At 50.4% G+C, this 143,930-nt stretch overlaps 2 protein-coding genes across 3 annotated transcripts; one reads left to right on the top strand and one right to left on the bottom strand.

Moving 5' to 3' along the window:
• Positions 1 to 15,456: 15,456 nt before the first annotated feature.
• nprl2 (NPR2 like, GATOR1 complex subunit) lies at positions 15,457 to 71,141 on the bottom strand. Of its 2 annotated transcripts, XM_038810817.1 has the most exons (11): positions 70,856 to 71,141; positions 63,444 to 63,535; positions 60,991 to 61,159; positions 60,576 to 60,684; positions 53,361 to 53,497; positions 50,618 to 50,715; positions 47,649 to 47,685; positions 23,294 to 23,387; positions 18,582 to 18,699; positions 16,814 to 16,956; positions 15,457 to 16,154 (listed from the first exon to the last, which is right to left on the bottom strand). In XM_038810817.1, exons 1-11 carry the CDS (start codon positions 70,925 to 70,927, stop codon positions 16,087 to 16,089), a joined length of 1,137 nt encoding a protein of 378 aa, XP_038666745.1. In that variant the 5' UTR covers positions 70,928 to 71,141; the 3' UTR covers positions 15,457 to 16,086. The 2 variants fall into 2 exon arrangements, with proteins under 2 accessions (XP_038666745.1, XP_038666746.1); XM_038810818.1 differs by lacking the exon at positions 53,361 to 53,497 and having other exon boundaries at positions 60,568 to 60,684; positions 70,856 to 71,002.
• Positions 71,029 to 81,105, top strand: LOC119973174 (cytochrome b561 domain-containing protein 2). Its single transcript, XM_038810819.1, has 3 exons — positions 71,029 to 71,188; positions 74,559 to 74,596; positions 78,588 to 81,105. The coding sequence occupies exons 1-3, from the start codon at positions 71,065 to 71,067 to the stop codon at positions 79,089 to 79,091; spliced, it is 666 nt and encodes a 221-aa protein (XP_038666747.1). The 5' UTR covers positions 71,029 to 71,064; the 3' UTR covers positions 79,092 to 81,105.
• The last annotated feature ends 62,825 nt before the right edge of the window (positions 81,106 to 143,930 follow it).

Below are 143,930 nucleotides of genomic sequence, written 5' to 3' on the forward strand. Positions count from 1 at the left end.
ATCATGCCCAGGTGAGCCATCGAATCTCTGTACAACTCAAGGAAGCTTCCACCTACGCAGATACCCTCACGATGCTGAAGGGCCTATACATAAGGCCTGTGAATGAGGTGTACGCGCGGCATCTCCTCACTACTCGCTGCCATCTCCCTGGGGAATCGCTGGAGGAATACCTACGCGACCTCAAAGTCATTGTGCGAAGTTGCAATTACCAGGCCGTTACGGCTACTCAACATATGGACCTCGCCATCCGGGACGCCTACATGGCTGGAGTCAGGTCCAACTACGTGAGACAGCGCCTACTCGAGAAGGGTGCCCTGGACCTGGAAGAGACGATAAAGCTAGCCTCCTCCCTAGAAGTAGCGTTCCAAAGCCTCAACGCGTTCCTGTCTGATCACGCGACCCCCCCTCGTGGACCCCCGACCAAAGGGTACCCCAGGCCTGTGCCGCGCAGCTGCCCACCCAACCCGGGTTGCTACCCTGCTATTTCTGCGGCCAGCATCAGCACCTCAGGCAGCGCTGCCCGGCCTGGAACACGAACTGCAGCGACTGCGGGAAAAAAAGGACATTTCGCTAAGGTTTGCCTGGCCAGGTCCAAACACTCAAAATCGCAGGCCCGACCCTCAGACTCACAGGCCTGCATATCCCGCAGTGTAGCACCTTGCCTGTCGGCTCTGCGCCAGGACACGTCATTGGTCTCGTGCTGTCCATTGGGGCAGCCACCTCCAAGCCCGCACACCATGTGTGACTCACGGGGGCCGCCATCTTGGTCATCCTCGCCCACGCGGCCCGCCACGTGCGACTTGTGGGGGCCGCCATCTTGGACGCCATCTGCAATGCCACCTGACACGTGCGACTGATGGGGGCAGCCATCTTGGGACCACCCCAGCACCTCCAACCACGCTGGCTATCCGCAACTCAGCGCGGTCACCCTGAACCAGCCATGACCCAAACACCTCCGGAGCTCCATGATGACCGTCCGGGTAAACAGGCACGAGACGCCTTGCCTGTTCAACTCTGGGGGCATGGACAGCTTTGTTCATCCAGACATGGTAAGACGCTGCTCGCTCCCAATCTTCCTGGCGCACCAAACCATCTCCCTCGCTTCTGGGTCGCACTCGGTGCGGATCCGGGGGTACACTACCGGAACCCTAGCAATACAGGGCGCCGAGTATGCCGATTTTAAGTTATATGTACTCCCCGACCTCTGCGCTCCTCTCCTTTTGGGACTAGATTTCCAATGCAACCTCAGGAGCCTCACCCTGAAGTTCGGGGGGCCCCTACCCCCATTCACCATGGGCAGCCTCGCGACTCTAAACGTTGACCCTCCCCCACTCTTCACAAACCTCACCGCTGACTGCAAACCAGTCGCTACCAGAAGCAGGTGGTATAGCATACAGGACAGGACTTTTATCAGGTCTGAGGTCCAGCGACTCTTGCGGGAGGGGATCATCAAGGCCAGCAATAGCCCCTGGAGAGCTCAGGTGGTGGTCGGCAAGACCGGGGACAAGAACCGGATGGTTATAGACTACAGCCAGACCATAAACCGGTACACGCACCTCGAAGCGCACCCCCTTCCCCGGATCACAGACATGGTAAACCAGATCGCACACTACCGGGTGTTCTCCACGGTGGACCTGAAGTCTGCGTACCACCAGCTCCCAATCCGCCCGGAGGACCGCCACTACGCGGCTTTTGACGCAGACGGCCGCCTTTTCCCCGTCCTCCGGGTCCCTTTTGGTGTCACGAACGGGGTTTCGGTCTTCCAAAGAACAATGGACCGAATGGTGGACAGTACGGGCTGCGGGTCACATTTCCGTACTTGGACAACGTCACCATCTGCGGCCTTGATCAGCAGGACCACGACACCAACCTTCACAGATTTCTCCAAACCGCCCAAACCCTAAACCTCACGTACAACAAGGAGAAATGCATTTTCCGCACAACCAGAGTAGCCATCCTCGGCTACGTCGTGGAAAATGGGGTTCTAGGACCCGACCCTGACCTTATGCGCCCCCTCCTGCAACTTCCCCTCCCTCACTGTCCCAAGGCCCTGAAGTGGTGCCTCGAGTTCTTTTCATATTACGCCCAGTGAGTTCCCAACTATGCGGACAAAGCCCGCCCACTAATCAAGGCCACCATCTTCCCACTGGCGGCTGAGGCCCGCCAGGCCTTCAGCTGCATCAAAGCAGACATCACCAAAGCCGCGATGTGCGCGGCGGCGAGTCCGTCCCCTTCCAGGTGGAGAGTGACGCATCAGAGGTCGCTCTCGCTGCTACCCTCAATCAAGCAGGCAGACCGATAGCGTTTTTTTTACGCACACTCACCACCTCCGAAATCTGACACTCCTCAGTCGAGAAGGAGGCCCAAGCCATCGTGGAAGTCGTGCAGCACTGGAGGCACTACCTCGCTGGTAGGAGGTTTACCCTCGTCACCGACCAACGATCGATAGCCTTCATGTTCGACAATACGCAGCGGGGCAAAATCAAGAACGATAAGATCTTGAGGTGGAGGATCAAACTCTCCACCTATAATTACGATATAGTATATCGTCCTGGGAAGCTCAATGAGCCCCCAGATGCCCTGTCCCGCGGCACATGCGCCAGCGCGCAAGATTACCGACTACGGGCTATCCACGATGACCTTTGCCACCCGGGGGTCACCTGGCTGATCCACTATATCAAGGCCCGCAACCTGCCCTACTCCACCGAGGAGGTCAGTGCCAAGACCAGGGACTGCCAGATCTGTGCGGAGTGTAAACCACACTTCTATCGACCGGATAGGGCCCACCTGGTAAAGACATCCTGGCCCTTTGAACGCCTCAGTACCGATTTCAAAGGGCCCCTCCCCTCCAATAACCGCATTACATATTTCCTCAATATTATTGATGAGTTCTCCCGCTTCCCCTTTGCAATCCCTTGCCCCGACATGACCATGTCCACCGTCATTAAAGCCCTCCATAGTGTCTTCACCCTGTTTGGTTTCCCCAATTATGTCCACAGTGACCGGGGCTCGTCGTTCATGAGCGACGAACTGCGTCAGTACCTGCTCAGTAAGGGCATCGCCTCGAGCAGGACTACCAGTTATAATCCCAGGGGAAACAGGCAGGTGGAGAGGGAGAACGCGACGGTCTGGAAGACCGTCATACTGACCCTGCGGTCCAGGAATCTCCCAGTTTCTCACTGGCAGGAGGTCCTCCCCGATGCGCTCCACTCTATTAGGTCCCTACTTTGCACGGCCACAAACGAGACCCCACATGACCGCCTATTTGTTTTCCCTCAGAGACCCACCTCAGGGGCCTCGCTTCCATCCTGGCTGAAGACACCGGGGCCAGTCGTACTCAGAAAGCACGTCAGGAGCCATCAGTCCGATCCTCTGGTAGAGAGGGTCCAGCTCCTACACTCCAACCCCCAGTACGCTTATATCGAACCCCGATGGCCGACAGGATACGGCCTCCCTCCGGGCCCTGGCGCCCACCGGTTCCACCACCACCACCACCCCTCCACCATATCCCGCCCAACCTGCCATGACCAGCGCCCCCGCCCCTATATGGCTTCCGCGCTCCCTCCTGCCCGCCATCCCCCCTCCACCGATCCACAGGAATGAAGCTCCAGAAGAGACGCTCCCACAGTCAACATCTGTACCCGCACCGGCGCCCTCACTACCGGTGCCAGCACGGACGAGTTCAACACCCGGGCCAGCAACAACGCCAGAGCTTCGGCGATCACAGCGCACAATCCGTGCGCCGGACCGGCTGAACTTATGAACCCGTCACCCCCGCCTGCCTTCATTTTTTTTAACAGGGGGTGAATATGGTGAATGTATTTTACCAATCCACCAATGTATTTGTATCTGTGATGTTGCCCTTGTATTTGTATCTGTGCTATGCCGTTGCCCTTGTGGGCTTCTTCTATGGGCCATTGTATGGCATTATCCACAGGGGAACATGTTGGGTCATGTATGGGCTCCGTCCATGGCACCTCCCCTTGAAGTTCTCAGTAGTTCTCAGTATTGGTTCAGTCGCAGGCAGATCTGTTCTAAGTTGATTAAAGCCACGGTTTAGTTCTACTCATGTCTCGAGTGAATTGATGGTCGCATCAGGTGATTCATTTTGTAAGGAGTAACAGGGAGACAGAGTACTGGGCTAATGGCAAGATTCCTGGTAGTGTGGATGAGCAGAGAGATCTCGGTGTCCATGTACATAGATCCCTGAAAGTTGCCACCCAGGTTGATAAGGTTGTTAAGAAGGCGTACGGTGTGTTAGCTGTTATTGGCTGAGGGATTGAGTTTCGGAGCCATGAGGTCATGCTGCAGCTGTACAAAACTCTGGTGCAGCCACATTTGGAGTATTGCGTGCAGTTCTGGTCGCCTCATTATAGGAAGTATGTGGAAGCATTGGAAAGGGTGCAGAGGAGATTTACCAGGATGTTGCCTGGTATGGAGGGAAGATCTTATGAGGAAAGGCTGAGGGACTTCAGGCTGTTTTCGTTAGAGAGAAGAAGGTTAAGAGGTGACTTAATTGAAGCATACAAGATGATCAGAGGATTAGACAGGGTGGACAGTGAGAGCCTTTTTCCTCGGATGGTGATGGCTAGCACGAGGGGGGCATAGCTTTAAATTGAGGGGAGATAGATAGAGGACAGATGTCAGAGGTAGGTTCTTTACTCAGAGAGTAGTAAGGGCATGGAATAACCTGCCTGGAACAGTAGTGGACTCGCCAACATTAAGGGCATTTAAATGGTCATTGGATAAACATATGGATGATAATGGAATAGTGTAGATGGGCTTTAGAGTGGTTTCACAGGTCGGCGCAACATCGAGGGCCGAACGGCCTGTACTGCGCTGTAATGTTCTATGCTCTATGTTTTGCCCTGTTGCACGCACCTATCCCTCTCCATTACTAAAGTGAAAGTCACAGAATTGTGGTCACTATCTCCAAAATGCTCCCCCACTAACAAATCTATCACTTGCCCTGGTTCATTACCAAGTACCAAATCCAATATGGCCTCCCCTCTGGTTGGACAATCTACATAACTGTGTTAGAAAAGCTTCCTGGACACACTGCACAAACACCACCCCATCCAAACAATTTGATCTAAAGAGTTTCCACTCAATATTTGGGAAGTTGAAGTCACCCATGACTACTACCCTGTGACTTCTGCACCTTTCCAAAATCTGTTTCCCAATCTGTTCCTCCACATCTCTATTGGGGGCCTTTAGAAAACTCCCAACAAGGTGGCTGCTCCTTTCCTATTTCTGACTAAACCCATACTACCTCAGTCGGCAGATCCTCCTAGAACTGCATTTCTGCAGCTGTTATACTATCTCTAATTAATAATGCAACTCCCCCACCTCTTTTACCACCCTCCCGAATCTTATTGAAACATCTATAACCAGGATCCTCCAACAACCATTTCTGCCCCTCTTCTATCCAAGTTTCCGTGATGGCCACCACATCGTAGTCCCAAGTACCGATCCATGTCTTAAGTTCACCCACCTTATTCTTGATGCTTCTTGCGTTGAAGTATACGCACTTCAACCCATCTCCGTGCCTGCAAGTACTCTCCTTTGTCAGTGTTCCCTTCCCCACTGCCTCACTACACGCTTTGACGTCCTGAACATCGGCTACCTCAGTTGCTGGACTACAAATCCGGTTCCCATTCCCCTGCCAATTTAGTTTAAACCCTCCTGAAGACTACTAGAAAACCTCCCTCCCAGGATATTGGTGCCCCTCTGGTTCGGATGCAACCCGTCCTGCGTGTACAGGTCCCACCTTCCCCAGAATGCGCTCCAATTATCCAAATACCTGAAGCCCTCCCTTCTACACCATTCCTACAGCCACATGTTCAACTGCACTCTCTTGCTATTCCTAGCCTCGCTATCACGTGGCACCGGCAACAAACCAGAGATGACAATTCTGTCTGTACTGGCTTTTAACTCCCAGCCTAACTTCCTAAACTCGTTTATTACATCCACACCCCTTTTCTAACCATGTCGTTGGTACCAATGTGCACCACGACTTCTGGCTGCTCACCATCCCCCTTAAGGATCCTGAAGACACGATCTGAAACATCGATTGGGCAGCACGGTAGCATTGTGGATAGCACAATCGCTTCACAGCTCCAGGGTCCCAGGTTCGATTCCGGCTTGGGTAACTGTCTGTGTGGCATCTGCACATCCTCCCTGTGTGTGCGTGGGTTTCCTCCGGGTGCTCCGGTTTCCTCCCACAGTCCAAAGATGTGCAGGTTAGGTGGATTGGCCATGATAAATTGCCCTTAGTGTCCAAAGTTGCCCTTAGTGTTGGTTGGGGTTACTGGGTTATGGGGATAGGGTGGAGGTGTTAACCTTGGGTAGGGTGCTCTTTCCAGGAGCCGGTGCAGATTCAATGGGCCGAATGGCCTCCTTCTGCACTGTAAATTCTATGTAAAATCCCTGGCCTGGCACCCGGGCGGCAACATACCTTCCGGGAGTCTCGCTCGCGACCACAGAATCTCCTATCTAGTCCCCGAACCATTGAGTCTCCTATCATTATTGCTTTTCTATTCTCCCCCCTTCCCTTCTGAGCCCCAGAGCCAGACTCAGTGCGAGAGACCTGGCCGCAAGGGCCTTCCCCCGGTAGGTCACCCCCCCCAACAGCATCCAAAACGGTATACTTGTTTTGAAGGGGAACGGCCACGAGGGATATGATCCACATTCCGTTGGGTCTTTATCCGTTTTGGGTATAATTGAGATTGTGACCTGCGCTCGCGTAGGCAGCAGAGTGTCCCTTGCCAGCGAATCTGCGAACATGGCTCTTAGGTGTGGGGCCAGGGCTGGCGTAAATTTTTTATAGAAGTCCGCGGGAACCTGTCGGGACCCGGTGCCTTCCCTGCCTTCATGGTGATTTCTCCCAGATATATTGGTGCTTCCAGCTCCCCGCCGTCTATCCTCCCCCACGACTGGTAGTTGGATTGGGTTCGATTTTGTTTATTGTCACGTGTACTGAGGTATAGTGAAAAGTATTTTTCTGCGAGCAGCTCAACAGATCATTAAGTACATGGGAAGAACATTTAAAAAAAGAAAATACATAATAGGGCAACACAAGGCACACAATGTAACTACATAGGGGCTGGTTTAGCTCACTCAGCTAAATCGCTGGCTTTTAAAGCAGACCAAGCAGGCCAGCAGCACGGTTCGATTCCCGTACCAGCCTCCCCGGACAGGCGCCGGAATGTGGCGACTAGGGGCTTTTCACAGTAACTTCATTGAAGTCTACTCGTGACAATAAGCGATTTTCATTTTTTTTTCATTTTCATAGACACCGGCATCGGGTGAAGCATACGTGGGTGTAGTGTTAATGAGGTCAGTCTATAAGAGGGTCATTTAGGAGTCTGGTAACAGTGGGAAGAAGCTGTTTTTGAGTCCGTTCGTGCATGTTCTCAGACTTCTGTATCTCCTGCCTGATGGAAGAAGTTGGAAGAGTGAGTAAGCTGGGTGGGAGGAGTCTTGATTATGCTGCCCGCTTTCCCCAGGCAGCAGGAGGTGTAGATGAAATCAATGGATGGGAGGCAGATTTGTGTGATGGACTGGGTGGTGTTTACGACTCTCTGAAGTTTCTTGCGGTCCTGGGCTGAGCAGTTGCCATACCAGGCTGTGTGCAGCCAGATAGAATGCTTTCTATAGTGCGTCTGTAAAAGTTGGAAGAGTTAATGTGGACATACCGAATTTCTGGCGGAGTTCCAGTCCTCCGAGGAACTTTCATCTCCGTGTCCCCGTCGGGGGGCTCGGAGATGTATAGTCCTCGATTAAAGGTCTCAAATGCCTAATTGACCTCTTTTGGTTCTGTTACCAGTCTGCGTCTGCTGTTCTTTACGTGGCCTATTTCCCTCGTGGCTGCCTGCTTTCTCAGCTGGTGAGCCAGTAGGCAGCCAGCCTTGTGCCTGTGTTCGTAGGAGTTGGTACACTGCTTTCCTGGTGGATAGCAGGTTAAAGTCCATTTGTAGCTTTTTCCTCTCTGCCAGCAGCTCTGCGGTCAGAGCCTCGTAGTACTTTCTGTCGACATCCAGAATGGAATCCACGAGCTGCTGCCTGGCCGCCCTCTCTTCCCTATTTCTGCATGCCTTGTCGGCTATGATTTTTCCTCTTATCCCGGCCTTCAGTGCCTCCCAAAATATGGAGGGTGAGACCTCCCCGTTTTGGTAGTTACCAACGTAATTGCCTATGGCCTGTGATGTTTTTTGGCAGGTCAGTGTCCAGCCTCTATGTGGGGTGCTGGGCCCGGCCTGTCTCCAACCTCACACCCATGTAATGTGGAGCGTGGTCGGAGATAATGATTGCGGAGTAGTCCATTCCCGTGATCCCTGGAAGCACCGATTTCCCCACTGCAAAGAAGTCGATACAGATGTATACCTTGTGCACTTGTGAAAAGTTTCCTGATGTTCCCTGTGGCACTGCCAATATCTCTAATGAAGAGGGTCCTTTCGCTCTTAGGATCGAAGGAAGGGGACACTTCCAGTATTTATGAATGGCTTTTGTCAGAAGATTCAGTGTCAGTGTAGGGAGTTAAGGAGTTGGTGCCCATATTGGATGATGAGATGGGCAGTGGGGCCCTGCGAAGGGTGAACTCCACAAACTCCACATCCTTGTGTACAAAGCTTGGTTTGATCCAACTTAAGGTAGATTTTAGGGCACACCTGACCAAGCCCAGAATTAATCTCTTCTTTTTAGAGGTGGAGGATAGGTGCGAGCGTTGTTCTGGAGGTCCGGCTAACCACGCGCACATGTTCTGGTCTTGTCCCAAGCTTATGGGGTTTTGGGTCTCCTTTTTTGGCACTGTGTCAACGATTCTGAAGAATGAGCTGGTGCCCTGTCCGTTGGTGGCCATATTTGGGGTGTCAGACTCACTGGAGCTGCAGACGAGCGAGAGGGCCGATGTCCTTGCCTTCGCCTCACTGATTGACTTGGGGAGGGGGGGGGGGAGAGTAGTGCTGGGGTGGAGGTCGCCATCTCCACCCAGTACCTCAGGGATCTGATGGAGTTCTCATACCTCGAGAAAGTTAAGTACAGACATCCGGTGATGGGGGTGTGCTGAGCAGTCGCACATCAGGTGGTTCACCTCCTAAGAACCAGAAATTAGGGAGTAAGGGAGCGATAAAGACCGACATATAAGCTGCGGTCAAGGTGGTGGCCGCGGAGGCCCTGCCCACCATGTGGCCCTGGACAAGGCAGAGGGAGGCCCAGGGGAGCACCGTTTTTTTTATAAACAGTTTTATTGAGGTGTTTTTGGCATGTAAAACAGCAACATTGTACCGTAGTGTACAAAAAGCAAATAAGACATAATGCAAGCATCGGCTCCCCTCTCGCAAGAACCTGCCTAAGCAACCCCCTACTCTACGGTACCCTACCCCCACTCCCCGCTGACGATTAATTCTCCGCGAAGAAATCAACGAATGGCTGCCACCTCCGGGCGAACCCTGACAGCGATCCTCTCAAGGTGAACTTAATTTTCTCCAGCCCGAGAAAGCTCGCCATGTTCGAAAGCCATACTTCAGACTTCGGGGGCTTTGAGTCCCTCCATGCCAACAGTATTCGTCACCGGGCTACCAGGGAAGCAAAGGCCAAGACGTCGGCCTCTTTCTCCTCCTGGACTCCCAGGTCCTCCGAAACCTCAAAGATTGCCACCTCTGGACTCATTGCTACCCTAATTTTCAATACTCGGGACATGACGTCCGTGAATCCGTGCCAGTACTTCCTTAGTTTAGGATATGCCCAGAACATGTGTACATGATTCGCTGATCCTCCGGCACATCTAGCACATTTGTCCTCCAGCCCAAAGAATTTGCTCATCCGGGCCACCGTCATGTGGGCCCGATGTACGACCTTGAACTGGATCAGACTGAGCCTGGCGCATGTTACGGTCGTGATTACTCTTCTCAAAGCGTCTGCCCATATGCTGTCCTCTATCTCACCCCCCAAGCTCCTCCTCCCACTTAAGCTTCAGTTCTTCGGTCTGTGTCTACTCTGCTCCCATTAAGTTCTTTATAGATGTCGGAGACTCTCCCCTCTCCTCTGGAAACAACGTGTCCTGGATCCCCCTTGGTGGGAGGCGTGGGAAGGATGGTACCAATCTGCGTACGAAATCCCGCACCTGCAAGTACCTGAAATCATTCCCTTTCACCAGCCCGAACTTCTCCTCCAACACCCTCATATGCTCGGGAAGCTCCCTTCCAGGAACAGATCGCCCATCCTCGCAATCCCCGCCCTCCGCCATAATTGGAACCCACCGTCCATATTCCCAGGGGCAAATCGGTGGTTACCGCAGATCGGGGACCAAACCGATGCTCTCACTTCCCCTATATGCCTCCTCCACTGGCCCCAGATCTGTAGAGCCGCCACCATTATAGGGCTGGTGGAGTATCGTGCCAGCGGGAGCGGCAGAGGCACCGTAACCAAGGCTGCCAAACTGGTGCCCCTGCACGAAGCAGCCTCCATCCGCTCCCAAACCGACCCCGTACGCACCATCCATTTCCTTGCCATGGCTATATTAGCTGCCCAGTAGTAGTTGCTACAGTTCAGCAACGCCAGCCCCCCATCCCCTCGGTTCCTCTCGAGCATCGCCTTCCTCACCCATGGGGACTTTCCCGCCCAAATAAATCCCAGGATAATTTTATCTAGCCTATTAAGGAAGGACCGCGGAATGAAAATGGGAGACACTGAAATATGAACAAGAATATCGGGAGAATCGACATCTTTACCATCTGCACTCTCCCCGCCAATGACAGCGGGAGCGCATCCCCTCTCCGGAATTCGTCCCTCACTTGCTCCACCAACTGGGACAAGTTTAGCTTCTGCAACTTACCCCAGTCTCGCGCTACTTGTATCCCTAGATATCTGAAGCTTTCCCCTCCCAGCCTGAAAGGCAGCCCCCTCAGCCCACTCTCCTGACCTCTCGCCTGCACTACCCACATCTCGCTCTTTGCCATGTTCAATTGATATCCTGAGAACCGACCAACTTCCCTCAGGGTTTCCATGATTCCGTCCATTGAGTCTGACACGTATAACACAGGTCATCCGCGTATAATGAGACTTTATGTTCCACTCCCCGCCCCCCCCCCCCCCCCTCTCCAGACCAGCCCTTTCCAGTCCCTTGAAGCTCTCAGAGCAATTGACAGCGGCTCTATGGCCAGCACAAACAGCAGTGGGGAGAGGGGGCATCCCTGTCTAGTCCCGCGGTGCAGTCTGAAGTAGTCAGATATCGTCCTGTTCGTCCTCACACTAGCCTCTGGGGCCTGATATAACAGCCTAACCCAGTCAATGAATCCCACCCTGAATCCAAAACGTCCCAGCACCTCCCATAAATAGTCCCACTAAACCGGTCAAGAGTCTTTTCGGCATCCATTGCTACCACTACCTCTGCCTCCGTGCTCTCCGGGGGCATCATATCACAGTGAGCAGCCTCCTTAGATTGGCCACCTGCTGCCTGCCCTTTATGAACCCGGTTTGGTCCTCCGCAATCACGTCCGGTACACCGTCCTCAATTCTAGACGCCAAGATCTTGGCCAGTAACTGAGCGTCTGCGTTAATCAAAGAGATCGGCCTTTAGGGCCCATACGCCTCCGGGCCATTATCCCGTTTCAGTATAAGCGAGATAGTGGCCTGCGACATCGTCAGGGGTAAGACCCCTCTGTCTCTTGCCTCGTTGAACACCCTGACCAGCACCGGCCCCACTATCTCAGAGAACTTTTTATAAAACTCCACCGGGTACCTGTCTGGCCCCGGGGCTTTACCCGACTGCATGACCTTCAGGCCACCCAGTACTTCTTCGGCCCTGATTGGGGCCCCCAGCCTGTCTACCAACTCTTGGGAAGGTCAGTCCGTCCAAAAGGCCCCTCATCCCCTCCAGTCCCGTGGGGGGGGGGGGGGGGGTTCCGAGATGTACAGCTTGCTATAGAATTCCTAAACACCTTGTTCAGTCCTACCGCGTCCCCCACCAGGCTTCCCTCCACGTCGACTACCCACCCTATTTCTGAGGGACAAGTTGTCTACTCGAGGCGTACAGCCCAATCAAATGAAAATACAGGCAATATTGAATAGAAAACGACCATCAGACGAGAAAGGATGTCTGAGGATATTAGGAATGGTCAACTTTATAGGCAAATTTATTCTGAATTTGTCAGTCAAGACATCTTGTCTGAGAGAAGTTATCAAGAAGATGAATACTTTTGAATAGATGAGCATGAGCAAGAATGGCTTCTCTGAACACAGCTTTGAAAACAGTTCCAGTGCCAGCATTTTTCAACCCGACCAAGAAAATGAAAAAGATTGGAAGCCAGTTGCCTCTGTGTATACGTCCATGACCGAATCAGAGTGTCAATAAGCTCAAACTGAGAAGGAACGTCTTGGACTAGTTAATGGCCTGGGAAAGTTTCATAGTTATGTGTGTGGCCTACCAACTTTTCTGGTAGAAACGGATCGCAGACCGTTGGTAGCCATTGCCAAACAAAATCGAATTGAGATGTCACCACGCATCCAGAGAACGATGATGAAGCTACAGCGATATAATTTTGATGTAGTTTACATTCCAGGGAAGCACATTTTAGTTGCAGATTTGCTATCAGGAGCTACAGCTGTGCTGGAAGACAATCATATTGAAGATGCTGTTCGGGCATCCGGTGGCGGCCATGGAGTGAGCGGGTGCACATTTGGGAGGTATTTGTGGACCTTTTCGGGCTGTGCTGAGCAAAAGAGGTGCAGGAGGGGTGGAAGGAGAAAGTGTCCCACTGGTGGATGCATTGGTGGACCAGAAGTGGTTGAAAAAGAAAGGAGCAGTTGGAGATAGTTGCAGGAGAAGATGGCGGAGGGTCAGGGACCGGACTACACTCAATGGTTGACGGAGCAGCTTGTGGGCTTCCTGAAAGCGAATGATGTGGAGATGCTGGTGTTGGACTGGGGTGAGCACAGTAAGAAGTCTTACAATACCAGGTTAAAGTCCAACAGGTTTGTTTCAAGCTTTCGGAGCACTGCTCCTCCACTGCACATTCACCTAAGGAGCAGTGCTCCGAAAGCTAGTGTTTGAAACAAACCTGTTGGACTTTAACCTGGTGTTGTAAGACTTCTTACTGAAAGCAAATGGACAGCCAGGATGATCCACATCTGGCATTGCTCAGTTATCGAGCATCATCTTTGAGCAATAGTTTGTCTATGTAGTGGGACATGTTCGGATCTGTAATACACTGACTATGCAGTGGGACTGATTAGAATCTGGAATATACTGTCTATGCAGTGAGTGGTTAGGATCTGGAATACACTGTACAGTAGGACTGGTTAGGATCCGGAATACACTGACTATGCAGTGGGACGGATTAGAATCTGGAATACACTGACTGTGCAGTGAGTGGTTAGGATCTGGAATATACTGACTGTGCAGTGAGTGGTTAGGATCTGGAATATACTGACTGTGCAGTGAGTGGTTAGGATCTGGAATATACTGACTGTGCAGTGAGTGGTTAGGATCTGGAATGCACTGACTGTGCAGTGAGTGGTTAGGATCTGGAATGCACTGACTGTGCAGTGAGTGGTTAGGATCTGGAATGCACTGACTGTGCAGTGAGTGGTTAGGATCTGGAATGCACTGACTGTGCAGTGAGTGGTTAGGATCTGGAATGCACTGACTGTGCAGTGAGTGGTTAGGATCTGGAATGCACTGTCTACGCCGTAAGTGGTTAGGATCTGGAATACACTGTCTATGCAGTGTGTTAGGATCCAGAATGCACTGCCCGAGTGTGTGGTGGAGGTAGATGCAATTATGGCTTTCAAAGGGAATTTGGGCAGGTATCTGAAGATAAAAAGTTGACAGTGCTACAGGGAAAGGGCAGTGGAGTGCGACAAGCTAAATTGCTGTTTCAGGAATCCGGCACTGACTCAATGGGCCAAATGGTGTTCTTCTCAGATGTAAACTTCCCGCTGGAACCCAAGGAGTGAGGAACATCCATTCATTTGCTTGAAGGTTAAGTTTCCATTGATCTCAAAAGAGGACTCACGGGACATGCACATAGACCATCTGATTGAGATGCCAAGCGCAAAGAAAAAGCATGGATTCAATCAGAAAGATCACACATAAGGATGGTGGATATGGAGTATTCACAGAAATAAACCAGGAAGTATTGTAGGAAGCAGGATGCTTGATAGGTTAAACATGGAAGTCTGCCCTGGTGATTTCCACCATTTGAAAATTCCTTTTCTGTCAGGCAGAGGATAAAGAGAGAAATAATGGATACCTAAGAGAGATTTACAATCTGCCATCTAATGGGTTATGTAAAGAGTGAAGGATACTGTGGATACAATTCAATTTCAACTGGCTTCCGATCATTTTGAGGCAGATTAATGGATGTCTCGAAGCACAAGTATTACACAGATGAGAACAACAGATACTAGCACTGCCAGTGAGGTGTTTGAGCAACTCAGCGTTTCAAGCTGCAGGAGAGGTTTATTTTCTGATACTAGTTATGGGAAAGGACAGAAAGTGGAGTTGGAAGAAAGATAGCAAATAGAGGAATTGAAAGAAAAGAGGAAGTGATGCCCCTGAAATTTACACAGCATCTTTGACATATTCAGGCATCTCATAGCTCTTTATAAACACTGTTGTGATGTAGTCAAACACAGCAGCCAGTTTAAGCAAAACAGGGTGCCAGGAATAGCAAAAGGATCTTCAGCCTTGTCTTTTCCACTCGCTTGCAATGTTCCATGATCTTTGAGGATAGCAATGTGCATAGAACTTCCTGCATCTCCCATTAATTGTCCACCACCATTTATGGGACTGGATGTGGCAGGACTGCAGCGCTTCAATCTGACTCATTGGGCTGTGGGATTTCTTAGCTTTGCGTATGGCATGTTGTTTCTGCTGTTTTAGCAGGCGTTCAAACCTCAGTTGTAGCTTCTTTGGATTGCCATTTCATTTTTCCAAACTCCTGGTGCTCAGGCACGCTGTCCTATACTTCTCATTGAACCAGGGAAGATGCCCGACTTGACTGTAATGGTTTGGTAAGAGATATGCTGGGCCAGGAGATTACAGTTTGTGGTCGAGTACAATTCTGTTGCTGTTGGTGGCACATAGCACCTCATTAATGCCCTGTTTTGTGCTGTGAGATTTGTTTTGAATCTATCCAATTTAGCACAATGGTAGTGCCACACAATAAGGTGGGACATCTTTGGACACTAAGGGGCAATTTTTTTTTAGTGGCCAATCCACCTAACCTGCACAGCTTTGGACTGTGGGAGGAAACTGGAGCACCCGGAGGAAACCCATGCAGGAACGGGGAGACCTCCACAGACAGTCACCCAAGGCAGGAATTGAACCCAGTGACCCTGGTGCCGTGAGGCAGCAGTGCTAACTTCTGCCTAAAGGATGAGTGTGATACTACTGAGACTAAGCCGACAGCTTAGTCTAAAACCAATTAGTGACACCAATGATCCACAGCCACATGGGTTACTGAAATTTATAAATGCAACTTCATTCACTGTTAAATAATTCTATTTATCCAAAACTAGTCACAACAAACGATCAGTATAGATTTTGTACATTCCCAATCTCATGAAGGCACTGATTTATACAGACTATCGATTCAAACTCCACTGCAGTAACATACCCAAGTGGCTTATTCTTCAATGCTGACAAGAAATTTAACTGCAAAGTTATTGCAGCTGGCTTGATCACTTTAACACACACTTTCCCAGGGAGGGGAGCGGAAGATTTGAATGAATCAGCTGGAGGAAGGATCTTCTCTATCCTTGATACAGTACTCATAAATAAGTTGCATGCATACAGGAGAAAATAGCTGAAGGATTACATCAATACTAAATCTCTCCGTTCTGGATCAGAACCTATTTGAGAAGAAGTACTTTCACGCATTTCTTCACCTATTTTTAAGTTAATGCAGAAGGGTGAGAAGATCTTATCAGTCCTGCAGGCCAGCACAGCTCACACTACCCAGGTCAGCACCATGTTTCTTGCACTCCTTTGCCACCCTGTTCTTCAGTTTGAAAACTTCAGTTCAACATTATGAGATTGCACAGCAGAACACGCAGTGATTGTCCTGACAACATGCTGTCCTGTCACTTCCAGCACACAATGATGTTTGAGTCATTCTCCAGCCTCTCATCCAATTCTTTGTAACTAATTCCTGAGAGAAACAGACAAAAAAAAAGTTACACTTCCCATGAAAAAGTATCAAACCCTCCCAAGCAGTTGGTCTCAGCTACAGCACAAGCCACAGGCAGAGTCAAGGAGATGTCAGAATGAACACTCTTGCTTTGGAGTCAGAAGGTTATCGGGTTCACAAGCTCCACTTTGACACTTGAGCACAAAATCTAGGCCGATACCCCAGTGCTGGAGATGCGACCTTTCAGAGGAGACGTTAATCGCCCATCAGCTCTCTCAGGCCAAGGTGAAAGACCCCATTGCACTGTTTTCAAGAGCAACAGGGGAAAATCTTCTGCTGTGTTACAGTATGGGTTAGATACAAAGTAAAGTTTTGTTTCAATCTGAGATCTGCCCTGACAAAATGCTTCACTTCAATCTCAAAGATCCTGGAATATTGTTCCTTTTCTAGCGCCAGCCCTTCTATTGCCGGATTGAGAATCCCAGTTATGCTGCTTATTGGAAGCTATAAATCCATATCCAACATACTACTCAAACTGAATTCATACAGGTCTCTTACTGCTAATCGTCTGCATTGTGAATACACATCGCAGTCCTGAACTCATCTAATCCTTTGCATCATTCTATTCCCTTGGCTGCCTTTGTTCTAGTAACGGAGTGATTCTTTGTGGGCTGGTGTACCTGTTTTGCAGCAGATTTCATCGTAGCTGTGTGAACCAGTGTAGAGACGTGGCGGCCGGCTCCTCTCGTCACGGTTGATCTTTACCGGATATTTGTGCAGTCGCCGAATTAGATCTTTCATTAGACCAAACTGGATTAACTTCCTGCCATCAGAGGAGAATGAGATAGGTTGGCTATTCTATAGCAAGTCACTTAGCAGACTCCCCGAAGTCTCTCCACTACTTACAGGTGTTACGACAGCCTGGGCTAGGGTGTGGTCAATTCCAGCTCCCCTTGACCCCGAGTCGCTACATGAGCGACTTAACCAACAACTCTTATAAAGGTTTGGGATCTTTGGTCCTACATTGCTCCAATGACCTACAGGCACCAGATTCGTAAGTAAAAACACAATAACTGCTTATTTATAAAAAGAAAATGCAATAATTAAACTAAAATAATGGCCTGCTAATCTATTACTTTCCCCTTTGACCATCCCACCCTCGACCCAAAGTAAGAGAGATGTGTTGATGTTGAAGCCTTTGTAGTCGGCTATCCTCCCAGACGTGCAGTGTTGAAAACCTCCAGTTCGAGAGGATTTTTTGGCATGTTCATTCAGTTAGAACTCACAATTATCACTCACTGAGGTAAGATTAGAGTTCTCCAATTATTAGATTTTAAAAGGAGGTTTTAAATAACCCAGCCTGCCTGGTGCTGGTCTGGATCTTCCTGACCAGCACCAGGCAAGCTGGTTTATTTGAAACTGGCTATGAGAGAGAGAGAGAGAGATAGAGAGAGAGCACGAGAGAGAGTGAGAGAGAGAGAGAGAGAGAGAGAAAAAGAGTGAGGTTCAAAAGTGAACTTCACTCTACAAAATGAAGTCTGTCTGAATTTGGCAGAACATTCCGGAACTCCAGCACCAATCATCATCGAGAGCTGCAAGTCCAGGGAAATCAAAGTAGCCGATTGACTGCAAGCCAAGTCCATCAAAATATGTTATTACTGGGCCTGACCAAATAACTGGGGTCTCCAGAGGCCAAACCAAACAGTACATCTGCCAGGGGGGGTTTCAGTAATTCATCCAGATACAAAAGTTATAACAGCCAAGATAACAAAAAAATAAAGGGAATACACAAGAGTAATCAGGTTTAAATAGGAGGGTCCTTACACAGGGCACAAGTCAGGAGCACGTTAGGATTCCCTCCATTTTGCTGGGTTGCTGCAATGAAACTCAATATCACCTAGGACAAGGCAGTCAGCTTGATTGATACATTACCTACAGACCAAGAATTCACATTCCTCAACCATCCCCGCACTGTTACACTGAAATACCATCTACAAGATGCACTGCAGCCACTTGTCAAGGCTTCTTCGACCAGACCCTCCAAACCTGCGACCTCGACCAATTAGAACGACAAGGGCAGTCGGCACTGAGGAACACCATTACTTGCCAGCTCTTAGTCACTCATTATCATGACTTTGTAGGTGTATCACTGCTCTTTCATTATCACTGAGAGGAAACCCTGGAATATCCTAACTAACAGCACCCTGTGGGAGCACCTACAACCCACAAACTACAGCAGCTTAAGAGTAATTAGAGATGGGCAATGAACGCTACACATCACGAGAATTAAAGAAAAGAAAGCATGAGACAAAATCAGCAGGAGCAGAGCGAGGGTAGGGAGCCCATCATTCTCATTCGTCCGATTTGCTCGTTTAGATAAATCACAAAGAGTATGAAGAAGTTATAATTTGTCCACACTGTGCTACAAGTTCTGGCTCAACATTTTACCTCTCGTCCACGTGTTGAAGTTGTTGTGCGTAGCGGGAGCAGAGATCTCGAGCTGTAGTGCCAGGACTGAGCCCACAGTATAGCTGGAATACATCTCGCAGATTGGCACGCTTGTGTCCTGCAAACAAAGGCTGCAATTAACAGGTCTCCAAAGGCCTCCCACTGCTATAGGATCCACCTCTCCTCCATAAGAGCCCATGGGGAAGTTTGAACTACATTTACATCCAGTGCCATTGAGAATGTAAGAAACTATAGGGTATTCAGTTCAATATATGCATTCTCTGACTGATTTCAATTCTAGGTGTTAACTATTGTTTTACACAGCAACACCATTACATCTTTTGTATTAGTAACCTCACTCTCTCATAATACATTCCAGTAACCTATATTTTGTGTTACCACAAACACTAAATTGGTGGGTTCCACAATAATCCTCTGGGATCTGTACAATGTTTAAGACTATTCCATTTAATGTATTAATCCAGGAATTAGCACTGATGCCAACATAAAACAGTGATTGTCTGCTAATGCAGCATAGGATGAGTTAACACCAGCAGTAAAATAGCCAACTGAGGAATGTCATAATTACACAGCAAGCATTTGTTCCTATTATCAACAGTAGTTTCAATCCTGTAATGCCTTCTCCTGGTTCCTCAATCCCATATCAGTTATTTTTATTGTGACTGGGGGACAGTTGGCTGGACGGCTGGTTTGTGACTCGGAGGAACACCAACAGCATGGGTTCAATTCCTGAACTGGCTGAGGTTATTCTTTAAGGCCCTGCCTTCTCAACCTTGCATCTCGTCTAAGGTGTGATGACCCTCGGGTTAAATCACCACCAGTCAGCTCTCAAAGGGGAGCCTGTGATTCCGGGACTGTGGCAATATTTCTCTTTATTGTGAACGTGCCAACTATTGGGTCCTTCCCAACAGATCCAAATCCTTCCCAATCTATTTGGATCGTTTCTCATCAGTTTTCCTGCCTCTAATTTTACCCTTTTATCTCTTTTAATGTCTTCTCCAAATGATGTCTTTTCAAATTAAAATAAATAGACCCCCCGCCCCACAATTAAAGGACAAGTTACTCACAAACTCCCTTTATCTTGAAAAGTTTCCATTTATTGAAATTCTTCCTTCTCTTTTGGCAAATGAAACCGCTCCATAGCTGCTGGATACCATGTGCCATTCCACAGGTGCCAATTGCTGGACAAACATTACACAGGTCCTGACAGATCTTGGGTACTTGGTCCGAATAGATGTCATCCGTGGAGGGCCCAAATGTGTTCTCATCCAATATTCACACATCTCCAACAAAGGTCATCAGATGCTGACTAAGAAATGGGAACATTGGACAACTTGTTTCTTGCTCCCTAACCCAGGGTTAATTTGTCACCCAGACGAAGATCAGCGCAATGGGTCTGGGATAAGCCTGCAGTGCTCATGCACACACTGTCCGGGGCCTCAGAGGAGCCATTTCCTATTTAAGGCAGTTTTCTATGCAGCGGTCTCCTCCACTTCCTTTGTCATACCATGGATTTACCTGAGCCACTAATCACAGACAAGAATGCTTATTAAATACTTTGTAAACCTAACTGTATGAAACCTGTCCCACCCAATAAACCAACCATATCTTGGAACACTCCATTACCCTGTATTGTTTAAGTAATTTCAAAGATTTTTAAATATTATGTCTGTCACATTTATTAGGCAGTGTATGCTTCAACCATTTTATTTAAAGAGTGGTGTTATAATTGTCACTTTCTAAATCTCAGGGGCATGATCACTTCAGAAAATCTCTAAAAATGAATAACAGTTTCACCTGCATAATGCAGTAAAGTGGCAAAAACAGGGATTTCTCCAACAGGGGCATGGAGTTAGGATGGCTCCGACATGACATTTCTCAGCTCAGTTGGCCGGAAAACATTTATGCTGCTACAGAATCTTTTTCAACCGGCAAAATCAGGAGTTAAGTCCATCAGTGAATTAACGAATATCTTAAGAGGAATATTTCTCTCCCAACCGTTATTGATTGTAGAAAGTCTTTGGTTCCACCGCCGTAGTCAGAAAGAAGTTGATACCATTTTACAGCATCTTCCTGGTTAGCTGGATAACAGATAAGGGCTGGAGTGACGATTCAAAATGGATACCTTAAGGAACAAGGCTGCAAAAGTGCAACCATGTCACCACTGCACATAGGTTGGACACTCAGCGGGGGAATGCTGAAGTAAAACAAATGCATGCAAGAACTGTGGCAAGTTGGGCTCAGAAAACGTCTTCTACACCAAGAAGGTTCAAGAAGAACAGCACAGTCAAACAACCTATTTGTAAAACAAATTAGTGGATAAAGCTCAAGATCATTCAAAAGACAGCAAAACTGAGCGACTGCAGGAGCTGAAGCTAGGTGTTTTGTCAATGCAGAGCAATCAATGACGTTTTTGGGCATATCCAAAACTTGAAGATCATGAAATTAAAATGGAAGTCGGTACTGTTGTGTTACGTTACTTCGTGTAACACAGGCTGCTACTTGATGCAGTCTTAACTAAAGGATGCTCCAGACTTTGAAATGAGTTCAACGTGTTTATCGAATTATTAACACCGTTCTTAAATGAGTTTGACTCTGCTAATCTAGCTGTAGTAACTCAGTCTAACTGTACCAGCTTGCTCTAAGCCACGTGCTGGGGTGTAATGCTGCTGCTGATCAACCCGGTCTTACTCTCTAGGTGTCTGTCTGTGGAAGAGGCAGAGCCTGTGTGCCCTATTCTTTTATATGGATCGTGTAGTGCCCCCTTGTGGCAATGCCACCTCTGGGTGTCCTGATTACCCATTGGTTGTGTCCTGTTCTAATGATCCATTGGTTGTATGTCTGCATGTCATGACATCTCTGGTGTTCCCTCTAGTGGCTACTTAGTTGTAGTGTATTTACATTAACCCCTTGTGTATTTACAGTGATGCATATCACTACATTCCCCTTTTTTTGTGTTACATATTTTCTGCACTTTGTTAAAGAAAATTGTACAAAACAGGTAGATAAATGATGACATGTACAAGTTGTGATGATATTGATGATTATACAATACCAATTAACAGTTATGAGTCCAAACTTTAGGAATTGGTACGGTCGAGTGGCTTGCTTGTTTTGTTGCTGAAGTGGTGATGTTGATGCTGTCATTTTCTTGTGAATGCCATCAGTGTTTCTGTGATCATGAGGTGTTCGAAAGGTCGATTCACTTAGTTGTCTGATTTGGACTCTGGTTTTTTTCTATGCTTGTGGTAGTGATTCTGTATGTCATCTTTCCTGAGAGCTGGTTTGCTGTTTGTAGTGGAGCAAACGTGAATCAGTGAGATTCGGTGTCATGCCATAGTACGTCTGCACTCTTGCCATTGTCTTGAGCTGTGCTGTCACATTGTCCTTCATGTGCAGAGTTGTACCATGTTGTACAAGTCGTTGTTCTATAGTTGTTGTTTTTGTTGTGTTTGTCGTGCTTGTTGTTGCCTTTGTTATGCTTCCTGTCATTGTTTTTGTTGTTCTTGTTTTTGTTGTTGTGCTTTTTGTGCTCAATGACCGTTCCGTGTGGATAATTCGAGTCATTCTTAAAGTTACTTGTGCCAGTATCCTGATGCTTCATTGAGCGTTTCTTCTTGAGGATTGTGAGAATGACCTGATGTGGCATTGATCTTGGTGACATCACTCCTTTATGGTTGATGTGATTCCTCTTTTGGTTCCTTGGTGCTCCTTTTCTGGAGTCATTTCTGGTTCACTTAAATCATCTTTGGTTTCTTGATGCTCCTCGTCTGGAGTCAAAATCTTCAAGATTTCATTTTCTTGTGGATAGGCTCGAGTGGATGAGGTTTTAATTGACGTGGTCTCACTGGACTATTAACACAGTTCTTAAATGAGTTCGACTCTTTGCTAATCTAACTATAGTAACTCAGTTTAACTGTACCAGCTTGCTCTAAGCCACGTGCTAGGTTGTGATGCTGCTGATCAACCCTGTCTTACTCTCTAGGTGTCTGTCTGTGGAAGAGGCAGAGCCTGTGTGCCCTGTCCTTTTATATGGACCGTGTAGTGCCCCCTTGTGGTAATGCCACCTCTGGGTGTCCTGAATACCCATTGGTTATGCCCGGTTCTAATGACCCATTGGTTGTATGTCTGCATGTCATGCCCTCTCTGGTGTTCCCTCTAGTGGTTATTTAGTTGTAGTGTATTTACATTAACCCCTTGTGTATATACAGTGATGCATATCACTACAGGTACGAGCGCAGCAGTATTGCTAATACCCGAGACTATTTATCACCAGAAATTGAAGTATCTGCCTTTAAAATAGTCAAATGGGACCCTAAGGATGTACACTGAAGAGGCCGTACCATTAAAAGGACGCATCATGGTGAAAGTAGAAGCAAATGGACAGACGGCAAAGTTGTCTCTTTACTTTGTCCGTGGAAACTTTCCGACCCTATTTGGCAGAACATGGTTGACTAAGATTAGGCTTAACTGGGAAACAGTTAATCGATTAGTTGCAACAGTAACTTGCAACAACTTCTGAAGAAATACGAGAAAGTGTTTGAAGATTCACTGGGCTGATTAGTTACTTGCTGCACCAAGTGAGTTTGTAGAAACTTCTCAAGAAGTTCTACTCTAATACCCCTATCCATTTGTAAGAAAAACACATTGAATTTCAATGCCTTTTCAAGGTATAAGAACTTGAACCATACCTGGCTTAGTGACATATGCCAGGCACTCTTCCTGCAAGGACTTGTCATCAACCAGATCTTGCACCCGAGGAGTCGGGCAGTACACGTTGGAATACTGCAGAGGGGAAAGGAACGAACGCAGTTAAACATCAACAGAACGATATGATTAGTGCAGATTCAATAAAACACAAGAGTTTTTGTTTTTATTATTCATTCATGGCCATCGCTGGCTAAGCAATTTCTAATTGCCCTTCTGAAGGTGGGTGAGCTGGCTTCTTGAACTGTTGCAGTCCAAGTGGTGTAGGTACACCCACAGTGCTGTTTGGCAGGGAGTTCCAGCATTTTGACCCAGCAACAGTGAAGGAGTGGCTGATATATTTCCAAGTCAGAATGATGCGTGATTGGAGGGGGAAGTTGCAGATGGTGGTGCTCCCCTGCACCTCTTGCCTTTACCTTGCTAGGTGGTTGATTTCCTGGGTTTGGTAGGTGCAGCAGTGCATCTTGCAGATCAGGCCTGTTCAAAGAACAGACCACGGGTCGAATGCACCACGCAAAGCCCCTCAATGCGGCCCGTTGGAGGTGGATTAGAAATGCCGTTCAAGCAGGTAACATGCAATGGAAGACTGTTCATGGGGAAGCTCCTCCAATCACAGTCTGTTCCACCCCCCGTGTTTCATGTTGATAGGCCCACCTTTTGTGGGTAAAGATACTTCCTACGTGGCGTGGGAGTCGGGAGGGCGGCACGGGAGTCGGGAGAGCGCGACGCGGGAGGGAGCGTGAGGGGGTGGGAGCGAGAGGGGGTGGGAGCGAGGGGGGTGGGGGGGTGGGAGCGAGGGGGGGTGGGAGCGAGGGGGGGTGGGAGCGAGGGGGGGTGGGAGCGAGGGGGGGGTGGGAGCGAGAGGGGGTGGGAGCGAGAGGGGGTGGGAGCGAGAGGGGGTGGGAGCGAGAGGGGGTGGGAGCGAGAGGGGGTGGGAGCGAGAGGGGGTGGGAGGGAGAGGGGGTGGGAGTGTGAGATAGTGCATTTGAGTAAGTGAGATGCTGAAAAGGCGTTTGATAGGTTGGAGTGGGAGTATCTGTTCGAGATCCTTGGTAGGCTTGGTTTTGGACCTAGATTTATATCTTGGATCCAGCCCTTGTATAGGACCTCCATCACAAGCGTTCATGTGGATGTCATGAGTGCAAAAATTTCTTTTTAAAAAAAAAAGAGTACCCACTTATTTTTTTTCCAATTAATGGTCAACTTAGCATGGCCTAAACCCGAGGATGCGATGGACTTCGCCAAGAGAGAAGGGCTGGTGCCGAACTGAGGACATTTTGGATTTGTGTTAAAAAGGCACTAAGCGATGTTTACACGTTTTTCTTGTGTTGTGTCTTTTTCCTGTTTTTCTCCCTCCTGTATTCGAGTTTTCGCTGGAAAAAGAGGGTAGTTAATGTATTTGGTGCTGGGGGCTTTTTGTGTTCGGATCGGTGTGGTTGGAAGTGCCTATTGCATATTTTGTTTTATTCAATTTGCACTAGTGTCGGGGTTTTCTTTGTTTCTTTTCCCAGAGCAATTGCTCGAGATGGCTGGTTTGGGGAAGTGGTGTTGATTGGGGGGGGGGGGATGGGTCAGAGGGATCAATAGGTGGGAGACTTGTTGGCGCAGGAGTCAAGAGCCACCAGGCTAGCTGGATGAGCTGTTCTACAGAAGCCAGTTTGTGGGGGGGGGGGGGGGTGTATATAGCTAGTTCATGGGGGAGGAGGAGGGTAGTTGATCTGCTGATGAGGGAGGGACTTGGATTCGGGAACATGGAGGAGGTTGGAGGTGGGGGCTGCCAGGAGGGAGGCCCGGTAAAGCGCGACACGGGCTAGGGACGTCCCCAAGAAAGGAGATGGTTGATCGACTGGAGGGGGTGGGGGGGGGGGGGGGGGGGGGGGGGGGCACCACATTGCCCCTCAACCAGGCTGATCACCTGGAACATTAGAGGGTTAAACAGGCCAGTGACGAGGGCATGTGTGTTTACGCATCTGAGGGTGCTGAAGGTGGCGTAATAATGCTTCAGGAGATCCATCTGAAAGTAGCTGACCAGGTCAGATTGTGGAAGGGCTGGATTAGCCAGGTCTTCCACTCGGGGCTGGACACTAAAACCAGTGTCACGATTTTGGTCAACAAATGGGTGCAATTCGAGGTGGGCTGCACAATCACGGATCAGGGAGGCAGATTTGTCACGGTGAGTGGCAAGCTTGAGGGGATGAGGGTAGTTTTGGTCAATGTATATGTCCAAAACTGGGACAATGTGGTTTTTATTAAGAGACTGCTGGGAAAGATACTGGACCTGGACTCGCACAGGCTGATTATGGGAGGTGATTTTAACACAGTCCTTGACCCCGGCCTAGACTGGTCGTGTTCAAAAACGGGTAAGATGCAGGCAATGACAAAAGAACTGAGGGGGTTAATGGAGCAAATAGGAGGGGCTGATCCATGGAGGGCTAGTTGGCCGATGGAGAGGGAGTTTTCGTTCTATTCACATGATCATAAGGTGTATTCCCGAATTGATTTTTTCATCATGAGCAGGGATTTGCTGGCGGGGGCGACAGACGTAGAATATTCGGTGATCGCTATTTCGGACCATGCCCCACACTGGGTTGATCTACAGGTCTGCAAGGAAAGTTTTCAGCGCTCTCAATGGGGGTTAGAGGTTGGGCTGTTGGCAGACGAGGTGGTGCGTGAGAGGGTGAGGAAATGTATGCAAAACTACCTGCAGGTCAATGATACAGGGCAAGTCTCAGCTGCGGTGCTCTGGGAGGCGCTGAAGGCAGTAGTGAGAGGGGAACTGATCTCGATTAGAGCACATAGGGACAGGACAGAAATGGACCGATTGGTAAAGGAGATCTTATAGATATTCAGGAGATATGCGGAGACCTGTGGGCAGAGCTATTAAGGGAACGACGAAAGCTACAGACTGAGTTTGGGGTGTTGTCCACAGGTAAGGCAGTAGAGCAGCTCAGGAAGGCGAGGGGTGCGATCTATGAGCACGGGGAGAAAGCCAGTAGAATGCTGGCACAGCAACTGAGGAAGAGGGAAGCGGCCAGGCAAATAGGGAAGGTGGTCGACGATGGGGGAAACTTGGCAGGGGATCCGGCAGGGCTGAACAAGATGTTCAGGGACTTCTATAGCAAGCTTCACACCTCGGAACCCCCTGCGGGGCCGGTGGGGATGAGGCACTTTCTGGATGGATTGACCTTCCCAAAAGGTGGCAAGGGATTGGTAGACGGGTTGGGGGCCCCGATCAGGACCGAAGAAATATTGAGGGGTTCGAGGACCATGCAATCGGGTAAAGCCCCGGGGTGGGATGGGTACCCGGTGGAATTTTATAAAAAGTTCTCCGAGATAGTGCTGGTTAGGGTTTTCAATGAGGCAAGAGACAGAGGGGTTTTACCCCCCCCCCCCCCCCCCCCCCGATGATGTCACAGGCCACCACCACCCTGATATTGAAACGGGACAAAGACCCGGAGGCATGTGGGTCCTATAGGCTGATCTCTCTGCTCAACGTAGCTGCTAAAATACTGGCCAAGCTCTTGGTGGCTAGGATTGAGGACTGTGTGCCAGACGTCATTATGGAAGATCAAACCGGGTTCGTCAAGGGCAGGCAGCTGGTGGCCAACCTAAGAAGGTTGCTGAATGTGATCATGATGCCCCCGGAAAGTAGGGACATAGAGGTAGTTGTGGCAATGGATGCAGAGAAGACTTTTGAATGGGTTGAGTGGGACTATTTATGGGAGGTGTTGGGACGATTTGGGTTTGGGGAGGGCTTTATTGACTGGATCAGACTGTTGTACCAGGCTCCGAAGGCGAGTGTAAGGATGAATAGGACGACATCTGACTATTTTAGACTGTACCGAGGGACAAGGCAGGGGTGTCCCCTCTCCCCACTGCTGTTTGCGCTAGCAATAGAGCCGCTGTCTATTGCTCTGAGAGCTTCTAGGGGTTGGAAGGGGCTGGTACCGGGGGGGGGGGGGGGGGGGGGGGGGGTGGCGGCGCAGGACTGGGGCCGGCTGCACAAGTTGAACTTATCTTGGTTGGCGGAGAAAATGAGGGCTGAGTTCCGGAGATGGGATGCGCTCCCACTGACCCGAGCGGGGAGAGTGCAGACAGTTAAAATGACGATCCTCCCGAGATTCCTGTTCATCCTCCAGTGTCTCCCAATTTTCATTCCGCGTTCTTTTTTCAAGAAGGTCAATAAAACGATTATGGAATTTGTGTGGGCGGGAAAGTCCCCGAGGGTGAGGAGATTGATGCTCGAGAGGAATCGAGAAGGTGGGCTGGCGCTACCAAACTTTAGTAACTACTACTGGGCGGCCAACATAGCTATGATATGGAAGTGGATTGTGGATGCGGGGTCGGTTTGGGGGCGAATGGAGGCCGCTTCATGCAGGGTCACCAGCTTGGCTGCCCTGGTTACAGCGCCCCGCCGCTCCTGCCGGTACTCCATCAGCCCTATAGTGGTGGCGACCTTGCGGATGTGGGACCAATGGAGAAGGCATGTGGGGGAAGTGAGAGCATCGGTTTGGTCCCCAATCTGCGACAATCACCGGTTTGCCTCGGGGAATATGGACGGTGGGTTCCGAACATGGTGGAGGGCGGGGATTGAGAGGATGGGGGATCTGTTCTTGGAAGGGAGCTTCTCGAGCATGAGGGCGTTAGAGGAGAAATTTGGGCTGGCGAGAGGGAATGAGTTCAGGTACTTGCAGGTGTGGGACTTTCTACGTAGACAGATTCCATCCTTCCCATGCCTGCTACTTCGGGGGATCCAGGACAGGGTAGTGTCCAGTGGATGGGTGGGGGAGGGGAGGGTCTCGGATATATATAAAGAACTTATGGGAGCAGAGGAGATGCAGATCGAGGAGCTGAAGCTTAAGTGGGAAGAGGAGCTCGGGGGTGAGATGGAAGGGGGCTTATGGGTGGAGGCGTCGAGTAGGGTAAACGCGACCGCAACATGCGCTAGGCTCAGCCTGATTCAATTCAGTCGTCCACCGGGCCCACATGACAGTGGCCTGGATGAGTAAATTTTTTGAATTGGAGGACAGGTGCGCCAGATGTTCGGGAGGACTAACGAACCATGTCCACATGTTCTGGGCATGTCCAAAACTCAGGGGGTACTGGCAGAGATTCGCGTACGTTATGTCCTGGGTACTGAAAACAAGGGAGGTGATGAGTCCAGAGGTGGCTATTTTTGGGGTTTCGGAGGACCCGAGAGTCCAGGAGGAGAGAGAGGCAGACGTTTTGGCCTTTGCTTCCCTGGTAGCCCGGCTATGAATTCTGCTGGAATGGAGGGGCTCAAAACGCCCGAAGTTGGAAGCCTGGCTATCGGAAATGGCGAGCTTTCTCAGTCTGGAGAGAATTACGTTCGCTCTGAGAGGGTCACTGTCAGGGTTCGCCTGGAGGTGGCAACCATTTATCGACTTCTTCGTGGAAAATTAATCGACAGCAGGGGGGGGGGGTTAGGGTAACGTAGATTAGAGGGGTAGTTAGGATGGTCCTTGTTCAGAGCAGCTGATTTTCTTCACTATATTGATTGTTCTTTGCACACTGTTTTATATTGTTGGTGTTTACTATGCCAAAATAACTTGATAAAATTGTTTATCAAAAAATTTTTTTTAGCGTGGCCAATCCATCTAGCCTGCACATCTTTTTAGGTTGTGGGGGTGAAACGCACGCAGACACGGGAGAATGTGCAAACTCCACACGGACAGTGACCCAGGTCCGGGATTCGAACTAGGGTCCTCAGCGCCGTAGCTACAGTGCTAACCACTGCGCCACCATGCTGCCCTGAGCAAAGTATTTCCAGCTGAAGAGAGGCATGAGGAAGAGGTGTCCATTTCCACACTGATGTTTGCCTTGGCAATTGAGCCTTTGGCCACGGCAATGAGGTAATCCATGAATTGGAGGGGGAGGGGGAGGGGGGGGGGGCGGGGCGGTAGGGAACGTAAGCTATTTCTATACGGGGATGATTTGTTGTATGTGGTGGATCCTCATTCCTTTGCAGAGAAGTTGTTCAGGAGTTTTGTTTCCTTCTCAGGGCATAAATTGAACCTAAGCCAAAGCAAATACTTTCAGGCCCATGATTGAGCCTCGTACCATAAGCTAAGTTTTGCGGGTTTGGTAAATGGGGTCAAGGCTGGCTTGAGGAAGTGGGATCACTTACTCTGTCCCTGATGGGCAGGGTTCAGTTGGTAAAGATGAATATCATCTCAAGATTTTTATTTTTGTTTCAATGTCTCCCGGTTTTCCTTCCCAAATATTCTTTGTGAAAGTCAATAAAATGATATCTTCTGTTATTTGGGCAGGCAAGACCGTACGGATTTGCAGGGTGTTCTTGCAGAGGGAAAGGCAATCGGGGGGCCTAGCTTTGCCCAATCTGTTATTTTATTATTGGGCGGCGAATATTGAAAAAAATATGGTGGTTGCTTATGGGTTAAGAGTCCATATGGGAGCAGATTAAGAAGACTGTCGACAGGGGCACCAGTCTGAGGGCCTTGGTTATGGCTCCTCTGCCGTTTTCCCCTGTGAAGTGGACTTCGTGTCCAATGGTTGTGGCCACTCCGAGAACATGGAGACAGTTTAGCCAGCATTTCAAGCTGCGTGCTATGTCGCTGTTAGCCCCATTTTGTGGTAACCATCGTTTTGTTCCGTCAACCTTGGGTTTGTCATTTGGGGCTTGGGGGGGGGGGGGGGGGGGAAGGAAGGATTGGGGTGAATTGTGGAGATGTTTATAAATGGAAATTCATTCGTTTCGAGGAGTGGTTGAAGTTCCAGTTTCCAAGAACAAATCTGTTTAGGTATTACCAGGTGCGTAACTTTTTGCAGAAGGGGATTCCTTGGCGTCCTCCCCCTCTTTGATGGATAGGATTCTTTCGATGGTGGAGCTGGGGGAGAGGTAGATATTGGTCATCTACAGTTGGCTGGCATCGGTGGAACAAACTCCATTGGATGAGCTAAAATGAAAGTGGGAGAGGATTCTGGGTCAGGCTTTTGAAGGGGGGGGGGGGAGCGGTGTAGCGTGAGGTTCTGCACAGAGTCAACTCCACCTCCTCGTGCGCAAGGCTGAGCTTGATTCAGTTCAGGGCGGTGCATAGAGCAGATGTGACCGGCGCATAGATGAGTGTTTTATTTCCCGGAGGTAGAGGATAGGTGCGAGCATTGTTCATGTGCCGTCAAATCACACGCATATGTTCTGGTCTTAATAATAATCACTTATCATCACAAGTAGGCTTCAATGAAGTTCTGTGTAAAGCCCCTAGTTGCCACATTCTAGCGCCTGTTTGGAGAGACCGGAACGGCCTCTGGTCCTAAACCTGTGAGGTTTTGTGCCTCTTCAGCACTATGTCAGGGATTCTTGGGATTGAGTTGGAGCCTTTCCCTTTGGTGGCTATCTTTGGGGTCTCAGGATGCAGCACGTGGCACAGTGGTTAGCACTGCTGCCTACAGCACTGAGGACCCTAGTTCGAATCCCAGCCCTGGGTCACTGTCCTTGTGGAGTTTGCACAATCTGCCCGTGTCACCCCTACAACCCAAAGATGTGCAGGATAGGTGGATTAGCCAGGCTAAATTGCCTCTTAACTGGAACAAAAAAAAATTGGGTACTCTAAATTAAAAAAAAAATCTTTGGGGTCTCTGACTTGCCGGAGCTGCAGACAGGGGTGGTGCTTTGGCCTCCGCCTCACTGATAGCCGGAGAGTTCTGCTTGGGTGGAAGGCTCCAGTTCCGCCAGTGCTTCGACGTGGTTAAGTGACATTTTGGAGTTGTTGAAAAGGTCAAGTCTTTCATAAGGGGTTCAGCAGAAGGGTTCTGCTTGAGGTGGCAGCCTGTTCATTTCCTATTTCAGAGAACTGGTCACTATCAACTGGTGTACCAGCCTCCCCGGACAGGCGCCGGAATGTGGTGACTAGGGGCTTTTCACAGTAACTTTATTGAAGCCTACTCGTGACAATAAGCGATTTTCATTTCATTTTTTTTTCATCAGATGTTCAGGGTTGGGTAGGGGGGCCGTTGGAATTTTTTTGGGGGAGGGGGGAATTTGTCATGTCTGTTTTTCCTTTGTGGGTTGTGGGGGTGAGTTCAGAATTCTAACAGTAATTGTGTAATTTTGTTTTTTTATTATATTGAAAAATTTCTCTTAATAAAAATATTTTTTTCAGAAAAGTATACTTCCGAGTTTGGCTGGGGATTATTGAACTTAATGTGAGTTGTGTGAAACTATGAGCGTGTGAGGAACTGGTGCTTTCTTTCAGGTGTTGCAGTTTAAATAGGGTGTGACTTTGGAAATGGTTCTTTCCATTGCAAAGAATTTCCTGGGTGTGGAAGCGATCACTGGCTGGTTTACAAAGGGTGGTTAAAACTGCTCTTGGATTTAGCGGTCAAGCTGCAGTTGACTTTACCTGAAGCTGTGCGAAGGTGGAGATAATACAAATGATAGCTCAGAATTTAAATTTGCCAGTAACAACCTGAATCATCAGAATTAGCTAGAATTCAATTGCAAATGAAACAATTAGAGATGCAGGGAAAAGATAAACAGAAGAAATTAGAAATGCAAGAAAAGGAGAGAATGGTTATGACCAAGGAAAAAGAAAAAGAGTGCGGCTGTGGCAAAGAAAAAAAAAGAGGGGGGCAGCACGGTGGCTCAGTGGTTAGCATTGCTGCCTACGGCGCTGAGGACCCGGGTTCGAATCCCGGCCCTGGGTCACTCTGTGTGGAGTTTGCACATTCTCCCCGTGTCTGCGTGGGTTTCACCCCCACAACCCAAAGATGTGCAGGATAGGTAGATTGAACACTCTAAATTGCCCCTTAATTGGAAAAAATAATTGGGTACTCTAAATTTATAGAAAAAAAAAAGAAAAAAAAAAAAAAAAAAAGAAAAAAAAAGAGGGCATTTCAAAAGGAAATGAGGAAACTTCACATGGAAATGGAAAGATTAGCAAGGGAAGAAATTATTTTAAAAAAAAGAGGGAATTGAGAGAAACTGGGACTGCAAAGAGAACATCAATGTAAAATGTTAGGCTGAAGCGGAAGAAAATCTAGAGGAAGGATTAACACATACTGGTTAAAAGTCTAATAGGGAAATTGTGTATGCCTTTTTAAAATCTCATTTAAACTAAAGAATTGAATTGGCCAAAGGCCATTTGGGTATTATTGGTTCAAACAAAGTTAGTAGGTAGAGCTAACGAAGTGTTGACATCACTATCAGAGGTGGCATTTAAGGATTATGATGAGGTGAGAAAAGCCACCTTCAGTGGCAGAAGCCGACAGACAGAAATTTAGAAATCTAAGGAAAGAACCAGGTCAGGTATATAATTTGAAAGAATGAAAAAAAATAATTTTGATAGGTGGATAACAGCATCAAAATAGACCAAACACATGATGCTCTTAGGGAAATAATTATTTTGGAAGAATTTAAAGATTCACTTCCCGCATCAGTGAGAACTCACGTGGAAGAGCAAAGGGTTAAAACTGCTAGACAGGCAGCAGAAATGGCAGATGACTGAACTAGTTCATAAATCAAGGTCTGGTTTTCAACATCAATTTCAATCTGTGAAAGTTAGAAACTGGAGAAATTATAAATTCACAGGCAATCAAGGCAAAGGAGATAGAAAGGAGAGTTTGTCTTAGGTTAAAAAATAAACCTATGATAGTGGAAGAGAGATAAGAAAACTTGAATGTTTTTATTTCAATAAAGTTCGATACATGAAGTTGCAGTGTTGGTGGCTTAAGAAAAGTACTAAGGGGACTTCCGGTTGCGGCTATGCGGAGCTAAGCTGCACGTTCGGCAGCTCCCGCCAGGAACGGACTTTTGGGCTCTTTTTAGGGCCCCCAGCGGTGCTTATTCAACGATTCCCGACGTGGGGAGGAGTCAGCAGCAGTTCCCCATCGGTATATAGCCTGGACCAGGAGTGGGGCGAACAAGATAGCGGTGGCAGCGCCAAAGAAAAAGCGAGGGAAGAAGCACAAGATGGCGGCCGGCGGAGACCTCGAGGCATGGAGGCAGTGGGCGCAGGAGCAGCAGGAGACTCTCCAGCGCTGCTTTCGGGAGCTCAAAGCGGAGCTGCTAGAGCCGTTGAAGGCTTCCATCGACAAGCTGCTGGAGACGCTGACAGCCCAGGGGGTGGCAATCCGGGATCTCCGACAACAAGCCTCTGAAAGAGAGGATGATGGCCTCAGCCCTCGCGGTAAAGGTGGAGATGCATGAGGAGCTCCATAAAAAGTGGCAGGAGCGGTTCGAGGAGATGGAGAACCGGTCGAGGCGGAAAAATTTGCGGATCCTGGGCCTCCCGGAGGGGCTGGAGGGGTCAGACCTGGGGGCCTACGTGGTCGTCCTGCTGAACTCGCTGATGGGAGCTGGGTCCTTCCAGGGGCCCCTGGAGCTGGAGGGGCCCACAGAATACTGGCAAGGAGGCCCAAGCCGAATGAGCCGCCACGGGCGGTGCTGGTGCGGTTCCACCGGTTCGTTGACCGGGAGTGTGCGCTCAGGTGGGCCAAGAAGGAGCGGAGTAGCAGGTGGGAGAACGCGGTGGTGCGGATCTACCAGGACTGGAGTGTGGAGGTGGCTAAGCGGAGGGCCGGGCACAACCGGACGAAGGCGGTGCTACACAGAAAAGGAGTGAAGTTTGGCATGTTGCAGCCGGCGCGTTTGTGGGTCACCTACAAGGACTGACACTTTTACTTCGAGTCCCCGGAGGCGGCGTGGGCCTTTGTGCAGGCCGAGAAGTTGGACTCAAACTGTGGGTTGGGTGCGGGGCTCTGTATGTAACTGTGTTATTTTCTGAGGGGGGGCTTTCTGTTTAATGCTGGTTCTGTGTTGTTTTCAGGGCGGGGGGGGGGGCACTGTCTTTTTGCGTGGGTTCGGTGGATGGGCTTGAGGCGGGGGGTAGACTTGCAGTGTGGGGAGCTGATGGTGGGAGGGGGCTGGGGCCCCGCGAGGGGCTTGGGCCGACAATGGGAGCTGCCTTAGAGGAGATGGGGTCGGGCAGGTGGAAAGCGCGGGCTTTTTCCTGCGCTGAGAGTTGATGGGGGCGGGGTTGGAGCTGAGAAGCGCGGGCTTTTTTCCCGCCCGAGAGCAGGAGGAGGAGAGCCTGCTGGTGGGCACTGGGGAGGAGGGGTAGCCCCACGCTGGGAGAAGTCGGAGGAGTGGCGGGAGTTGCCGGGGTCAGCAGGCTTACGGGAGTACTATGGAGGGAGTAACGCGGCTAGGAGGGGTCCTAGCTTTGGGGGGGGGGGTCGAGATGGGGGATTGCCGCCGTGGGGAATGGGCCGAGCGGGAGGCGCTGGCCAGTGGCGGGCAGGGGAAGGGTTATGGCTAGTCGGCGGGGGAGGGGGGCAGGGAGCCCCCTGATCCGGCTGATAACTTGGAATGTGAGGGGACTGAATGGGCCGGTCAAATGGGCCCGCGTGTTTACGCACCTGAAGGCGGACGTGGCCATGCTTCAGGAGACGCACCTGAAGGTGGCGGACCAGGTTAGATTGAGGAAGGGATGGGTAGGCCAAGTGTTTCATTCAGGGCTGGATGCAAAAAATCGGGGGTGGCGATCCTGGTGGGAAAGAGGGTGTCGTTTGAGGCGTCAAAGGTGGTGGCGGACAGCGGCGGGAGGTATGTGATGGTGAGCGGGAAGCTGCAGGGGGAGCGGGTGGTGCTGGTGAACGTATACGCCCCGAACTGGGATGATGCGGGGTTTATGCGGCGCATGTTGGGCCGCATTCCAGATCTGGAGACGGGGTCCTGATAATGGGGGGGAACTTCAATACAGTGTTGGATCTCCCATTGGATCGATCCAGGTCCAGGACGGGTAGGAGGCCAGCCTACCTAAGATGTTGAGGGAGTTTATGGACCAGATGGGAGGGGTGGATCCTTGGAGGTTTGTGAGGCCGAGGGCCAGGGAGTTTTCATTCTTCTCCCATGTGCATAAGGCCTATTCCTGGATTGATTTTTAAAATATGAGCAGGGGGCTGATTTCGAGGGTGGAGGATGCCGAATATTCGACGATAGTCATTTCGGATCATGCCCCGCACTGGGTGGACCTCGAGCTGGGGGAGGAGAGAGACCAGCGCCTGCTCTGGCGCTTGGAGATGGGGCTGCTGGCAGATGAGGAGGTGGGTGGGTGGGTTCGAGGATGTATCAAGAGGTACCTGGAGGCCAATGATAATGGGGAGGTCCGGGTGGGGACGGTCTGGGAGGCATTGAAGGCGGTGATTAGAGGGGAGTTGATCTGCATCCGAGCCCATAGGGAGAGGAGAGAGAGGGAGAGGCTGGTGGGGGAGCTGATGAGGGTGGATAGGAGATACGCGGAGGCTCCGGAGGGGGGATTGCTGGGGGAGCGGCGTAGTCTTCAGGCCAATTTCGACTTACTGACCACCAGAAAGGCGGAAGCTCAGTGGAGGAAGGCACAGGGAGCGGTGTATGAATATGGGGAGAAGGCGAGTAGGATGCTGGCGCATCAGCTCTGTAAGCGGGATGCAGCCAGGGAGATTGGTGGAGTTAAGGATAGGGGAGGGAATGTGGTGCGAAGGGGGGTAGACATCAATGGGATCTTCAGGGACTTTTACGGGGAATTGCATCGGTCTGAACCCCTAGCGGAGGGGGGGGGGGGCGGAAGAGAGAGGAGGAATGGGGCGCTTCTTGGACCGGCTGAGATTCCCGAAGGTGGAGGAGGGGCAGGTGGAGGGACTGGGGGTGCCGATTGAGCTGGTGGAGTTGGTCAAAGGGATAGGGAGCATGCAGTCGGGGAGGGGGCCGGGGCCGGACGGGTTCCCGGTCGAATTCTATAAAATGTATGCAGACCTGCTGGGTCCCCTGTTGGTTAGGACCTTCAACGAGGCATGGGAGGGGGGGGCTTTCCTTGATCCTTAAGCAGGACAAGGACCCCCTGCAGTGTAGACGCCAAGCTGTTGGCGAAGATCTTGGCCACAAGGATAGAGGACTGTGTGCCGTGGGTCAACCAAGAGGATCAGAAGGGGTTCGTGAAGGGAAGGCAGCTGAATACCAACATACGGAGGCTCTTGAATGTTATAACGATGCCAGCGGTAGCGGAGATAGTGGTGGCGCTAGACGCGGAGAAGGCCGTTGATAGGGTTGAGTGGGGGTACATGTGGGAGGTGCTGGAAAGGTTTGGGTTTGGGGAGGGGTTTGTCAGATGGGTGAGGTTGTTATATGAGGCCCCGATGGCGAGCGTGGCCATGAATAGGAGGTGATCGGAGTACTTTCGGGTATACCGAGGCACGAGACAGGGGTGTCCCTGGTCCCCCTTGCTCTTTGGGTTGGCAATCAAACCCCTGGCCATGGCGTTGAGGGAGTCGAGGAACTGGAGGGGACTGGTGCGGGGTGGGGAGGAGCACAGAGTGTCGCTTTATGCAGATGACTTATTACTATATGTGGCGGACCCAGTGGGGGAATGCCGGAGGTGATGAAGATTCTCAGGGAATTTGGGGACCTCTCAGGGTACAAGCTCAACCTGGGTAAGAGCGAGCTGTTCGTCGTGCACCCAGGGGATCAGGAGGGGATTGGTAGGCTCCCACTAAAAAGGGCGGAGAGGAGCTTTAGGTACTTGGGAGTCCAGGTGGCCAGGAGCTGGAGGGCCCTACACAAACTTAACCTTACAAGGCTGGTGGAGCAAATGGAGGAGGAGTTTAAAATATGGGACATGCTGCCACTGTCGCTGGCGGGCAGGGTGCAGTCAGTCAAGATGACGGTGCTCCCGAGGTTTTTGTTCCTGTTCCAGTGCCTCCCCATCCTTATCCCGAAGGCCTTTTTTAGGAACGTCAACAGGAGTATTACGGGATTTGTATGGGCGCACGGGATCCCGAGGGTGAGAAGGGTGTTTTTGGAGCGGGGCAGGGATAAGGGGGGCTGGCGTTGCCCAACCTCTGTGGGTACTATTGGGCTGCCAACGCAGCGATGGTGCGTAAGTGGGTAATGGATGGGGAAGGGGCAGCATGGAAGAGGATGGAGATGGCGTCCTGTGTGGACACGAGCCTGGGGGCGCTGGTAACGGCACCGTTGCCACTCCCTCCAACGAGGTATACCACGTGGTGGCAGCTACCCTCAAAATTTGGGGGCAATGGAGACGACACAGGGGGGAGGTGGGGGTCTCGATGGGGTCCCCGATACGGAGGAACCACCGGTTTGTTCCAGGGAGAATCGATGGCGGGTTCCTGAGTTGGCACAGGGCAGGTGTTAGGAGGTTGAGGGACCTGTTTGTAGACGGGAAGTTTGCGAGCCTGGGTGAGTTAGAGGGGAAGTTTGGGCTCCCCCTGGGGAACATGTTTAGGTACATGCAGGTTAGGGCGTTTGCCAGGCGGCAGGTGGCGGGGTTCCCTCTGTTGCCCTCACGTGGGGTCCAGGACAGGGTGCTCTCGGGGGTGTGGGTTGGAGGGGGGAGGATTTCGGACATGTACCATGTGATGCAGGAGGTAGACGAGGCCTCGGTGGAGGAGCTAAAGGGTAAATGGGAGGAGGAGCTGGGTGAGGAGATTGAGGAGGGAACGTGGGCGGATGCTCTGGAAAGAGTGAACTCCTCCTCTTCTTGTGCGAGGCTTCGCCTCATACAGTTCAAGGTGCTACATAGGGCTCATATGACCGGGACGAGGATGAGTAGGTTCTTTGGGGGCGAAGACAGGTGTACTAGGTGCTCGGGGAGCCCAGCGAACCATGCCCATATGTTCTGGGCATGCCCAGCGCTGGGGGAATTTTGGAAGGGGGTAGCAAGCACGGTGTCGAGGGTGGTAGGATCCAGGGTCAAGCCAGGCTGGGGACTCGCAATTTTTGGGGTTGCAGTGGAGCCGGGAGTGCAGGAGGCGATAGAGTCTGGGGTCCTGGCCTTTGCGTCCCTAGTAGCCCGGCGGAGGATTCTACTTCAGTGGAAGGATGCGAGGCCCCCAAGCGTGGAGGCCTGGGTCAACGATATGGCGGGGTTCATCAAATTGGAGAGGGTGAAATTTGCCCTGAGGGGATCAGTACAGGGGTTTTTCAGGCGGTGGCAACCTTTCCTAGATTTCCTGGCAGAACGGTAGAGAAAAAGGCCAGCAGCAGCCCGGGGGGGTGGGGGATCGTTTCGGTGGGTTGGGGTGAGGGGACGTGTACATGTGTTCTTTGTTTATGACGGGTGTTAATCTATTTCTTCTGTTTTGTATTTACCGGGGGGGGGGGGTTGGCTCTTTCTTGTTTTTCTTAGTTGTTAATATTTTTTGTTAATATTTTCTGTTATTGATATTTTGTGAAAATCTGAATAAAAATTATTTAAAAAAAAAAAGAAAAGTACTAAGGGGCAGCACGGTGGCACAGTGGTTAGCACTGCTGCCTCACAGCGCTGAGGTCCCAGGGTCGATTCCGGCTCTGGGTCATTGTCCATGTCGAGTTTGCATATTCCCCCCGTGTTTGCGTGGGTTTTGCCCCCACAACCCAAAGATGTGCAGGGTAAGTGGCTTGGCCACGCTAAACTGCCCCTTAATTGGAAAAAATGAATTGGGTACTCTAAATTTATTTAAAAAAAGAAAAAGTACTAAGACGACAGACTCTCTAAAATAAGATAAGCCAGTGGGGTTTATTGAAGTGGATAACAAAACATGGTTCCAGTGAAAAGTTTCAAAAGAGTCGACAGCTGGTTCAGAGGTTGGTGGATAAGTAATGCCAGATCATTTTAAAGATTTTATTTGTGAGGAAAGGGCTGTACAATGTGGAGCAGGTAATTAAGATTAAGATCGCATTCTTTTTATTTATTTATTTAATTTTTCCAATTAAGGGGCAATTTCCCACTGGGTCACTGTCTGTGCGGAGTCTGCACGTTCTCCCCGCGTCTGCGTGGGTTTCCTCTGAGTGCTCCAGTTTCCTCCCACAGTCCAAAGACATGCAGGTTTGGTGGATTGGCCATGCTAAATTGCCCTTAGTGTCCAAAAAGGTTTGGAGGGATTATTAGGTTACAAAGATAGGGTGGAAGTGAAGGCTTAAGTGGGTCGGTACAGATTCGATGGGCCGAATGGCCTCCTTCTGCACCATATGTTCTAATTTAGCCTGGCCAATCCACCCACCCTGCACATCTTTGGGTTGCGGGGGTGAGACCTATGCAGATCCGGGAAGAATGTGCAAACTTCACACGGACAGTGACCCGGGATCAAACCCGGGTCCTCAGCGCAGTGAGGCAGCAGTGCTAACCACTGCCACCGTGCCGACCGGAGATGAAGATATTAAGGGATACAGGGGCAAGTCAATCTTTAATGGTGAGAGATAAGGAGATATGCTGTTCAGAAGGAGTATTGCCAGAAGAGGTGGTGATATGTGGAGTTAGTGGTGAAAGGAGCAGTGTACCACTATGTAAGTAAGGTTAGAGAGTCCGGTTAAAAGTGGTGGTCGGAGTCATAGAGAAATTACCTTTTTGAGGGGTACAATTCACCCTGGGCAATGATATAGCTGGATCACGTGGGAGTGATGCCTACTGTGGTTGAAAAGCGGCCATCTGTTACTGGTGGAGGGAGTGAATGCGGTGGATGTTGCTAAGTTTGGAACTTGACAGAGTGAATCTTAAAGTAAGCAGTGGATCTCAGATTATAAATAAAGCCCATTCAAAAGAGAAGTTATATGGTTATTGAAACATGTCTTTCAAGCAGGTTCCTGAGCTTTGAAGTTAATCATTGCTTTACTGAGTACCCCCTCTGTGCAGCTAGTCAAAAGTTATAAATTACAGATGCACCTAATAATGGTTGCTTGGGGATTCAAAATTGTTGCAAGATTGAGGCCAAGGAAAATAATACGAACAGGCTGGAACAGCTCGTCTTTTACACACTGATCCAGAGGATTAAATAGGAACGAATAAGAGCTGCAACCACCAACTTCCTGCCAGAGCAGTGTTGAGTGCCAAATATATATTTATTTACACAATATTTGTATTAAAAAAATAGAAACATGGTGGGTTCAGTTGCAGATATGGGCAAAGCATCTTGCCAAACGCCAAAAGGTTTATATTCTATGTTCTATGTTCTATGTTCTATGTACACATTTATAATATTTTTTTAATGGATAGAGAGAGACTCGTTTCGGTCACCAGGTAGCAGTGGATTTTTACAAACTTAGATATTATCCACGTGAAGAAAAAAAAATGTTTTTAAAAACGAAAATTTTTTTGATTGGGTTTGCAAGCAATGGGCCTTTTAGAATCCCTACACTGCAGAAGGACGCCATTCAGCCCTCAAGTCTGCACCAGCCCTTGGAAAGAGAATCCTACTTGCCTCCGCCCTATCCCTGTAACCCCACCTAACCTTTTGGACACTAAGGGGCAATTTAACATGGTTAATCCACTTAACCTGTACATCTTTGGACTGTGGGTGGAAACCGGATCACCTGGAGGAAACTCACGCAGACAGGCGGAGAAAGTGCTTTTTGCCCCCCCCCCCCCCCCCACCCCCCCCCACACACATCACTTTGACCTTTTTGCTGTGTTATTGTGTGATTTCTGTTGCTGCCAGGTTGGGTCAGGTTGTACTTTGTAAATGTGAATAGGGCCTCGGCTGACTGGGCGGGTGGGATCAGGGAAGTATTGATGTAATTGGGGGTGAAGTTTGACGTCATTGGGGATGGGCTGCTATGTCACCAGAGGACAGGGTGTGATTTGTGGGACCCACAAAGAGAGAGAGCAAAGGGCTCCCAAAGGTCCGCCTGTGGTTGGGGTGCCAATCAAGTGGGCTGTTTTGTCCTGGGTGATGTTGAGCTTCTTCAGTGTTGTTGGAGACAAGTGGAGAGTGTGAAGATAGGTAGACCATCATCTGTATATAATGAGTAGCTCATCATCATCTGTATGTGTATTATAAGTTAGATGTTTTACTGCTGTAGTTCTAGCATCCAACCAGCAGGTGGGGTGAGTATGCAGGCCCGGGACTTCCGGTTGCGGTGATGCAGAGCTAAGCCGCACGTTCGGTAGCTCCCGCTATTTTCGGTCTTTTGGGCTCTTTTAAGGGCCCGCAGCGGTACTGGTTGGACTTTCCCCCGTGTGGGAACACTTCCTCTAAGATTCTGCGCCGGTGGATGGCCTGGACCAGAGCGGAGCGGTCAAAAAATCGGCTTTGGAGCAGAGAAAGGTGCGAGGCAGGAAAGACAAGATGGCGGCGGACGGGGAATCAGCAGCGTGGCAGCAGTGGGCGCGGGAGCAGCAGGAGCTGCTTCAGCGCTCCTTCAGGGAGCTGAAGGCAGAGACCCTGGAACCGCTTAAGGCCTCCCTGGTCAAGCTCATGGCGACCCAGACGGCTCAGGGTGCGGAGATCCGAGAGCTTCGGCAAAAGGCCTCGGAGAGCGAGGACGAACTCCTGGGCCTGGCAGTGAAGGTGGAGTTGCACAAGGCGCTCCACAAGAAGTGGTCAGTGAGGATGGAGGATATGGAGAACTGCACCCGTCGGAAGAACCTGCGGATTCTAGGCCTCCCAGAGGGGCTGGAAGGTTCGGATTTGGGGGCCTATGTGACTATGATGCTGAACTCGCTAATGGGCGCGGTGTCTTTCCAGGGACCCTTGGAGCTGGAGGGTGCCCATCGGGTGTTGCTGAGGAAACCCAAGCCAAACGAGCCGCCTCGGGCGGTGCTGGTCCGTTTTCACCGCTTCGTCGACCGTGAGTGTGTGCTGAGATGGGCGAAGGAGAGTAGTAAGTGGGAGAATGCGGAGGTCAGGATCTACCAGGACTGGAGTGCGGAGGTGGCAAAGAGAAGGGCTGGTTTTAATCGGACGAAGGCAGTGCTCCACATGAAGGGGGTCAAGTTTGGCCTGTTACAGCCGGCACGCCTCTGGGTCACTTATAAAGACCGCCAGTTCTACTATGACTCTCCGGAGGAGGCCTGGGCTTTCGTTTAGGCAGAGAAGCTGGACTTGAACTGAGGACTGGGGAACAGTGTACACAGCCCAGAGGCTTTGTCCTCCTTTCGCTTTTATCGGTTCTATTTGATGATGTCTTTTTGCTGTTCTGCTTTTTCGGGACTGTTATCTGTTTACTTGGGCGTTTTGTCACGTCTGTTTTTTTTTTCGCTGGTTGAGACTTTGCAAGTGGTTCGCGGTCCTGTTGGGTCATGTGCCCGTCTTTACCCGCGTGTTGGGTCGGGGGGGGTGCGTTGGAGGAGCAGTGGGCGGGGCCGGCACTGGGGGGGGTCATTGGGGTGGCGGGAGCAGCTGGGGTCAGCAGGAGTCGGCTGACTTACGGAAGTACAATGGAAGGGGTTACGCAGCTAGGGGGGCCCTAGCTTTGGGGGGGGGGGGGGTTACCGGGTAGCTGCTGGAATGGCCGAGAAGGAGCTGGAGCATGTAGAGGGGGTCGGGATGGGGGTCTGTCGCCGTGGGGAATGGGCTCAGCGGGGGGCGCGGGCGCGGGCACGTGGCGGACTGAGGAAGGGTAATGGCTAGTCGACGGGGGAGGGGGGCAGGTAGCCCCCTGATCCGGCTGATAACCTGGAATGTGAGGGGACTGAATGGGCCGGTCAAACGGGCCCGCGTGTTTGCACACCTGAAGGGGCTGAAGGCGGATGTGGCCATGCTTCAGGAGACGCACCTGAAGGTGGCGGATCAGGTTAGATTGAGGAAGGGATGGGTAGGCCAGGTGTTTCATTCGGGGCTGGATGCAAAAAATCGGGGGGGGGGGGGGGGGGGGGGGGTGATCCTGGTGGAGAAGAGGATGTCTTTTGAGGCGTCGAATGTGGTGGCAGACAGCAGCGGGAGGTATGTGATGGTGAGCGGCAAGCTGCAGGGGGAGCGGATGGTGCTGGTCAATGTATACGCCCCAAATTGGGACGATGCGGGTTTCATACGGCGCATGTTGGGCAGGATTCCAGATTTGGAAGCTGGGGGCCTGATAATGGGGGGGGGGGGGGGGGGGGGAGATTTCAACACGGTGCTGGATCTGCCACTGGATCGATCCAGTTCCAGTACGGGTAGGAGGCCTGCGGCGGCTAAGGTACTGAGGGGGTTTATGGACCAGATGGGAGGGGTGGATCCATGGAGGTTTGAGAGGCCGAGGGCCAGGGAATTTTCATACTTCTCCCATGTGCATAAGGCCTATTCCCGGATTGATTTTTTCATTATGAGTTGGGCGCTGATTGCGAGGGTGGAGAATGCTGAGTATTCGGCGATAGCCATTTCTGACCACGCCCCGCACTGGGTGGACATCGAGCTGGGGGAGGAGAGGGACCAGCGCCCGCTTTGGTGCTTGGAGGTGGGGCTGCTGGCGGACGAGGAGGTGGGCGGGCAGGTTCGAGGATGTATCGAGAGGTACCTGAAGGCCAATGACAATGGGGAGGTCCGAGTGCAGACGGTCTGGGAAGCGCTGAAGGCGGTGGTTAGGGGGAGATGATCTCCATTCGAGCCCACAGGGAGAGGAGAGAGCAGAGGGAGAGGGGGAGACTGGTGGGGGAGATGGTGAGGGTGGACAGGAGATACGCGGAGGCTCCAGAGGAGGGATTGTTGAGGGAGCGGCGTAGTCTCCAGGCTGAGTTCGACTTGCTAACCACCAGAAAGGCGGAAGCTCAGTGGAGGAAGGCACAAGGTGCGGTGTATGAATATGGGGAGAAGGCGAGCAGGATGCTGGTGCACCAGCTCCGTAAGCGGGATGCGGCCAGGGAGATTGGTGGAGTTAAGGATAGGGGAGGAAATGTGGTGCGCAGGGGGGTAGACATTAATGGGGTCTTCAGGGACTTTTATGAGGAACTGTATCGGTCCGAACCCCCAGCGGAGGGGGGGGCTGAGGCGCTTTCTGGATAGGCTGAGATTCCCGAGGGTGGAGGAGGGACAGGTGGAGGGACTGTGGGCGCCGAGGAGCTGGAGGAGCTGGTCAAAGGGATAGGGAGCATGCAGTCGGGGAAGGCGCCGGGGCCGGATGGGTTCCCGGTCGAATTCTATAAGATGTATGCAGACCTGTTGGGCCCCCAGTTGGTTAGGACCTTCAACAAGGCAAGGGAAGGGGGGGCTCTGCCTCCGATGATGTCTCGGGCGCTGATTTCCTTGATCCTTAAGCGGGACAAGGATCCCCTGCAGTGTGGGTCATACAGGCCGATCTCACTCTTAAATGTAGACGCCAAGCTGTTGGCGAATATTTTAGCCACGAGGATAGAGGACTGTGTGCCGCAGGTTATCCACGAGGATCAAACGGGGTTCGTGAAGGGGAGGCAGCTGAACACTAACATACAGAGGCTCTTGAATGTTATAATGATGCCGGTGGTAGAAGGGGAGGCGGAGATAGTGGTGGCGTTGGAGGCGGAGAAGGCCTTTGATAGGGTTGAGTGGGGGTACTTGTGGGAGGTGCTGGTAAGATTCGGGTTTGGGGAGTGGTTTGTCAGTTGGGTGAGGCTGTTATATGAGGCCTCGATGGCGAGCATGGCCACGAATAGGAGGCCGGAGTATTTTCGGTTATACCGAGGGACGAGGTAGGGGTGTCCCTTGTCCCCCCTGCTTTTTGCACTGGCAATTGAACCCCTCGCCATGGCGCTGAGGGAGTCGAAGAACCGAAGGGGGCTGGTGCGGGGTGGGGAGGAGCACCGAGTGTCGCTCTATGCGGATGACCTATTGCTGTATGTGGCAGACCCGGTGGGGGGAATGCCGGAGGTGATGAGGATTCTCCGGGAATTTGGGGATTTCTCGGGGTACAAGCTCAACTTGGGGAAGAGTGAGCTGTTCGTTGTACACCTGGGGGACCAGGAGGGGGGGATTGGTAGGCTTCCACTAAAAAGGGCGAGAGGAGCTTCAGGTACTTGGGGGTCCAGGTGGCCAACCTCACAAGGCTGGTGGAGCAGATGGAGGAGGAGTTCAAGAGATGGGACATGTTGCCGCTGTCTCTGGCGGGTAGGGTGCAATCAGTCAAGATGACGGTGCTCCCGAGAGTTCTGTTCCTATTCCAGTGCCCCCATCCTTATCCCGAAGGCCTTTTTCAGGCGGGTTAACAGGAGCATTACGGGGTTTGTGTGGGCGCACAAGACCCCGAGGGTGAGAAGGGTGTTCTTAGAGCGGGGCAGGGATAGGGGGGGGGTGGCGCTGCCCAACTTCTGTGGGTATTATTGGGCTGCCAACACAGCGATGGTGCGTAAGTGGGTAATGGATGGGGAAGGGGCAGCATGGAAGAGGATGGAGATGGCGTCCTGTGTGGGCACGAGCCTGGAGGCGCTGGTAACGGCGCCGCTACCGCTCCTCCAATGAGGTATACCACGAGCCCGGTGGTGGCGGCTACCCTCAAAATTTGGGGGCAATGGAAACGGCACAGGGGGGAGGTGGGGGCCTCGATGGGGTCCCCGATACGGTTAAACCACTGGTTTGTCCTGGGGAGAATTGATGGCGGGTTCCTGAGTTGGCAGAGGGCAGGTGTTAGGAGGTTGAGAGACCTCCTGTTTGTAGACGGGAAGTTTGCGAGCCTGGGTGAGCTGGAAGGGAAGTTCGGGCTCCCCCCCGGGGAACACCTTTAGGCACATGCAGGTAAGGGCGTTTGTCAGGCGGCAGAGTTCCCTCTGTTGCCGCCGCATGGGGTCCAGGACAGGGTGCTCTCGGGGGTGTGGGTTGGAGAGGGGAGGATCTCGGCAACGTACTAAGTGATGCAGGAGGTAGACGAGGCCTCGGTGGAGGAGCTGAAGGGTAAATGGGAGGAGGAGCTGGGTGAGGAGATTGAGGAGGGGACGTGGGCGGACGCCCTAGGAAGGGTGAACTCCTCCTCTTCTTCTTGTGCGAGGCTTAGCCTCATACAGTTTAAGGTGCTGCATAGGGCTCACATGACCGGGACAAGGATGAGCCGGTTCTTTGGGAGAGAGGACAGGTGTATTCTCAGGGAGCCCAGCAAACCATGTCCATATGTTCTGGGCATGCCCAGCGCTGGGGGAATTTTGGAAGGGCGTAGCAAGGATGATGTCGAGGGTGGTAGGATCCAGGGTCAAACCGGGCTGAGGGCTCGCTGTGATTGTAGGAGGCGAAAGAGGCCGGTGTTCTGGCCTTTGCGTCCCTAGTAGCCCGGCGGAGGATCTTGCTTCAGTGGAAGGATGCGAGAACGCCAAGAGTGGCGGCCTGGATCAATGATATGGCAGGGTTTATTAAATTGGAGGGGGTGAAATTTGCCCTAAGGGGATCAGTGCAGGGGTTCTTCAGGAGGGGGCAACCATTCCTGGCAGAACGGTGGAAATAAGGCCGGCAGCAGCAGCAACCCGGTGGGGGAGGGCCGTCCCTTTGTTTTGGGCTGAAGGGACATGTATATTTGTTTTTTTGCTAATGCCGGGCGTTAATTTATTTCTTATTTTTTGTATACGGGGGGGGGGGGGGGGGGGGGGTTTGTTCTTTCTGTTCTTAGTATTTTCTGTTATTGATATTTTGTGAAAATTTGAATTAAAAAAAAGAGTATTCAGGCCCGTAACTGGATGCACCTGTGTTCCATCAGAATGTGTTTGTAATGAGTTGATAGTAGTCGCAAATTAGAGTAGCCCTGTAGTATCTTAGTGTAAGTTAGTGTTAGACATTTATTTCCAACTGTATTCATCTTAGACATTTTAGTTATTCGCTAGTGTTAGTAATAAATAACTTTGCTTATAAAACGAAGTCTAATGTTCTTTGTTCACACTACAATATTGAAATTCCACATCAGCCCAATCAAAGAACATTACAGAGACTATTATCACACTCCTGATTGGGCCTTGTAGACAGTGAATAGGCTTTGGTGAGTCAGGTGGTGAGTTACTTGCCGCAGGATTCCTAGCCTCTGACCCACTCTTGTAGCCACATTATTAATGTGGCTAGTCCAGTGCAGTTTCTATCAATGGTAGCCCCTTGATGTTGATTGTGGGGGATTCAGCGATGGTAATTCCATTGAATGTCAAGAGGAGATGGTAAGATTCTCTCTTGTTTGAGATGGTCATTGCCTGGTACTTGTGTGGTGCAAATGTTACTTGCCACTTGTCAGCCCAAGCCTGCATATGGACAGGGACTGCTTCGGTATCAGGGGAGTTGTGAATAATGCTGAACATCGGTGATCATCCCCATTTCTTTCTTTCTAAAAAAAATAAATTTAGAGTGCCCAACTAATCTTTTCCAATTAAGGGCCAATCCACCTACCCTGCACATCTTTGGGTTATGGGGGCGAAACCCACGCAAACATGGAGAGTATGTGCAAACTCCACATAGACAGTGATCCGGAGCGGGGAACAAATCTGGGACTTCGGCGCCGTGAAGCAGCAGTGCTAACCACTGTGCCACTGTGCTGCCCTTGAACATTTCTAACCTTATAGTGTAAGGAAGGACATAGATGAAACAGCTGAGGACAGTTGGGCCTATTGTTTGACATTAGGGACAGAGGGGGACTAACACAGAAGCAATAGCTAATTCCAGTTTACAAATAAACATACCAACCACCCGTAGTACACTCACCTGGAATATAGGGACTAAAGTCACAACTCCATAGTACCTGCAAGACAACAGCACACATTATGTTCAGAGTGCAACTCGCGCTGAATGAATATTAGTCCCAATCCTGGGTTGTGTGCAATGGAATACATAGCTTTGTTAAGATATATTCTCATACTGAACATGGCTGAACGGACCTATTTTAAAACGGGGACCAATTTGGGAATCATGAAGAATGGAATGAAATAAGTCCCCCGACTTATTAAAATATCTTCACCCCAAATTACCATAAATGTTCTGCACTGCTGTATACTCTGCTTCAACCCATTGAATCTCCTGATTAACAACTACAATATCCTGGAACTCCTAGGATAAATATTACTCCTAGTGCAGGGCAGCATGGTAGCACAGTGGTTAGCACTGTTGCTTCACAGCGCCGGGATCCCAGGTTCGATTCCCAGCTTGGGTCACTGTCTGTGTGGAGTCTGCACGTTTTCCTTGTGTCTGTGTGGGATGCTCCGGTTTCCTCCCACAAGTCCTGAAAGATGTGCTGTTAGGTAATTTAGACATTCTGAATTCTCCCTCTGTTACTGAGCAGGCGGCAGAATGTGGCGACTAAGGGCTTTTCACGGTGACTTCATTGCAGTGTTAATGTAAGCCTACTCGTGACAATAAAGATTATTACATGCAAATTACTTCATCCCAAATTCTGATCGCCAGCCACTTTCTGAATCTCCTGAAAAAACATTGCAACCTCAAATGAGCAAAAGATTTAAGACAAAAATGAATGGGAGATTTTTGTCAAGAGAGACAGAATGGGAAAGACAGGGAAGGAACAATGCAAACTTAAGGCCAACGGAGGAAGGAGTTTCATCACCACGAGGCGGAAGAGGAAGAGAAAGAAAGTCACTGCACTCTCAAACTGGCAGAGAAATCCAGAATCTGGTTGGTAATGTTATGGAACAAAAGCACCAACAACTTATATTTATATAGCATAACACTGTGAAATCAGAATTTACAGTGCAGGAAGCCACTCGGCCCATCTCGTCTGCACTGACCCCTGGAAAGAGCACCCTACCCAAGCCAACACCGCCACCCTATCCCCATAACTCAGCAACCCCATCCAACCCTTTTGGACACTCAGGGCAATTTAGCACAGCCAATCCACCTAACCTGCACATCTTTGGACGGTGCTTCACAGGAACATTATAGAAGTATGATACCGAGACCATTCAAAATATTAAGATCAAATGACCAAAAGCCGGGTGGTCAAAGAGGTAAGTGCCTTAAAAGAGGAATGAGGGAATTCCAGAGCTTAGGGTCCATGCAACTGGAGGCATGGCCGCCAGTCGTGGAGCGGCTGCAATTAGGAATGCACTAAAAGTCAGAATTAGAGGACCAGATATGTCGGAGTTCATTGGGCTAGAGGAGATCACAGACATAGGGCGAGGCCATGAAGGGATTTGAAAACAATGAGAATTTTAAAATAAAATCAGGAGTCAATGAACGCAGGGGTGATGGGGGAAAAGGAACTTGCTGTGTGTTAAGACACTGCAGCTGGGTTTTGGATGACCTGAAGTTTACAGCAAGTAGAATGTTGGAGACCAGGCAGGATTGCTTTGGAACAGTTGAGTCTAGAGGCAACGAGTGCCTTCAGCTGTTTCTTGATATCATGCGGAATTAATCAAATTGGCTTTTGTGATGTGGAGGACAGGAGGAGACGACTGTGATGGATCATTCACTCACCTCTTGGGGCAAAATTAAATACCGCAGAGGGGGTCATATATCATAGCAGGGCATTCACACGGGTTCGGAGGATGAGCCTGAGCCAATGCAACAGAGAACTGTGCCTCCTGGGGTGGAACTGCACTATCGGATTTAGGGCAGGTCCACTGTGATGGAGGTGGAGCCACGAACAGAAACCACCCGATCCCTCAAAGACCCCCCCAACCCTCCCACCCCGCCAGCCGTTTCAGGCGATGCAGAGAGTTGGAGCAGTTCCTGATCAAGATGCAGAGCTGCGAGCTGTACTCCACGGACGAGCCCGCTCCAACTCGCTGTTGGTCCAATCCCAGCTTCTGCAGGACAGACTGCCTGACCTCCTTATGGGCGGGGCCCATGGGTTTCCCAGGCAGGGGCTTGCCCAGGAAGCTTGGGAAAAGGGGCGGGCAGAGCCCTGGGTTTGGCGAAAGATCCAGAGTGGAGCGGCTCGTCGTGGCCATTGAAAACGAGCTATCGCTCAGTCACTTAAGACAGGGCCGTTTGTGGGTTCAAGGATGGGTTGTCCTTGTCCATGTCAGAATCCAGCACCTGTCAGGTGACACAGTAGTTTTTCTGTTTCTTGTCTTCAAGAAGTACTGTTCCACGTTCCTGACAACAGTCGGCCAGCATGCTGTATCCTTTCAGCAGGTAATCCCCCATCAGTTTGGTAATTTTGTCCTGGTGTTCATGGCGATCACTTAATCTCTGCCTCAGACAGGGGGGTCCATGTATCCCCACAATTCAGAGCCATGATGCTGCTGCTGCTGGAAGTCGTGGCTGGCAATCTGAAAAGCCAGTCGCTGTGTGCTTCTCCCACAGTCAGGAACACCGTGACCGATTGCTCTGTGACCCTACCTGTCTGCAACCTACCCTGATGTAGAGGGAGATCTACTCTGTATCTAACCCTGTTCTGAAACTGGCCAGAGAATGTCTAGTTAATTAGAGGACAAAATTTTCTTCCGGATCAAAGATTCTAGGCAATGCTTGAACTGACACTGCCAAAAATAGAAAAGTAGTCTATTTCCGACCACTACTAAATCTTACCTTGATTAACACACATCAAACAACCAGTTGGAAAAGCAAGAGGAGAGTGACCAGGTACTGAACAGGAAGAATCTATTACTAAAGGTGGTGACTTTCTCTTTAAAAGATATCTTTCTTAACAAGCCAACCAAAAGGCCAAGTGGGGATGAAATAGTTTGCAAGACACTGACCCTCTCTGTGCTACTCACAGTAAATTTTGCACTGCAATCCGCACCAAGTTCAGCTCCACGTCTGCTTCAGCAGAGATCTTCTGGATATGACGGAATCCATCAATGTACGGCAGAATCTGATGGAGACAACATCAACCAAAACTTAGCACATAGTCCCACCAACACAACGGTTCAATGATAATCTTCATTGGACATTCACTGAGCCAGGCAGGCTCCTACAGTGCTTTTTGTTTAAGGTGGCTCCTCTATAGGATGCATCCTCACATTTTTGTACACAGAGAAAATGTGGAACTTACTGCCACATAAAATGGCTGAAGCAGACAGCACTGACCTATTTAAGGGGAGGCTTGATGTATGTATGATGCATACGGCACAGGCTATGTGTGGTCTGTAGATTCCAGTGGTAGAACAGAAGCCACATGAAGTCAGTCAGACACATTGGAATTCAGTGATTCCACCAGGCCAGCTCGGGGTTTGATTCACTCAACAATAGGGTAACTTAATTGTGTAACACTGCGGAAAGTGGTGTGGTGTCTTCAAATCACATGGTAATTACTGGGGTGGAAAGCCATGTGGCCCACCTTAGCTCACCTGCCCAGAAAAATCCGTCACCTCCCTCACATTGCAGCATCCATTATTTCAAAATTTACATTATCTTGTGAGTCCTTCCATGTGATGATATGTGTGAAGACAAATTTACTGATCAGAGTTGCAGACATTTAACTATTCTGATCCCTTTTCTAGTTACTAACATATGTTTATATCATGCCTTTAACACAATGAAAGCTCCAAAGTGCTTCACAGCAGCATTATAAAACAAAGAACGATGCCGTGCCACAATGGGAGAAACCTTTGTTCATGTCTTCGTATACAGGTCGTGTCTCAAATCTGGCGACCTGAAAACCGGCAATGTCCAAATTCTGGACATTTCTTTAAACTGCCATGCATGAATCTTCATTATTATTAGATGAGCAAAATAACGTACCGGCTTGTTTAGCTACCTGCTGCATTGGCGTGGTGGCACCCGGTATAGTTATCAACTTCATCCACCTATCTTTTCTCGCGCTCTGAATAGTTCAACCTTGACCCAACCTGAACCACCTAACCTGAAAGCTGGGAAGATTCATATCTGGACGGACTCGGTCCTGACGTTGCCAGTTTTGAGACACTGTACCGGTGTTAAGTTTAATGACCAAAAAAAGGAGAGTCTTAAAGGAGGAAAGTGAGGTAGAGAGACAGAGAGCAGCAGCGAGGAGAATTTCAAAGCTTGGAGCAACTGAAGGTTCAGCTACCATTGATAAATCAATTATAATTGGGAATGCACAAGAGGACAGAATTAGAGAAGCACAGATAACTTGTGGAGGAGATTACAGAGATTGGGAAAGACAAGGCCTTTAAGGGAATGATAAAAATGAGGATGGGAATCTTAAAGTTAAGACTTTGCTGGACTGGGAGGTAGCGTAAGTTAGCAAGCACAGGGGTGATAGAGGAACAAAACTTGCTGGGAGCTAAGGCATGGACAGCAAAGTTTTGGATGATCTCAAATTTATGTAAGGTAGAATGTGGGAGACCAGCCAGGACTGCGTTGGAAATAATCGAGTTTAGAGATAACAAAGACGTGAACCAAGGTTTCAATAGCAGAAGAGCTGAGATGCGGCGAAGTTGGGTGATGTTATAGAGGTGGAAACAGGCAGTTTTAGCGTCAGTATGAATACAAGATCGGCAGATCACCTTGGGATCAAATGTGACACCAAGGTTACAAACAGACTGGCTTAATCCCAAAATTGTTGCCAGGAAGAGAGATGGAGTCAGTTGGCTTCTGTCTTCCCAATACGGAACTGGAGGAAATTTCTGCTCTTCTTGGAGAAGCAGTCTGATCATTTATCAACAGTATAGCGGTCGAGAGATTGCAGTGAGGTAGAGCTAGCTGATGTCAGCATACATGTGAAAAATAACGCTGTGTTTTCAGATGATGCTCTTAGGGGCAGCATGTAGATACGAAATAGGAGGGAGTCAAGGATAGATTCTTGGGGGAATACCGTGGGTAACAGCGCAGAGACAGGAAGGTAAGCGATTCCCTGGCTACAATTTGATAGCTAAGAATGGACCCACTAAGTGCAGTCCCGCCCAGCTGGATGACAGTGGAGAGGCACCGGAGAAGGATGTTGTGGTCACTCATGTCAAAGGCTGTAGACAGGATGAGAAGGGAAAGTTTACTGTTGTCACTGTCATATAGGATGTCATTTGTGACTTTGGTAAGAGCTGTTTCAGTATGTGGCAGTGGTGGAAACCTGATTCATGGAAATAAAATTTCATGACTTGCCCATGTGTCAACTATATACAGTATCATTTTAGATGTTGTTTCCTCCACCAGGTGCTTGTTCTGCTCTGCTTCACCTTCTTTATCATGCTCTGGCTATGGAGAAAGCACCTGCCGAGACCTCTGCTTTTGACATCAAAAATCTGCAACTGACACCAACAAACAGACTTTTCCTCAAATGAGGAAGGACTGAGGAATCTAGTGTGTATTACTCAGTCAATGACTGCTGTTGTTTTGGCAGTGTCCAAAGCAGCCAGTCTCATGTGTAGACCATTCACAATTGACAGGCTACTAGGCCAATGACTGCTGTTGTTTTGGCAGTCTCTAAAGCAGCATAGAATGGCTAAAGTTTCTTATGGAAGGCATAGACTTCTGGCCGACTCAGACTTTCATACACTTCAGGCACCCAATTCTCTATTCCTCTTGTGCCTTTCCTCTCACCTGCTGCGTTGTGAGATCCCAGTGGATTTTAATAAAATCCTCTTTACACTCGGTGAATACTGGAACATCATATTCCTGTACCACAGGCTGGTCTCTCCGCTGGGCGATCACCTTCAGGTGAATGGTATTGGATTCATCTACAAGAGCGACAAACCATTACTTACTTAGAACGCAGCAATGTACACCTCGCATCTTCAACAGAACTGAGAACCATCCGCAAACTGGGATTGCTTCTTTCAAACATTCAGTTTTACCATCACAGCCCCATGGTTGCCTCCCTATTAAATCAGCTTTCAACTGGAAAGGGTCACTGGTATGAAGTTACACTTTGCAATATGACTGACTTTCAACTACCCCCTGAAGTGGCAAATCGTTCAGTTGGATCAAACAGCAACAAAGAATAATGAGAGCTGCAGTGACTCAAGGTGAACAACCACTACCGTTTCAATGAAAACAGATAATAAATGCAGGCTTTGCTAGTGATGTCCACATCCTTGGATGAATAAAAAACAACTCGCTCGAGAGTTAATGGTCACAATGTGCCTTTAGGATGGACATTTTCTAATCATACAAACTAGGATCAGGTTGGCCTCTCGGCCCTTTGAGCCTGGTCCGCCATTCAGTAGGTTTTATTGCTTCGTCTGTTGGGCCTGGAAGAAGCATACTTGCTCATTTTGCCCAACAAGTATAAAATTTTCTGGGTGGGAAAACTAAGAAAGGCGAGATGGGGTCTGCCTTATAGGCTGTGCAGTAAAGGCATTTACCTTGTGCATTCAGTCTTTTCGCCTGCTGCATATTCCAAAGCCAGGAAAAGCTGGCTAACGGAAGACAAGTTCACAGTGACTGGCAGCCTCACTATAATATTTAAACGACCAGTACATATCCTACAAGCAGACTGGTTGCCTGCTCCTCATCCCACCTTCATTAGAAGTAGGAATTGGGCAATTCTGGCTCCCATTTCAGAATTTTGGCACCTTAACTCCCCTTCTCCCGTTTTTGGGGGTGAAGATTCAGCATTAGTCTTTCTTAGTTTGTCCCATCTATTACAGCACAGCCAAGCAGAAAGGAATCATAGCAAAACTGACAATTAAAATAGATCATACATAGTGACTGTGTGGAGTTTGCACTTTCTCCCAGTGTTGGCATGGGCTTCCTCCAAGTGCGCTAGTTTCCCCCCCTGCAGTCCAAAGATGTGCAGCTGGCTTGGCCATGCTAAATTGCCCCTTAAAGTGTCCAGGAATGTGCAGGTTTGGTGACGGGGAAAGGGTGGGGTGGGGCAGTGTATCTGGGTACAGTGCTCTTTCTGCACTGTAGGGATTCTATACGGCACAGGTCTGGAACCTTGAGAAGGTCGCACATGGTAGACTTACAACGAAGGCAAATGCACATGGGATACAGGATAACTTGATAAGGTGGATTCAAAATTGGCTTAGCTGTAGGAGGCGGAGGGTGATGATAGATGGCTGCTTTAGTGACTGGAAGCCAGTGTCCAGTGGTATACCACAGGGATCTGTGCTGGCCCCCTATTTTTTGTCAGTTACATAAATGACATAGATGACTACGTGGGGGGTAGGATCCGTAAGTTTGTGGATGATGCAAAGATTGGCCGGGTGGTTAAGTGAGGTTGAGTGTGTTGGGCTACAGGAAGATATAGACGGGATGGTCAAAAGGGCAGAAAGGTGGCATTGGCATTTAACCCGGAAAGGTGTGAGGTGAAAGAGTAATTTAAAAAAAAAATTTAGAGTACCCAATTCATTTTTTCCAATTAAGGGGCAATTTAGTGTGGCCAATCCACCTAGCCTGCACACCTTTTTTGGGTTGTGGGGGCGAGACCCACGCAAACACGGGGAGAATGTGCAAACTCCACACGGACAGTGACCCAGAGCCGGGATCGAACCTGGAACCTCGGCGCCGTGAGGCTGCAGGGCTAACCCACTGCGCCACCGTGCTGCCCGTGAAAGAGTAATCTGACAAGAAAGTATTCAATGAATGGCCTGACACTGGGACGTTCCGAGGAACAAAGGGACCTGGGCCATAGATCTCTGAAGGTAGAATGGCAGGTTAATAGGGTGGTGAAAAAGGCATGTGGGATACTTGTGGTGCAGACTCGATGGGCTGAACAGCCTCTTCTGCACTGCATTATTCTGTGACTCATACAGGTCAGTACCAGAAAAGCAACATGCTCCCAGAACAACATCTAATTACGTTAGATGTCAAGATACTACAGACAACTTGCCTAAGGGTAAAACAAGTTCGCAGACAAGGAAGGTGATGAGAAATCTAAGCAAATAACCAACTGCTTTGTAACTAGCTGCTCAAAAAATACTCAAATAAAACTAAGATGCAAGTCAATTTGTAACAGTGCAATCACAAAGTCCCCACTAGTCACAAGGAAAATACAGGCACGGCATACAATAAACAGCAATAGCAAACATGCCTCACTGCCACACCATTTATAAATGAATACCGTGGGCTGGATTCTCCGTCCCGCCACATTTCTGTTTCACCCCGCCAGCGGGATGCTCCGTTACACCGTTTAGTCAATTAGGTTTCCCATAGGTTTCCCAGGGCAGCCCCACACCGTTGGGAAACCCTGGGCTGCCGGGAAAATGGAGCATCCCGCCGGCAGAGAATCCAGCCTCGTGTGTGTGACGACCAATCAGCAGTGCAGGCCAGCAAAACTGAACCATTAAAGCAAGAACGAGGTATCTTCAAAATGTCCCGAGATTCTGAAATGATTCCAGCGGATTGGAAAACTGCAGATATAACACTTCTACTAAGAAATGAGGGAGTCAGAAAGCAGGAAACTATAAGCCAGTTACCCAAACATCTGTCATTGGGAAATGTAGTGGCAGGACATTCAGAAAATCATTATTCAATCAGGCAGAGTCAAGGTGGTTTTGTGAAAGGAAAATCAGGTTTGACAAATTTATCGGGAGTTCTTTGGGGATGTAACAAGCAGGGTGGATAAAGGAGGAGCAATTGATTTGTGTTCCTACGGAAGAGCTCATGGTTTTAGAACATGATACATTAGCATCGTTAGAAGATTGGCTAATTAACTGAAACAGAGAATTGGGATGGAGGGTTGTTTTCAAATTGGCCAACTATAACTAGTGGAGTGCCACAGGGATCATTGCCTCAATTATTTACGGTCTAGAGGGATGACCTGGGTAAAAGGACCGAGTGTATTGTAGCTAAATGGACAGGCCAGGAGACTGGGCAAAAAAGTGGCACATGAAATTTAATATAGAAACATGTGAGGTGTGCACTTTTGCAGGAAGAATAGAGGAATAGACTATTTTCTATATGGCAAAAGGCTTTGGAAATCAGAAGCACAAAAGGATTTGGGGGTCCTGGTTCAGGATTCTCTTAAGGTTAACATGAAGGTTCAGTCGGCAGTTAGGAAGGCAAATGTCGAGAGGGCTTGAATAAAAAGCAGGGATGTACTGTTGAGGCTGTACAAGTCTGTGGAAAGACCCCATTTGGAATATTGTGAGCAGTTTTCGACACCATATCTAAGGAAGATGTGCTGGTCTTGGAGAGGGTCCAAAGGAGGTTCATAACCACGGTAGCATAGTGGTTAGCACAATTGCTTCACCGCTCCAGGGTCCTAGGTTCGATTCCCAGCTTGGGTCACTGTCTGTGGAGTTTGCACATTGTCCCAGAGTGTGTGTGGGTTTCCTCCGGGTGCTTCGGTTTCCTCCCACAGTCCAAAGATGTGCAGGCTAGGTGGATTGGCCATGCTAAATTGCCCTCAGTGTCAAAAATTGCCCTTAGTGTTGGGTGGGGTTGCTAGGTTGCCGGGGTGGGGTGGAGGTGTTGGCTTGAGTGGGGTGCTCTTTCCAAGAGCCAAAGGCTGTGGAGGCCAAGTCATTGAGCGTCTTTAAGACAGTGATAGATAGGTTCTTGTTAATAAGGGGATCAAGGGTTATGGGGAGAAGGCAGGAGAATGAAGATGAGAAACATATCTGCCATAATTGAATGATGGAGCAGACTCGATGAGCCGAATGGTCTAATTTATCTCGAAGTCTTATGGTCTTATGGTAGAAAAATAGAGAAAGCTTGTATAGGCATATGGATAGATTAAGTAAGAACACTCAAACATTTGGCAGATGGGAGTATAATGTGGAAAAATGTGAGGTTGTCCACCTTGGCGGAAGAATAGAAAAGCAAAAATTATTTAAATCATAGAATTTACAGCGCAGGAGGCCATTCGACCCATCAAGTCTGCACTGGCCCCTGGAAAGAGCACCCCACTTAAGCCCTCAACTCCACCGATCCCCGTATCCCAGAACCCCACCTAAACGTTTTTGGACACTGAGGGCAATTTAGCATGGCCAACGTGCAGACTCCGCACGTTCAGTGACAGTGACCCAAGCCGAAAATCAAACCTGGGACCCTGGAGCTGTGAAGCAACAGTGCTAACCACTGTGCTACTGCGCTGCCCTTGTAGTACAGAGGTATCTGGGTGTCCTTGCACACGAATCACAAACAGTTACCATGCAGGTAGAGCAAATAATTGAGAAGACAAATGAAAGGTTGGTCTGTAATTCAAGGGGTTGGAGTATAAAAGTAGGGAAGTCTTGCAACAACAGTACAAGACACTGCTGAGACCGTATCTAGAATACTGAACACAGTTTCTATCTCCTTATTTAAGAAAATATATACTTCCTTTGGAAGTTGTTTAGAAAAGCTTCAGTGGGCCAATTCCTGGGATAAAAGGGATGTCTTATGAGGATAGGTTGAGCAGATCAGGTCTAAACTCTTTGGAGTTTAGAAGAATGGTCTTGATGAAACATATATGATTTTGACGGTGCTTCACATGGTAGATGCTGAGAGGATGCTTCCCCTCAATGGAAAATCTAATAGAGCGGCGCAGTGGTTAACTCTGCTGTCTCACAGCACCAGGGACCCAGGTCAATTTTGACCGTGGGTGACTGTGAGCAGTGGAGGCTGGGTCAGGGAATATATCCAAATTTGAGATAGACAGATTTTTGATCTACAAGGGAGTAGAGGGCTATAGGGAACAAGCAGAAAAGTGGTGATTGGAGCCACAACCAGAGCAACAATGAAAACTGAATGGCAGAGCTGACTTGATGGGCCAAATGGCCTACTCTTGCTTCTTAAGATGTGATGGTACTTTAAAGTATGTGGTAGAGCGGGCAGCACGGTGGCACAGTGGTTAGCATTGCTGCCTACGGCGCTGAGGACCCGGGTTCGAATCCCGGCCCTGGGTCACTGTCCGTGTGGAGTTTGCACATTCTCCCCGTGTCTGCGTGGGCTTTGCCCCCACAACCTAAAAGATGTGCAGGTTAGGTGAATTGGCCACGTTAAATTGCCCCTTAATTGGAAAAAAATAATTGGGTACTCTAAATTTATAAAAAAAAAAAAAAAAAGTATGTGGTAGAGCAAGAGTTGAAGTAGCATTTTGGATCACTGTCACCCATTTAAACTACTGGCACGGAGGCTTGTTATAGTAATTTCCAAAAACTGAGATTGCTTCTCTCAAATATACTGCTGCGCCCCACATGCATATGGTAATCTTGTGGTCGTGGCACTGAACTAGGATAACAATTAACATAGTGCTTTCGACAAAGTAAAACGTCCAAAGACTCTTCCCATGAGTATTATCAAATAACATTTACTGCTCATCCCTAATTGCTCTCCGAGTGGCTTGCTGACCATTTCAGAGAGTGGGTAAGGGTCAACCACATTGCTGTGGGTCAGGAGTCACAGGTAGGCCAGACCAGGTAAGGATAGCAGATTTCCTTCCCTCAAGGGCATTAGCGGAATAGATGGGATTTTATAACAATTGATGAACATTAGAATTAGGAGCAGGAGTAGGCCGCTCTGCCCTTGAACCTGCCCCAACATTCAATAAGATCATGGCTGTTCTGATTGTAACCCCCTTGTTTATCAAGAATCTATCTAGCTTTAGCTTGAAAACATTCAATGACTGCTTCCACTAACCTTTGAGGAAGGGGGTTCCAAAGGCTCACTACCCTCCGATAGAAATATAAATTCTTCTCACCTCTAGTCTTAAATGAGCAACCTCTTATTTTTAAACAGCGATGATAGCTTCATGGTCACCGTTATGGAGACTAGATTTGAAATTCAGATTTATTTTTAATCAATTGAATTTAATCTCCACCAGCTGCCGTGATAGGATTTGAAACCGTGTCCTCAAAGCACCTGCCTGAGTCGTCTTGGGATGACTAATCCAGTGACATTACCACTATGCCACCATCTCTTCTGAGAGGCAGTCTCAGTGATGGTGTGGATATGTTGAAGCTCATCTCAGGGTCAAGTCAACACCAAGGTTGTAAACTGTGTGATTCAGCAGCAGACAGTTGCCAGGGAGATTGATGGGAGTCAGTGGTGAGGAAACCAAGTTTGTGGCAGGGAGGGGAGACGATGTCTTCAGTCTTCCCAATATTGAGTTGGAGGAAATATCTGCCCATCCCCATTGTCAGATGTCTGACAAGCTGTCTGACAAATTTACAGAGGTAGGAGGGGAGGTAAAATCTGAGAGTTGTGGGACCTAATGTATGTTTGCATGATCGAGCCAAGGGGCAACACACAGATGAGAAACAGGAGGAGGCCAAGGATTAATCCTCGAGGGACACCAGAGGTAACAGTATAAAAAAGGGAATAGAAGTCATTACAGATGATTCTCTAGATATGACTGGTTGCATAACATTGGAAGCAGGAGAGCACAAATTTACCCAGCTGGACAACTTTGGAGGGGGGTTGGGGGCATGGCATGGCCAACCGTGTCAAAGGCTACAGACAGGTTGAGAAGGATGAGGAGAGAAACAGTTACCTCACATAGGATGTAATTTGTGATTTTGATAAGAGCTGTTTTGGTACTATGGCAGGGGCAGAAACCTGATTGGAGGGATTCCAACATGGAGTTTCGGGAAAGATGGGCATGGATTCGGGAGGTGACAGCAGGTTCAAGGATACTGGAGAGGAAAGGGAATTTGGAAGTGGGACAGGAGTGAGCAAGGACAGAGAGGTGAGGGGCTCTATTTTTTGAGAAAGGGTGACAATGGCAGATTCGAAGGGTAGGGGACATTATCTGAGCAGGCGGAATCATGAACAATGTCAGCTAATTTGGGGCCAGGAAGGGAAGTTGGCTGGTCAGCAGTTTCATGACAATAGGATCAATGCAGCAGGAAGTCATTCAAAGAATTTAAGTACTCACGAATGTACCTATTGGTAGTGAACACTCTCCATGGGCATTCAGCTCCTCCAGAATAATGGTCATCAGTGGGACTAGTTTCTGCTTGCTGTCTTCATTAGAGATGAAACCGCTCTCCAGCTAGAAATAAAAAGCTATTTTTATAGATCAGACTATGTATTGTCAGATTAAACTGTTTCATCGAATCCAAAACACTTCACAAAATTCATTCCCCTGTTCCAATTGCCTCAGCAGAGATTTTTTCATAAAATCCTTCCGGACTGAAAGCTCAGGACTCTAACCCATTGTCAATTCCAATTGAAGGGGCTGTAAACATTGAAATTTTCCGAAGGCATCCAGGACTGCTTCCTAGATCACTAAGTTACAAGAAAAGTGAATACAAAGACAGTTCCAGAAGGGTGAATGGCCTTTTTTCCGTGTTCTTACCTCCAGTGTAGTGAGGTAGCCTGCCAGCTTTTTTACAATTGGCTCCAAGGAGCAGGTTTTGGCTTTTGCATCACAGACAAAGCCCAGATTGAAGAGCAATGCGTTTCGAACATATTTCTTGTGCTCAATGCACACAGGGCAGCCAATTAGCTTCTTATCCATAGCAGTGCTTCACAAAATAGAAAGAAAAAGTGATAATCAAAAATACAGAACAACAGCAAACCGTATTTACAATGATTATTCTTTATCTGTAACAATCATATACAGGTAACATACATTCCACCTTCACTGTGGGATCTAACAAAATATACCAATTGCCTAGGTGACCTCTATACCAGGGCTGCCCAAACCGTGGGTCATGACCCTCAGTGAGATGAGATTTGGGGGTTCAAAGCTCGGAGACAGCAGTGGCTGCAGTGGAGCTCAGGAGTGCTTCCTGATGGCAGATGTTGTAGCCTTTGCCTCGTTGATCGCCCAAAGGCGTATCCTGTTGGGATGGAGAGCAGCCTCTCTACCCGGTGCCCTGGCATGGCGGGAGGACCTGTTGGAATTCTTGACTCTTGAGAAGATTAAGTTTGAACTGAGGGGAAGGTGGAGGGGTTCTAAAATTCAGGGTGGTATTCATTATGCACTTTCAAGAATTGGATAACGTCGAACATTAGTTGGGGGGGGGGGGGGGGGGGAAACGGGACGACTGTATGTGTTAATGGTGACTATGGGTGATTCCCAATTCCTTTTTGTTATTTGTTTATGTTTACATGCAGGAAGTTGTTTGGGGGTTGGTGGGAGGATGGGATTGTTGTTGTTGATATGGGGATTGACATTATATTTGTTACTGCTTATTGTTGGTGGGTGCAAATTTGGGAGAAAATGTGAAAAAGGAGAATAAAAATATGTTTTTTAAAAAAGAGTGCTTTCTGATGGCTGCAAAGTCCCTTTAAACCTTCACATTTTTGTATTGGTGGGTGTGGCCTAGCAAACAGATCTTTGAGGCCTGGTTTGTTTTAAAAAACCCTGCAGATTAAACAACTCCTACCACTCTGAACTTCTCCCCTCTCCCCAACACACACAGAAGCTAAAACGCCCCCCTCTCAGCAGCTGAGCCCCCCCACCACTCCCCTTTGCTCAAGAGTTAAGCCCATCCTTTCCTCCTGGTCAGCAGCTGAAGCTACCGCTCAATTCACCACCAGCTCCCCCCACCCCAGTCACATGAAGTCTGAAGCATTAAAATAGGATCACATCAGGAAAAGGTTTGGGAATCACTGCACTATACATTGCATTACTGATTTCACTGCTCTCCTTGGTCGACGCAAAAGATCTTGCAGCACTATTCGACCTGCAGAGTTGTCCCAGGAGTCTTGGCCAATTTTACCCCCCAACCAACATCACTGAAAAAGAGATTATTCCGCCATTCACATCACTGTTTGTGGGGCCCTTGTTGTGGACAAATTGGCCACAATTCCTACAACAGGCACTATGCTTCAAAATAATTTGTTGGCTCTGATGTATTTGGGAGAACCCGTAGCCATGAAAGGCACTCCATAAAGGCAAGGCTTTTAAAAAATTGTAGCAGCAACTCCTTAGTTCACTGGAAGAGCTGTGGATTCAATGGGCTGCTACTAAATGCCAAGAAGCACCAAAGTGATGAATTCCACCCCGCCCCACCCATCGTCTCTGGGATCAGAAGCGCCAGTGATGGCCACAATACCAAGGTAAATTTTCCACCTCTGTGCTCTGGTTGGCACTGAACACAGTGCTCAGCCTGTTCATACAGGCTAGCAAAGAGATCCTCAACCACTGGCCTGGTAAGACCTTTTCCAGCTATCAGGGGAAACTGGCGGCCAGAAATAAAATCAACATCTGTAATTCAAAAATAACATCTGTTCAGAGTAAAGTAAGTCACCAGATTCAGAGTGGAGAAATGTGACAGTGCACAACAAATTACAATCTGGAAAGCACCATCTGAAAAGGTGGTGGAGGCAGATTCACTAGTGGAATCAGATATTTAAATGGAAAGGAAATATTTACAGTCCTATCAGGAAAGGACAGGTGAGTGGGAACAACTGGATAGCTCTTCCAAGGAGCCAGGATAAGCACAATGGTCTGAATGGCCTTCTGTTGCGCTATTTGATTCAATATGTCCCTGCTGTTTATTTGTGGTCGCAGGTCCGGCAAATCCTTGCATAACACCAGGTTATTGGGGCTGGTTTAGCTCACTGGGCTAAATCGCTGGCCTTTAAAGCAGACCAAGCAGGCCAGCAGCACGGTTCAATTCCCGTACCAGCCTCCCCGGACAGGCGGCAGAATATGGCGACTAGGGGCTTTTCACAGTAACTTCATTGAAGCCGACTTGTGACAATAAGCGATTTTCATTTTTCAACTTGTGTGTGGATTCCCTAATGTGAAAAGAGAGCGTACGAGCGTGCAGGAGGTTTGCGATTTGTGGAACTTACACGGTAATGAGTTTATTCTGCAACTCTGGCTTTGTTATGATGTACACCTGGACTGTATCAAACAGCTCCCTTGAAATGTACTCCTCAGGCACCTGTAAGAGATCCAGACAACTGAGTGAAAGGACTGACCGCAAGTGACATCCATCTTCGCTGAGTACTTACACTCACCAAATAGTAGGTTACCTAATAAACCAGTGACAGTAAGTGAGCTGCCATCCTTTATTCTGAAAGTAAGGGCATCAGTACAGCAGCTCTGTGCTCACAGTATAAATCCATTGCCATCACTGTTCTTACTGAGATGCTGGCACTGACACACTTAATTCATCACCTTAGCTTCCTCCCACTACCACTGCTAAACTTGTAACTTCATTTCACCCAAGAGTGGAATTGTTTTATTGGGTTGAGTGCTGTTGGCAGGCCCTGATACCCAGGTCTCACATATCCGAAGACAAAGCGGGACTTCCGGTGGTGGCTATGGAGTGAGTGGTTGCACATTTGGCAGCTTCCCCTTGAGGTGTTTTTTTCGGTCCTTTTTCCTGGTTACTGGCCGGATGTTTTGGAGGAATAGAGGTGGTGGAGGAAAGTCATACTCCACTGGTGAGGTTGGTGGATGGATTTTTGGACCAGAAGTGGGTCTAGAAGAAAGGAGCTGCAAGAGCAAGAAACTCTTCATGCGACACAGGGAAAGATGACGGAGAGTAAGTGGTCGGCCCGACCAGCCCAATGGTCAACGGAGCAGTTGGTTGACTTTCTAAATGAAAAGCTCAGACAGCAGAGGAGGGATGCTGAGGAGGACCTGGCGAAGGTGGTAGACCCGCTGAAAGCAGGGATCGACCAGGTAGAGCTGAGGCTGGAGACCCTGAATCAGGCGATCCAGAAGGCAGAGGAGGAGGTGGGGGAGATGAGGAAATGAAATGAAAAAAATGAAAATCGCTTATTGTCACAAGTAGGCTTCAATGAAGTTACTGTGAAAAGCCCCTAGTCGCCACATTCCGGCGCCTGTTCGGGGAGGCTGGTACGGGAATTAAACTGTGCTACTGGCCTGCCTTGGTCTGCTTTAAAAGCCAGCGATTTAGCCAAGTGTACTAAACCAGCAGTTTAGCTGGAGAAGCTTATCTTGTTGGCAGACAAAATTGGGATGTTGAGGCAGACCCAGAAGCGGCTCAAGGAGAAAGCGGAGGATCAGGACAACCGTTCCCAGAGACAAAATTTGAGAATTGTGAGGATGCCAGAGGGCATCGAGGGAATGGATACTGGCTCTTATGTAGCCAAAATGCTGAAGCAGCTGATGGAGGAGGTGGCCGTCGGCCGACCTCTGGAGATCGATCAGGCGCATAAGGTATTGATGAGGAGGCCGCAGGTGAACGAGCCGCTGAGGGCGGTGGTGGTGAGGCTACACAGGTTTTGGATAAAGAGATCTTGCGGTGGGCCAGGCAGACGAGGACATGTACCTAGGAGGGTAACGAGCTCCGGGTATATCAGGACCTGGGCGCGGAACTGGCCAAGAGGAGTGCTGGATTCAACTGAGTCAAGGTTGCCCTCTTTAAGAAGGGGGTGAAGTTCGGGATGCTGTACCCGACCCGCCTCTGGGTGACTCACAACAGCCATGAGTATTATTTTGGAAGACCGGAGGAGGCGATGGGAGTTCTTGAGTGACATTGGACTGGCAGGAGTGAAAGGACATTGAACTTTGGAGGACTTGTGAGATGATGTTGGTTCTCTCTGACTTTTAGTTTTGTTGCTTTGTTACTATTTGTGTGATGGTTAGGGGAGAACCTCTTTTCTCTCAGGGATCATTTTTCTTTCTTGTGGAGTTCTTTGGTGGGATGCTAGAGGACCGTAGGTGATTGCCTCTTTTTTCTTACTGTTTGCACCATGGAAGTGTGCAAGTGGGGACGGAGGGGAATCAATACGGGAGGCTGAGGCTTGGCGCCATGGGCGAGGGCTGCCAGGCTAGCTGGGCGAGCTAGTTCATGGGAGCGCATTGGGGGATGAGCAGGTGGTCGAAGTGCCATAAGGAGGGAATTAGTGATGGTGAAGGGTGGCATGGGGCACAGTGGTTAGCACTGGGACTGTGGCGCTGAGGACCTGGGTTCGAATCCCGGCTCTGGGTCACTGTCCGTGTGGAGTTTGCACATTCTCCCCATGTCTACGTGGGTTTCACCCCCACAACTCAAAGATGTGTAGGTTAGGTGGATTGGCCACGTTAAATTGCCCCTTAATTGGAAAAAAAACTAATTTGGTACTCTAAATTTATTTTAAGAAAAGGAAGTGGTGATGGTGGACATCCAAAGTCATGTCTGGAGAGTCGCGTAATGGGGGCTGTGGTCGTTCGGCAGGGGAGGGGGGCAGGTGCCCCCCGGACCAGGCTGGTCACATGGAATGTGAGAGGGCTGAATGGGCCGGTCAAACGGTCGCACGTGTTCGCGCATTTGAGGTGCTTCAAGGCGAATGTGGCATTTTTACAGAGAACACATTTGAAGGCCGGGGACCATACTAGGCTAGGGAAAGGGTGAATGGGGCAAATCTTTCACTCAGGATTGGATATGAAGACGCAGAGGGTGGCGGTGCTGATAAATAAGCGGGTAGCGTTTCAGGTGGGGAATATAGTAGCAGATTCGTGATAGTGAGTGGGAAATTGGAGGGGATGCCTGTAGTCGTTGTGAACGTATATGCCCCAAACTGGGACGATGTCGAATTCATGAGGCAGGGTGGATTCGTGAAGGTTTGGGAGACCGAGGGCAAAGGAATTTTCATACTTCTCCCACGTGCACAGGGTGTACTCATGGATCGATTACTTAGTGGTGGACGAGACTCTGCTGATGGTGGTGGTTGACTCAGGTATTCGGCGATTGCGGTCTCTGATCATGCGCTACATTGGGTGGTGGGGGGGGGGGGGGGGGGGGGCAGCGCCCACAGTGGAGATTAGACATGGGGTTGCTAGTGGATGAGATGTGTGAGTGGGCGAGGGCAGCTATTCGGGGGTATGTGGAGCTGAATGACATGGGTTAGGTTTCGGGCACACGTCATGGGACTCGCTTAAGGCAGTGGTCAGAGGGGAGTTTATATTGATCCGGGCATAGGGATAGGACGGAGTGGGCTGAGATGGCTGGTGGACGAGATTCGGCAGGTGGATAGCAGATACTCTGAGGCCCCGGAGACTGGGTTGTTGAGGAAGAGGCAGAAACTCCAGATGGTGTTCGGGTTGGTGTCTGTGGGGAAGGCAGGGGGGCTGTTGCGGATGGCAAGGGGGGCAGTTTATGAGTACGGGGAGAAGGCTAGTAGGATACTGGCTCACCAACAAGGAAGCAGGGGGCGGCGAGGGTGATTGGAAAGGTGAAGAATAGGAGGGGAAGGGTGGTCTTGGAACCCGGTTGGGTGTGAATGCGGCGTTTGAAGAATTCTGCAAGAGGCCAAATGAATTGGAGCTCCTGGCAAGGGGAGAGGGGATGCAGCAATTTCTGGATGGGTTAGAGTTCCCCAATGTGGAGGAGGGCCTGATAGAGAGCTGGGGGCACTCATTGGACTGGTGGAGGTGATGGAAGGTATGGAGGTGATGCAGACAGGCCCTGCATCTCGGTAGAATTTTCTAAAATGTTTTCGGGGGATCTGGGCCCCCTGCTTGAAGGACACACAATGAGGCGAGGGAGAAGGGGGACCCCATTGTCGCTGGCGGGGCAGGGGCAGACCATGAAAATGACAGTACTACCGAGGTTCTTATTTGTTTTCCAGAACCTTACGGTCTTTATTCCAAAGACCTTCTTCAGGAAAATTAATGTTTTGATTTTGGGGTTTGTGTGGGTGTCAATCCCCACGGGTAAAGAAGGTGCTGTTGGAACAGGGGCGTTGGAGGTGGGCTGCCCTTGCCATATATTTATTTGAAAAAAAAATAAATATAGAATACCCAATTCATTTTTTCCAATTAAGGGACAATTTAGCGTGGCCAATCCACCTACCCTGCACATCTTTGGGGTGAAACCCATGCAAACACGGGGAGAGTGTGGAAACTCCACACAGGCAGTGACCCAGGGTCGGGATCAAACCAGGGACCTTGGTGCCGTGAGGCAGCAGTGCTAACCACTTTGCCACCGTTAGCCATGGTTAAGAACACATAGCCATGGTTAGGAAGTGGGGGAGGGGTCGGTGTTCTCGCTGGCCAGCTGCTCCATGAGCCCGGTGGTGGTGGCAGCGGCCGAAAGTGTGGGGACAGAGGCAGCAGCATCTGAGGTTGGAGAGTGCTTCAGTGTGGGCACCGATCTGTGGGAATCTTAGATTTGCACCGGTGGGAGGTTGGATGCGGTGTTTCGGGGGTGGCGGTGGGCAGGTATCAAATGGTTTGGGGTCCTATTTGTGGAGGGCAGTTTTCCGAAGCTAAAGGAATCGGAAGGAGTATGATCTACTCAGCAGGAACGGGTTCCGCTACTTACAGGTACAGGATTACGTTAGGAGGCAGGTGCCATCCTTTCCCGGCCTACCATGATGGAGATTAACTTCCAATTCCAGATTTTTGAAATTAATTGAATTTAAATTCCACTGGCTGGTGCGATTTGAACACATTTCTCCAGAGCATTAAGCTGGGCCTCTGAATTACTATCCCAGTGACAATGACACCACCCCCCACCATAGTAAAAGATCCCATGCCACTATTTCCAAGAGCAGGGGGAGTTCTGGCTAATATTATTGAAAACAGAATATCTGGTCTTTTCCCATGTTGATCTTTGTGAGATTTGCTGTGTGCATAATGACTGCCACATTTCCTCCAACAGCACCTACAGTTCAATTGGCTGTACAATGCTTTGGGAAGCTCTGGGCCTGTGAAAGGCGCTACCTAAATGGGTGGCTTTCCTCTTCTAGACAACTTAAGCCAAATGCTCCAGCCACACCTTCACAGGCAGACAGAAGCTGGGAACAAAGTTTAATGTTTTGATTTGGCTCAATATTCTGCTATAAGCATAGAAATATTAAAGGTGGTAACTACAAAATAAATTTACACATGGAGGCAGGGGCCATGGCTAAAGTATTAGATGTATATTTTGAATCTGTCTTTACCAAGGAAGATGAAGCTACCCAGGTTATGAGCAAAGAGGAGGTATTTCAAGCTCTTGAAGGGTTTAAAATTGATAGGGAGGAGGCTGTCCGTACTTTTATGTTGATAAGGAGCCAGGACTAGATGAGATGCATCCAAGGATACTGAAGGAATTGAGACTGAAACTGTGGAAGCATTTCCTTATATAGGGATGGCACCAGAGGTCAGGAAAATTGCAAATGGTACATCCATGATCTAAAAAGGGTGGTGTAAAGATCAAGTCCAGCAACTCCAGGCCTGTCAGTTTAATCTTTAGAAATGATGACAAAATGAAAAGTCACTTGATCAAATCCAGGTTAATAAAAGAGAGTCAACAAGGATTTATGACAGCCAAATCATATTTACCTTGTTTGAGTTTTTGCTGACAGGAGTTGTGAGGTATTACATAGACTTCCAAAAGTAATTTGATAAAAGTGCCACACAAGAGGCTTGAGCACACAGTTACAACTCATGGAATAAAATAGACAGGAGCAACATGGATATGAATGGGCTGAGTGATAGGAGAGTGTGTAGTGGGGAAAGGTTGCTTTATTGCACGGAGGAAAATTTATAGTGGAGTTTCCAAGTGGGCGGCTTTAGGACCCCTGATCATCCTGATATATATTAATGATGTAAACCTGGGTGAACACTACACAATATCAAAATTTATTTTTGACACAAAACTACTCAGGAGTATTGTGAACTGTGACTATCATAGTTTAGAACTTCAAAAGGACATAGGTCCGTGGAATGGGCAGACAAGTGGCAGATGAATTTAATGTGCTTAAGCGTGAAGTGATTAATTTTGGTAAAAAGAATGTGGAGAGGCAATATAAACTAAAAACTAAAAGGCACAATTCTAAAGGGTGTACAGGAGGAGAGAGACCAGGATGTAAATGTGCACAAATCATTAAGGTGAGCAGAGAGACCAGGATGTAAATGTGCACAAATCATTAAGGTGGCAGGAGAGGTTGAAAGCATATGACATCCTGAACTTTATCAGTAGGGGCAATGAGTGCAAAAGCATGGAAGTTATGTTGAAACTGCAAAAAAAACATTGGTTCAGCCGCAGCTGGAATATTGCACCCAGTTCTAGGCATCACACTTTCCAAAGAATTTGAAGGCATTTGAGAGGGTGCAGAACGGATTCATGGGAATGGTTCACGGATTAGGGACTTCAGTTATGGAGACCGATTGGAGAAACCGGGACTGTTCTCCTTGGAGACTGTTGCGAGCAGTTTTTATAGAGATCTTCAAAATCACAAGGGGTCTGGGACAGAGCTCAGAGGGAGAAACCATTTCCTTTAGTGGAAGGATCAAGAATGAGAGGACATGCATTTATAGTATTTATCGAAAGAAGCAATGGTGACATGAGGAAAATCGCCGTTACACTGTAAGTGGCTAAGATCTGGAATTCACTGTCTGAGAACGTGGTGGAGGCAAGTTCAATCGAGGTATTCAAAAGGGCACGTGATCATTATTCGAAACTGAAAAATGTGCAGGGTTCCAGGGCAAAAGCAAGGGATGGGGCGGGGCACGAGTGGCACAGGTGAATTGTTCCTGTAGAGAACTGGCACAGACACACGAGTTGAATTGCATCCTTCCATGCTATGACTATTCTATAGTTCAAATCCCAATTCCTAATCTTTCTTTTTAAATAAATTTAGAGTACCCAATTCATTATATCCAATTATGGGGGAATTTAGCGTGGGCAATTTAGCATGGCCAATCCACCTAACCTGCACATCTTTGGACTGTGGGGATGAAACCCACACAAACACAGGGAGAATGTGCAAACTCCACATGGACAGTGACCCAGAGCCGGGATAAAACCTGGGACCACGTAGCCATGAGGCAGCAGCGCTAACCACTGCGCTACTATGTTCCCTCCCCCACCCCATTCCTAACCTGAAAGAAATGCTGGGACCAAACAGCTAATTCGAACCATCTCAGCACAGCTCTAAAAGCCGATTCCTCAAAGCAGAAAACAAGTGTTTCAGACTCACTCAGGCCAATGCAGTAAGCCACAGAGCAATACAGCAGCTGCTGGAAGACAGCCCAGGTCACCACGCCCCTGTAACACCTTCTTTGCAGCAGCATGCATCAATACCAGTGGTTGAGGGTTCACTGACACCAACAAATGTGGGCAGCCAGTGTGGCTGCCACTTGGCTGCAGTTTGGGAATAGAAAGGGTGCGCTACAAGTCAGGTAAATGGTCTGGATGCCCGCAAGTGCTTGGCCTGGAGCTGCAGTGCCAGTGATCCAGGTGGCACTGGTACCCACTCTACCAGGAGGCCCCCGGTGGGGTGGGGGGGGGGGGTCGCGCCTTCGTGTCAGCCCCAGGTACCTGGAAGGTGATTTTCGGCCCAAGGGTTGGGTGAAACTCGCTGAAAAACACACACTCGATCCGGCTACCCATAGCTGGCTGGTTGGGTGGAGAAATGCAGGAAGGGTCTTCCCAGCAACTGTGACCCCGAGCTGACCCCAGCTTCCCGGTCACCTGACCACGCAGCGCCGTGACCTCACCGCGCAGTCATCACGGAGCCGCTCGCGGCCATGGCAGAACCCAGCGACGACTACTGGCTTTACGGAGCCCTGCGGAAAGCGGCCGGGGCCGCAGCCCATCTCCTCAGCCTGGGATTTCCAATCGGCGTGGCAGTGGTCTCAAGGCCCGGGAGCAGTGAGTATCCGACAGCTGGAGAAGTGGACCAGCGGAACGGTTCGTGATGGGGTGGAATGGGGGAGGGGCTCCAGGTGATGGAGGAGGGGCTCCAGGTGAGAGGGGTGATGGGGAGGGGCTCCAGGTGAGGGGGGTGATGGGGGAGGGGCTTCAGGTGAGGGGGGTGATGGGGGAGGGGCTCCAGGTGAGGGGGGTTATGGGGGAGGGGCTCCAGGTGAGGGGGGTGATGGGGGAGGGGCTCCAGGTGAGGGGGGTGATGGGGGAGGGGCTCCAGGTGAGGGGGGTGATGGGGGAGGGGCTCCAGGTGATGGGGGAGGGGCTCCAGGTGAGGGGGTGATGGGGGAGGGGCTCCAGGTGGGGGTGTGCTCCAGGGCAGGGGGGTGATGGGGGAGGGGCTCCAGATCAGGGGGTGATTATGGGGGGGGAATGGTGATATGGGGGGGGGATGGTGATATGGGGGGGGAGATGGTGATTGTGGGGGGGGAGATGGTGATTGTGGGGGGGAGATGGTGATTGTGGGGGGGAGATGGTGATTGTGGGGGGGAGATGGTGATTGTAGGGGGGGGGAGATGGTGATTGTAGGGGGGGGGAGATGGTGATTGTGGGGGGGGGGAGATGGTGATTGTGGGGGGGGGGAGATGGTGATTGTGGGGGGGGGAGATGGTGATTGTGGGGGGGGGGAGATGGTGATTGTGGGGGGGAGATGGTGATTGTGGGGGGGAGATGGTGATTGTGGGGGGGAGATGGTGATTGTGGGGGGGAGATGGTGATTGTGGGGGGGGGGGATGGTGATTGTGGGGGGGGGGAGATGGTGATTGTGTGGGGGGAGATGGTGATTGTGGGGGGGGGAGATGGTGATTGTGGGGGGGGAGATGGTGATTGTGGGGGGGGGGAGATGGTGATTGTGGGGGGGGAGATGGTGATTGTGGGGGGGGAGATGGTGGTTGGGGGGAGAAGATGGTGGTTGGGGGGGAGATGGTGGTTGGGGGGGAGATGGTGGTTGGGGGGGAGATGGTGGTTGGGGGGGGGGGTGATGATTGGGGGGGAGGATGGTGATTGGGGGAGATGGATTCGGGGGGATGGTGATTGGGGGGGGGTGATGAGGGAGGGGCTCCAGGTGGGGGGGGGTGATGGGGGAGGGGCTCCAGGTGAGGGAGGTGATGGGGCAGGGGCTCCAGGTTGGGGGGGGGGGGTGTGATGGGGCAGAGGCTCCAGGTTGGGGGGGGGGGTGATGGGGCAGGGGCTCCAGGTGGGTGGGGGGGGTGATGGGATGGGGGGGGGGTGATGGGGCAGGGGCTCCAGGTGAGGGGAGTGATGGGGCAGGGGCTCCAGGTGAGGGGGGTGATGGGGCAGGGGCTCCAGGTGGGGTGTGGGGTGATGGGGCAGGGGCTCCAGGTTGGGGGGGGGGTGATGGGGCAGGGGCTCCAGGTTGGGGGGGGTGATGGGGCAGGGGCTCCAGGTTGGGGGGGTGATGGGGCAGGGGCTCCAGGTTGGGGGGGGTGATGGGGCAGGGGCTCCAGATTGGGGGGGGGGTGATGGGGCAGGGGCTCCAGGTTGGGGGGGGGGGGGGTGATGGGGCAGGGGCTCCAGTTTGGGGGGGGGGTGATGGGGCAGGGGCTCCAGTTTGGGGGGAGGGGTGATGGGGTAGGGGCTCCAGTTTGGGGGGGGTTGGGTGATGGGGCAGGGGCTCCAGGTTGGGGGGGGGGGGTGATGGGGCAGGGGCCCCAGGTTGGGGGGGGGGGGGTGGTGATGGGGCAGGGGCTCCTGGTGGGGGGGGGGATGGGGCAGGGGCTCCAGGTGATGGGGGGGGGGGGGGGGTGATGGGGCAGGGGCTCCAGGTGGGGGGGTGCTGGGGGAGGGGCTCAGATGGGGGAGGTGATGGGGCAGGGGCTCCAGGTGGGGGAGAGGCTCCAGTGGGGGGGGGTGATGGGGGAGGGGCTCCAGGTGGGGCAGGGGTGATGGGGAGGGGCTCCAGGTGGGGCGGGGGTGATGGGGAGGGACTCCAGGTTGGGGGGGGGGGTGATGGGGAGGGGCTCCTGGTGGGGGGGGGGGGGTGATGGGGTGGGGCTCCAGGTGGGGGGGTGCTGGGGGAGGGGCTCAGATGGGGGACGTGATGGGGCAGGGGCTCCAGGTGGGGGGGTGCTGGGGAGGGGCTCAGATGGGGGAGGTGATGGGGCAGGGCTCCAGGTGGGGGAGGGGCTCCAGTGGGGGGGGGGTGATGGGGAGGGGCTCCAGGTGGGGTAGGGGTGATGGGGAGGGCTCCAGGTGGGGCGGGGGTGATGGGGAGGGACTCCAGGTTGGGGGGGTGATGGGGAGGGGCTCCTGGGGGGGGGGGTGGTGATGGGGCAGGGGCTCCTGGTGGGGGGGGGATGGGGCAGGGGCTCCAGGTGATGGGGGGGGGGAGGTGATGGGGCAGGGGCTCCAGGTGGGGGGGTGCTGGGGGAGGGGCTCAGATGGGGGAGGTGATGGGGCAGGGGCTCCAGGTGGGGGAGAGGCTCCAGTGGGGGGGGGGGTGATGGGGGAGGGGCTCCAGGTGGGGCAGGGGTGATGGGGAGGGGCTCCAGGTGGGGCGGGGGTGATGGGGAGGGACTCCAGGTTTGGGGGGGGGGGTGATGGAGAGGGGCTCCTGGTGGGGGGGGGGTGATGGAGTGGGGCTCCAGGTGGGGGGGGGCTGGGGGAGGGGCTCAGATGGGGGACGTGATGGGGCAGGGGCTCCAGGTGGGGGGGTGCTGGGGAGGGGCTCAGATGGGGGAGGTGATGGGGCAGGGCTCCAGGTGGGGGAGGGGCTCCAGTGGGGGGGGGGTGATGGGGAGGGGCTCCAGGTGGGGTAGGGGTGATGGGGAGGGGCTCCAGGTGGGGCGGGGGTGATGGGGAGGGACTCCAGGTTGGGGGGGTGATGGGGAGGGGCTCCTGGGGGGGGGGGTGATGGGGAGGGGCTCCTGGTGGGGGGGGTGATGGGGGAGGGGCTCCTGGTGATGGGGGGGGGGGAGGTGATGGGGCAGGGGCTCCAGGTGGGGGGGGGTGCTGGGGGAGGGGCTCAGATGGGGGAGGTGATGGGGCAGGGGCTCCAGGTGGGGGAGAGGCTCCAGTGGGGGGGTGATGGGGGAGGGGCTCCAGGTGGGGGGGGGGGTGGGGTGATGGGGGAGGGGCTCCAGGTGGGGGGGTGGGGTGATGGGGGAGGGGCTCCTGGGGGGGGGGGGGGCGAGGGATGGGGTTATCTTTCGATTAGTCCTGCACTAGCAAAATGGGCCACGTTACCATGTTTTGTGCTGTAAATTTCTATGATTCTGTGAAAGTGTTGTGATGAATGTTTTAATGGAATGTACCTTAAACAATAGCTGATGATTTCATTTTATCCTTTTTGTTCTAGGTTTATTTTCTTGGCATCCATTCCTAATGTCTGTTGCTGTAAGTAATCTACACTTGTGTACCATGCACTGAGATATTCACCAGATGCTGCCTTTTAGGCCAAGCTTTTTTTGTTTGGAGGATCTGCTTCCCTCCAAAGTGAGCACAATCTCCCCATTTCTCTTGCACAATCTTTCTCCGTTTCCCACTTCTCTTAACACACACCTGCTCTCTTCATCACTTCTCCTCGCTGACGCACAAACTCAGCAGAAAGGAAAATGTGTCCTGTCTCTGTGGGCTAGCTCCCTCTACATCAGTAACCTTTTCAATACTAAATGTATAATGTCCACCATGCTGCACTCGCCACTCTCCGTGTCTCATAGGTTGTTGGGATCCTGGTTTTAATTTTATTGTCAAAGAAAGTTGCTCCTTGAGAACCTGCCTGTCTCTGTCACACAGATCCAGATTTTAACCAAAAACATTTCCTGCTTTGGACACAAGTCAGTTGACACATTCTCCCAAAGCTGTGTTGTGCTGTGGTTCCTGACTTGTCTTTCACACACAGGGTGGTGGATGGATCTCAGAACTACCTGCCACAGAGACTGTCATCGGCTTGCAGGCCCATTGGCAGGGATTAGCACTGCTGCCTAAAAGCGCCAGGGACCCGGATTCGATTCCGGCCTTGGGTGACTGCCTGTGTGGAATTTGCACGCACTCCTCATGTCTACATGGGTGAAAGTTATATGCAGTGTTTCCTACATTACAACAAGGACTATATATCAAAGGTGCTTTAAAACTAAAATGCTTTGCGCAATCTCCACAATATCTCACACACAAAATTAATAACATTCAGAGTAAATGCTGTCAATAACCCCTTCTCATTTTATTTTTTACTTTTGTAAGATGAAAAAAACTCTGGAGGTACTAACACAAATACAAACATACAAAGTAGGAGCAGGAGGAGGCCACTCGGTCCCTCAAGCCTACTCCGCCATTCAATAAGATCATGGCTGGTCCAATTTAAAGCTGAACTTCACATTCTAGATAGCCTTTCACCCCTTGCTTATCAAGAATCTATCAATCCTGCCTTAAAGATATTCAAAGAGTCTCGAGGAAGAGAATTCCTAAGTGTCACAACTCTCAGAGAGAAAACAGGACATTGAATGAGTGAAGTTATTAATGAATGACAGCTCCTGGAACCTAGCTCTGCATCTCTTGGGGAGCCTGGGACAATGTTGAATACAAGAGTAAGGAGGTTATTCTTCAGTTATACATAACATTGGTGGGCAGCAAGGTGGCCTAGTGGTTAGCACAGCTACCTCACGGCGCTGAGGTCCCAGGTTTGATCCTGGCTCTGGGTCACTGTATGTGTGGAGTTTGCACATTCTCCCCGTGTTGCGTGGGTTTCGCCCCCACAACCCAAAAATGTGCAGAGTAGGTGGATTGGCCACGCTAAATTGCCCCTTAATTGGACAAAATAATTGGGTAATCTAAATTTATTTTTAAAAATACATAACATTGGTGAGACCACATCTGGAGTACCGTTTACAGTACTGTTCGCCTTATTTAAGGAAAGATGTAAATGTATTGGAAGCAGTTTAGAGAAGGTTTACGAGATTAATACCTGGAATGAACTGGTTGTCTCATGAGGAAAGGCTGGCAAACTAAAGGTGGCCCCCGATCGGGGGCTTGGCCACCGCTGTGGCCCCGCCCGGAGTCAGATACCCCCCGCCCCCCACCAGGACTGCGACTGCGGGTCCCAGCTCTCACCGGGTTGTACCACATGTAAACCACGCCTGCGGGAGTTCGGCCGGTTGTGCGCGGAGAATCACCGTGGGGGCATGTCCAAGCCCCCCCGACCGGCAACGCGTTGACTGCGCGCACGGGACTGGCGGGTTCGCGAGAATCGCAGAAGCACTGTCGCGCTGGATTTCAGGCGTGAACGGCTATTCTCCGCCCCTGTGCCGCGTACCATTCTGGTGCGGAGGGTCAGAGATTCCCACCCCAGATGCACCACCACAACTAGCTAAGGCTCCTTCAACAGTACCTTCCAAGCCTATGACCTCTACCGCCTAGGAGAACGAAGATAGCAATATCCCTCCAAGTCACACACCGTCCTGATTTGGACGCAGCGCCAAGGACCCAGGTTCAATTCCCAGCACTGTCTGTGCGGAGTCTGCACGTGCTCCCTGTGTCTGTGTGGGTTTCCTCCCACAGTTCCGTGGTGAATTGGACATTCTGGATTCTCCCTCAGTGTACCCGAACAGGCGCCTAGGAGTTTTTCCACAGTAACTTAATTGCAGTGTTAATGTAAGCCTACTTGTGACAATAATAAAGATTATTAATTATTATTAATAAATTGGAAATGTTGATGGGAAGAGAAGGAGGATTTTTCAGCATTTTCCCATATTCTTTCCACAAATTCACGAGAGCTGCTTCAGGTTGGGGCAGTTTTTAAATCATGGATGAAGCCATGAGCTGCAGAGAAGGAAAGAAGTGTTTGGCACTAAAGAGAGCAAGCTTCTCTAATAAGTAAATTGGCTTTAGAAATAAAGGGAAATATAGAAGATCCAGAATGGATCAGAAGACACGCAGTGACAAACAATACCAGTGGATGAAGTCATCAATGGTATGAAGTGACCGCTGATGGTTGGCGTTGTGGAGAAACTTGAAAGAAAGAAATTATTTTTACTGTCCCATGTCAGTAGCATGGAATAGATTGAGCTTTGGTGCTTCAAAAATACTACTGTGTGAACAGCAGAAGCTGTTTACACCAGTGTTCTTCAAACTTTTTTTCCGGGGTCCCATTTTTACCAACTGGCCAAGCTTCAGGACCCAATCCAGCCGACCTTTGCGACCCACGCCGGCCGAACTGCGCGACCCACCATTTTCTCTTACCTTGTTTGCTGCTGTCAAAAATGGAGGAAATGGTTTTGGGTCCCTTTGGCCCTCGTACACGCTCCTCCAATGGAACCTGTTGGATGAAGGTGAAGCCTTCTGGTGTCGGAAAGTATGGAGTCTCCATCTGTTCAAAGTGCTACATTTTTTGCCTGTAAAGTTTTATCAAATAAACCCCCGCCCCGAACTTGTAAAACAAAAAAATAAAATGAGTAAAATAAATGAAGAAAACGAATAAACCCCCCCCCCCGAACTTGTAAAAAAAAATGAATAAAATAAATGAAAGAAAATGAATGAAGCCCCCCCGAACTTGTAAAACAAATAAATAAATGAAAAAAAAAATCAAATGAATAAAATAAATGAATAAAAACCACTACAGAACTTCTGAAACAAAAAGCTGCAACCGTTAAAAAAAAAAATAGCGGCCGCACTGTGCATCCGATGCGCAATGCGGCCAAATTTTTTTACATGTTCACGGAATGCGCATGCGTGCTGATCATCATACGATGCGGCCGAAAATTTTTTTTTAACATGGTCGTGGCGCTTGCAGCCACCGTTATGAAAAGCCGGCTGCTGCGTGGGGATTTGCGCGATCGGGAGCGCCGCGGACAACAGCTCCACGCCCCTCCCGACACCTGCCCGCGAACCACCCACTGGTCGCGCCCTGACTTTGAAGAACACTGGTTTACACTGACTGATGTTTTGGGAGAATGGCGTGAATTCATGAACAAAAGAGTGTCGAACTGGAGGATGTTGGAAGAGATCATTATGTGGGAGAAGAAATAGATTGGGAGGAAGATCCTGAGGTGATGGAGAAAAGAATTAGAAAATAAATCATACAAACATAAAGAAGGAGAGGGAATATGGACAGGTTCAGAGGCAAATGTCTTGAAGACAGTAGGATGGACAGCAGCAAGAGTCAATACCTAATATATTCCTGAGTGAAGGATCTGACAGACCTAGTGGGGATAAATCCTGACGTGGCTCTGGTGATAGAACAGAGTAGAACAAAATGAGAGGGAAAAGTATATGAAAATGTTCAGTTTTCTGTTTCGGAGAGCTGGCTGAATTACCAGGACAGAAGAGACAGGAAAGGAGGATTCACAGAAGTTTTGATGTGCAAAATATTAACCGTGCTTCTGTTTTCTCCTAGTTTTCCTTCGTTATGACTCAAGCCATTCTGCTGTTCTCTCCAGAGACGTCCCTTATTCTGTCGTATTCGAGGAAAATCAAAGTCCGAGTCCACTGGTTGTTGCAGGGGCTGACCACAATGTGTGCTATCCTAGGTCTGACCATTATTAGCTATAACAAATACCTGAATGACAAACCGCATTTTACCAGCTGGCATGGTCTGGTTGGCCTGGTGACCGTCCTTTACGTTTGCATGCAGTCCATCGGTGGGGTGTCACTGCTGTACCCCAAACTAATGGGAAACTGGTCCCTATCCAAACTGAAACTCTACCATGCCACCTCTGGATTGGTTGGCTACCTGCTGGGCTGCACCAGTCTCCTGCTGGGCATGTGTTCATCATGGTTCACTGAAACAGTGAATGGTATTAGCTGGTACATTGCAGTTTGCTGCCCAGCCTTGTTGGCATTGATCCTGATGAATCAAATATCCAGTGCCTACCTGAAGAGAAAGAGGATGCAACCTTGAATCAACTTTTCGGTCCCACCTGCAAACGATCAGCAATGGCCTGGACTTGTACTAATCTGCGGTAGAACTGTCAAAACCAACTTGAGCTATTACTCAAAGACCCATTCATCAGTACAGGTGACTGCGACGCTAAAATGAGAACAGTTCCATGGACTTTGCGATCCTACTCTATGCTAACTGGCATTGGGAGATTTTAAAGCAAATTTGATCATTGAGCAGATTGTTTCGCAGTTTGCTGAATTAACATTCTCTGCTGCTTTGTGACACAGTGTCAAGATGTCTTTATGTATGCTTCATCCATAATGAAATGTCTGTGTTTCTCCTTTGGTAATCAGCACAGCAGTGAGCAGTGCTGCACCTTGGTTGTAGTGATGTTCTCTGAATGTTCCTTCTTTTTCTCTTACTGATTGAAGTTCAAGGAAATATTCAACAAAATGGAAACAAATGTACTCCTGAACCATGAAATTAGAAACAGGTTGTGTTCGAACCAAAATGTTGCCTCTTGCAATAACCTGGAATTCTGAAAGATCTGTCATTTTTAACCCCTACGTTTTCGTTTTTTGAGTCCTTCATTTAATGTAAGATAATATTCCTTAACCCAAATCCTCCTTAATTCCTGCATGTAGAATTTGCAATGAAGGGGGTGGACAACCTCATTCTTGTTTAGAATAGGTTGTTAATTGTGTTTTTTCTGCTCAACTTACACATTCCAAACCTTTGTACGTGTTTAATCCTATTGCTTTCTGTGTATGTATGTGTGTGTCTGTGTTGCTAAGTGTTGCTCTTACAGTATTATGTGAATGCTTTACCCCGCTTGTCATATATTAAAAGTTTTTTTTATATTACTGATTGGACATCATGTGAGTTGAGAGGATTGGCTTGTGCAGCATTAGTATCATCTCTGGCCCTTGGTGCTATTACCACCTATGGCCGTTCCAATACTCAACGGGGTGAACTTGGATATGCAGGGAGACTCAGAACAGGCAGAATCACCATTGCATTTGATATTTAGTTTTATCTAAGTCAGTGACTGGAATATGTGGTGGTGTGTATAAACAGGCAATTATTGCGAAGTGGTATGTTTGGTGTTCTGGCCCTTGACAAATATCACTCCCGATATACTGTTCTAAGGTGCAAGTAAGATCTTCAGCTCCAATAAATTATTTTGATCTTCAAAGAATTAAAACTTACTTTATCATGTGATCATCCCTGACAGAGTAACTGTACTCGTGTCCTGTGTGTGTACAAGTGTCTTTGTGACTCTGCTTTGACAGAATCACACCAACCTAGCAGACATTAGATTCTTCATGTGAGGGATTTGCCTGTGTGTGCAGTAAGCTCTCTCACACAATATCATCACTTGTCCCCTCTCAGTTGCTTTTGTTTGAACTACAGCAGCTAGAGGCTGGGCTATGCTCAGAGTAAGAGACCAAAGAGATTGATAGACATAGATTGTTACTCTGAACAAGGGATGATCTGACAGTGAACTGTAGATCAAAGGGAAACCTGCATTAACTACAGACTTCCTTTTTAACTCTTAAGAATATCTACAGAGACTGAGAGAATTTCTCTGTGCAGACTGATGATGAAAAATGTTCAAATTCTCAGACTTCATGTACTGGCTTGACTTGCTATACTTGAGTCCTCAATCCTCTGGAGGCAGAGGAATGTCCTACAATAGAATGGAAACAGTAAATTAAGCAAATTCCAACTGTATCCAAGCACCCACGTGCCTCTTTCTTTGCTAACCTGAATCGGCACAAAATGGCTTCTTGTTTGGGATACCAATTCCCAGTAAGGCTAACAACTGATACATCCTGCCATTGCATAGATGTATCCTGTTTATTGGTGGTGCTAATGGTACTAAAAGCCTGTCAGATTCAGATATGTCTACTTAATTGTTGGATTTTGTTGCTGATTAACTTGTGGCTGAATTCTATTGGTTTACTGAAGCTGCAATGAGCCAGGCAGTCGGTGCCTTCCAGCTCTGAATAAACAAAAATATATCATCATCTTTCATGTGTTGCATTCTGTCTTGCTTGAGTGCCTTTTGACTTCTGTTCAGTTAGGCTCTGCATTCCTTTGTAAGAAATACGACGTTAATGTTAAACGTTAAAACTCTAAAGACCATATAGTCAGATGCAGTTTAAGAATGAAACCTGCATCCCAGCTGAATTCAAAACACATGTTGCAAGCACTGTTTGGACATGTTTCCATACTTTCAGTGGTGGGGTGAGCATGGGGGCAGGTTTGAGCTACTTTTGGAAAAACGCTGGTTGTAATTTGTTCAGTTAAATGTATGGCAAGTAATTATTTTTGAGTCTGAGTGTCTCATATGAATATCAAAGCAAGCCATGACAACTGGAATTAAATAAACAGGAGTTAGCAGAAGATGGTTGAATTGATTGACATCTTCACAATGAGATACATGGCAGATAAGTTAGCTCCTGTAGTCAGAATAGAAGATAAGAAAAAGTCTACATATGAAAGTTATCTATAAAATAGTCTACTAAAAATATATAGTTGAATTATTTATTAATCCAATTGATTATTCATCTAATTTGCTCAATATCTTAAACTTAAATTATGTGTTATGTGACTTACGACTGTGTTCAAAGTCTGGAGGCATAGAATAAATTCCAGTTGTTTAAAGGTAATTATCAGACAGTGTAATTATCTGGGAATGTCTGGGATTTGTTAATTTGGGAGTGTCATTGAAAACCTACCCTGGTCTTAATTAGAGTAGATTTGCTTGAATACATGGTATGTTGCTGACTTGCTGATGTGATGTAAGATCTGACAGTCAAACTAGTCTAAAGTAAAAATGTTGGAAAAGGTTCTGAAATAGTGATGGCAGTAGAGCTCAGACCAAACTTAAAACCAGCAGAATATTTTGTTGTAACATAGTTTCAATAAAATCTCCAACTAGAGTTGCTGAGATACAAAGGAAAAGAAAAGTTCATACAGACATAAAGGGATCAATTGTGATTGGATGACAAACTTGTTGCAAGCGTTTTGATTGATTGCCAATTCTCCTGTTGAGACGACCAGGATTCTGAGGTACTAGCCAGGTAACCTCACGCTGCCAAGCTGCAGGGCACGATATGGGCAGCCTGATACAGCTCACTGGATTGAGGATTCCTGATATCAGTTCCCGTGCCCCAGCTGCCAGCAAGTTAAGTACAAGGATAGGTTGGGGAGCAGCAGCAATCTAGATTCTCATGGTGTTCCGGAATAATTCGACAGTCACCTTGGCTGAGGCTCTTTAAAACTAATTCCACAGAAAATTGACCCAGTGTACACGGCACACCTTCAACCAATTCAGATTCAACATGGCAATTGAGGGCTTCAGACCCTGATTTGCAAATTAAAAGGAGTGTTCAATGTTTGGGCCTTTCACTACTTCTGCTGCTTCATATGTGAAGATGAACCAGCAACAAATGCATATCTGAGATGCTGAAGGATTTAGGTGAAAGAGCAGACTTTAATGGGTGGCACGGTAGCACAATGGCTAGCACTGTTGCTTCACACTACCAGGGATCTGGGTTCGACTCCCAGCTTAGCCATAAGACATAGCAGCAGAATTAGGCCACTCGATCCATTGAGTCTGCTCCGCCATTCATTCGTGACTGATATTTTCTCATCCCCATTCTCCTGCCTTCTCCTCATAACCCCTGATCCCCTTATTAATCAAGAACCTATCTATCTCTGTCTTAAAGACACTCAGTGATTTGGCCTCCACAGCCGTCTGCGGTAAAGGGTTCCACAGATTCACCACCCTCTGGATGAAGAAATTCCTCCTCATCTCCGTTTTAAAGTATCGCCCCTTTAGTCTGAGATGGTGTCCTCTGGTTCTAGTTTTTCCTACAAGTGGAAACATCCTCTCCATGTCTACTCTATCCAGGCCTCGCAATATCCTGTAAGTTTCAATAAGATCCCCCCCTCATCCTTCTAAACTCCAACGAGTACAGACCCAGAGTCCTCAACCGTTCCTCATACGACAAGTTCTTAATTCCAGGGATCATTCTTGTGACCCTCCTCTGGACCCTTTCCAAGGCCAGCACATCCTTCCTTAGATACGGGGCACAAAACTGCTCACAATACTCCAAATGGAGTCTGACCAGAGCCTTATACAGCCTCAGAAGTACATCCCTGGTCTTGTATTCTAGCTCTCTTGACATGAATGTTAACATTGCATTTGCCTTCTTAACTGCCGACTGAAGCTGCACAGTAACCTTAAAGTTAAGCTTGGGTCACTTGTCTGTGTAGAGTCTGCATGTTCTCCCTGTGTCTGCGTGGGTTTCCTCTGCGTGCTCCGGTTTCCTCCCGCAAGTCCCGAAAGACATGCTTGTTTGGTGAATTGGATATTCTGAATTCTCCCTCAGTGTACCAGAAGAGGTGCCGTAGTGTGGCGACTTTCACAGTAACTTCAAAGCAATGTTAATGTAAGCCTACTTGTGACACTAATAAAGGTTATTGTTAATGCCATGCTCACAAGTATTGGGTTGTGGTCAATATTTTGATTCTCTCTGCCAGTCAGCTGGTTGGGGATATACCATGTGATGTGCTCTTGGAGCTAAGAAGTGTGGCACAGAGTCAAAACTCATTGAGGTGTCCCAGAGGTAACTGGTGCCCCAATTATAACTGTTATGATGCCCACTAAGACCGCGGGGGATTGTTGATTGATCTCCCCGTGGGGTTTGAGGACCATGAGTTCCTGAATCGAGTGGCTGGAGGCTCGTCCAATAGGGACTCACTGGTGGGACTTTAAAATGTGTGACCAAAACCCGGACCAGTGTTCCCAGTGGTCCTGGTCTGGGGCATTAGCTTTGTACACTGTGGCTGCAATATCTTTTTGTTTAAGAAATAAACCCCAGTTTTGTGTTAGCCTGGCCTCAACTAGAGTCATTACATTGATGATGAAGATAGGATTCCAAGCAGCCTTCAAAGTAAAGAAAACAGCTTGCCGGTAAGCAGAAAGAAAACTAGGAATGCCCTTTTTTGGTAAACCTGAGCTGTATGATGTTTTTAAAAATTTTTTTTGAGAATATCCAATTCATTTTTTCCAATTAAGGGGCAATTTAACGTGGCCAATCCACCTAACCTGCACATCTTTGGGTTGTGGGGGTGAAACCCACGCAGACATGGGGAGAATGTGCAAACTCCTCACAGACAGTGACCCAGGGCCGGGATTCGAACCTGGGTCCTCAGCGCCGTAGGCAGCAATGCTAACCACTGTGCCACCGTGCCGCGCCCAGCTGTATGATGTTAACGTAGAAGACTGGGCCTCACATGCAGAGCCGATTACTATTTTTTTTAGGGCCAACAGCATTGAAGGAGATGAAAAGCAAAAGGTAACCCTCCTGACAGTTTTAGGGCCCTGATGTTTAGCATCATAAAAAGCCTCACCTTCCCAGCGGCCCCTGGAAAATAATCCATGGGAAATTAGCAGAATACTGCTATTTGGCGTATGCAACAGTCCTTCCTGTGTATTCCCTGTTTATTCCCTTATTTTCCCTTTTATCTTTCCGTTACATTTTTGATCCATGGCTAATTAATGGATATCTCACTTTAAAGCAAGCAGCCTGTATCTTTATTTCAAGCAGGAAGTCCGGAAGGCTTTGCTGGTTTTAACAGATGCTGCAGACTGGCAGGCATCAGTGACAGAGAGATGGATTGGGACTTGGTTTGATTGATTGGCTGGTGGCCAATAGATTGACCCAAAAGGCTGTGCTCTGCCAGGTAGCAAGTACTGATTGGATTTGATCCCACTGGAATGATTTTTGTTCAGAGTTTAAGCTTTGAGTTTGGTTTCAGTTTGATTCTGACAGCCTGTTGAAGAGATTTCACTAACTATCTCCAGAAAGATCCAGCTAACTCCAGAAGGCCACTGTGAAGGTTGACTCACTCTCCAGAAACCTCTGGGTGCTCTCTCCTGGAACAGATCATGAAGACAAACAACAAACTGAAAGCAAAGTTTGATGTGAAATAAGGTGCCTTTCCAGGAAATGTTGTGAGCAATATAACACTCTAGAAAGCTGCTGTAAGCAATATAACTCTACCGAAAGCTGCTAAAAGTTGTGAATACTGCATACTTGAAACCACAGCTACTTGAATGAATCCACAGTAAAAGCCTTGTACTGAAGGTTAGGATTGAAGCAAAGCTGCAAACAAATTACCATTTTAGGCAAAGGCTCTTTGACTTTCATCCTTATTATTTTTCACCCCTTCCAGCCCCCTCAGTGTTTACTGTCTTGTGTGTGTGGCTAGAGGGTGGGGGACAGTTAAAGTAGGAGTCAGAAGTTAAATAATTGTTAATCAGTTGTAGTTACTGTATATTTCATGATAGTTCTTGTCATAAATAAACAGAAATCGTGTTTACATTTACACACCTGGTGACTGTAACTATTGGGCAGCCAAGGGCCAAAGATTTTAAGTATTATAAGAAATATTGATTAATTCACTTGTGTTGTGGCTCCGGGGCATGTGGGGCTGGAATTGACCACACACTAGCCCAGGATGTCAGAACACCCATCCTTGCCAGAGATGCTCTGCGATAGATTGGTGTCAATTCTAATTAACAATGTCACGACTCAGAAGAAATTACTGGAAGAGCCCAATCTTGACCGGAAATAGACAGTTGATATTGCCACGTCCCTGGGGAACGCTGAGAAAGGGGCTCAGGAACTACAACTGGACAGTTGCGACCTCTGTTTGGGGGATGGGGAGGCCTCACATAGGAAAGCCCACACCACAGACACAGGCACCCACGTGCACCGCCCATTACTGACCCTAAACTACATAGGTCCTCCCTGATAGTCAAGGAAACCATGTTACAACCCCAGGGATACCAGAGAAACCACTCCAGAGGAATGCAAGTGCCAGCAAATGGACTATTGTAAGTGCCGTGGAAGGTTGCAACCTAGACAAAGCTGTTGTAATTGGCTATACTCATACTTCCCAGTCATGAAGTCAAGGCCAGCACGGGCTCATACCATGCAGGTATACCAGCCTCCAGATGCAGAAACGATGCAGCCGAACTGCATCATCATAACCAAAGTCACCCCAATAATTATAACTCTACACGTGAATGGTCACCTGTAAGAGATGCAGGTGGACACGGGGGCTGCCGGCTCCATCATCAGAGAACAGACATTTAATCGCCTCCAGACAGGCATTGACCTTTAAGTCAAAAGGGTACCTGAACCAGCAACCTACACAGGGAACCTTTGTGAATTATGGGAACTACAACAGCCCCGGTAACCAATGGGCAACAGCCGGCCTGATCTCTGTTTATAATCGTGCGGGGACGAGGACCAAGACCCATGAGCAGAGATTGGCTCCAGAAGATCAGACTGAACTGGCTGGAAATGTTTTAATTGCTCGTTGGAGGACTAATAGGAGTTATCACTAAAACACTCAGGTTTTCCAAGAGGGCCTTGGGTAAATAAAAAGAGCTAGAGCCAGAATCTATGTCGACCCAGATGCCATGCCAAAGTACTTCAGAGTATGACTGGTCCCGTACTCATTGCTTGAGAAAGTGGAGACCTAGCTAGGACATCTGGAAAACCTTGGGCTAATAAGACCCGTGCAATTCACAAAGTGGGCCGCACCTGTTGTTCCTGTCCTCAAACCCGACAAATCAGTCTGCCTTTGACAATACAAGGTCCTTTTGTGTCCAAGCCTTGATCTGTTCCCGAAACCGGTAAGGTCTTTAAGATATTTACGGTCATGGTGACCTCTTCTAACACCAGCAAGGGAGCTAGGCTTGTGGGCAGCTGTAGATGACTTAGGGCATCAGCTTTGGCTGTTCGCGCTCCATGACGATGCTCTAGGGAATATCTATAGGCTACCAGACCAAGGCTTTTTGATTTTTCTAAAATTATTTTTTAAACTTAAAGTACCAAATTAATTTTTTCCAATTAAGGGGCAATTTAACATGGCCAATCCACCCTCCCTGTACATCTTTCTGAGACCCAGACAGGGGGAGAATGTGCAAACTCCCCATAGACAGTGACCCAGGGCCGGGATTGAACTCGGGTCCTCGGCTCTGTGAGACAGCAGTGCTAACTACTGCACCACCGTGCCATCTCTTTGCAGGAATTATAAACTCACAGTCAACAAGTTTTCAAATCTGGACCGGTAGCCCATGCCACACATTGAGGACGTATATTCTAAACAAGCAGGCGGCCAGACCTTCACAAAACTAGACACGAGCCACTCCTACCTCTAGCTCCAACTGGATGAACCATCTCATAAGTATGTCATGGTTAACACACACAAGGGCCTGTATGACTATACACACTGGCCCTTTGGACTCTCATCAGCAGGTGTCATTTTTCAGCGCATAATGGAGCATATACTCCTAGAATTGCCGACGGTGGCGGTGTACCTTGATGACGTACTGATTACAGGGACTACAGAGCAGGAGCATCTAGCAAACCTGGAAGAAGTTTTATGGTGGTTTTCAAACACAGGGATGCACCTCAAAAGTGAAAAATGCGTATTCCAAGCAGGCGTGGCTACCTTTTTTAGGATCCAGACCAAGAAAGGCCTACATCCAATGGAGGACAAGGTCAAAGCCATTAAAGAAGTACCTGTCCAGCGAAATACCACGGAACTGAAATCCTTCCTGGGACTGCTCAATTACTATGAGAAATCATCCCAAACTTTGTCTCTCTGCTGTTGCTCCTTTGGTGCTGAAGAAACACCAGAAATGGTTGTGGCAGGTGTCACAAGATGCCTTTGAGAAAGTTAAATGGCAGCTATTGTCATCTAACATACTAGCCTATCATGATTCCAAGAAGGAGCTCATACCAACATGTGATGCCTCTCCCTATGGATTTGGGACAGTAACCTCACATTCTTGGGAAGATGGCACAGAAAGACTCAATTTCTAAGAGTCCAGGACCCTTGTGGATACAGAATGGTGTTATTCATAAATTGAGAAGGAGGGTTTGGAGGTTACCTTTGGTTCTCTGGCCACCACCATGATAGTGACAGAACGCAAGCCTTTATTGGGCCTCTTTAAAGAAGATGGGGCAATCCCTCGTATCAACCCCGGCCCAGTTACAGTGTACGCCCTTGGTTCTGGTAGCCTACCAGATACTCCGTAGAGCATCACCCTGGAGCGTGCATAGTCAACGCTGACGTACTGAGTCATCTCCTGCTGCCCACATGCCTAGCTCCCTTGCTGGTGTTAGAAGAGGTCACCATGGCCTTAAATTTCTTAGAGACCTTACCGGTATCGGCAAACAGATCAAGGCTTGACACAAAAGGACCCTATATTGTCTAAACTGAGACAAATGGCGGGATAAAAGGACAACCCTCTGACTACATGAAGCCGTACCTATCCAAAGGGAGAAGAACTGCGCGGCGCCCAATCTTAATTTAATTTTATTCAATATAAATTTTGAGTACCCAATTCATTATTTTTTCCAATTAAGGGACAATTTAGTGTGTCCAATCCACCTAGCCTGCACATCTTTGGGTTGTGGGGGAGAAACCCACGCAAACACGGGGAGAATGTGCAAACTCCGCACGGACAGTGACCTGCAGCCGGGATCGAACCTGGGACCTGGTTATTGTGGACTTGTAAAACAATGAACCTTATGCCAAGTGTTATAGGCCAGGGTTTAGAGAACTCCAAAGTGTATCATGGAGTTCACCTGACCCACAACTTATAATAGATTGTGGTATGGGGAGCACACGGCCCACTCTACAGGTGTGGTACATCAGAAATGGAAAAGTAATTTTTAAAGCAAAACAATGTTTATTCTATGAACTCGTTAACTTTTTTAAAACATACAGTGAACATCTTAGCAACCATTAAATAAACTACAATCCCCAAAGAATACAACACTAAGTAATCCTTAAGCAGTCCTTTTAACATCCATAAGACTTAAAGCACATCAGGTTAAAGTCACCACTGAGAGCAGTTATTAGTTTTAAATCACCAAAGGATCGATATACAGTCTTTAGATTACAGAAAGAGAGACTAATACACCTTCTGGCTGTGACTGCAGCTATCCAGCTCTGAAAACGAAACTAAAACACACCCTGCAGCAAACAACCTAAAACAAAAGTAAAAAGCTGACAGACAGCCCAGCTCCACCCACACTCTGACATCACTGACAAACACCCATTTCTTAAAGGTACTCTCACATGATACCAGCGAACCATAAGCTCCACCCTTCGGCCTCCCTACACCCATGGGAGTGGACAGGCAGACAATGGTGTGTTTACATGTAGGCTTCACTGGTCTGTTTCTACATTCTATGTTCCTAATCTTAGTGGATGTCTGTTCCAAATGGATGGAAGTACACCGCATGGCCTCTATAACTTCCCACGCCATGGTTGAGAAACTCTGTCAGAGCATTCATGGCCTTCACCAGTGGGGTGTTGTATGCTTCAAATTCCATCAAACGCATTAGGACAGCGCCATATCACCCATTGTCCAATGGTCTGGCAGAGCAAGCAGTACAGACCTTCAAAAGTGGAATGAGGAAGCAGCCAGCTGGATCCATGGAGACCAGTGGCTGGATTCTCCAAAAATGGGGTTATGTCCCTGGCGTTTCACTCTTGACTTTCCTCAGAAATATCTACAGCTATTCTCCTACCTTGCAGGGGCTGGCAGGGCCCTGGAGTGCTTCTCACAGCTTCAACTGCAGATATGAGCCCCTGCACGTCCGGTCTCGAGTTTGCGCATGCGCATGGCGACAGCCTCCAGTGGCTGCGCAGTGCATGTTAGCTGACTCGGACCGCGGACCGACAATGATAATGTAGCCCCCCCCCCCCCCCCCCCCCCCCCCCCCCCCGCCCCCCCCCCCGGAGGTTGCACGCGCCCCCGATTCCGAGCCTCCCGATCGCTGCACTGACCGTCCATGAGGTATGGCCTGCCCCTCCCCCCCCCCGTGCTCAATTCCTTCGCCCCCTAAACAGGGCGGCCGCGTACTGAGTCCGCAGCTGCCACCTGAGGTTTCAGATGGCCAATATGTGGTTAGAACCACGCCGTCGGGAACTTGGCCAGTTTTGCCGTAGAATTGCGGGGGCGGGGACCGGAGAATCGCGGGGGCCGTGCCGCCTACGACTTCTGCGTAAACGGGGATTCTCCGAGAATTCAGCCCCTGGTTGGCACAATTTCTGTTCGATTACAGGACCACACCCCATACCACAAAAGAAGTTGCCCTGGCAGAACTATTGATTTGATGCCGTCTTCATACCAGGTTGATCTTGCTGTTTCTGAATTTAATCATAGTCTTTGTGGTATCTGATATTAATCATAGAATTTACAGTGCAGAAGGAGGCCATTCGGCCCATCGAGTCTGCACCGGCTCCTGGAAAGAACACCCTACCCAAGGTTAACACCTCCACCCTATCCCCATAACCCAGAAACCCCACCCAACACTCAGGGCAATTTTGGACACTAAGGGCAATTTATCATGTCCAATTTGGCAGGGAAGATGGAATCCAAACAGGAGAATCAAAAAATCAATCATGATGCCATGCGACCCGAGAGAGTCTCGTGGGGATGCTGTCTATGTGCAAAATCTCGGAGCTAGCTCCTATTGGGTCCCAGGAGTCAAACTAGAAAAGACGGGCCCATCTCCTGCAAGTTGAAGATCCTAGTGAAAGTCCTGAGGAAACACCTGGATTACCGTAGAAATTTGGAGCCCACTCCAGCTGAAACCGCATCTCCAACTCCCGTTGCAGTCGCCTCCAGCACAAGGCTAAAGCCCACAGGGGACTGTCTCTCCGGTAGTGAAGACTCAGATTCTGACATGGAGGCCAAGGATCAGGTTTCCCCCCCGTAGCCGGAACTGATGAAGACCCAGTGTCGGTGCACTCAGGTGTTCTCTGAAGAAGCGAAGGTCACCTATCTGTTGGATTGGATTTGTTTATTGTCACATGTACCGGGGAACAGTGAAAAGTATTGTTCTGCGTGCAGCTCAGACAAATCATTCCGTACATGAAAAGAAAATACACAAAAGGGCAAACAGAAAATACACAATGTAAATATATAGACACAGGCATCGGGTGAAGCATACAGGAGTGTAGTACTACTCGGTAGACAAGATGTGTGAAGAGATCAGATCAGTCCATTAGAGGGTCATTTAGGAGTCTGGTAACAGCGGGGAAGAAGCTGTTTTTGAATCTGTTAGTGTGTGTTCTCAGACTTTTGTATCTCCTGCCCGTGAAAGAAGTTGGAAGAGTGAGTAAGCCAGGGGAGGGTCTTTGATTATGCTGTCCATTTTCCCAAGACAGCGGGAGGTGTCAATGGATGGGAGGCGAGTTTGTGTAATGGACTGGGCCGTGTTCACAACTCTCTGTGGTTTCAAACGGTCTTGGGCTGAGCAGTTGCCAAACCAGGCTGTGATGCAGCCAGATAGGATACTTTTTCTATCGTGCACCTGTTAAAGTTGGGAAGAGTCAATGTAGACATGCCAAATTTCCTTAGTTACATAGAACATAGAGGCTTTCTTGGTTGTGGTGTCGACGTGAGTGGACAAGGACAGATTTTTGGTGATGTGCACACCTAGGAATTTGAAGCTGTCAACCATTTCCACATCGGCCCCGTTGATGCAGACAGGGGTGTGTACAATACTTTGCTTCCTGAAGTCAATGACCAGCCCTTTAGTTTTGCTGACATTGAGGGAGAGATTGTTGTTGTTACACTACTCCAATAGTTTCTCTATCTCCCTCCTGTATTCTGATTCATCGTTATTCATGGTCTGACTCGCTACGGTTGTGTCATCAGCAAACGTGTAGATGGAGTTGGAGCCAAATTTTACACCCACTTAATCCGGCTCCACCTGCCACTGATTCGAGGCCAAGTGCAAAGAGACAGAGGAGGCCTCATCACTGTGGAAGCACCGGGGATGAAATGGACTTGAGGGTGGAGGGATGTTATGACCCCGACGAAGACCACGGGGGATCATCAATTGATCTCCCCACAGGGTTTGTGGAATATGTGTTCCTGTATTCAGTGGGTGAAGGCTCACCCAATAGGGACTCATCGACAGGACGTTAAAATGTGTGAGCCAGACCCAGACCAGCATTCCCGATGGTCTCGGGCTGGGACTCTAGCTTTGTATGCCGCAGCTTCTTTTTGTTTAAGAAATAAACCCCAAGGAGTTTTAGGCTGGCCTCGGCCAGAGTTATTACAGTAACAAAACGGATGATGGTGCAACGCGAACCAAAGTGGTAATGGGATAAGTGAAAAGGCCAACAGCAGAACCATGATCAGCACTTCTTGTCATGATCTGAAATAGCTGGATTGAGTATTGAGTACAGAAGGTTGTAAAGTAACAAATTTATAGATGAAGTGCACTGATGTAGTAGCTAAATTCTGAGGTGAGGATAATCATAGAGTCCATATCGTGATGCCAAAGCATGTAAAAAGCCGAGGTTTCAACGTCCTGCATCATACGATCAACCTGTGGAACAGGGAAGTTTGGAAAGAATGAAGATTTATTTATAAAGCACCAAAAATGTATTTAGAAAGCACTTATTGGATTCCTAAGATGTCACCAGGTGCTTTACAGACATTGATAATGACCAGCTAATCTGATTTATATATTGGTTGAGGGATAAATATTGCCCGGGATATTGAGAAGAACTCTGCTGTTTTTCTTTAACGTGATGCCACAGGATTTTTTACGTCCATTTGAGAGGGCGATGGACATCAATTTAATGCCACATCTGAAAGACATCACTTCTGATAGTGTACCAACCACTTCCTTAGCACTATATTATGTGCTCAAGTCTCTGTTGCGGGACTTGTACCCACAATCTTCTGACTCAGAATGGAGAATGCTGAAACATGGCTGAAAATGCACGGAATTAGCAAAAAGCACAGCAGCTTGACCCTGCCATTTCGGACATGTGGACTCAAGCCACCTGGGGCAGCATGAGATGGTATAGTTACAAGAAGGGTCTGTTGGTTACAAATTCAATGCAGCAAGGGACAGGAACTGGAAGAGGAACACGGTAGCACAGTGGTTCGCACAGTTGCTTTACAGCTCCAGGGTGCCAGGTTCGATTCCCAGCTTGGGTCACTGTCTCTGTGGAGTCTGCACGGTCTCCCTGTGTCTGCGTGGGTTTCTTCCGGGTGCTCCAGTTTCCTCCCACAAGTCCCGAAAGGCGAGTCATTAGGTAATTTGAACATTCTGAATTCTCAGGATAGAGCATAGCGATTTGGATTGTGTCCAAACCCCATGTTTTCCATCAAATCTTTTGGTTTCTGGAATACTGGCTGGTGTGAGAGTCCAGGGCGCAACCCTTATAAAGCAGACCAGACTGTATTGTCTCTGCTTGAGTGCTTGGAAATTATCAACAACAGCAAGGAATCTCAGATCGTTCTCTACAGAGAACTGGTCGCAGACATAGTGAGGCAAAGCTGAAATTGTGGCTGACTGAATGGCAGAGGGCATTCAGCTGACTGCCAATTTCCTGCCAGCCTATGCTATCTCAAAACATGTACCAAACTTCCATGCCACCAAAAAACTGCAAAAATCAAACAGGTATCCCTCTGTCTCTTGCTGTCATCAGGCTGGCATCACGTTGGGCAGCTTAGACGGTGCACTGGCCTGCAAGAGGTCCTGGGGCAGGAGGCCAGGCCTGCAGTATATTTAAGAAGTTGGGAGCATGACCAGGAGGAAGGAATTGGTAGGCTCCCGCTTAGGTGGGCAGGGAAGAGCTTTAGGTACATGGGGGTGCAGGTGGCCAGGGACTGGGGGACTCTTCACAAACATAATTTCACCAGACTTGTAGATCAGATGGAGGAGGAGTTCAAGAGGTGGGACATGCTGCCATTGTCGTTGGCGGGGAGGGTACAGTCCGTCAAAATGATGGTGCTTCCGAGGTTCTTGTTCCTCTTTCAGTGCCTGCCCATCTTTATCCTCAGGTCCTTCTTTAGGAGAGTGACTAGCAGTATTTTGAGCTTTGTGTGGGCACATGGGACTCCGAGAGTGAAGAGGGTGTTCCTGGAGCAAGGGAGGGATAGAGGCGGGCTGGCACTGCCCAACCTTCTGGGGTACTATTGGGTGGCCAATGTGTCAATGGTGCGTAAATGGGTGATGGAGGGGGGAGGGGCGGCGTGGAAAAGAATGGAGATGGCGTCATGTAGAGGTACGAGCCTGGGTGCCATGGTAACGGCGCCGTTGCCGCTCTCCCCTAAGAGGTTTACCACGAGCCCGGTGGTGGCGGCGACCCTAAGAATCTGGGGACAGTGGAGACGGCATCGGGGGGGAAACAGGGGGCTCGATGGAGGCTCCACTGGGTGGCAATCATCGGTTCATCCCGGGGAACAAGGATGGGGGATTTAGGGGGTGACAAAGGGCAGGCATCAGTAAATTGAGGGACCTGTTTATTGGCGGGAGGTTTGTGGGCCTGGGGAAACTGGAAGATAAATTTGGGCTTCCCCAAGGGAACATGTTCAGATACTTGCAGGTAAAGGCGTTTGCTAGGCGACAGGTAGAGGGATTCCCTTTGCTGCCCTCGCGGGGGACGATGGACAGAGTGCTTTCGCGGGTGTGGGTCGGAGAGGGGAAGGTGTCTGACATCTATAAGGTAATGCAGGAGGTGGAGGAGTCGTCAGTGGAGGAGCTGAAGGCTAAATGGGAGGAGGAACACGGGGAGCAGATAGAGGACGGGACTTGGGCGGATGCCTTGGAGAGAGTCAACTCTTCCTCCTCATGTGCGAGGCTTAGTCTCATCCAATTTAAGGTGCTACACCGGGCCCACATGTCCGGGACTAGGATGAGTAGGTTCTTTAGGGGTGAGGACAGGTGCACTAGATGTTCGGGGAGTCCAGCGAACCATGCCCATATGTTCTGGGCATGCCTAGCACTGGAAGAATTCTGGAAGGGGTGGCGGGGACGGTGTCGAGGGTGGTTGGATCCAGGGTCAAACCAGGGTGGGGACTCGCGATTTTTGGAGTTGCGGTAGAGCCGGGAGTGCAGGAGGCGAAAGAGGCCGGTGTCCTGGCCTTTGCGTCCCTAGTAGCCCGACGAAGGATCCTGCTACAGTGGAAGGATGCGAGGCCCCCAAGTGTGGAGACCTGGATCAGTGACATGGCGGGATTTATAAAATTGGAAAGGGTCAAATTAGCCCTGAGAGGATCAATACAAGGGTTCTATAAACGATGGCAGCCTTTTCTGGACTTCCTGGCTCAAAGATAGGTACCTTGGTCAATAGCAGCAGCAACCCGGGGGGGGGGGAGGGGGGGTGTTCCTTATTGTAGTTACTATTCTGTAACTTTATATTGTGTTAATTTGCGTTGTTGTTAAAATGCTGTGTTGTTCATGGAGGTGGGGCGAATGTTTATGATTGCTAATATTATTGTTATTTTTGGTATTTTACTATGGTGCGTTATTGTTGTATAAATTCAAAAATTTTCAATAAAAATTATTTTTAAAAAAAAAGAAGTTGGGAGCATTTCTACTCCTAACTCCACAAAATTATAACTCAGAAAAACATCTTGAGGCCATTCGGAGTGGCTAACAGTAATTTCTTTAGTTAGGTTTAGTTGGTTAGGTTGCTCAGCACCTGGACACATGGCCCCACATTTCCCTTAAAATTTCAGTCAGAGGGCAGCATGGTGGCGCAGTGGGTTAACCCTGCTGCCTCACGGCACCGAGGTCCCAGGTTCGATCCCAGCTCTGGGACACTGACGGTTTGGAGTTTGCACATTCTCCCCATGTTTGTGTGGGTTTCACCCCCACAACCCAAAGATGTGCAGGGTTGGTGGGTTGGCCACGCTAAATTACCCCTTAATTGGAAACAATGATTTGGGTACTTTAAATTTATATTAAAAAAATTTCAATTGGGTCAAATCAGCATCAGGAGACTCCGATTTGAATCGCAACTAGGCTCACTGCCAGCAGATGGTGCTGTGACTGCTCAGGGGAAAGCTCGTTAAAAATGGTGGCCTTTGGAGCATCATCGTTAACAGGACAGTCAATCCACCTGTCCCATTTTAAGGCTGTCACTGCCACACTGATGCCAATTTTGCATTGATAAAAAGAATGACACTATTACACTTTTCAGTAGGCTGATTCAAAGCGATCCCAGCTCAACAGTGGGAAGATCTTGTCATATGAGGAGCAGTTGAGGACTCTGGGTCTGTACTCGATGATGTTAGAAGAATGAGGGGAGATCTCATTGAAACTTACAGAATACTGAGAGGCCTAGACAGAGTGAACGTGGAGAGAATGTTTCCATTATTAGGAGCGACTAGAACCCGAGGGCACGCCTCAGACTGAAGGGACGATCCTTTAAAACAGAGATGAGGAGGAATTTCATCAGCCAGAGGGTGGTGAATCTGTGGGGATGAGAAGCATATCAACCATGATTGAATGGTGGAACAAACTCGATGCGCTGAATGATCTAATTCTGCTCCGATGTTTGATGGTTTTATGGTACTGAGATTGGGACTGACCCTCTGTGTATAAGTGCTAAGATCGGTGACATCTGCTGCCAATAATGTGGCAGACCCATTCTTTGTGTTTCACACAGTTAACCCATCAATATTCTTGCCACTTCCTGAGTAATTACCATAGCCTCCTACTGGAAACTTGGGCTAATGGCAATGCTGACAGGACTAGTACCTCCAAGTAATCACTGACATTCCCGCATCTCCAAACCAACTGAAGCTTAGGCCCAATCCCTGCAGTTGCATGTGGAGGCGTGAGGCACACACAATATTGGGCCTTGGAGCATATTGCAGGATTGCAGATCGGGTAATGGATTAAGGGAGGTGCATATGAATTGGGTAAGGGGCGACCAGGTGGGGAACAAATAGGAAAAAGTCAGTTCGGTAGGGGCTGATTGAATAAAGAGGCAGTTATGAAGGGGACACTGAAGAAGGGGTGACCAGGAACGATGGGGATCAGGCTGTGAAAAAATTATAGAAAAAAATTATACTTATACAGCACCTTTCACAACCACCAGACACCCCGCAAGTGCAGTACAACCAATGAAGCAAGCTCCCACAGAACAGCAATGTGATGATGGCCAGGCGATCTGTTTTTGTGATGTTGAATTGAGGGATAAATATTAGCTAGAACACTAGAGGATAATTCCCTCCTCTTCTTTGAAATAGTGCCATATGCACCTGACAGGACCTCGGTTTAACTTCTCAACCAAAGGCAACACATCCTCAGTGTTGCACTGGAGTGTCAGCCTGGATTGTCGTGCTCACATTCTGGAGTGGAACCCTGAAACTTCTGTCTCAGACAGAGAGAGCTATCAACAAAGCCACAGCTGCCACACAAGGTGAGCAGAATGTGGATAGTAGTTTGGAGGTATTGGTGACTTGTATTCTTTGAACAGCACTCCTCCCAGCCCCACATTCAGTTAAATATATTTTGTAATCTCACTTTATTAGTTAGTTTGCCGTGGTTCCATTAAGGATCTCCTGTTAAGCTGCACCTGGTTTCCCTGAGTGCAGCCCCCCAGGTCAAACCAGTGTGGCCTGAAGCAGCAAATAAGCCCCTTATTTGCATATGAAACGCTAAATACTGGGTGAGGGCAGCACTGCACACTAAATGTTTGGCTTTTACTTGTGTTGGCAGTTGGCACATTTCTGGTTCATAATAAGAGCTGCTTCCTGTTGCCAAATTGGAAGCTAAGGACACCACAGAGCACAAAAATAATGTGCTGTTCATTCATGCATGAGCCTTTGTATCCAAATAACTTGCAATGACTGACAAAGAGAAGAATGTCAATTGTCAATGAAGCAGAACATGGAGGTTAGGGGGCAGAGCAGGGCAGCCACCTTTTTATTTTTGGAAAGCAATTCCAGCCCAGAATCTGAGGATAATCATAGAGTCCCTACAGTGCAGAAGGAGGCCATTCAGCCCACCTAATCTGCACCGGTCCTCTGAAAGAGCACCTACCTGTCCCCATACCCTCTACCCATAACCCCACCTAACCTTTGGACATTAAGGGGCAATTTAGCATTGCCAATCCACCTGATCTAACCTGCACATTTATGGACTTTGGGAGGAAACCTGAGAACCTGGAGGAAACCCACGCAGACACGGGGAGAACGTGCAAACTACACACTGACAGTCACCCAAGGTCAGAATCAAACCTGGGTCTCTGATGCTGTGAGGCAGCAGTGCTAGCCATTGTGCCACCGTGCTGCCCTATCTGTCTATCCTTTGTACTTCTGTGTGGGGAGAGGCCATCCGCTGCTTGAGCTTTGTTATCCACTTGCCATTGTGCTGCCCTGGGAGGGGGGTAATACCACTTAATGGCAAACATGATTAGTTATCCCATTGAATAATATTTTGGGGGTATTAACAAGGTAGTGCTTACAATGTAAATAGTTTGTGTGGCCATTATCTGAATGCATTGGTTCTTTCTCGAAAGAGAAAAGCACAACAGATTCAGCTAATGTAATTTGATCCTAGTTTAATCCAGTTCCTCTTTGTAGTTGTTTTCTAGGAGAGATGAAACAGCATGCCCTTTTTGGTCATGTGGTGAACTTATTGCATTAACCATTCACCATTATGGAACTGTACCACCCTGTTGCCCATGAGGGCTCCACCTATGGACCATTGTAAGGTATTACCTGGAATGTATCATGTTGGTGCCTTTGAGGGCTCTGCCCCTGGCTCCACTCCTTGAGGGGAGGTAGAAAGAGCAGCTCTCAGTAGCAGAACAGTCACAGGCAGGCACTGTTCTAGTCGATTAAAGCCACAGTTTACTTCTACTCCTTGTTTCGCGTGAATTGATGGTCGCATCAATTTAACCGACTACAACACCACAATGGAATCGGCCCTCAAACCTGACCGACTGGAACTCGACCCACAAGCCGCGAATGTGAAAGGGATTTTTTTGCACTGGCTCCGCTGTTTCGAGGCCTACCTCGCCGCCTCCTCCTCTCTTCCATCTCCGACGATCAGAAGCTGAGCCTCCTCCACGCCTGGGTGAGCCATCGAATCTCTGTACAACTCGAGGAAGCTTCCACCTACGCAGACGCACTCGCGATGCTGAAGTCTATACGTAAGGCCAGTGAACGAGATGTACGCGCGGCATCTCCTCACTACTCGCCGCCAAAGCCCTGGGGAATCGCTGGAGGAATACCTAGGCGACCTCAAAGTCCTTGCGCGAAGTTGCAACTGCCAGGCCGTTACGGCCACTCAACATATGGACCTCGCCGACCGGAACGCCTACGCGGCTGGAGTCAGGTCCAACTACGTGAGATAGCGCCTACTCGAGAAAGGTGCCCTAGACCTGGAAGAGACGATAAAGCTAGCCTCCTCCCTAGAAGTAGGGTTCCAAAGCCTCAACGCGTTCCTGTCTGATCACGCGACCCCCTTGTGGACCCCTGACCAAAGAGTACCCCAGGCCTGTGCCACGCGGCTGCCCACCCAACACGGGGGGCTACCCTGCTATTTCTGTGGCCAGCATCAGCACCCCAGGCAGCGCTGCCCGGCCTGGAACATGAACTGCAGCGACTGCGGGAAAAAAAGGACATTTCGCTAAGGTTTGCCTGGCCAGGTCCAAACCCTCAAAATCGCAGGCCCGACCCTCAGACTCACAGGCCTGCATATCCCGCAGTGTAGCAGCTTGCCTGCCGGCTCCACGCCCCCCCCTCCCCCCACCCCCGGACGCCGTCATCGCCCCGACACGTGCAACCGACTGGGGCAGCCATCTTGGGACCACCCCAGCACCTCCGACCACGCCGGCTACCCGCAACTCAGCGCGGTCACCCTTGACCAGTCGCGACCCAAACACCTCTGGAGCTCCGTGATGACCGTCCGGGTAAATGGACATGAAACACCTTGCCTGTTCGACTCCGGGAGCACGGAGAGCTTCATTCATTCAGACATGGTAAGATGCTGCTTGCTCCCAATCTTCCCGGCACATCAAACTATCTCCCTCGCTTCTGGGTCGCACTCGGTGCTCATCCGGGGTGCACTACCGCAACCCTAGCAATACAGAGCGCCGAGTACACCGATTTTAAGTTATATGTACTCCCCGACCTCTGCGCCCCTCTCCTGTTGGGACTGGACTTCCAGTGTAACCTCAGGAGCCTAACACTGAAATTCAGCGGGCCCTTATCCACACTCACCGTATGTAGCCTCGCGACTCTGAAGGTCGACCCTCCCCCGCTCTTCGCAAACCTCACCGCCGACTGTAAGCCAGTCGCCACCAGAAGCAGGCGGTACAGCATCCAGGACAGGACTTTTATCAGGTCCGACGTCCAGCGACTCTTGCGGGAGGGGATCATCGAGGCCAGCAATAGCCCCTGGAGAGCTCAGGTGGTGGTCGTCAGGACCGGGGAAAAGAACCGGATGGTTGGAGATTACAGCCAAACCATAAACCGATACACACACCTCGATGCGTCCCCCCTTCCCCGGATCGCAGACATTGTTAACCAGATCGCACACTACCGGGTGTTCTCCACGTTGGATCTGAAGTCTGCATACCACCAGCTCCCAATCCGCCCGGGGAACTGCCACCACACGCCCTTTGAGGCCGATGGCCGCCTTTTCCACTTCCTCCGGGTCCGCTTCGGCGTCACAAACGGGGTTTCGGTGTTCCAAAGAACAATGGACCGAATGGTGGACCAGTACGGGCTGCGGGCCACATTTCCGTACTTGGACAACGTCACCATCTGTGGCCATGATCAGCAGGACCACGATGCCAACCTCCAGAGATTTCTCCAAACCGCCCAAACCCTTAACCTCACTTACATCAAGAAGAAATGTGTTTTCCGCACAACCAGACTAGCCATCCTCGGCTAAGTCGTGGAAAACGGAGTTCTGGGACCCGACCCCGACTGTATGCGCCCCTACTGCAACTCCCCCTTCCCCATTACCCCTAGGCCCTGAAAAGGTACCTCGGGTTCTTTTCCTATTACGCCCATGGGTCCACAACTATGCGGACAAAGCCCGCCCACTAATCAATGCCACCATCTTCCTACTGGCGGCTGAGGCCCGCCAGGCCTTCAGCTGCATCAAAGCAGACATCACCAAAGCCGCAATGTGTGCGGTGGACGAGTCCGTCCCCTTTCAGGTGGAGAGCGCGCGTCAGAGGTCGCCCTCGCCGCTACCCTCAATCAGGCAGGCAGGCCTGTAGCATTTTTTTCACGTACCCTCACTGCCTTCGAAATCCAACACTCCTCGGTTGAAAAAGAAGCCCAAGCCATCATGGAAGCTGTGCGGCACTGGAGGCACTACCTCGCTGGTAGGAGGTTTACCCTCGTCACCGACCAACGATCGATAGCCTTCATGTTCGATAATACGCAGCGGGGCAAGATCAAGAATGATACGATCTTGAGGTGGAGGATTGAACTCTCCACCTATAATTACGATATATAGTATATCGTCCTGGGAAGCTCACCGAGCCCCCAGATGCCCTGTCCCGCAGCACATGCGCCAGCGCACAAGGTGACCGACTCCGGGCTATCCACGATGATCTCTGCCACCCGGGGGTCACCCGGCTTCTCCACTACATCAAGGCCCACAACCTGCCCTACTCCACTGAGGAGGTCAGAGCCGTGATCATGGACTGCCCGATCTGCGCGGAGTGTCAGCCGGACTTCTATCGACCGGATAAGGCCCACCTGGTAAAGGCATCACGACCCTTTGAGCACCTCAGTATCGATTTCAAAGGGCCCCTCACCTCCACCAACCGCAACACATATTTCCTCAACGTCATTGACGAGTTCTCCCACTTCTCCTGTGCAATTCCATGCCCCGTCATTTTTTTTTTTTATAAATTTAGATTAGCCAATTATTTTTTCCAATTAAGGGGCAATTTAGCGTGGCCAATCCACCTACTCTGCACAGTTTTGGGTTGTGGGGGCAAAACCCACGCAGACACGGGGAGAATGTGCAAACTCCACACGGACAGTGACCCAGAGCCGGGATCGAACCTGGGACCTCAGCGCCGTGAGGCGGTTGTGCTAACCACTAGGCCACCGTGCTGCCCTTTCCATGCCCCGTCATGACCACCGCCACCATAATTAAAGCCCCACAAAGTGTCTTCACCCTGTTTGGTTTCCCTGCGTATGTTCACAATGACAGGGGCTCGTCGTTCATGAGCGACGAACTGCGTCAGTACCTGCTCAGCAAAGTTATAACACCCGGGGAAACGGGCAGGTGGAGAGGGAGAACGTGGCGGTCTGGAAGGCCGTCCTCCTGGCCCTACGGTCTAGGAATCTCCCAGTTTCCCACTGGCAGGAGGTCCTCCCCGACGCACTCCACTCTATCAGGTCCCTCTTTTGCACGGCCACAAACGAGACCCCAAACGAGACCGCCTGTTTGTTTCCCCCAGGAAACCCACCTCCGGGGCCTCTCTTCCGTCCCGGCTGAAGACACCGGGGCCCGTCCTACTCCGCAAACACGTCAGCATAAGTCCGATCCCTTGGTTGAGAGGGTCCAGCTCCTACACACCAACCCCCTGTACGCATACATAGAACACCCGACGGCCGACAGGATATGGTTTCCCTCCGGGACCTGGCACCAGCAGGTTCCACTACCACCGCCACCCCAACTTACCCTGCCCAACCTACGCTGACCAGCGCCCCCGCCCCTACATGGCACCCGCACCCCCTCCCGCCCTCCATTCCCCCTTCACCGACCACAGGAACGAAGCTCCAGAAGGCACGCTCCCAGAGTCCGTGTCTGTGCCCGCACCAGCGACTTCACTACCCATGCCCGCATGGATGAATTCGACACCCGGGCCAGCTGAGATACCAGAGCTTCGGTGATCACAGCGCACGATCTGGGCGCAGGGCAGGCTGAACTTGTGAACCCTTCACCCCCGCCGGACTTCATTTTCTTAACAAGGGGTGAATGTGGTGAACGTATTGCATTGACCATTCACCATGTGTGTAACTGTGTCACGCTGTTGCCCATGAGGGCTCCATCTATGGACCATTGTAAGGTATTACCTGGAATGTATCATGTTGGTGCCTTTGTGGGCTCTGCCCCTGGCTCCACTCCTTGAGGGGAGGTATAAACAGCAGTAGCCCAGTAGGCGGCTCTCAGTAGCAGAGCATTCGCAGGCAGGCACTGTTCTAGTCGATTAAAGCCACAGTTTACTGCTACTCCTTATTTCGCGTGAATTGATGGTCACATCAGGTCAATTTATTTTAACATTTTGAAGGATCATGTTTGCCATTAAGTGGAATTGCCCCCCCCCCCCCCCCCCAGGGCAGCACGGTGGCAAGTGGTTAGCACTGCTACTTCACGGCACCGAGGATCAGGGTTCGATCCCAGCCCTGGGTCACTGTCCGTTGAATTTGCCCATTCTCCCCGTGTCTGCATGGGTCTCACCCCCACAAAGTTGTGCAGGGTAGGTGGACTGGCAATGCTAACTTGCCCCTTAATTGAAAAAAAAAATTGGGTACTCTAGACTTATATAAAAAAAAGTGGCATTAGCCCATTCAATATGTAATATGGAACACCAACACGGGCAAGTTAACCCTCCAAGTCATGCACCATCCTGACTTGGAACTATATTCCCGTTCCTTCACTGTTGCTGGGTCAAAATCCTGGAACTCCCTCCCTACAGCACTGTGGGTGTACCCCTCAGGGACTCCAGCAGTTCAAGAAAGCGCCTCAGCATCACCTCCTTAAGGGCAATTAGAGATGGGCAATAAAAATGCTGGCCTTGCCAACAATGCACATCCCATGAAAGAAAAAAAGTTCTCAAATTAAAGTTTTTAAAATAATGGCACAAATTCAAGAACCTAGGCTGTAGTAGGTGTAAGTCTAAATATCTGGTCCCCTACTAGGTCATACATTACTGCTGAGCCATTCACATCATCTTGTGCTGAATTAGCTAAGCTCAGCTCCCACAATGATAACTGCTACGTTGGCTCCAGTTTTGATGTAGGAGGACATGTTAACCATGGTACTGCTCTTCATTGCTATCTGATGTTTGGTGCTGGAATTGTAGCTATCTGGATAACTACCATAACCCTCCATCCACCTGCCCAGTGGGCAAACAGCCTTCTAACACTCAGTATGTAGGCTCACAGACATTGGTTGGGGGTTGGTTAGCTCAGTTGGCTGGATGGCTGGTTCATGATGTGTAGTGACACCAAGAGCGTGGGTTCAATTTTCGTACTGGCTGAGGTTATCGTGAAGGCCCTGCTTTCTCAACCTTGCCCCTTGCCTGAGATGTGGTGACCCTCAGGTTACATTTCAAAGGGGGTAGATGTCCATGGTCCTCTAGGACTATGTTGGCATTACCTTTTACTTTTTAGGTTCATAGAATAGAATTTACAGTGCAGAAGGAGGCCATTCAGCCCATCGAGTCTGCATCGGCTCTTGGAAAGAGCACCCTACCCAAGGTCAACAACTCCACCCTATCCCCATAACCCAGTAACCCCACCCAACACTAAGGGCAATTTTGGACTCTAAGAGCAATTTATCATGGCCAATCCACCTAACCTGCACATCTTTGGACTGTGGGAGGAAACCGGAGCACCCGGAGGAAACCCACGCACACACGGGGAGGATGTGCAGACTCCGCACAGACAGTGACCCAAGCCGGAATCGAACCTGGGACCCTGGAGCTGTGAAGCGATTATGCTATCACTTGGTTGAAACACCAAAGGACAATCTGTGCCAGTGAGATTGTATCCCAACGTGAATTAATAGCCCAGAGTTTGCTGAAAAAATAGTGGCATGTTCATAATGTGTGCAGATATGAATATGCAAATTATCCAACAAACTGTAGTCAGGAATAGAAAGTCCCTGAAATGTGAATCACTTAAGTCGTTAGCCAATTTTGTAGTTCCGCCATTAGCTTTGCAAAGGTGGCATCTCCCCCTTAACCACCCATGATTTTCATGAAGCTTCTGCATTTGCCCATTAATTGCACATTAAACATGCCACATAATATTATGTGCAGTAATTAACAGCATAAGTACCCCGTTAGCAATGTGACTGATTGTTAATGATCGCCTTTCTTGCACAGAAAGTAAACAATTGTAAGTGTGGGTTCTCATCCCTCAGGTAATGAATTTTATCAGGAGAATTTTAAACTGTCAAATTTATTGCACATTCTCCCCATGTCTGTGTGGGTCTCAACCCCCACAAACCCCAAAGTTGTGCAGGGTAGGTAGATTGACCATGATAAATTGTCCCTTAATTGGAAAAAATGAATTGGGCACACTAAATAAAAAAAAATCAAATTTAAAACTATTGTTTCTCTTCCCCTATTATTTCTCTCAGTCCATTTTTTCCATCTCTATTTTTCTTCCTTTACCTGATTTGACATTGAATTCATTTCCTCTATTCATTCCCGTCTCAATCTTTCGTTTATTTCTCATTGGTAAAGAGATACACTGGGGTGAATTCTGTGCAGGCAGATTCTCCGTTCCGCCAGCAGTGCACCCCTGCTTGCGGGTTTCCTGGTGGCATGGGGTGACGAGAATGGGAAATCCCATTGGCCAGCAGCAGGAACGGAGAATCCCGCTGCTGGCTATGGCAAACACATGGCTGGGAAGGTGGAGAATTCACCCCACTGTTTTTAATGTGATTCATAGGGGGCTGGATTCTCCGTAGGCCTTCGTAACGCGGGTTGCCTGCGAAAAAAATCGGTGCGCATGACTCCGGCGTCCGGGCCTTCTTTTAAGCTGGCAATCTCCGGTCCCGGAAGGGCCAGCAGCTGACTGACGCGATACGCGTCAGTTTCACCAGCTGCGGAAGTGGTGAGACCCGGCGTTTTTTGGAGGAGGAGGAGGAGAGAGACAGACCCGGCATTTTTGGGGGGGGTGTGTGTGAGACCCGGCATTTTGGGGGGGGGTGTGTGTGAGACCCGGCATTTTTGGGGGGGGGTGTGAGACCCGGCATTTTTGGGGGGGGGGGGGTGTGAGACCCGGCATTTTTGGGGGGGGTGTGAGACCCGGCATTTTTGGGGGGGGGTGTGAGACCCGGCATTTTGGGGGGGGGGGGGGGGGGGGGTGTGAGACCCGGCATTTTTGGGGGGGGGGTGTGAGACCCGGCATTTTTGGGGGGGGGGGTGTGAGACCCGGCATTTTGGGGGGGGGGTGTGAGACCCGGCATTTTGGGGGGGGGGTGTGTGAGACCCGGCATTTTGGGGGGGGGGGGGGGGGTTGTGAGACCCGGCATTTTTGGGGGGGGGGGGGTTGTGAGACCCGGCATTTGGGGGGGGGGTGTGAGACCCGGCATTTGGGGGGGGGTTTGGGGCAGCGGCGTGCAGAGAGGGGGGCGACTGATGCCCGGGGCCAACGCACCATCGCCCCCCCTCTGCACGCAGCTGCCCCTACCCCAACCCCCTCCCCTCACCACCCCTACCCCCTTCACCACCCCTACCCCACTCCAACGCCGCACCCCCCCCACCCCCCACTAACGCCGCACCCCCCCCCCACTAACGGAGGAAGGATGGGGGGAGGAGGAAGGAGGGGGGACGGAGGAAGGAGGGGGGGTGGAGGAAGGAGGGGGGGAGGAGGAGGGAGGAGGAAGGGGGGGGAGGAGGAAGAGGAAGGGGGGGAGGAGGAAGGAGGGGGGGGAGGAGGAAGGGGGGGAGGAGGAAGAGGGGGGACGGAGGAAGGGAGGGGGGGACGGAGGAAGGAAGGGGGTGGAGGAAGGAGGGGGGAGGAGGAAGGAGGGGGGGGGTGTGGGTACCGGACTTCAGAGGGAGGGGGACGGGGTGTGGTTTGCGGCGTTGAGGGTGGGGGGTTGCGGCGTTGAGGGGGGGGGACCCGGCGTTGAGGGGGGGGACCCGGCGTTGAGGGGGGGGAGGGGACCCGGCGTTGAGGGGGGGGGACCCGGCGTTGAGGGGGGGGAGACCCGGCGTTGAGGGGGGGGGGGGTTGCGGCGTTGCGAGAGATGGGGGGCGGCGTTGGAGGGGGGTAGGGGTGGTGGGAGGGGGTAGGGGCGTTGGAGGGAGGTAGGGGTGGTGAGGGGGGGTGGTTAGGGTAGGGGGCAGCGGCGTACAGAGAGGGGGGGCGACGGTGCGTTGGCCCCCGGGCATCCGTCGCCCCCCCTCTCTGCCCGCCGCTGCCCCCAAACCCCCCCGATGCCGCAACCCACTCCCCCGATGCCCCCCCGATGGCCGCAACCCACCCCCCCCCGATGCCCCCCCATGCCGCAACCCACCCCCCCGATGGCCGCAACCCACCCCCCCGATGCCGCAACCCACCCCCCCGATGGCCGCAACCCCCGATGGCCGCAACCCACCCCCCGATGGCCGCAACCCCCCGATGGCCGCAACCCACCCCCCCGATGCCGCAAACCCACCTCCCCGATTGCCGCAACCCACCCCCCCGATGGCCGCAACCCACCCCCCCGATGGCCGCAACCCACCCCCCCGATGGCCGCAACCCACCCCCCCGACTGCCGCAACCCACCCCCCCCGATGGCCGCAACCCCCCGATGGCCGCAACCCACCCCCCGATAGCCGCCAACCCCCCGATGGCCGCAACCCACCCCCCCGATGCCGCAACCCACCTCCCCGATGCCGCAAACCCACCCCCCCGATGGCCGCAACCCACCCCCCCGATGGCCGCAAACCCACCCCCCGATTGCACGCAACCACCCCCCCCCGATGCCGCAACCCACCCCCCCGATGCCGCAATCCCCACCCCCCACGCATCGGCCGCAAACCCACCCCCACCGATGGCCGCAACCCACCCCCCCGATGCCGCAACCCACTCCCCCGATGGCCGCAACCCACCCACCCCCCCGATGCCGCAATCCCACCACCCCCCTGACTAGCCGCAACCCACCCCCCCATTGCCCGCAACCCACCCCCCCCAATGCCGCAACCCACCCCCCCATGCCGCAACCCCCCCCATGTGCCCGCAACACCCCCCCCAGCCGCAACACCCCCCCCATGCCGCAACACCACCCCCTCAGCCCGCAACACCCCCCCTCATGCCGCAACACCCCCCCATGTCCCTAGCAGCACCCGCCCCCATGCCGCACCCCCCCCCATGCCGCAACCCCCCCCCCATGCCGCACCCCCCCCCATGCCGCAACCCCCCCCCCATGCCGCAACCCCCCCCACATGCCGCAACCCCCCCCCATGCCGCAACCCCCCCATGCCGCAACCCCCCCCATGCCGCAACCCCCTCCATGCCGCACCCCCCCCCATGCCGCAACCCCCCCATGCCGCAACCCCCCCCCACATGCCACAACCCCCCCCCCACATGCCGCAACCCCCCCCCCACATGCCGCAACCCCCCCCCCCCACATGCCGCAACCCCCCCCGACACTGAACGGCGTCAACCATCATCAATGGTTGACGCCGTTTTAAATCAACTGTGATTTTCGCCGACGTGACCCGTGGCCACGTCGGCGGGACTTCGGCCCATTCGGGCCGGAGATTTAAGGTCAGTGCAAAAAAAATGAAATCCCGCCGGTGCCAGCTGTTTTCACAGGCTGCCGGCGGGATTTGCACAACGCCGGTTTTTTACCGGCGGGAGAATTCGAAAGCCTGCGGGAGCGGAAATAACGCCGCTTCCCGCCAATTCTCCGACCCTGCGTGGGGTCGGAGAATTTCGCCCAGGATGTCCTGTTGCCCTCACCGCGACGTTAGTCGTGCACATTTTCATCAACTTTGTAAGAAAAAAACTTTGGGTTGTGCAATGTAGGTGAAGCACGCACACGAGTATCTCCCCCTGACATTTTCACTTTTTCTCCCTTTCTAGGTGCCGGGAATCATATGTTGAGACTGCGAAAACTGTTGTAAAGGAGTTAGCAACAAAGTTCTGCTTAGAATGTCAAAAAAAGTAAAGTATTTTAGCCAAAAAACTTCAACTGAAATAGATACCTCTGCTGATCCGGATGTAACCAAGATGGCAGCCACCTCTTCCATGCTTTTAACATCTGACACTCTTCACAAAATCCTGATCGCCGAGCTGGACAAGCCTGGACAGAGTTTGTCTGTGAGCTGAAAGAATCACTGGAGGAGGTGCTGGCCCCCATCTGATCCACTCTCGACACCACTCGTCTAACCGTTGATTCCCATGCCAGCACCATCACCAATATGGAGAGGGTGTTAGGATCAGATCCGCAGTGCAGACTGAGCTGGCTGTGGTGAGTAAAGATAATGTAGCACTGCAAAACAGAGTCGATGACCTGGAGAATTGGTCTAGATGACAGAACCTATGAATTGTAGGGTTACCAGAGGAGTCTGAAGGCTGCACATCTACTCAGTTTATAGCTGAACTTTATAAATATTTTATGGACAAAGTCATGTACCCCGAGTCCCCAGACCAGGCCCACCACACCCTTCGGCCGAAACCTTACCTCAGTGACTCCCCATGAACCATCACAGCCCGTGTAGTGATCTCTATATGTGCATGTACACAAGGGGTTAATGTGTAATCAGTAGCATCACATGATCACTAGAGGGCCGGACCAACAGGGGTATAATAGGCAGCCACATTGGGTCTCTGGCTCTTTCGGGGGTGCACTGTGACCAGGGCAATAGCAGAGTAGTTCAGATGGCTAGTAGAGTTACGTATAGTTACTGTAGTTAGATCTTGTTAACCTTATCACTAGTATCAAAGTAGAAGTAAAGAACTCATGCAATTATTGTTATAGTTACTCAATAAACTTTTGTTACTACTGGATGAGTTTGATTCTTCTTCATCGAGATTCAGAAGACCTCTTCATTAGCCAAGGATTGATTAGCACATGTTACCTACCACACAGGTAACAAAACATGGTACCAGGCATGTTGGCTTCAACAGAACTAGTTAGAGATGGACCGGCAGCGACCACGTGGTGAGCGGCGAGACAAAGAGGAACCCCAGGGTAAGGAACAACAGCGGGGAAAGAGGCAGACAGATGGCTGGAGGAAAGAAAAACACTAAGGTGAAGGGACAGCGAGATGCAAGCAGCAGCAGCAGCGAGGGTAAGGCGCATGAGCGGCGGACGCGCAGGCAGGCGGCCCCACAAGACGCGGTGGAGGTACAGGCGAGCCTGAAAGGGAAAACGATGGTGGACCAAGCAGCGGAGTGTGAGTAGGACGCAGCGACCAGCATAAAGGAGGCGCTCTGGTCGGAGATCCAAGCAATGATGAAGGAGACGACGCACAAAATGCAGCAGACCATCGAAGGCCTGGAAAGGGAAGTGAAGGCGCAGAAGAAAACGATTCTGGAGTTGGAGAGGGCCGCCTCGGACCAGAGCGACAAGGTGATAACCCTAGAAGCCGAGGTGAAGAGGTTAGTAATGGCCCAGGGGAGCCTAAGAGGGAAAGTGGAGGACCAGGAAAATAGGTCCAGACGGCAGAACAATAAAATAGTGGGTCTGCCAGAGGGGATAGAGGGCAGAGACCCAATAGGCTACATCACCCAGATGATGGGCAAGCTAGTGGGAAAGGAGGTATTCCCAAACCTACCGGAAATAAACAGGGCGCACAGGTCGCTTCAACCCAAGCCCAAAGCCGGGGACCAGCCCAGAGCAATTATTCCGAAGCTGCACCAGTTCCAAGACTGGGAGAGAATCCTAAAGTGGACTCGGCAAATGAACCAGAGCATGTGGGAATGGAAGACCATTGTGGTAGTATGACTAGGGGTATTACGGTACCTGGGAGTGTGAGCTGCCATTGGTGCAGAGGGCTCGCTGCCCATTGGCCCAGGTATCGTGTTCTCTGTATTCCTATTGGCCAAGAGGAAGGTAGCTCCGCCTACGAGGCGGGGTATAAGAACCCGTGTGCCCCAGCAGCCAGGCCATTTCTGTATGTCTGCTGCCGGGCTCACTTCCTGCTGATCAAAGCCTTTCGTTTCGGATTTCACCTACGTTTCATGTCCATTGATTGTGCATCAACCAGAAGGGTGTATCATGACATTGGGGCGGACTTGGCCAAAAAAAGGGCTGAATTCAACAAGGCGAAATCAACACTGCACAAAAGCAAGGTTAAATTTAGGATGTTATACCCGGCCAAACTCTGGGTAACATTTGAGGGGAAAGAGCTGTATTGTAACACCCCAGCGGTGGCTGATGGGTTCGTTAGAGTGAACAAGCTGGGGGAGGAGCTCACGCAACCGCAATGAAAGACATGGGGACGGAAAAGGAAGGGAAAACCAGAACAAAGAGCGGAGGACAGTCCGCAAACAAGGACAATGGACTCATGAACTGTGCACATGTGTGTTATGCCTTGCGCGGGACTGTGCCGTCTTGCCTCAGAGCTTGTCTCCTCCCTCAATGCAAAGGGGGGAGTGGAGCGAGGGAAATGAGGGTGAGGAAAGCAAACAGGAGGGCGAGATAAGGGCCAGTAGGAGAAAGGTTAAACAGGGCTAGAACTGGGCAAACACTGGGAGGAAGGCCACAGTACTAGCGAGGCGAGCCAGCACGGGAGGGCAGTAAGGAGGATGGCCGCGACGCCCCTCTCAGGGGAGGGGGAGCATCTGGCACAAGGAGGGGGGGGGGGAACAGAAGAGGGGGGGAGAACGCAGGGAGGACACAAAGGGACAGGGGCTGGGTGGGGGGAGAGGAGCCTGGGGGAGAACGCAGAACAAAAGAGAAGGGTGAGACAGTGAAGCAGTACAGACATAGGCTTTGGCGGGCAGGGAGCAGGGCGAGGAATCAAGAGGGTGCCGCAAACAGCCACTCGAGAGGGCATCAGGGCGGAGGGAGGCCCCAGAGTGCAGGGGTGCACCCGTGTGGTGTACACACAGCTGGTGGCCACGTTAGGGTTTGCCCAGGCGGCACCCAGAGAGCTGGGGCCCGACCCATGGTGAGAGCAGCGACCCTGGCCATTTCGGACGGCCCCCTAGCAAAGGGAAACCCCGGGGTGCAGGGGCGTGTCCACCAGGTATGTATGGGTGATCCCACAGGACTGGGGGGGTCAGAAACCCCCACCAGGACTGTTACTTGGAATGTAAGGGGACTCAACGACCCAGTGAAAAGATCCAGAGTGTTCGCCCACCTAAGAAGCCTAAAAGCAGACATAATCTACCTACAAGAGACGCACCTGAGGGAGAAGGACCGACTGCTGGAAGGAAGGGCTGGGTGGAACAGACGTACCATTCATGCTGCGGGACGACGGCTCGGGGGGTAGCAATATTAATTAGCAAAAGGACGAGGTTTACGGGAACCAAGACAGTTATGGACTCGGGGGAAGGTATGTCATGGTCAGCGGTGTCCTGGTAGGGGCACCTGTCGTACTAGTAAATGTTTACGCTCCCAATTGGGATGACTCAGAATTCATAAAGAAGACCACGGCACAAATCCCCGACCTTGACACACACTGACTGATTATGGGGGGCGACTTTAACTGCGTGCTGGACCCACTGAGCGACCGATCAAACTCCAGAACGGGGAAAATGTCTGGCATGGCTAGGGAGCTAGAGGCCTTCATGGAACAGATGGGGGCGATGGCCCCATGGAAATTTCTGCACCCGGGAGCAAAGGAGTTCTCGTTCTTTTCGCAGGTGCACAAGGTGTAAACCCGTATCAACTTCTTTGCAGTGGGGAAATCGGTGCTTCCAGGGATCACGGGAACGGACTACTCCGCAATCGTTATCTCCGACCACGCTCCACATTATATGGATGTGAGGTTGGAGACAGGCCGGGCCCAGCGCCCCATATGGAGCTGGACACGGACCTCCTGGCCGACAAGGCTTTCTGCCAAAAAATATCGCAGACCATAGGCGATTACGTTAGTAACAACCAAAACGTGGAGGTCTCACCCTCCAGGTTCTGGGAGGCACTGAAGGCCGTGATCAGAGGAGAGATCATAGCCTACAAGGCAAGTAGAGATACGGAAGAGAGGGTGGCCAGGCAACAGCTAGTGGATTTCATTCTGGAAGTCAATAGAAAGTACTCAGAGGCCCCGACCATGGAGCTGCTGGCTGAGAGGAAAAAGCTGCAAATGGACTTTAACCTGCTATCCACCAGGAAAGCAGTGTACCAACTCCGCCAGACACGGGGGATCTTCTATGAACACAGAGACAAGGCTGGCCTCCTATTGGCTCACCAGCTGAGAAAACAGGCAGCCACGAGGAAAATAGCGCAGGTTAAGGATAGCAAAGGCAGACTGGTAACAGACCCAAAGGAGGTCAATCGGGCATTCAAGACCTTTTCCCGGAGACTGTACTCCTCCGAGCCTCCCGGCGGGGATGCGGAATGAAACAGTTCCTAGACAGACTGGAACTGCCAGTGGTGGGGGAAGACAGACAGGGGGAGCTGGAAGCACCAATAGACCTGGGAGAAATCATGGAGAGCGTCAGCTCCATGCAGTCGGGGAAGGCACTGGGACCCGATGGGTTCCCGGCGGACTTCTACAAAAAATTCGCACCAGTCCTGGCCCCACATCTAAGGGGCATGTTCGCGGACTCACTGGCAGAGGGCACCCTGCTCCCAACGCTAGCGCAGGCCACAATCTCACCAATACCCAAAAAAGATAAAGACCTGACGGAATGTGGATCATACAGACCCATTTTACTGCTGAACGTGGATGCGAAAATACCCGCAAAGGTCCTGGCCAAAAGGCTGGAGGACTGTGTACCAGAGGTGGTCGCAGAGGACCAAACTTGGCTTTGTCAAGGGTAGGCAACTCACAGCGAACATCAAGCGGCTGCTGAATGTGATAATGACCCCCTGGGAGAGAACACCAGAGGTGATCGTCTTCCTGGACGCAGAAAAGGCTTTGACAGAGTCGAATGGAGCTACCACCTCGAGGTACTGGAACGGTTTGGGCTAGGAGCGGGGTTCACCGCTTGGGTGAGGCTCCTGTACAACGTTCCCAAAGCGAGTGTCCGAATGAACACCACCAGTTCTGAATACTTCCAGCTACAGAGAGGAACAAGACAAGGCTGCCCCTGTCCCCACTCTTGTTCGTGCTAGCGATCGAACCCCTGGCGATAGCCCTGCGGGACGCAAAAAGCTGGAAGGGAATCCAGCGAGGAGACAGAGAGTAGAGTCTCACTCTATGCAGATGACCTGCTCCTCCAGCCACAGGAGGGACTGAAGGCAATACTGCAAATACTGAAAGAGTTTGGAACCTTCTCGGGCTACAAACTTAACCTAGGCAAAAGCGAGACATTCCCAGTGAACCCAAAAGGGGGAGGGACAGAGCTGAAGGGGCTCCCGTTCAAAACGGCCCAGATTCCATTACCTGGGGATCCAAATAGCCAGAGACTGGACACAGATCCACAAGTGAAACCTGACCAGCCTGGTGGAGGAAGTAAGAAAAGACCTTCAACAGTGGGGCTCACTCTCACTCTCCCTGGCGGGAAGAGTGCAGACAATCAAGATGAACATACTGCCACAGTTCCTCTTCCTGTTTAGATCCACCCAGACCCTCATCCACAAGGAGTTTTTTCCAAAACATAGACAGGCTAATCATGGCGTTTGGGGGGGGGGGGGGGGGGGGGGGGGGGGAAGAACCTGAGAATTCCCAAACCAACACTGCAAAAAGGGAAAGTCAGAGGGGGCCTGGCTCTGCCGAACCTACAATACTACCACTGGGCAGTAACGGCGGAAAAAGTGAGGGGATGGGTACAAGAACCCGACACGGATTGGGTACAAATGGAGGAGGCATCCTGTAAAGGAACAACCCTCTGGGCCCTGACCACAGCAGCACTCCCATCCCCCTCAACAAGGTATCCAACGACAAAGGCCCGCCAGGCCTTCAGCTGCATCAAGCTAGATATTGCCAAAGCCGCGATGCACGTAGTGGACGAGTTCGTCCCCTTCCATGTGGAGAGCGACGCATCAGAGGTCGCCCTCGCCGCTCCCCTCAATCAGGCAGACGGGCCTGTAGCGTTTTTTTCACAAACCCACACCACCTCCGAAATTCGACAATCCTCAGTCAAAAAGGAGGCCCAAGCCATCGTAGAGGCAGGTGGAGAGGGAGAACACCACAGTCTGGAAGACCTTCCTCCTGGCCCTACGGTCTAGGGATCTCCCGGTCTCCCACTGGCAGGAGGTCCTCCCCGACGCATTCCACTCTATTAGGTCCCTACTTTGCATGGCCACAAACGAGACCCCTCATGACCGCTATTTGTTTTCCCCAGGAAATCCACCTCAGGGGCCTTGCTTCCACCCTGACTGAAGACACCGGGGCCCGTCAAGTCAAGAGCCATAAGTCCGACCCCCTGGTCGAGAAGGTCCAGCTCCTACACTCCAACCCCCAGTACGCATACATCGAACACCCCGACGGCCGACATGATACAGTCTCCCTCCGGGACCTGGCACCCGCAGGTTCCACTACCACCGCCACCCCATCTTACCCTGCCCAACCTACGCTGACCAGCGCCCCCACCCCTATGTGGCACCCGCACCCCCTCCCGCCCGCTATTCCCCCTTCACCGACCCACAGGAACGAAGCTCCAGTAGACACGCTCTCGGAGTCCACGTCTGTACCTGCGCTGGCGACTTCACTACCGATGCCAGCACAGATGAGTTCGACGCCCAGGCCAGCGGCGATACCAGAGCTTCGGCGTTCACAGCGCACAATCCGTGCGCCGGACAGGCTGAACTTATGAATCCGTCACTTCCGCCGGACTTCATTTTTTTAACAGGGGGTGAATGTGGTGAATGTATTGCTGTAACAATTCACCATGTGCTTATCTATATTACGCTGTTGCCCATGTGGGCTCCACCTATGGACCATTGTATGGTATTATCTATAATGTGGCATGCTGGGGCCTGTGTGGGCTCCATCCCTGACTCCACCCCTTGAGGGGTGGTATAAAGAGCAGTCGCCCTGTAGACGGCTCCCACTAACAGACCAGTCGCAGGCAGGCACTGTTCTAGTTGATTAAAGCCACAGTTTACTTCTACTCCTGGTTTCGTGTGAATTGCTGGTCGCATCAACGGGTTGGGAATGATTATCTTTCTCGTGCTTCTCGCAGATACGAGCTTCCCCGCTGAGGGGCAGGGTACTCCATTTAGCATTATATATAAGGTCGGCCTGTAAGGCACCGACCAGAAAGAGACCTGGTAGGGATCTACCAAGAAATGTATATCCTCTAATTGTAAATAAATCAACGTTTTTTATTTTACTCGGTGTGGACTCCCCGTGTCTTTATTATACTTACCATGCCATAGACCCTCATGGCTTTGATTCTTTACCATATGCACTGTTGATTCTCTTGTAAAATTGTTATGACTCGTGTACATAGGCCAGTATGGGACCCCCGATTAAAATAGTTACCGTACATGGAACATTGGGGGTCAAATGGTCCAGTAAAACGCTCGAGGGTATTTGCACATCTTTTTTTTCTAAATATTTTTATTCTCCTTTTTCACATTTTCTCCCAAATTTGCACCCACCAACAATAAACAATAAGCAGTAACACATATAATGTCAATCCCCATATCAACAACAATCCCACCATCCCACCAACCCCCAAACAACTGCCCGCATGTAAGAGCCTCAGCATGGAAGTGTCATTGCTCAAGAAACGTATCTTTTAATTCTAGATCACACCAGATTACATAAGGCGTGGGTTGGCCTGGTTTTTCACTCTAGCTTTAACAGCAAGGCCATTGGATAAGCAATTCTGATAAACAAGAGGGTCCAGTTTTCCCCCTCGAATGTAAAATGATGGACAGGACATAATAGTTAGTAGCACACTTCTTCAAACCCCTATAGTCTTGGTAAATGTCTATCCCTTCAAATTGGGCAACAAAAGATTTATCATTCGATCCTTTTCTACCCCCTAACTTGGACACCCATCATTTTATTTTTGGAGGGGACCTGAACTGTGCTTTGGACCCAAAATTAGATTGCTCAGATCCTAAGACCCTTGCCCTTTCTGGCGTATCCAAAGTTCTTCATGACACAAGTGGGGTACATGGATCCTTGGCATTTCCTACATTCAGGTACAATAGACTACTGCTATTCTCACGTTTACCACGCATATTCACATATTGACTATTTTTTCTTAGATAAATCTATTCTTCCCACGGTAAAAGACGCTGAGTATTCGACCATAGTCATATGGGGGCAGCACGGTAGCATTGTGGATAGCACAATCGCTTTACAGCTCCAGGGTCCCAGGTTCGATTCCGGCTTGGGTTACTGTCTGCGCGGAGTCTGCACATCCTCCCCGTGTGTGCGTGGGTTTCCTCCGGGTCCTCCGGTTTCCTCCCACAGTCCAAAGATGTGCAGGTTAGGTGGATTGGCCATGCTAAATTGCCTTAGTGTCCAAAGTTGCCCTTAGTGTTGGGTGGGGTTACTGGGTTATGGGGATGGGGTGGAGGTGTTGACCTTGGGTAGGATGCTCTTTCCAAGAGCCGGTGCAGATTCGATGGGCCGAATGGCCTCCTTCTGCACTGTAAATTCTATGTAAAATATCAGACCACGCGCCCCATTCCTTAGACTTGGTTCTTACACCCAAGGCTAATGGTGGACCGCCATGGAGGATCGATACAGCCCTATTATCTGACAGGAAATTTTGCAAGTCTATATCCATCAGCATAGATGACTTCATTAATACAAATGCTTCTGATTCCACCACCCCTTAAGGGGCTGGTTTAGCACACAGGGCTAATCGCTGGCTTTTAAAGCAGACCAAGGCAAGCCAGCAGCACGGTTCGATTCCCGTAACAGCCTCCCCGAACAGGCGCCGGAATGTGGCGACTAGGGGCTTTTCACAGTAACTTCATTTGAAGCCTACTCGTGACAATAAGCAATTTTCATTTCATTTCATTTTCATATTGTGGAAGATCCTTAAGGCAGACCTTTGAGGAAATATAATCTCCCTTGTGGAGTTTGCACGTTCACCCCATGTCTGCGTGGGTTTCCTCCAGCTGTTCCGGTTTCCGGAGTGTGGCGACCAAGGGATTTTCACAATAACTTCATTACAGTGTTAATGTAAGCCTGCTTGTGAAAATAATAAAGATTATTATTATTCATTTTTTAATAAATGTTTTTTATCGGGTTTTTGAACATAGTCGGCGCAATTCTCCCCTCCCCATGCCAGGTGGGAGAATCGCGGGGGCGCCGGGCGAGTCCCGCCACGCCGCCCTGGCACCTGCACGTGATTCTCCCACCCCCCCCAAACCGGCTCGCCGAGATTTACGGCTGGCTGCTCGGAGAATCGCCGCTCGCAGTTTGTAACAGGCAAGTGGCGATTCTCCGGCCCGGATGGGCCGAGCGGCCTGCCCAATACGACGCGTTCCCGCTGGCGCCGACCACACCTGGTCACTGCCGGCGTGCACAGCGCGGGAACACTGTGGGGGCGGCCAGTGGGGGGGGGGGGGGGGGGGATCGAGCACCGGGGGGGCCGCTCAAAAGGGGTCTGGCCCGCGATCGGTGCCCACCGATCGGCGGGCCGGCCTCTCTGAAGGAAGCACTCCTTTCCTCCGCCGCCCCACAAGATCACTCCGATATTTCTTGCGGGGCGCCCACGGGGAGGACGGCAACCGGGCATGCGCGGGTGACGTAATTTACGCGGCGCCGGCCGCATAATTTACGCACCGCCGCTTTTACGCAACGCCAAGGCCCGGCGCGCATAAATGACGCGGCGCCATTCCTAGCCCACTGGGGGTGGGAGAATAGGGGGCGAGGACCGGCCTCCAACGCTGGAGTGAAACACTCCGGTTTTCACTCGGGCATCGGCACTTAGGGCGGAATTCTCCACTCTTGAGATAAATCGGGAAAGCCGTCGTGAACTCGGCCGAGTTTCACGACGGCCTGGGAGGCCGCTCCTCCCACCTTATTTACCCCCACCCGGGGGGCTAGGAATGGTGCTCTGTAACTCTCGGCCGCCGGGCCTTGACGTTTGCGTCAAGGTGGCGCGCCGAGAATGACGCGACGGCGGCGCCTAAGTGACGTCAGCCGCGCATGCGCAGGTTGGCTGGCTCCAACCCGCGCATGCGCGGCTGACGGCTCCAACCTGCGCATGCGCGGTTATCGTCTTCCCCTCCGCTGCCCCGCAAGACGTGGCGGCTAGATCTTGCGGGGCGGCGGAGGGGAAAGAGTCCGTCGCTTTGAGACGCCGGCCCGACGATCGGTGGGCACCGATCGCGGGCCAGTCCCCTCCCGAGCACGGCCGTGGTACTCAGTCCCCTCTCCGCCCCCCACAAGCTTCAAACGAGCATTTGGCGCCCATGTTCACGACGGCAGCGGCCAGGTGTGGTTGCCGCCGTTGTGAACGGGTCGGGAACGGCAGGCTTGGCCGGTCGCCGTGAAAAGCGGCGATTCATCCGAGCGGGGGGTGGAAGAATCGCGCGGGGGGAGGGGGGGGGTGGGGCAGGGGGGCATGTCGTGAATTGCCTGGCCCTCCCGCGATTCTCCCACCCTCGCGGGGAGCGGAGAATCGCGCCCTTAGTCTCCCGTTGGGAAATCCCGCCCAGTATATTTACAGTTAAGAACACAGATTAATATATATATAGAAGAGAAAAAAACTGGTAGGATATTGTGCACTAACTCAAAAACAGCAACTCTGTACTGTTAGCAATATTATGTTTAACAAATAAGGAGGTACCTGTTTGTGGGGAGGGGGGGGGGGGGGGGGAAACTGGGGAGGTACATATACATCTGGGTGCCAGAAAAACAATTACAGTAGTTATGTTCAATACAGAAAGGGCAATACGAGAATGGATCTGGTGTTGGTGTTGTTACTTGCTTCTCCCGGACGGTTTTCGCTGCCGTTGTCATAGCGCGTTCACCTCCAGATTGTTATTTATTATAATGCACACGCTATCAAAGAAAGAAAATTGAAACAACAAGAGTTGGTAGATTCAATTTTATAAATAGATCGGCAGTATTCCATTGCACCCACCCACGATGTGTATGCAGACAGGCAAAAGCCTAGACGCAATTTGATTTACTCTCCACCAATTAAGTGTTGCGCATGTTACAACGGTCAAAAGGGGCTTTTTGTGAATACTGGGACAAAGCTGGACGCCTACTTGGCACAACAGCTCAAGCGCTCGCTTGCTTCCCGATTCATTTCCCAGATATATGATTCCTCCAATAACCTCACTACCGACCCCTCTGATATTAATCTGACCGTCACTTCTTCGATAATTTGATTCTTCTTCAGATGGCTCGATGTTGGCTAACTTTCTAAATAATTTAAGACCATAAGACATAGGAAGGAGCAGAATTAGGAAATTTGGCCCATCAGGTCTGCTCCACCATTCAATCATGGCTGATATGTTTCTCATCCCCATTCCCCTGCCTTCTCCCCATAATCCTGATCCCCCGTATCAATCAAGAAGCTATTTATCTCTGTCTTTTTAAAAAATAATTTTTATTCAAATTTTCACATTTTCACAAAAAAGAAAACAATAACAGAAAATTCTAAGAACAAAAAAAAACCAGAAGCCCCCCCCCCCCCGCCCCGCCGTAAATACAAAAGAGAAACAATAAATTAACGCCCGTCGTTGGCAAAAAACAGATATTCAACCCAAAACAAAGAGACAATCCCCCCCCCCCCCCAACACCCCCGGGTTGCTGCTGCTGCTGACCTTTTGTTTTTACCGTTCTGCCAGGAGATCTAGGAATGGTTGCCATCTCCTGAAAAACCCCTGCACTGACCCCCTTAGGGCAAATTTCACCCTCTCCAATTTAATAAACCCTGCTATATCGTTGACCCAGGCCTCCACGCTTGGGGGCCTCACATCCTTCCACTGAAGAAGAATCCTCCGCCGGGCTACTAGGGATGCAAAGGCCAGAACACCGGCCTCTTTCGCTTCCTGCACTCCCGGCTCCACTGCAACCCCAAATATTGCGAGTCCCCAGCCTGGATTGACCCTGGATCCTACCACCCTTGATACCGTCCTTGCTACACCCTTCCAAAATTCCCCTAGCGTTGGGCATGCCCAGAACATGTGGACATGGTTTGCTGGGCTCCCTGAGCACCTAATACACCTGACCTCGGTCCCAAAAAACCGGTTCATCCTTGTCCCGGTCATATGAGCCCTATGCAGTACCTTAAACTGTATGAGGCTAAGCCTCGCACACGAAGAGGAGGAGTTCACCCTTTCTAGGGCATCCGCCCACGTCCCCTCCTCAATCTCCTCACGCAGCTCCTCCTCCCATTTATCTTTCAGCTCCTCCACCGAGGCCTCGTCTACCTCCTGCGTCACCTGGTACACTTCCGAGATTTTTAAAACATACAGTGAACATCTTAGCAACCATCAATTCAAATACAACCCCCAAAGAATACAACACTAAGCAATCCTTAGTAACTTCCCAGACAACATCCAGAAGACCGAAGAAACACCTTTTAACAGAAGCACATTAGGTTTACATTCACTACTGAGAACATTTATAATTCTGAATTCACCAAATGATCAAGAGATAGTCTTTTCATGGCAGAGAGATCAACAGTACACCTGCTCTGTCTGGCTTCAGCTCCAACACTGAAAACAAAACTAAAACATACCCTGCAGCAAACAGCCTAAAACAAAAGTAAAAAGCTGACAGACAACCCAGCTCCACCCACACTCTGACATCACTGCAGTAATAAACACCCATTTCTTAAAGGTACATTTCTTAAACACCCATTTCTTAAAGTACTCTCACTACAGATATTTATATACACACCCATTTATAAACACCCATTTCTTAAAGGTACTCTCACATGCCACACCTCACCCCCAATAAAAAAAATAAACCATCAACTTCAAGATGGTTTCATTTTTCACCTTTTCACTATCCTTTAAGAATTGCACACAGTAAATATACATTCTTGTTTAAAAAAAACAACACACGCAAACAGATATAATAATATAGTCCATTTTTGTTCTTCTTCCTCCAACTAAAATCCTTCTCGATTGACAGTCTCTTTGAACAAGAAGGTCTCTGCTCGATCCATCCATTTCTCTTTAAAGTCAGATACTTTAGTTCAATCTGATCACAGAGTCCCTTGTAATTCTCCAACACAACTTGGGGAGATGACGTCATTGCTGGGTGAACCCCACCTAATTTGCACATCCCTGGACACTTTAGGGGCAATTTCATTATGGCCAATCCACCTGCGCTGCACATCTTTTAGACTGTGGGAGTAAACCCACAAAGACACTGGGAGAATGTGCAAACTCCACACGGACAGTGACCTGGAGCTGGGATCGTACCCAGGTCCTCCGTGCTGTGAGGCAGCAGTGCTAACCACTGCGCCACCGTGCTGCCCTGAAGAAAACTAAAATGGAATTGGTTTTAAGCAAGCGGAGGGGGGTGGGATGTGGTGTGAGATGAATAAAAAGGGAAAGTCTGTGATAGGGCAGGAAACAATAAATGACAAAAGGTTTCACATTACAAAAAACAAAGGGAGTGGTGATTGGCACAGCCAAGAAACAAAAGCTGTGTCCAGATGAGGTGTGACTGGCAGCATCGCAGCTGTCTGAATGCAAAGCAAAGGAAGCAATGAGAAAATACCAAACCAGCAAAATAATCAAACAAACTGGAGGCAGAGGTTATGATCTAAAATTGTTGAACTTTGAGTCCAGGAGGCTGTAGAGTTGGAAGATGAGGTGCTGTTTTTTGAGCTTCATTGGTACAGTGTGGCAGGCCCAGGACAGAAAGGTCAGAGTGGGAGCAAGGTGGAGAATCAAAATGACAAGTGCTGGAAGCTCAGGGAATGCTTGTGGACTGCACGGAGATGTTCCGCCAAGTGGTCCCACGGTCTGTGCTTGGTCCCCCCTCCCCCAATGTAGAGGAGATCTCGAGTCTCCATACTCGAAATGTTAGTTCCATCCTCTCTCCACAGATGCTGTCAGGCCTGCTAGGATGGTCCAGCATTTTCTGTTTTTGTTTCAGATTCCAGCATCCGCAGTAATTTGCTTTTATTTTAATACAGAGGAAATCTCACGCCGACGAAGCAACAAGCTGATATCCTCTGCCTAAGAAGGTATGATCTATGATTTGAGTACTGTCGAGCTTCATAAGTAACATTCTGCTGTCTAGTCAATGGGAAAGTTAGATGACTTTACTGTTGATTTAGGAAGTTTGCGGTTGCAATGAATTCCTGAAGCGTGAACACCCGATGCTAGGTTGAAAGTAAAGCACAGGAACCGTTTTACAATGCCACAGCTGTGAATGGAATGTGTAAGATGATAAACAAGCAATACTCCTTCCATTTGGGTAGAGGATCTTTGTTTGCTCATTAGCTTCACCCTTTTGGGTTGTTTACTCTGTAGCTTTCCTTCAGCGTAATGATTGAACTGACAGATGGCACCAGAGTGACGTTGGCTGTAATTTACAGACTTTAAATAGTGGAAAGGTTTGCAGCTTAGTTAAGAGTCTGAACCCCAGGATCAGGATAGCTGACAGCTAGAGTCAAGGTGGAACATCTGATGGCTTCCAGATTCAGTAACTACTAGTCGGTTTAGTTTGCGGACACAGCTTGTTAGGTGAAAGACATTACAGTTATAGCATTGCGTGAATAGTATACTGAGTATTACTGCGTAGACTCCCTCACATAATAAACATACTGCACTTGTTAGTATATGACCGTGACTACAGTGGAATGGTTTAGTATATGACCATGACTAAACCCCGACAGTGAATATTTCTGTAAAAAGGGATATGCGATCAAAGCTTTTTGTCTTGCACTCATCAGGACACAATGACAAGAATACCAAATCTCAAGGGCAACAACAATTTATATTGCAGGAGAAATGGGGTGCCGCTTTGTTGGCTGGTTAGCTCTGATTGGTTGTTACGTTGCCATGGTGAATGCACATGGACCTATTGTTGTCCCCCATCCCTCCATGCCTTTGGTTTTCAAAAAGGAACAATGTCTGGACATATTTCTTTTCCTGCAGAGGACTGGTCCCTGTATATATGAATGTATGTGTTACTTCTAGCAAGCATAAATGAGCGGTGTTGCACGCCCAAAGCACGTGCTATTTTTACATGATCTGGCAGTCATTGGGATGTTTACCCTACATAATAATAATAATCTCTATTATTGTCACAAGTAGTCTTACATTAACACTGCAATGAAGTCACTGTGAAAATCCCCCCAGTCGCCTCACTCTGGAATCTGTTCGTGTACGCCGAGGGAGAATTCAGAATGTCTTTCGGGACTTATGGGAGGAAACCAGAGGAGTGAATATTTCTGTAAAAAGGGATATGCGATCAAAGCTTTTTGTCTTGCACTCATCAGGACACAATGACAAGAATACCAAATCTCAAGGGCAACAACAATTTATATTGCAGGAGAAATGGGGTGCCGCTTTGTTGGCTGGTTAGCCGGAGGAAATCCACACACACATGGGGAGAACCTGCAGACTCCGCACAGACAGTGATCCAAGCCAGGAATCGAACCTGGCACCCTGGATATAACCACAGTACTCATTTGTGTGGTGGGCAGAACGTCTTTTTGGCTTAATGGCAGCATCCTGTTAGTGGAAATCACCACTCATCTTATCACTGTGTAGTAGCCATTTCACCAGTTTCTCAAGGGTCTGAGATGCATTATGCACCCAGGGTAATTTAAGGAAGACTGGGCAATTTTCCAGTCAACAAGTAGCAGCCTCAGGCCCGTTCATGAGCATGCATGATACACAGCAAGCAATAATCTAACCAGGGCAGCCGTTATTCCACCGGAGAGCTTTGTGCATCCTATTTCGTCATCAGGTTTGTTCCGTTGATTTCAAAATCCTCCTCATCTTCAAATCCCTCCATGTTCTTGCTCCATCCTACCTCTAAAACCTTCTTCTGCCCGACATCCCCAGCACACCAGCTCTGACTTTCTTTGTATGTCTCCCACCCTCCACTGTCCAACTGGTGGGCAGTGCTTTCAGCCACCATTCTGCACTGTGAAATTCTCTCTCTAACCCATTGGAACATGAGAATTTCTGGATAAAAATGAAAATGAAATGAAAATTGCTTATTGTCACGAGTAGGCTTCAAATGAAGTTACTGTGAAAAGCCCCTAGTCGCCACATTCCGGCGCCTGTTCGGGGAGGCTGTTACGGAAAATGGACCAAGGTCCATCCAGTTTATCTTCTAACACCCTGGCAGGTGAATTCAGTTGTTAGCTAATAATGGCAATCAATCAACTATCTAGCATTTTGTCATGTAAGGTAGCTCGTGAGGCTGTGTTTAAGGTAGCTCGTGTGGCTGTGTTTCAACTGCTCTAAGATCACAAGGTCTAGTTACTGTAAATAAAATACATCCTGAGGCTGATTCTTTAGATTGGCAGCTGCTCCAGAATCTCAAAGAGATCTTTGTTATTGAAGTGAGAGAAAAACAACAGGAAGTGACTGGCCTTTTTTTTAAACGTTGAAACTAGGCAATGTGTACATGAACTGAAAATAGGTGAAGGAGCAATCTGACAGCAGTAGCATTTCCTTGCCCGTGACTTGTGTGCCATTCACAGGTGAGACCGGATGAATGAAGCTGCTTTCCTACCATGTGTTTCATTTTACTGAAACCATTTTACCAGAAGTGAGAGAAATCTCTTTCAACCGTTTGATTTAAATGCAACCAGTTTTTCTTCCTAAGATTTACAAGGTTGGAATTTTCTGAAACAATACATCTGCTGTGCTTTTTCAGCTTTGATTTTATTTCAAGATGCTTTAGAACTCCTGCTCGAAGGAGCCACTGGTGTGCAGTTTGTTTCACAGTCAATACTGATCGAGGGGTTAAGATGTTGACGGCGATGTTGATGACCGTCAACACTTGCATTGCATCACAGCACCGAGAGTGGCGCCAATTCGTGTCACTATCCAGGTGAATCGTTTCCCAATTCTGATGGAACAAGATACTGGAGCCGTCGTTTCCATGTTGAGTCGGCGCACGTTCAACCACATCTGGTCCTGAGTCCAGCGGTTGGAACTACGTGGCAAGGTTGAACTTTGCGGGTACCTCCCATGGTCCCCGCGCAGTCCGTGAATTTACCACTGGTTATAGTCCAAGTGACTGGGCCTAGTCACTGGCCCTGCTGGGGGGTGATTGGTTAAGTCTGTTTGGATTGGCAGCATGTGTGCCCTGAGAGGCCTGGGGCCTATCCGGGGAACCACCGCCAAGATTTTCATAGACCCATTGGCACAGCTGCGGTATTCCACGCTTGCCCTGTTCCCTACGCCCTGAAACCTAAAGTGGATGTGGAACTGGACCGACTGGAGAGTTGGGCATCATCCGCCCGGTACAGTTTGTGGAGTGGGCGGCACCAATAGTGCCATTCTTGAAAGCTGATGGCACCATTAGGTTATGCGGGGATTACAAGATTACGATAAATTGCTCCTTTCATTTAGACCGTAACCTGGACCCCGGATAGAAGACCTCTACGCGCGGCTCAGCAGTGGACGCACTTTCACAAAGCTCGACATGAGCCATGCATGTTTACAGTTGGTTTTGGACCCGGATTCGCTGAAGTTCTTGACGGTGAATATGCACCGTGGTTTATGAGTACACCAGGTTGCCGTTTGGAGTGCCGTTTGCCTGTGCCACTTTTCAATGGGTCATGGGGAACATACTTATGGGGTATCCACGAGTCGCATTCTACCTGGAAGAGGTTTTGATCACCTGGTCGTTGGACCAAGAGCACATGAAGAACCTCATAGATGTGCTCCGCCATTTTGAGGCGGCAGGGGTCCAGTTACAGAACGAGAAATGCACATTTCATATAAATGGTCTATCTCGGATATTGTGTATAACGGATATACGGGGTCAAAGACAAGGGTATGGATTCTTCGTAGCCCCGCGCCAAAATCGCATTCGACGCGGGGGCGGAGAATCCAATTTCACGCCAAAATCGGGCCTGCCGCTGGCCCAGCAATTCTCTGGGACCGCGTGGCTGGGGGACCATTGACAAGAGGCCGGCCCAGCTTTCCTCCGCTCCCAACCGGCCGAGTTCCCGACAGCGTGGAACTAATCACTTATTGCCGGTCAGGATGCTGGAGTGGCGGCTGCGGACTCAGTCCATGGCCACCCTGGTGGGAGGCAGGGGGAGCGGACACTGGGGAGGGCCTTATAGGCGGCCGGGGTTGAGACCCACGCAGTCAAATCCTCGGGCGAGTGGCTGATTTTGGGGGGGGGGATCTTTGAGCCAGGAAGTCCAGAAACGGCTGCCATCGTTTATAGAACCCTTGTATTGATCCTCTCAGGGCAAATTTGACCCTCTCCAATTTTATAAACCCCGCCATGTCACTGATCCAGGTCTCCACACTTGGGGGCCTCACATCTTTCCACTGCATCAAGATCCTCCGCCAGGCTACTAGGGACGCAAAGGCCAGGACACCGGTCTCTTTCGCCTCCTGCACTCCCGGCTCCACCGCAACTCCAAAGATTGCGAGTCCCCACCCTGGTTTGACCCTGGATCCAACCACCCTCGACACCGTCCCCGCCACCCCCTTCAAGAATTCTTCCAGTGCCGGGCATGCCCAGAACATATGGGCATGATTCGCTGGATTCCCCGAACACCTGGTGCACCTGTCCTCACCCCCAAAGAACGTACTTATCCTAGTCCCAGACATGCGGGCCCGGTGCAGCACCTTAAATTGGATGAGACTAAGCCTTGCACATGAAGAGGAAGAGTTGACTCTCTCCAAGGCATCCGCCCAAGTCCCGTCCTCTAGCTGCTCCCCAAGTTCCCCCTCCCATTTAGCCTTCAGCTCCTCCACTGACGACTCCTCCACCTCCTGCGTTACCTTATAAATGTCAGACACCTTCCCCTCTCCGACCCACACCCCCGAAAGCACTCTGTCCATCGCCCCCCGCGAGGGAAGCAAAGGGAATCCCTCTACCTGTCGCCTAGCAAACGCCTTTACCTGCAAGTATCTGAACATGTTCCCTTGGGGGAGCCCAAATTTATCTTCCAGTTCCCCCAGGCCCGCAAACCTCCCGCCAATAAACAGGACCTTCAATTTACTGATGCCCACCCTTTGCCACCCCCTAAATCCCCCATCAGTGTTCCCCGGGATGAACCGATGATTTCCACCTAATGGAGCCTCCATCGAGCCCCCTGTTTCCCCCCTATGCCGTCTCCACTGTCCCCAGATTCTTAGGATCACCGCCACCACCGGGCTCGTGGTATACCTCTTAGGAGAGAGCGGCAACGGCGCCGTTGCCAAGGGACCCAGGCTCGTACCTCTACATGACGACATCGCCATTCTTTTCCATGCCGCCCCCCCCCCCCCATCACCCATTTTCGCACCATTGACAAATTGGCCGCCCAATAGTACGCCAAAAGGTTGGCAGCGCCAGCCCGCCTCTATCCCTCCCTCGCTCCAGGAAAACCCTCTTCACTCTCGGAGTCAAAATTAATTCTGAACTTGACGGCATTGTTGGCTATTGAAGAAAGGCCAGAGATTGTTTTACTGTCCTTATGGATCACAAATACTTATTGAGATAATTCAGGGACACTCTGCATATTACGGTGGTCAAATTCAAGGCTAGGACTCAGACAGACCCAGTATTAGCCTGAGTGCATTATATTGTATTGTATGGGTTTCAGCATCGCATGCTGCCGGATGACCTGAGGGAGTTCTCGATGAAAGCAGCAGAACTCGACTGGATCCTACTGTGTGGGGTTTACATGTGGTAGTGCTGGTGAAAGGCCGCAGGCCCGTTCTAAAGGATATTCGCAATGGTCACCCGGAGGTCTTAAAGATGAAAATGCTGGTTCATAGCTACGTATGGTGGTCTGGCATCGAAGCAGACATCAAGACACTGACAAAATAGTGCGTGCAGTACCAGGGACACCAAAAGCTGCCGCCGGTGGCATCCCTCCATTCCTGGGAGTGGCTGGACAGGCTGTTGCGCTAACAATTGCACACAGAAACATGAAACAGTACAAAAGAGGCTTTATTACCGTGAGATGTTATTACCTCAAGTGGAGCTGTAAAATGGCAGCTCAGGAGACCTCATGGATATTTATACTGCTCCTGTGGGCGGAGCTAGCCGGCAGGGGCTTACCGACAAACCTGTAATAGCCGGTACTATTGTACATCCCCTAATAGAGGCACACACATATATATACAGTGGTATTACCACACAGGCCATGGTCAGGGCTACATGTTGATTTTGCAGGGCCCCCTCAGGGCTCTTATGTTCTTATGACATACCTCTTTGACAAAGCCTTTGATCGCCTGTCCTAATGGCTCTTTATATTAATATATATACGTATAATATACACAGAGAATATTAGAACTGTTCAAACTCACAATAGATCTGGATAAGGGTAGACAGAAAAGAAATGTTTCCAGTGTTGGAAGGGCATCAATTTAAAGTGATTGGCAAAATAAGTAATGCCAACGTGAGGACAATCGTTTTCACTCGGTGGGTAATCAGGATCTGGAATTTACTGGTTATATAGAATTTACAGTGCAGAAGGAGGCCATTCGGCCCATCGAGTCTGCACCGGCTCTTGGAAAGAGCACCCTACCCAAGATCAACACCTCCACCCTATCCCCATAACCCAGTAACCCCACCCAACACTAAGGGCAATTTTGGACACTAAGGGCAATTTATCATGGCCAATCCACCAAGGGCGGCTTGGTGGCACAGTGGTTAGCACTACTGCATCACGGCGCTGATCCAGGCCCCGGGTCACTGTCCGTGTGGAGTTTGCACACTCCCCATGTCTGCGTGGGGCTCACCTGCACAACACAAAAAGATGTGCAGGGTAGGTGAATTGCCCCTTAATTAGAAAAAAAGAATTGCACTGACTGACAGTGCAGCCGAGGCAAATTCAATCATGGTTTTCAAACGGGAATTGGATATTGATCTGAAGAGGATGATTTGCAGGGCCATGAGGGAAAAGGCAGGGGTGGCGGCCTAGCTGAGTCTACCTTACAGAGAAGCCAGTATGGACCAGACAGGCCAAATGGCCACCTTGTGCACTGTAACCATTCAATGGTTTGATTTTATGATTCTGTATGGCGTGGGTTGAGCTTTGACTGATAACACTCCAATGAGCACCTTGGATCATCTCACTGCGCAAAGTTAAGTTCTGGGATACTTGGGCGTTTGTCGGTGACCAGACCTGCATGGAATACCGTGATAAATTATGGATGATTATTGCTGCCACATCAGTGATCTGAGGCAGGGTCAGTGAAAATGAGACCATGAAGACTGAGAACACAATGTGCTGAGCGTTGTGGAATCACGATGGATTGATTTTCATTTGATGGATTTAATATTGCATACAAGCCCTGTGATTGTATCAAGTTACTGAAGGATGAGTAGCACACAGGCTGATTTGTATTACAAGCAACTGGCACAGTCCAGGGTTCCAATCCCAGAGACTGAGTGCATCTCAGTCAGGTATAAAGTGAAATCTGGCAAGATCAGTGGAGTGAAGAGGGTGAGGGCTTGGGGTGGGGGCTGCTACTGTACAGTGAAGAAAAGACTGAATGAATGGAGTTATAGGTTGGGGAAGTCTTCATTTCCGTTCCATACACTGTGAATTCCTGACCTCTGTTTTGATGTAGTGTTCGGACGTGGGGGTCAGACATCTCCTCAAAAGCTGTAGAAAAATCAGCGTGAGGCAAAATTAAAGGGGCATGAACTGTTGCCATACACCTCCTTGTAAGTAGACCTGAATCATTTTTTAAAAATTTACAGTACCCAATTCTTTTTTTCTAATTAAGGGGCAATTTAGCGTGGCCAATTCACCTACCCTGAACATCTTTTTTGGGTTGTGGGAGTGAGACCCACGCAAATACTGGGAGAATGTGCAAACTACTGCACATGGACAGTGACCCGGGGCTGGGATCGAACCCAGGTCCTTGGCTTAAGAGGGTTGGGTGGGCTCCCGATGCTCAATCAGATGTCAGGCTGGCAACCCCACCATGAGAGGTGGGTGGGTGCTGTTATGGCAAGCAAGAAAACACCAGCTCACAAGACGGCAACATTCTTGGCTGCCTGTATAGAAATGGTTAAAAGAGGTCTGAAGCCAGTAAGGCCATCGTGCTTGAGGGAAAACCCCGACAGAGTATTTATGAAAGGAACTGCGACATTTTATCCCTTGCGCATGGGGAACTGCTCCAAGTCAGTAAAGTCACCCTGGGACAAAATGGCTCCTCAGTATAGTTGGACTAATTGACTTCCCACCTCCATAGAGCAGGGCATTCACCCAGTTATCAGTCCATGCTTGGGAAAGTCCCTCGGAGGTGGGAATGTCAAAGAGCTGCCCTGATACGTCTCCCTCCTATTTTCTGGCACCCCCTCCCGACTGCTTCCAAACACCATCTCTGCAGAGCTAGCCCCTGTGTGTCTGCGTGCATCATTCCCTGTGTGCCTGTATCTGTGTTTGTTCATGTGTATCTGTGTGTGTCCATGTGCTCCATGCTCTGACTGTTTACCTAATATTTTTTGATTTGAGATCGAGGTGATGCTACATTTCCATAAGGGGGCAGCACACACCCACTGAAAAATGTCTCAATGATGCCGATATTTACATCATGGCAGAATTCTCTGTCGGTTGACATCACAATCGGGAAATGCAATTGGGCAGAGAATCAGTTTTTTGAATCTGAAATTGTGGCGGGTGCGGGTTTCAGGTCAAATTACAATACTCCGTTGCCTCAACAGCAGTGTCAATGCGTTCCAGATTGCACATACACTAAACACAGTTGGCATATCATTAGTTGGCCAGACCTGGTATTCTCTGGGGCCTCCGCGATTCTCCGCTGACAGCCCACTGTGAACTTAGGGCCGTGGGCCGTATGGGTGCCCCCCAGGCCACCCCTCCTCCCCCCTCCCCCAAACCAGGTGCCCTATGGCCCCAACTGACCCATCAGCAGGATAGGTGCGCACCAGCACAACCAGTGCCATCTTGTTGGCTGGGACGGTGTGTGTGGGGAGCGTAATGTCTATGTGCGGCTGCAGCTTGTCAGCTTCCTGAGTGTCAATCATGGACCCGGCAAATCCCGCACCATTTCTCATTGCAACCGATTGTTTTCCACATGGCACCGGTGCTATCCCCTTAACAATAGCTGAACTTGTCCAGGTGCGGTGCCAGTTTTGCTGTTGTGGAACTCCATGAATCCTGCCCCTGCATATACACACTTCACACCCCACACACAGCACCCCAGCCAATAAGATGGAAGCAAGACGCGTGGCACTGAAATTTACCGCCGAGGAACTGAAGACCTTGCTGAACGTCGTGGCGGAGAGGTGGGTCACCCTGTACCCTGGGGTGGAAGGAGACTGCCAGCTGCTGCCTTTCGCTGAGCCTGGGTGCAGGTGGCAGAGATGGTCAGCGCCGTGGGCAACATCATCCACATTGGTCAACAGTACCGAACGAAATTGGATGACCTTCTCAGGGCGGCTAGGACTAGTAGGTAGCACTGTACTGCTGGCACCAACTCCATCCTGCACACCCGTAACCCCCCCCCCCCCCCCCCCCCCCCCCCCCCACCCAGAGGGTTGGCTGAACCTCCATCGTGCACCACATGCCGGAACCTATACCAGCTGCCATGGCCGGCTACCCACCGCCAAGGCTGCATGCGTCGGGCTATCTAAGACTGCATTTTCTGTTTCTGTACCCCCCCCAACTCTGGCCCAGGGGAGGGGCGTGAGCGAGAGAAGACTGGAGGGGGACCGCTGTACCTGCGGCCCCTCACCCATGCAGAAGTGGGCATCGACGTGGATGGAGGGTCTGAGGAAAGAGCAATCGCCGGGGCGGAGGTCGGCATCGGGTGAGGAAGTGAGACCCCGCTGAGTTGCGGGTTCCCCATGGCATGTGTGTCACCCCCGCACCACCACTGCCCCTCCACCCACCCTCAACCCCACCACCACCCTCACACACACACAACTCTGCATCCCCTCTCCACCAGCGCTCTTCCCGCCGCCCCCCGACCCGCGATGCAATCATCTGCCTTGTCTTGTGTCTTGCAGGAGATGCTGGTGATGGACATCTTCTGATGTCTCCTGCTCCCAACCACAGTCAGAACTCCCATGTGTCGACCTGCGATGAGTACGAGACCAATACGGACGGGAGCCTTCGACTCGCATCCCGAGACACGCGGGAACTCGAGTGTCGGGATGACACGGACTTCCCATTCCAGCTGCATCCCACACCCTCCATCATCTCAGAGACCCTCAGTCCGGTGTGCAATTCAGTGAAGAGGCTCTGACAGCGCAATCTGGTACGCGCCACACATATCGTCCATTACTGCAGGTGGAGGTAGGAACTCCCAAGGGTTGGTGGGCAGGCTGACCCCAGGGACTAGCTGCCGTCCAGACGGGTTCTGGAATGGACGGTCCGATCGATTGAGGAGATGTAATCGCAGAGCCAGGGACTGCATGAACCACGGACTGCACGAGTGTTTTGGTCCATGCCCCGGCCAGTTGTCCGCACCCTTTCCCCCAGAGACGTTTGGAGATTCCCCTGTACGTTGGCCCAGGTGCACACGTTATGCGGCCTCCCATGCCTGCCCAGGCACCTTGTCGTGTCCATCCCCCCCCCCCCCCCCCCCCTGAACAATGTGGAGGACGCAGCAGACTGCCACGATGTGGGAGATCCACCCAGCGCTATACTGGAGGGCTCCTCCAGAGCGGTCCAGGCACGTGAACCGCATTTTCAGGATGCTGAAGCTCTGCTCAATCACACCCCTGGTCACGGCCTTTGTGTTGTTGTAGTGGGCCTCCGGAGAGGCGTCATCAGCCACAACCGCAGCGGATAACCGTGTCGCCCCGGAGCCAGTTCCCAGCCAGGGGGACTCCTCAAAGAGGCCAGGAACCATCGAGTGTGTCAGGATGAAGGCGTCGTGCACACTGCCCAGGTATCGGGCGCAAACATGTACGATATGCACCTGATGGGCACACAGCAGCTGCACATCAAGTGGAACCCCTTTCGGTTTGTGTACTGCGGCCTGTCATGGATTGATGCTCATAGGGGGACATGCCTCTCGTCGATCACCCTATGGACCGAGGGCACCTCAGTGATGGCGGTGAGCCATGCTGCCCAGGCATCCTGGTGAGCTTGGTCCACATTGAAATGGATGTATTTGCCAACCAGTATATAGGGCCTCCACTTCGGCGCGGATGCACCTGTGCACCAAGATCTGTGAGATCTTGAACAGGTCCCCTCTAGGCGCCAGGAAGGACCCCGTGGCATAGAAGTTCAGAGCAACCAGCACCTTGATGGCCATCGGGAGCGGGTGTCCTTCCCCCATTCCGCCGCGGTGCCAGGTGCGCCATGATCTGGCGGACATGTCGCACTGTCCCCCTGCTCAGTCGCTGTCTTCGACGGCATGCCTGGTCCGGCAGATGCTTGAATGACAGGCGCCGTCGGTACTCACGAGGCCTCATTCGGCGCCTCCTTGCACCTCCTCCTCCTCTTTGCACCTCCTCCTCCTACTCCTCCTCCTCCTCCTCCTCCTCCTCCTCCTCCTGCTGTTGTTGTTGTTGCGGCGCAGGCGGCTCTCCAACCTCAGTGGATGCCTCCTGTTCCTCTGCTGCACTCTCCGCTGCTGCCAGCTCCCCTGCTGCGCACACCCCTGCTGCGCACACCCCTGCTGCAGCTCCTCGAGCAGCTCCAGCTCGTACAGCCGCAGTGCATCCCCCAGAGCTGCACCGAAGTAGGAGGAAGGCCACCATTGCTGGTTGAATTCCAATATCCATTGTCTGCAGAGGGTGAAGAGCAGAGACCGTGGTGTGTACCCCTTTGCCCAACCAGGTCCAATGGGCTACATAGTGGCCCCGGTTGGAACTGCAGACCCTGCGGCTACATGTCCCCCCACCATCCCCACATCCCTGGCCCTGTCAGTAACCAGCACCATGGGAGCTTCTGGCCCTGCTGCCCGTCCCTGCTGCCAGGGGTTTTGTACACATGTGTACAGACTTGTTGGGCTAATTGTGCCAGATGCCATGTTGGTTTAGATTATAGCATGAACAAAGTGGACTTCCATCGGGAACAGGCAGGTCATGGCAGAAATTTGCATTTTGGTGCCATTTTTCAATTCGACAAAGGTGATGGCGTTCCCAGGCCATGACTGTCCATGCCCTTTTCCAAGGAGGAGGCCAAAGGGTTTGGAATTGTTGCTTATGTTAGCTTGATAAGTTAATGCAGTGAATCCTGTAGGTAGTACATGTAGCCAAAGTGAGTTTTTTTTAAATCATAGAATTTACAGTGCAGAAGGAGGCCATTCGGCCCATCGAGTCTGCACCGGCTCTTGGAAAGAGCACCCTACCCAAGTTTAATACCTCCACCCTATCCCCATAACCCAGTACCCCCACCCAACACCAAGGGCAATTTTGGACACTAAGGGCAATTTATCATAGCCAATCCACCTAACCTGCACATCTTTGGACTGTGGGACTCCACACAGACAGTGACCCAAGCTGGGAATCGAACCTGGGACTCTGGAGCTGTGAAGCAATTGCGCTATCCACAATGCTACCGTGCTGCCGAGTTGGTGATGGATGGGTTGGTTATTAAATCCAATTGAATAAACGGCTCTGCCCTGGATGGTGCTGAACTCCAACCGCACCGAGCCCATAGAGACAGTGGAAGAAAAAAATCAATGACCTTATTAGGCCAGCCAAGGTATAAGTAAATATGTTTGGCACTTATAATTACCTCCCCTTCAAAGTGTTTAAAAAACATCTTACCATAAATTTCCATGAGGCATCAGAGTGATTTTTACATTGCCAGTCTGCAGGTTACATTATTCTTCCACTCAAATTCTTTCATCCATTCACCTCAAAGGATTTTTCTCTCCCAAGGTAAGCTGACTGTTAGAAGTATGTGTGTGTCTCAACAAACTGGAGGACATGTTCTGATTCTCGAGTGTAACTAGTGTCATCTTAACAATCACAACTTTTTGAAGAAGGTGACAACTCGTAACAATTGGGAGAGATCTATGAAAGGTGATGGGCCTCACAAATTCTAGACTTACCCCACATGAAAATTAATCTCTCAAAATACTTGGAAGGGGGGCTGTAAATTGGACAGTCAGAGCCATGGTTTAGCTCAGTGGGCTAGACAGCTGGTTTGTGATGCCGAACAAGACCAGAGCACGTGTTCAATTCCCGTACCAGCTGAGAATTCTGAATTCTCCCTCTGTATGTGGCGACTAGGGGCTTTTCACAGTAACTTTATTGCAATGTTAATGTAAGCCTACTTGTGACAATAAAAAGATTATTATTTTATTATTATTATAGTCTAATACAGGGGTGGGCAAACTTTTCCGTGCAAGGGCCACATTCAGAAATTCACAATTTTAAAGGGCCGCATAGTATATTAAGTAAAATAATTACTTCACCCGGTTATGATTCTGGGAGGAAACCGGAGCACCGAGAAAAAACCCACGGGGAGAACATGCAAACTCCAGACAGTCACCCAAGGCCGGAATTGAGCCCGGGTCCCTGGTGCCATGAGGCAGCAGTGCTAACCACCGTGCCGCCCACATATCATTGATGGCCGGAGACACCAACATGAACATTTGATATATATATATTTATAAATCTTGTATTTATAGAATGCCAAAGTGCTTTGCAGTTAATTAAGTTCTTTTGAAATGAAATGAAAATGAAAATCGCTTATTGTCACGAGTAGGCTTCAAATGAAGTTACTGTGAAAAGCCCCTAGTCGCCTGTTCGGGGAGGCTGGTATGGGAATGTAGTCGCTTGTAACATGGAAACTGTGGCAGCCAATTTGTGCACAGCAAGATCCCACAGATAACATGACAAAGATCAAATTAACTGTTTTAGTGATGATGGTTGAAGGATAAATACTGACCAAGACCCTGCTCTCCTTTCAAACAGTGCCATGGGATCTTTTATGTGCACTCGGAAGAATAGACAGGGCCTTGATTTAATTTCTCATATGGCTCTGTTAACAGTACAGCACACCCTCAGTATCGCACTGGACTGTCAGCCTAGATTTTACTCTTAAAGTCTCTGGTGTAGGTGTTTCAAGAGACATTAATATTTTAAAATTTGGCGCGGATGTCAAGGGAAGTTCTTCCATGCCAAGAATGCGAAAGAAGTTTGCAGAGCTGTCGAGGCAGGCTCAGAGCATACCCAACCCACGGCCAGATCATAGTAGGTGCCATTGACACCTAGGGCGCGATTCTCCCAGACAGGGAGAAATCGTAAGGCTGGCGTCAAAACCGGGCGGGTTTGACGCCAGCCTCCCCCTCCCCGACCAGGAACCGATTCTGGTCCCCGGTCGGGGCTAGTATGCCGCAGCCGTGAACTCCGGCATCGCTTGCCAGAGTTTGCGCCGGCTGACGCGTCACATGACGTCAGCCGAGCATGCGCGGATTGGAAGACTCCAACCCGCGCATGCGCGGATGACGTCATCGCGCATTTGCGCGAAACCCGCGCATGCGCGGGCCAGGATGCCCCTCAGCCGCCCCGCGAGGTGATACAGCGGGGCGGCGGAAGGACAAAGAGTGCGCGGGAATCGGACCCGCTGCCCGCGATCGGTGCCCACCGATCGCGGGCCCATGGCACCCTTGGCACGGCCGTGGTACTGCCGTGCCAATCGATGCCATGGTTGCCAAGATCGGGACTTTACGGCCGTTTTTACGAACGGCCAGACCAGGTGTGTTTGCCGTTCGTAAAAACGGCCGTAAAGGGCTTGGAATTCGGCCCATCGGCCAGCTGAGAATCGCTGCTGGCGTAAAAAAACGGCGGCAGCGATTCGTGTCGGGAGTTGGGCGGGGGGAGAATAGCGGGAGGCCGTCGGACTAGCGTGGCCGTAAAAATTTACGACCCCCGCTATTCTCCGCACCGTCATGAGTGCGGAGAATTGCGCCCCTAGACTGCCAGAAGAAGCATAACTTTACGTCACAAATGTAATTATTTCTTCTATAGGCCCTGGGACCAGCCTAGTTCTCTCCCCTGAGCCGCATAAGTGTCAACCAATGAGTTGGAGGTGGGTTGGGGACTTGATTGTCTCTGAATTCACAATAAAAACTACAGCAGAATGTTGTGCATACAGAAGGATTATTTCTCCAACCAAACAAAGTGAGTAGAGGACAGTTACATAACACAAACTCTGGGGATAAAATAAATCCCAGTCACTTTACAGCAGTGATTTAGGCATGGCCGAGGAAGGAATTGCCTGATCATCGCCATTTTGGCTGGATTTGTGCTGTCATTATCGGCAGCTTTGATGTACCATCAATTGGACGCGAGACACGATGAAGATCCAAACTGTGGCTTTAATCAGCTAGTTGTTAGCCCGGTGGTCGACTACAGAGAAAGGCCGACCGCCGGGAAACCTGGGTACTTATACCCCGCCTCGGAGGCGGGGTCTACTTGCCTCTCGACCAATTGGTGAGCAGTCACATGACTAGTCCCAGCCAATCAGACGAGAGGCACATGACCGGCCAGAGCCAATGGGAAACCAATGCTCTGCACCAATGGCAGTGCTCCCACTCATATCACCACATTCACCCCTTGTGGAGAAAGAAGGCGGGGGGGTGAGGGGAAGAGAGGGGGGGGGGTCCGAGGACTGGTGATATGAGTAGAGATAATCGAAGATATGGGCTGCCCACTGGCTCATGGCAAAAATAAACAATACTACATTAGGATGCAAAAACAATTACAATAGAGTCCAATAAAGTCCCATGGTTGCATCAGATGGTCACGATCAGCCTGTCGGGTGCCCGTGATGTTCTGGTGGACCGTCACAGTGGAGCCGGTGACGTCGGGCCGATGGTCGTCCTTGCCTCCGGGAGCGTCGATCGTAGATGTGCCTCCGTACCCCGGGCCGGTGGTGGAGACGCTGTAATCGGGGGAGAGGGGGCATGTGCGCATACGCATACTGCGGGTTGGCGTGGAGTAACTGGACTCGCTCAACCAACGGGTCGGACTTGTGCACCCGCACATGCTTCCGGAGCAAGATGGGCCCGGGAGTGGCCAGCCAGGTCGGGAGACGGGTTCCTGAGGATGACTTCCTAGGGAAAACAAGAAGACGTTCATGAGGTGTTTGATTAGTGGTAGTACAGAGGAGAGACCGGATTGAATGGAGGGCGTCGGGAATGACTTCTTGCCAACGGGGAATAGGGAGATCTCTGGTCCATAGGGCCAGCAGGATGGTCTTCCAAATGGTGCCATTCTCCCGCTCGACCTGACCGTTACCCCGGGGGTTATAACTGGTCGTCCTGCTAGAGGCTGCTGAGCAGGAATTGACGCAGTTCGTCACTCATAAAGGAGGACCCCCGGTTGCTGTGGATGTACGCGGGGTAACCGAACAGGGAGAAGATGGATAGGAGGGCCTTTATGACGGTTGTTGTGGTCATGTCGGGACAGGGAATGGCGAAAGGGAAGCGGGAGTACTCGTTGATAACACTCAAGAAATATGTGTTACGGTTGTTGGAGGGGAGGGGACTCTTGAAGTCTATACTGAGACGTTCAAAGGGGCGGGATGCCTTGATCAGATGCGCTCTTTCGAGGCGGTAGAAGTGCAGTTTGTACTTGGCGCAGACGTGGCAGTCCCTGGTGACGGTCCTAACTTCCTCAACGGAGTAGGGCAGGTTGCGGGTCTTAATAAAATGGTAAAAACGAGTGACCCCTGAATGGCAGAGGTCCGTGTGGAGGGAGCGGAGGCGGTCAATCTGCACGCTGGCGCAAGTACCGCGGGATAGGGCATCGGGAGGCTCGTTGAGCTTCCCAGGTCGATACAAGATATCGTAGTTGTACGTGGACAACTCGATCCGTCACCGCAAGATCTTGTCGTTCTTGATCTTGCCCCTCTGTGCATTATCGAACATGAAAGCTACTGACCGTTGTTCTGTGAGGAGGGTAAACCTCCTACCGGCCAGATAGTGCCTCCAATATCGCACAGCTTCGACTATGGCCTGTGCCTCCTTTTCCACCGAGGAGTGGCGGATTTCGGAAGCGTGGAGGGTACGTGAGAAGAAGGCCACGGGTCTGCCCACTTGGTTCAGGGTGGCCACCAGAGCTACGTCAGACGCGTCGCTCCCGACCTGGAATGGGAGGGACTCGTCGATAGCGCACATCGTGGCCTTTGCGATATCCGCTTTGATGCGGCTAAAGGCCTGGCGGGCCTCCATCGACAGGGGAAAAGAGGTGGACTGGATGAGGGGGCGGGCTTTGTCGGCGTAATTGGGGACCGACTGGGCGTAATAGGGGAAGAAGCCCAGACAGCGTTTGAGGGATTTGAGGGAGTTGGGGAGAGGGAGTTCCATCAGGGGGCGCATGCATTCGGGGTCGGGGCCTATCACTCCGTTACGCACTACGTAGCCGAGGATGGCTAGACGGTCGGTGCTAAACACGCACTTATCCTTATTGTAGGTTAAATTAAGGAGATTTGCGGTTTGGAGGAATTTTTGAAGGTTGGTGTCATGGTCCTGCTGGTCGTGGCCGCAGATGGTGACGTTATCGAGGTACGGGAAGGTAGCCCGTAACCCATGCTTGTCGACCATTCGGTCCATCTCCCGTTGGAAGACCGAGACCCCATTTGTGACACCGAATGGAACACTGAGGAAGTGGTAGAGGCGCCCATCTGCCTCAAACGCGGTGTACTTGTGGTCACTCGCGCGGATGGGGAGCTGGTGGTAGGCGGACTTAAGGTCCACCGTGGAAAAGACTTTGTATTTCGCGATCCTGTTAACCAGGTTGGAAATACGGGGGAGAGGGTACGCGTCCAGCTGCGTAAACCTGTTGATGGTCTGACTGTATTCGATGACCATCCGGTTTTTCTCCCCAGTCCGAACTACCAGCACTTGGGCTCGCCAGGGAGTGTTGCTGGCCTCGATAACTCCTTCCTTAAGGAGCCTCTGGACCTCGGACCCGATGAAGGTCCGGTCTTGGGCACTGTATCGTCTGCTCCGAGTGGCGACAGGTTTACAATCTGGGGTGAGATTAGCAAACAAGGAAGGTGGGTCCACTTTGAGGGACGCGAGGATGCAGACAGTAAGGGGGGGAATAGGACCGCCGAATTGGAAGGTTAAGCTCTGCAGGTTGCACTGGAAATCCAGGCCCAAGAGTGCGGAAGCGCATAGACGGAGGAGAATGAGGAGTTTGAAGTTTTTGAAAACCCTCCCCTGGACCGTGAGGTCCGCTATGCAGCACCCGGTGATTTGGACGGAGTGCGAACCCGAGGCCAATTCGATTTTATGCTTAACTGAGTGGATGGGGAGCACGCAGCATCTTACCGTGTCGGGGTGGACGAAACTTTCCGTGCTCCTGGAGTCCAGTAGGCATTTCGTCTTGTGTCCGTTGAGCTGGATCGTTGTCGTAGTCTTGGTGAGCGAGCTTGGTCGCGACTGGTCGAGTGTGATGGAAGCAAGTCGTGGCGAGAGTTCCAGGTCATCCTCGGTGGCAGAGTAATCGCAGGCAGGGCCTTCCGTGTTGGCCCAAGATGGCGGCGCCCAGGACCCGCAAGTGGAATCGGGGTCCCAAGATGGCGGCACCCAGGACCCGCACGTGGCGTCCGGCGCCCGTGGGGACCTCGTGGCAGGTGGAGCCAGTGTCAGTGGCGTCTGCGGGCCGGTCGGGGCAGCTGGGAGCGGGGGTCGGGAGGACCATGGGCCTGTTGCGGGGGCCGGGAGGTGGGCTGGAGAGGTCGGTGCGCGGCGCGGGGCCCTGGGGGGAGGGCGATCCGCGGTCGCTGCGCGGAACAGCAGCGACTGACTTGGTCTGGCAGACCATCGCGTAGTGGCCCTTCTTCCTGCAGGTCTTACACAGGCCGGAGCGGGCCGGGCAGCGCGGGTGGGGGTGTTTTGATAGGCCACAAAAATAGCAGCGGGGCCCCTATAGCTTGTCGGAGCATCCCGCAACGCAGGCCTGGGGGGGGGGGGAGGAGGTCGGGGTCAGTGGCGGACGTGTGTGGCGCGTGCCACGAGGTCCAGGGGGTTGCTGCACGGCCGGGGGCGTATGCGCGGGCGTTCAGGTCAGCGACCTCTGGGGAGGTTGCGAGGGTCCGTGCCTCAGCTAGGCTGAGGGCGTTCTTCTCCAGCAATCGTTGGCGGATAGAAGGGGACTGCATGCCAGCAACGTAAGCGTCTCTAATTAAAAGTTCCATGTGCTTAGTCGCCGAAACTTGGGGACATGCGCACCTTCTCCCTAGAGCTGTGAGGGCCTGGTAGAATTTGTCGAGTGACTCACCAGGGAACTGCTGTCCAGTCGTCAGGAGATGCCGTGCGTATACTTCGTTGACCGGCCGGAGAAAGTGTCCTTTCAGGATATCCATGGCCACATCATAATCGCTTTCGTCCTCAATCATTGAACATACCGCCGTGCCCACGCACGAGTGGAGGATGTGGAGTTTCTGCTCCTTGGTGGGTTTGCTGGCTGCAGTTGTCAGGTAACTGTTGAAACACGCCTGCCAATGTTTAAAGATTGCAGATGCATTTGAGGCATGTGGGCTGGTGCGGAGGCAGTCAGGTTTGCTGCGTAGCTCCATTCCAAAATTCTAGCTGATTAAATTGATGTACCATCAATTGGACGCGAGACACGATTAAGATCCAAACTGTGGCTTTAATCAGCTAGTTTTTAGCCCGGTGGTCGACTACAGAGAAAGGCCGGCCGCCGGGAAACCTGGGTACTTATACCCCGCCTCGGAGGCGGGGTCTACTTGCCTCTCGACCAATTGGTGAGCAGTCACATGACTAGTTCCAGCCAATCAGACGAGAGACACATGACCAGCCAGAGCCAATGGGAAACCAATGCTCTGCACCAATGGCAGTGCTCCCACTCATATCACCACAAGCTTCTTCTGTGCCCAAAGGCTAGTCTGACCCACAGCACCACGTCCTCCACCACGGGTAGAGCAAGGAGGCAGCTCCGTTGGGATTCCCCCTTGGCCAAGACGGAGATCAAACCCCCACCGCTGTTGGTACTAATCTGATCCACATCGGCCATGCAGAAAACTGAGCCATCCAACTAATTGCTGTGTTAATGTCCACTTTACATCCATGTTGTCTGCTTGAAGCTCTGGATAGTGATGGGAGAGGCTCCATTTTCTTTGCATCACATGGCTGACCAGTAATCTTTTCCTGTCTTATCGCCTGCCATTGGCGCCTTGGAAGGATTTTCCAAGGTCACCAAGTCCTGGAGTGGGACTTGAACCTGGAGCTTCTGGCTCAGAGGCAGGGATTGCTACCCACTGCGCCACAAGGCCTCTTATATTATGCAGCTATGGCAATAAAAATAACAGCACGAGAACAGAGGTGGTAGGATGTTGGCCATTTAATTGCAGTGGAACAGCAGGAAGCATCTGCTGGATGGAAACACTGACTGGGCTGGGCGCCACTATTATATACAAGTGGCAATGTGTTGGACAATGTTAGAATAAAACATTAGCAGACTATAAATAAACTGATTTTTATTTATAAAGAAAATAGTATTAATTTACATCACACACATTCATTTATTTGGGCATCAGTAAACATATGGCACAATTTATTGGACCCTGAGGTCTACAAGTGGCGTCCATGTGCCAGGATCACAGACTGCAAACCTAGGGAATGTAAACTAAGACTTAACAGTCACAGAAAACAAAGGAATTGAACAAAGGAACTATAAAGGAGAAGAAAGTTAATGGAGGGTACTTTCCATTTACACAATTGTTCCTCTTTCTGTGGGAGCGTCCTGATTTTGACTGCCTGTTTTATACTTTTTCCAATACTTAATTCTATTGAAGATTGAAATCAGGAGAGTTGCAAAACTGGTTTTATGCTTGCTATCACGTGTTATACACGCATTGGCGTACAATATGGTCAGGATTCTCCGATCCGGGTTTGCCCTGCCAACGCTGTCAGCGAGAACAGAAGATGTGGCATTCAGCCAAAACTCCATTCACTGCAGAGGGACTGGAGAATTCGCCGGTGCAAATGGACGGAGAATTCAGGCCGATATATCTGTGACTGGTATTAACATTCTTGTACCTGTTAGAGATGTGCCATTTTAGAAAGAAAAATAGTAAGTTCTGAAAAAGCTCAGCAGGTCTGGCAGCAACCAGAGAGAAAATGGAGAGATAAACAGAGGGTGTGATTTAATGGCCTCATCTCACCCAGTTTGGTGTTGGGGCAAGGCCATTGAATCTCA

Source organism: Scyliorhinus canicula, chromosome 11 (genome assembly GCF_902713615.1).
Source record: "Scyliorhinus canicula chromosome 11, sScyCan1.1, whole genome shotgun sequence".
Lineage (NCBI taxonomy): Eukaryota > Metazoa > Chordata > Chondrichthyes > Carcharhiniformes > Scyliorhinidae > Scyliorhinus > Scyliorhinus canicula.

What these genes read in the sequence shown, in the direction of transcription:
- LOC119973174 (XM_038810819.1), top strand. Translation starts at nt 71,065, where the DNA reads ATGGCAGAACCCAGCGACGACTACTGGCTTTACGGAGCCCTGCGGAAA. An exon ending in GGTCTCAAGGCCCGGGAGCA is followed by an intron (nt 71,189 to 74,558) that starts GTGAGTATCCGA and finishes TTTTTGTTCTAG; the next exon opens with GTTTATTTTCTTGGCATCCA. An exon ending in CATTCCTAATGTCTGTTGCT is followed by an intron (nt 74,597 to 78,587) that starts GTAAGTAATCTA and finishes GTTTTCTCCTAG; the next exon opens with TTTTCCTTCGTTATGACTCA.
- nprl2 (XM_038810817.1), bottom strand. Translation starts at nt 70,927, where the DNA reads ATGGGTAGCCGGATCGAGTGTGTGTTTTTCAGCGAGTTTCACCCAACC. An exon ending in ATTGCAGTGCAAAATTTACT is followed by an intron (nt 47,686 to 50,617) that starts GTGAGTAGCACA and finishes GTTGTCTTGCAG; the next exon opens with GTACTATGGAGTTGTGACTT. An exon ending in GGCATATGTCACTAAGCCAG is followed by an intron (nt 18,700 to 23,293) that starts GTATGGTTCAAG and finishes CTTTGTTTGCAG; the next exon opens with GACACAAGCGTGCCAATCTG.